This window comes from Lepus europaeus, chromosome 5 (genome assembly GCF_033115175.1).
Source record: "Lepus europaeus isolate LE1 chromosome 5, mLepTim1.pri, whole genome shotgun sequence".
Classification (NCBI taxonomy): Eukaryota; Metazoa; Chordata; class Mammalia; order Lagomorpha; family Leporidae; genus Lepus; species Lepus europaeus.
In genome coordinates, this window is record NC_084831.1 from 154,233,227 (window position 1) to 154,377,405 (window position 144,179).

At 46.5% G+C, this 144,179-nt stretch overlaps 1 protein-coding gene across 1 annotated transcript; it reads right to left on the minus strand.

Moving 5' to 3' along the window:
• Positions 1-52,643: 52,643 nt before the first annotated feature.
• Positions 52,644-114,976, minus strand: BRINP2 (BMP/retinoic acid inducible neural specific 2). Its single transcript, XM_062193836.1, has 7 exons — positions 114,708-114,976; positions 80,796-80,986; positions 79,553-79,761; positions 65,894-65,999; positions 63,178-63,414; positions 60,733-60,955; positions 52,644-53,760 (listed from the first exon to the last, which is right to left on the minus strand). The coding sequence occupies exons 1-7, from the start codon at positions 114,974-114,976 to the stop codon at positions 52,644-52,646; spliced, it is 2,352 nt and encodes a 783-aa protein (XP_062049820.1).
• Positions 114,977-144,179: the final 29,203 nt, after the last annotated feature.

Consider the following 144,179-nt stretch of genomic DNA (forward strand, 5'->3'; position numbering starts at 1 on the left):
CTCCCAGGGAACATGGCTTTTCAACAAACTCTAATCTTGACCACGAAACATCTGCTGGACCATACATGGTAGGGCCACTGTGGGAAGAGCGAGCGACAACCCCATGGTTGGCCTCTCCCTGCATCTAGACCACATCCGGCGTGGGAACGAGTGTGGGAACACAGCGTGCCTCCCTTAGTGATAATCACCTCACTGCTGCTGACAGTCGCCAGGTGTTCTTCAATCATAATCGAGGTATCCTTTGATTTTCAGCATGATTGATAACCACACATAAATCTGTATTGTTCAAACCTGATTCATTGTATTTACCATTCCTGTAAGAAAAACAAAACCTATAACCAAACTCAGGCTTGTAGAACTGCTAACTCAGCCAACTGACTGGTTGTTGCTGGTTTAAATTGCAGCTTGATCCGCTGAATTGGCTTCAGATTTGATTTCCCAACCAGGCTGTGGTCATCTTGGTCGACAGAATATCCAACTTCTAAGAGTGAGTATCTGTAGTAGTCAGTGATCCATTCCTCTGGGGGGCAGGGTACCTGATGACACTAACTGAAACGTTTTTTCATTACTGATTCTGGAAACTTGGAATCAATTGCAATAGTTATTACAAGGTATTCTCGAAGTAGTCTCCTTCAGGATTTAAACCTTAGAGCCATTCTTTGGAGTTATTTAAGCATAAATCTGTTCCAGTTACCTTGCAAGGCCTATCTTTTAAGCTGTGATTTGGGTTTATCCATCCCCACTTCCAGTGTCCTACACACTGGGTTTCCAAATCCACATATGTTCTCGCTCTTTCTATAGCAAAATACACAAGGTCAGCAGTTGGCTTTTGATAGCTCAATTCATGAAACATTTGAGAGAGTCTTTGCTTAATCTATAATTCATACTTTAGTGGAATATAATCACGAGCTAGACAGGAGTCCTCTCTGATGTGTCTTGACAGTCCCATCACTCTTCATAGGATCATGCTGGTTTTTGGTTCAAAGTAACTAGACACTGGCTGGTCATAACCCCTTTCCACATATAAATTTTATATTTTTGATATTGATCCCTGCCTTTTGCCCACATGTGGTGCGTTTTTAGTAAACCCATCCTGAACTTTCTGCTGTTGTAATGCAGAGGAGAAAGGCCTTGTTTTTCCAACAGTTCTGGATGACATCACTGATTCTTTAATACCGCTCTGGGCTCTAGGTCCCTGAAGGTAGGAGTTCTTTGGGCAAAAGAAGGATCTTTGCCTGTCTACTTGCAGGGAGGAAGGGTATGTGGTGATTGGTGCCGCCCTGCACTGCTGTCCATCACCATAGCCATACTGCTATTGTTTTGCTGGTGTGGTTAAAAATAACTACTTGGGAGGAGAGTGTGGGTTTTCAGCACTTTTAGGCTATGCAGATGGGTTTTAAATGCTTTGGGCCTGGTCAGAATTTTGCCATCTCTCAGAAACCCCCAATTGCTGATTGGATTCTTTTTTAAAAAAAGATTTATTTTATTTATCTGAAAGAGTTACAGAGAAAGGTAGAGACAGAGAGGGCTTCCATCTGCTGGTTTACTCCCCAGATGGCCGCAACGGCCGGAGCTGCGCCGATCCAAAGCCAGGAGCCAGGTGCTTCTTCTGCGTCTCCCTTGTGGGTACAGGGGCCCAAGCACTTGGGCCCTCTTCTACTGCTTTCCCAGGCCATAGCAGAGAGCTGGATTGGAAGAGGAGCAGCCAGGACTAGAACCAGTGCCATGTGGGATGCTGGCGCTTCAGGCCAAGGCTTTAACCTGCTGCGCCACAGTGCTGGCCCCATGATTGGATTCTTTGTGGGCATGGGTCACTAGCAGGGAAAAGGAGTCACAGGATCAAGAACAGCCCCAGAGCAGACAATAAGACTGTATTTTTTACTTCCAGTAAGTCTTTGTTGGTAGCTGGGTTTTCTCTTATCTTAGGTTTAGTCTACTTTCTCCCACCCCAGGACTTAGGAGTCAAAGTGGGAGATGTTTAGAGTATGACATTGAATTAGCCAGTGTGATTGAACATGGGCAAGTGTTATAGCTATAGAAAACCAAGAATGCCTACCAAGGACAGGAAAAATAACACATACTCACCCAGGCTCCCTACAGTAGTCAGGAAAGATGGTAATATAGAGACGTCATTTTGACTTCCTGCTTTAGGTAGACCTCATGCTCTAGTTATGGGTGTGTTATTTCCCGATTTTGAACCGCAGTGTCCCTCTCCAAAACTCCAGGATAATAAAGCACTTTGCTTGGCCCTCACATATCATTTAGCTCTAATAAATGCTCCTAGCCTGTAGAAGTCAGGGTTACTCAATGACAAAATTGTACCCCATGCCATGTTCATATTCAGCACCCTCAGAGGTCCACTTCCAATTCTAACTCAGTGCTTGTGAGGGAAAAACTTGGATATGGAGATGCACGCAGCCTCCAGAAGGCTTCTGCCATGGCTTGACTATGTCCCCCAGAATGCATGCGTTGGAAACTTATATACCCAATAGGACAGTGTTGGGAGGTGGGGCCTAAAGGAAGAGCATGAGGGCTCCACCCCCACAAGTAGATTAATGCTGTTACAAAAGCAGCTCATGGGATTAGATTGCCCTCTTGCCTTTCTGCCTTCTGTCATGTAATGATGCAGCAGAAGGCATTTACTGGATTCTGATGCCATAATCTTCGCTGTCTCAGCCTCCAGAACTGAGAGCCAATAAATTTATTTCCATTATACATTATTCAGTTTCCGGTATTCTTTTACAACAGCACAACCAGACTAAGATCTCTCCAGTATCCACATGCAGAGGGAGTTCTGAAGTGGACCCTCCAACGGGGACCTGGTATGGCAAGGGCAGAAGGGTTGTTAGTATCTGTGTTTTGTGAGATGCTACCTGGGGACTCAAATGACTGACCAGGCCCCCTCTTTCCTCCACAAACTCTGGCTGCAGCTCTGGTTTACTTAGGAAAACCTGAAGAAACCTCACTCATGGTGAGACACCTTTTCTCCTTCTCACTCCTCTTGGTTGGAATGTTTGTTTTTTTCTGGACAGGCACAAAGAACTCTTGTGCTCTGGGGAAAAAGAAACAGCTTATTTGATGAGGGTGCCCAGAAAGACATTTGCTCAGTGCCGCTTTCTGGAGGAAGTTACAGAAACCTCCACTCTGAACAGCAGCACAGACAAAACACAGCTACTGTAACTCAAGAGAGAGGGTTTTTGGTTCATCATGGAGCCCTTGCAAACTGGTGGAGGTGAGGCAAGGAAAGAAAAGGAGGCCGAGAAGGCAGGGAAGAACCGATAGTGAAAATCTTCAACAAAACACTATAAATTGGGGTGTTAACTTTAGCCCTTAAGACAGATCTAGCCCACTACATGGTTTTTTTGTTTTCATTTTTTTTGTACTACCCATGAGCTAAGAATAATTTTTATGCTTTTAAATGGATGAAAAAATTAAAAGGAGAATACTTGGTGCTGTGCAAAAAACATGTCATTCAAATGGTAGGACTCACGCATCGGGTTTCATTGGAACACAACCTCACCCACAGGTTCCTGCCCCTGAGTGCTGTCATGCTCCAAGGCAGATTTGAGAAATCAGGACACGGCCCACACAGCAAAAAATATTTGCTATCTGCCCCTTATCAGCAGGTTTCATAGATAGGACCCCTGCGGTAGACAAAAATTCAGGCGAACAGTCAAAGAATCCACCAATAAGAAGCGCTAAGCCATTTCTTGTTATCGAGTCTGTTGTCTCTCCGGCTCCATTCCTCCCCTAGGCTCCTGCTCAACCCCCATTCATCTCTTGCTGTTTATTTTGGAAGCTGGTCTACCAGTTGAACTCAACGTACGTGTGAATTTCATTTGAGCAATCACATGGGGACTATATCCAACTCTTTGAAACATCTCAGAAAAAAAGTTATATATGGAAATATGTGTGAAATGTGTTACAACGATTTCCATATCTTACAAAGAATCTATAGGCATAGCCCAGCCGTAGCTGAATCATTGAATTTGTATTAATCATGGTGTGATAGGCAATGTTATTAAACTCCATAAGAGTGAATGTTTCATATCACACAGTGTAGGCACCCTGGCTAATTAATTGTGCTGCTGGAATATGTTTTTGTGTGGTTGCAGTAAATTCAGCCTTATTTGATACAGCACTCTCCCTCATGAAGCACATATTAGGAATTCACAGATGCATGTTTTCCCCAATGGCATTTTTTTTATCCTGTTAGCACTTGCAAAATGACTGTTGGATAAGAAAGTAACATTTCCCAACCCAGAATTGTCTATATTCCCACTACTTTCCACCGACTAGCTCTCCCTTTAATTAGGCTGCTGTATAAACTAGCCATTTTTAAAATATATATTTATATATATATTTTCTTTTATTTTGGTAGTTTGCTTTACTTCTAAGTCACTGGCTGAATCCTCATGTATCCCCCAAGGAACTTGTTACATAACCCAAAGTCAGATTTTTAACTCAAGGGAATGCAGTTCAGTTGCAAGGACAGGAATATATTGTGAAAGGAAGCAATGAAATAGTGATAAGGCTGCCTCAGGAAGGAGCCCCTTGTGAGAGCCAGAAGTCAGCTCTGACTTGGCCACCGAGAGGTGGAGAGAACAGGAGCCGTGGTGGAGGATGGGATCCGGGCAGGCGGAGAGGCAGGGACATCGCTCTGAGAAACTGCACTGAGAAAGGGAGATGGGGCAGGTTCAGGTTCAGGTTCAGAGAGCTGGACTGGCAAATGATGTTGAGGAAGAATGTGGATGGGAAGGAGAGTGAGGCTGTGGGTGGAGGTGTGATGTGAGAGGGGTCTGAGCGTGAGGTCCCTGTGTGGATCTGCCTTCTCCCGCAGCTGCACCCAGCGCCACTGTAACGGGGGGTGTGTGCGAGCAGGTGGGCGGGTGCCAGGGCCAGAGGGAGCGATAGAGTGGAGTCTGCGTGCATGTGCTGTGTGGGTACGGGAGGGAGAGTAACGGAGGAACAGGACGGCTGGGAAGGCACGGATGGCTGGCCTCCTGTGTCTGTAATCTGACCATCATTGCAGTTTCCCCGTCAGGCTTCTTAATGGACCATTGGGGTGAGCGGTGTGGCTCAGTACCCTGTCAGGAGTGATGGTATTGAGGTGGACAGCCCTGGGGCTCTGCTTCCCCCCTGCAGTTCATCATGTCTGAATTAAAAAGGGAATTGTTTGGACAAGCCTGTTAAGTGAGTGTTTTTCCAGCATTAGTGGGAGAGCTTAAGGAGCTCCCATTGGATGGTTAAAACGGCATCTAACCACCTCGGGCTGTGCTGGGAGAAAAAATTTATGTAACAGTGTTCACGCGGCATCTTTCCTTTGCTTCTTTGGTTTCTTGCATTCAGATCGGGCTAAGGCGTACTTCCAAGCCTTTACCCAGGTTGAGCGTACACTGTGTTCATCTCCTAATTACCAGTGTGTGTCTGTGCACACACCCGTGAAAATGCTTGTCCATACACAAGTGTGCAGCAATGCAGGGAGCGGAGCCTTGGTTGTGGGGCAGCTCCCAGCTGCACTTGCTATGGGAAAGAGTTCAAGAAAAAGCACAATCGGTATGAGTTTTGCTTCTCCCTGAAGGAGCTACCCCTGACCACGGGAATCCCAGCTCCTGGGGGATTCCCAGGTATTCCATCTCCAGTTTGTCTGAGGCCCAGAAGGAGTAAGGAGAATTTTCCAAGCTTGGGTTTCAAAGGGAAACAGCCTTGGCTCTACAGATGGGGAAGGAGTGGAGGGGGGTGTGAGTCCTAGCTGCTCACCAGGGGGACAGCACGCCGGGCTGCGTTCATGCCCAGTAGCTGTCCTCTCTGGGCTCCCTGGCTGAGACATACGCACACCTCAATAGCAGCGAACACTGCAAGGAGCCACTTCCACGGAGCCGGAGCTGGAGCCTGCTCTGCCAGCAGAGAAGGGGGAGCCAAGGAGGAGAGAAACCATTGCTGTGGCCAGAAGCGTTCCTGGGTTCTGCCTGCCCCATTAACTCTGCGGAGGGAGGTCCTCCGCCCCAGCCAGTGCAGGTGCGAACACTCAAGTCATCGCTTGGAAAATTGGGCCCTTGAGGCAGGAGCCGCCAGCTGCTCAGGGCTGGCTCCGATGCGTTCCAGTTCTGGGCCGTGCCCAGCATCCCCACCCCACTCCCCTTTCCCCAGCAGTGTGCTCAGCCCCCTGCTGCTCTCTCCCTCCCGCCAACCCCTCTGCAGTTTCCTATGTAATTTGCTTGTAACAAGCCTCATAAAGTTTGATCGCGCTTGCTAGGACCACAGACCAGACAGGCGAGTGGAACGAGCTCATGCCTCTGGCGGGAGAGCCCTGGGAGCTCGTGTGCATCCCACAGGGAGCTGCCTGCCTGGACTCTCTCAGGAATGGGAGGTGATTTGACCACCTCCAGACTTCCAAAGTGCCAGCAAATTGTAACCTGGCTTGTTCTTGGCAGACTCTCTATGGGTTCTCACTTCTCTACTCTGAATTCCTTTTGGCTGATAAATCCAGTCCCCTCTTCCCGGCCCCCGTCTCCTGGGACTTCCAAATTACCACCAAACAAAGCACCTGTGGTCATCTCCTGTACTTGAATTGTTGGGCCCACCTGTGCCTCACTGTCTCTTAGGTCACCCTCTCAGCCACTCCTCCATCCCTCCCCAACACCGCTGTCACAGCTCTCCTCCTTTTCCAAAACTCCTTCCTCCTCCTCCTCCTCCCCATCCTGATCCTCCTTGTCACTCTCTTCTCCCTCTGCCTCAGCCCGGGCACTTTTCTGACCCTCTGCCATCTGGCTCATTGGCTTGGCACCTCTGTGCTGCACGGGCAGATGGACAGAGATCACAGCAGTGGAGCAGGCAGCTTCCCAAGGTGAACTGCAAAGCTTTGCTGCTGATTCTTCCAGCCCACCCAAGGCACGTGCCAACGTAACACATGTGTGTGGAACACCACTGTGTGCATCCTCCAAGTTAAACATGGAAGCTGTTGATACGAGATATCTTACAACCTGGATTACTGTGACCAATATTATTGATATCATCCTTTTTTTGCAAGTTGTACCATTGTTAAACTACATTTGCAGGCTTATGAAATAGCTCCCTTTATAGCATTCATTCTAATAAATGCATCTTTATTGGGTCACCCCTTGTGTCAATAATCATGCTTAACGTTGGGAATATATAGAGCATGTATAGAGTTTATAAAGACCTCTGGAATAGACAAGTCTTAGCATGTTAATGGGTTAGTCCAAGTTTGCAGAGCTAACAAATGGATGACTGATGCTTCCCCTCGTAAGACGTTTCTCAAACTTGGCTGCACTTTGGAATCAACTGGGAAACAGAGGTCGCATTCTCGTGGATTCAGATTTCATTGACCTGGGTATGGCCTGGGATCAGATATGTCTGTGCGTGAAGGGCTGAGATGGGATACTGAGTAGAGGCCCTGTCGAGTCTGAGTAGTGGGAACTGGGATGTTAGGGAGGCTCTCTTGGGGAAAGGGAGTGAGAGGCCAGATCCTGAACAGGCCAGTGCTGGCCAGGTGAGTGGGTGCAGGGGACTGCATGGTGCCTCTCCTGGGAGCATACAGATATGATTCTGATGCAGCGATTGATGGGGCCGGGGCAGCTGCAGAGGGTAAGATGGAAATGCCAACGGCAAAGCAGTAAAGGCCTCGTGAGATACCCTGGGGACTTTGCATTTCAAGCCCGGTTACCTGTCACAGCCCGAGACCCAGGGCAGCCTCCTCTGTGACATCTCTTCCACCACTCAGCACTTGGGGTAGGAAGGAGGCTCCGAAAGCAGGCACGCAGGCTCTCAGTGGATTGTCACATGGAAATGCCATCACCTCCTACAAACACTCCCTGGTTCAAGTACATTCCCTCCATCGTGTTGAGCTTGTCTGTAATAAAGGACATGTAGTTGGCAATTCCCAGATAGGTGCTGTGTGCTTGCCATATCTGCTCTTGACTGGTGTCAGAAATGTTCTGTGTCTTTGGTTTTTGTTTTTTTATCTTTATTTATTTATTTGAAAGGCAGAGGTACAGGGAAAGAAGGAGAGAAGGGGGAGGGAGGGAGGGAGGGAGAGAGAGAGAGAGAGAGAGAGGTCTTCCATCCTCTGGTTCACTCGGCCACTTGGTCACAATGGCTGGGTATGGACCAGGCCAAAGCCAGGAGCCAGGAACTTCATCCAGGTCCCTCACATGGGTAACATGGACCCAAGCATGTGGGCTATCTTCTGCTGCTTTCCCAGGCACATTAGCAGGTAGCTAGATTGGAAGTGGAGCATCCAGGACTCGAAATGGTGCCCATATGAGATGACAGCACTGCAGGCAGTGGCTTAACCCTCCATACTGCAGCACTGGTCTGTATCTTTGTTTCTTAAAGTCCAACCCTAAACATGGGTCTGTTATTCTCTCACCTGACCCTGCAGCTTCAACAAGCCACTGAATCCCCTGAGCCTCTGCATGGCAGAACGAGTACAAAAAACATTCCCAAACAGGGGCCAGAAGGGGCCCACTGAAGCGACCTCTGTTTGCTTCTGGAACGTATTTACCTGAGCCTTTGGAAATCCCACCTGTTCTGTTTGCCACGGAGTCTTGCGTTGTCAGGAAAGCTGAATTTGCGGAATCACTGGGGGATTCCGTGGCCTTCCCCACACACCCAGGGACAGGCATTGCTATCTCACTTCCAAGTAAAAGGCTCATTTTTGTTCCTCTGGTCACCTTCTCCTAACCTGACTTTTGCCAAATACAGTGGAGATGCACTGTCCATCACAGCTCAGTCCCCTTGAATTGTAGAGAAGGAAGCCGTGACTGGAAATGGGGAGGATTTTGTAGTGAGAAGAACCAGGCTCCCGGAAGGAGGCAAAACAGTTCAGGTTTCATCCTCACTCCAACCAGGGAGGCAAGTAAAAATAGCCCCCCTTCATGAGGTTGTAGAAACTCTTAGAACTTGGATACTTTTCCCCAGGATCACAGGGGTGGGAAGGAGCGGAACTGGGGTCTGCAGGTCTGCACACAAGGCATGCCCCTAATTAATATCTGTGGATTTGAAATTCCATGTGTAAAATTAGCTGGGAGAAGAGAGAGCCCTTCCCTGATTAATTTGGGAGAGTGATTAATGAGGGATGTAAATTTGGATAAAAAGAATATGCAGTCAGATTTACAAAGTGCCTGTCTGCCCTCTGAAACTTTGCCCATCTCTTATCTCAAAGCAGAGAATGATGGGAAAGTAAGTAGAGGTGGGGGTGGGGTGGATGGGGATTTCTGTCCGGGAAGCTGCAGGTGACAAGGCCTTTTGGTAAATTCGGGACGGGGATGGGGTGGGGCAGGCTCTCAGCACCTACACCAGAGGCCTTGCCACTGCCCTAGCGCTTGGTGAGCACTAGCTCACTACAATACATGTTGCAAAATCAATACAGAGCTCCAGGTACCAGTCCAAACCCGCCATATCACCATTTCTGGAAATAGGCCATGCGATCTATATTTTGAACAAACTCCCCAGGTGATTTTCCCTGATACCAAAATTTGTGAACATTTGCTCTATTTTTTCTTTGTCGCTTAGACTTTGTGGGTTGGAAAAGCTGGTTTGTCTCCTACACTGAGATGAGACCTCCCACGGGCACCCTCCAGTCAACTGTCATCTTCTAATCTCAGAACTTGTTCTAGAAGGGAGACTAGAAAATATTCCTCATTCTCTTGCCTATTTAACAAGCCTCACCTTTAGGAAGTCCTCCCTTGTGTCTAACTACTGCTTTTACGTATTCAGTTTTTCCTTTTTTCACTTTCTTGTCCTTAGGAATAGAGAGCATGCAATCACTGTCTTTCATCTAGCTACGGTCCCGTAATTAAAAGAAATGCTGTGTCTTTCTTCAGAATCCTCTAACTCAGCCCAATTACTCTGCTCACTTAGCATTAGGGTTAGGAAATATTTTTTTAAGATTTTTTATTTATTTGAGAGGTAGAGTTACAGACAGTAAGAGGGAGAGACAGAGAGAAAGGTCTTCCGTCCGCTGGTTCACTCCCCAAATGGCTGCAACAGCCAGAATTGTGCCAATCCAGAGCCAGGAGCTTCTTCCAGGTCTCCCATGTGGGTGCAGGGGCCCAAGCGCTTGGGCCATCTTCCATTTCTTTCCCAGGCTGTAGCAGAGAGCCAGATCGGAAGTGGAGCAGTCGGGACTAGAACCGGTGCCCGTATGGGATGCTGGTGCTGCAGGCGGAGGATTAACTTACTGCACCACAGCACCGGCCATAGGAAATATTTTTATACTGAGGCAGTTCTGAGCTACAGACCCCAGTGACGACATCATAGAAAAGCTCCAAAGATACACATTTTTCCAATGTGACACTTTGAATAAATATTATTAAAGTTTCACACTGAAGAATGGAAACACACTTTCAACTTCCTCTTGTTGCCCTACATTTTACTTCTTCAAAACCTAACACAAAGTTGGGAAGCATAGAAGTATTAATAGAATGATTGTTCACATCACTGACTACAAGGATAGCATCCTTCAGCGACTCGTGAACATGATCCGACTCTGGTACCCAATGCTCAGTCAGATTTACAGCTGCCCACTGTGCGAGAGGCATCAGTTCATGGGAAAGCAGAATCAGACTGTGATGTGAGGTTTCCGTGAGATTTCTGGGAAAAGGTTGGTCAGACGAGCTCACATTTTCCTCCATTTTTGTATAGATTCCCTCCCCTTTTGTGAAAGACAATGTCAGTAAAAGGAGATAAAATGGCCTTCGCTGCTTTTGACTCTAACCCGGTGACATCTTCTCAAAAAAAAGTTTAACATCTTTTCCCAAAGACCGAGGAGGTGATTCAAGGTGGGCTTGAGAAAATGATCCATGTGTATATTTTCTTATGATATAAAAGATTGTAAAAAAAAAAAAAAAAAAAAAAAAAAAACAAAGTGCCACAGTGTGGGACATACGAGATACGACCAGGTTAACAGCAGAGAGCAGAGACCTCCGGGCAGTCACATTGCTCTAAGATTCTCCTCTCCTGGCACTGTGCTGACATTTGTGGTTGTCTGTTCTGAGCCACTTCCAGTACCTGGTGGAGACTGGGCCTCTCGGCTCTAGGGGAAAAAACACTGTATTTTAAGTTTGTTCAATAAATGCCGTAGGACTAAATTTAGCGTCCAGTGAAATTCGGAGTTTTAAAGTGAGTCAGAAAATGAATCACGTCTAGTGTGTATCTGCTTTTGCTCTACCTTCTCTCTGCTTTGCAGAAAGAGTTAAGATTTAGAAATGACCAAAGAGGAAAGTGAAACCATGCGAGGTGTTGCGGCCTGTGCTCTCTTCCTTCCTGGCTCTACCAAAGAGGCAGAGTACTTCAGAGAGGAAGACCTAGATCCTGGTGGAGCGGGAGGTAGAGCCACATGTGCTGGCGCACGAGCAACCTGCCTGTTGGCTGGAAATAGGTATGGGCCCAGTGCTGTAGACATCACACGTGAGCCAACTCTGTCTGGAGAGACCATTGCACCTGATGGCCTGAATGCCTCATACCAAAGAGTATTTCTCTTTTGGCTACAGTTGTTCCTAAAGGATCATTGCCTTACTCAAGGGTTTTGTCTGTCAATGCACAAAACCTACAAAGCAAAACAAGCCATGCTTGGGAAAGACCTCAGTGGAAACACCTTCCTTTGCCAGGGGAAGAAGACAAGACAGAGATGTCTATGGTTCGAAGATGCCATGGTTAGTGAGGGACCCTTGGCTCAGAGATCTATAGGTTTGTTGCACAGTCACACCCACATATAGTCTGATGGAAGCAATCATCTCTCTCTTCTACCTTGTTCTAACCTGGACACGTGCAGCCTCAAGAGAGAGCTGGAGAACCCAGACTTGGGTGCACTGTCCACCACAGGTGGCCTCATGAAGGGAAGATGCCCAAATGTCTCTTCAACCAGGCGAGTCTTCTTCAAGGACCACGATTAAAATATCTCTGCAGAAAGGGCTGGGTAACTCAAAGGCAGTTTCTTCAAAATAAGATATTGGTCAAATCCCTCCATCCCACTCCTGCCTGGGATGTCAAATTGCATAAGGGCAATGCAAAGAGAGTCAGTGGCTTCCTCAGATTATATATTGATTAGGTGTTGTTTTATGATATCTGCTATTGAAGAAATGCAATGTCTTAAATATGTTTATGCTCATTTGCTCAATGAGTATACTCAGGAGGTGTCGCCAAAGGCTCAGTTGGTAACAAAACATCTTCACCGGCTAGCTCACTTCTGGTTTTGGCATTCCTAACTTCCTCGCTCTGCCTCCCTCACCCTATGTAGTTTTTTAAGATTTATTTTATTTATTTAAAAAGCAGACAGAGAGAAAGGGAGGGAGGGAGAGAGGGAGAGGGAGGGAGGGAGGGAGGGAAGGAGGGAGAGAGAGAGAGAGAGAGAGAGAAATCTTATATCCATTGGTTCACTCCACAGATGGCCCCAAAGCCCAGGGAGCCGAGAACTTTATCCAGTCTTCCCAGGTGGGTGCAGGGGTACAAGTACTTGGGCCATCCTCCACTGTCTTCCCAGACACATTAGCAGGGAGCTGGATGGGAATCAGAGCAATGGAGACTCAAACAAGCACTCTGATATGGGATGCCGTCATCACATCGGAGCCTAACTCACTGCTCCACAGTGAACAAGTATGTTCTTGTTCAGGCCCTGAGTCTCCCTCCTTAGACCTGGGCCTCATTCACCCCTGAGTGTGATTTCATGAGACTCTGCCTTTCTACTTGGTTCCAGCCAGCTTGGTTGGAATGAGATATTAATGGCTGTTGATAACAGTTTCTGGTGTCCTTCCCGAATGATATCTGTTATTTACAAGCTTTTGTGGGTGTTCAAATTCTGAAGAAATGTCAATGTCAATGATTGGTTTGCCAATTTGAGGATGGCCCACAAGAGTCATTGTAAATGGTAACAAAGCACACACACACACACACACATTATTCCCCAATCTTCCTGTTGTACCATGTGGCCTTTTCAAAATGAGTAGTTACAATGTTTTTCAGACACCCGCGTCAATGAGTTCTGTAGGGAAAAATTCTCAGAGCTGCACTGTGCGCTGTGAACCCAACCGTCCTGCAAGCTGCCAAGGCCGTGCCTGCTCCTGTTTGATGATCGGGAGCTGGTGCCTGTCATGACACTGGGCTTGCTGCACTTCTCCTCCCTAGAGAGATTCTGTTTTCCTTTGGGAACTAATAGCTGCTTGTCCACTTCTGTCTTTTGCCTGAATCAGTCACCTTCTGCCAAGGGCAGATGTGCCAAGGTCAACCACTTGAGGGTACTTTTGATTGGTGCAACTGTTTTATGGACATCATGGCAACTCTGCTTTCCTTGAAGCAAGATGGAGAAGAAGATGTTTAACTAGAATTCCTCTGAGGAAGACCACTGGGGAGAGGGGGGTCATGTTTTTTCTAAGTCACTCGGGTTCGTGGGATGAGGCCACAGATTAACGTTACATTAAGTGAAAGCACCCTAACAGAATATACAGATCAGGGGCTAGGTTGCAAGCGACAGTAGCTCAGCAGAAGGCTGAGCCTGGGTGTGGGCATTCCCCAGGCAGACTGTAGTAGAAGAATAGAAGATGTATACTTGGCAAGAAGGCTTTGTTGTCCTTTGCTGGGTGTGTGTGTATGTGTGTTGCAGGCTACCATGTAAACTCTCTTTCCTGTGTTTCTTTTGATTCTTCAGTAAAATCTATGAACACACCACAAAATTTTTCTTTATGAAAGCAGTGAAGGGGCCAGTATTGACATAGAATTTAGGGAGGACAAGACCAAGACATTCTACATGGTTGGCGGGCAGCAGAGGGCAGGAGGATGGTTGGGTTAAAAATGTGCTACATGGCAGACGTTTGGCTTAGTGCTAAGACTCCAGTTAAGGTGCCTGCCTCCCACTCCAGAGTACCTAGGTCGGGTAGTTGGCTCTAGCTCCTAACTCCAGTTTCCAGCCAATGCAGATCTAGGGAAGCAGCAGGTGGTGGCTCAAGTAGTTGGGTCCCTACTTATTTGCATAGGAAAACTGGATTGAGTTCCAGGCTCTTGGCTCCTGTCCCTGGCTGCTCTCAGTCAATGCGTGATAGAAATGGTCAGTCCTTCAACTCTCCTAGCTTTAAGAACATTTTTAATCATTTTTGCTTACTACATAGACATTGTGGCCTGAAGTATGAACCCCTCCCCCCCACACACAATGTTATAGTTTGTTGCCCTATGAATACTCTCGGCATTTGGAGACAGGGCTCTTAAAGAGGTGATTAAGGTTAAATTAAGTCGTAAGGGTGGAGTCCTAAGGCAATAGGAGTCAGAATGTCAGTCTCTAAGTGCAGTCAGAGGAGCAGTGCCAGGGAAGTGTGTGCAACCATGCATGTGTGTGAGCAACGTGTGTATATGGATGCACACCTGTGTGTGTGTGTGTGCATGCGCAAGCCCAAGGTCATAAAGGAGGGATCTAGAGGGAAGGGAGAGCAATTAAAGCTCCAGTTGCTGCTTCTCATCAAGCAGTGAGGTAGTGTGGAGCCCCCATTGTGGAATTAGTTTACAGTTTTGCCTGTTGCTTGGAATCTCTGATACTCAGGGTGCACTTACTGTCTCTTTAAGAGCTGTACCTGATTCAGATGGGCTCATCCAGAATGATCTCTCTTTTGATTGACTCAGGATTAGCTCATTTGGGGCTTTAGCTGCACCTGTAAATTCCCTTACCAGTAGCACCAGGGCTAGTGTTTGCCTGAGTATCTGCAAGAAGGCGTGAGCATGACACAAAATGGCGGCTACCTCCCTTCAATGCTCCAGTGCACTGGGGTTAATCTCCCTCTCGGCCTCCCCTAGCCACACACCCACCAGAAAGGGAATTATGGAAAATATAGTTGAGTATAAGCACATTGACAAATCACAAACCACAGCAATGTTAGTGCTTACATGTGTTCTGTCTCACTCAAATGTTTTTATCCACAACATATCTAGGGCACATTGAAAAAACTCTTCTTTGACTTCCATGGAAAAGACCATCAGGATTTGGAGAGACACTTCTCCTACTCTTCCAGTAGCTGACCTCCTCAGGTTTAAGTGCTGTCTGGTCTCATCACATCCATCTCTGGTTCTGTTTGCTGGGCTGTCCTAGCAAGGGGGCCACGACACTCTCGTGGTTGGTTTGTTTTGTTGTTTTTACAACTATATACTGGGGTCAAATAATGGATTTACTCCTTACAAGCCGTGTGAAGTTGGACCAATCTATTATCTGTCCAGGGCACAAAGAACAATCACTTCTTTGTATTGATCTATTGCTAAAATGATCAAACATAGGTAAAATGCTGCACTGCATGAGTTTGCTAAGATAAAACACAACATAACGATTACCATTGACAATATTTTATATTTTCTCTTTTTAATGTTTTATTTTGCTTTATTTTATTTTTAAAAGGCAGAAAAATCAGAGGGACAGATGGACAGAGTGAGATATTTCATCAGCTAGTCACTCCCCAAAGGCCTGCAACACCCAGGGGTGGGCCAGGCCAAAGTCAGGAGTCCAGAAGTCAATCCCCGTTTCCCATGGTCGTAGGAGGGAATCAAATGCTTGAGACATCACCTTCTCCGTCCCAAGATGCTCATTAGCAGGAAGCTGGAATTAGAAGTGGAGCTGGGACTTGAACCAATGCATTCCAATATAGGATGCGGGCATCACAGGCAGTGTTTTAACTGCCATGCTAAATGCCTGCCAACTTTTTGTTATTTTCTCAAAGTCTTCAAATACAATCCCAGAATAAGTTCTTTACTAAAACCCCGAGCTATTAAAAGATCAGAATTTATGTCAATTGATGTGTCCCTCACCCTACCAAGAATGATCTCAATTTTCTAGTTGTTTTAAGACATTTATTCAGAGGTTTCTAATTGATAACAGCCTTTCATCATTTTCTCAAGATAGTGCCTAAAGCACTAGCAGCAGCACTGATAATCACGATAATTCCACACAGTCTCAACGCATGCTAAAGGATCCAGTGACAATATGAACAGCAGGAGAGAAAGTTTCTTCCCAGCAATTACTGGAGAGCCATGTCTAATTTACCACCTGCATGACATTTTTGAACCTGTCAGGGAAAATGGAGCCAGTGAAACTTCATCTTGTCACTAGTCTTCGTGGAGATGGCTCTCTAAAGCAGTTGAAAATAGCATTCGTTAGAATAAAGACTAGAAAGCCTGTGTCCAACCCCCACACTCTCCTCTTAGCTGGAAGCAGCGTCCATCACTTCGCAGGTGAGGCGGCTCAGGAAGCCACCAGACCTACGCACCCCTCTGACTCCAGACAGTGAATGTCCTTGAACTGCTTTGAAAAGTTTGGAGTGTAAAGTCAATAGTTCTTCTGTGACTTCTGAGCCAAGGGACTCTGAGCATTGAAGACCCCCACAGTTTCACAGTCTTAAATCTGAGAAAATGCTCTAACGGCCAGTATAAATTTCAGGTGAAGAAGACAGAGATTTTGAGGTGCAGTTACTTTGGCATTCCTGAATCATGTACAATAATGATAAAACACGCATGCAATGTATCGTTAGTGTGCACAAATACACACACAAATAAAACAAAATAAATACACACACCCCTCCCCAACGGTATGTACTAATGCAGTACTCCAGAGTTGTCTGTAGTTGTTTCTCTTCCTTTGGCTCTTTGCTTCCAGTTGGTGATTCAGCCACTAGTTGACAGTGTGATATAAGGTCAGGAAGTTAAAAATGAGGATGAGGGCCGGCGCCGTGGCTCAACAGGCTAATCCTCCGCCTTGCGGCGCCAGCACACCGGGTTCTAGTCCCGGTCGGGGCACCGGATTCTGTCCCGGTTGCCCGTCTTCCAGGCCAGCTCTCTGCTGTGGTCCAGGAGTGCAGTGGAGGATGGCCCAAGTGCTTGGGCCCTGCACCCCATGGGAGACCAGGAGAAGCACCTGGCTCCTGCCTTCGGATCGGTGCGGTGCACCGGCCGCGGCAGCCCTTGGAGGGTGAACCAACGGCAAAAGGAAGACCTTTCTCTCTGTCTCTCTCTCTCTCACTGTCCACTCTGCCTGTCAAAAAAAAAAAAATGAGGATGACTCATTCATTCACTCATTCATTCATTCTATGTATATTGAGTGGACCTCTCATGAGCAGGAACATTGCAAGGAAAAACTACTTACAGCCTGGAAATTTTGCCTTAGACGAAAATAAGCATATATTGATGGCTACTTTTATATGGGAACCTTATAGTATCAGCTTCTCATTTACTGATGATGTCCCTGATCAGAAAGAACAAGGTTTTGTCGACTATTTCTCACGGATCGTGCTAACTAAGTCTCCTCTTATCCTTGTGCTGATGAACTCTGAATCCCATCTTGGCTACTCCAAGCACTGGCCCTGCAGTAGCCCTCCAGAGGCTTCCTTGGCTGCACAAGACCCAGATCCTTCTCTGCCTTCATCTCAGTTGTTACCGGTCTCCACACCCTGTCTGGAGTCTTGAGCTATGGTGCTAGACTCAGGAGGGATCCCAATGTACCCCAGCCTCTTCTTACCCTCACTTGACCCAGCTCCCTCCTCATCTCATGGTGGAGAAGGGTTGATATTATTGGGTCGAGGTGCCAAGGTTTTCTTTGTCTCTTTCACTTGGGGATGAGATTTCTTTTGGATCTCAGGTGAAGAGGTCTGGACTATTCTGGGGCATGGACTAGATGGAGCGTATGATTGACCCAAGTTCTAGTTCAAGCCCTGGAGATACTCATATCTCAGACTTTGGGAATTTCACAGAGTGGTTGAGGAAAGACAAAAGTCTTAGTCCTGGTCTCGTCTCTAGCTGTTCATTACCAGACTACAGAGTCATTTGTCTTTTAGAGTTTCGTGTTTCAGCCCCAATCTTTGTGAAAGTGCGATGCCTCTTCTCCCAGGGGTCGGGGTGACTTAAAAAGAGTGACAAAAGCCACGCAACAAAGCCTCAAGACCACATCCCTGCAACTGCAGCAGTTTTCTCTACCGTCCATCTCTTTTCTTGAGAAGTCCTTCAACTTTTCTGTCTGTCTGATCAATACTTTATTTGCACTCCCAGGCTCAGGTTGCCTCTAGCGATAGCTTTACCTTCAGCATATCATTAGACACAGCTTCTCCTTTCAAGAAATGTTATCCATAAGCCCACACCACACTATAGAATGCATTCCGACACCAGGAGTCTTAATGAGTCTTTGGAAGTAGAAGACTTAAAGTATTTTTGTCAGATCAAAACATGATAGGGAAATTTTATTAGACCTAGGCATTTATTATAGAATTATCTCTCAATATATCTTTTCTTTCATGTATATATATGTACACATACATAGTTCTCTAACAAATATTAATATACATCATCAGACTTCCATACCCATATTCTTCATTTGTGTATTCAAACAATCACTGATCAAATTATCTGGAAAAAAAATAACTGTGTCTGTACTGAATTAATAAGACTTTTCTTGTCATTATCTCCTAAACAGTGCAGTATAACAATTATTTACATGAGATAAGTTAAAGCGTACTGGGGATGTACATAGATTTTAAGCAAATACTGTGCCATCTGACATTAAAGGACTTGTGTGTCATGGATTTTGCTATCCTCAGGAGGTCCTGAAGTCAGCTTCTCTAGATTCCAGAGATCACGTGTAGGTCACACCACACACACACACACACACACATTCATTCATTCATTCACATGTACATATATAATAATACACACAATGAAATATATATAAAGTTTTGCCTGACTATAATAATGTTGGACATAATAAAACCATACTCAGTTCACAAAACATCAGGACATAGGGGGTATAATTAAGGTAAAATTGGAGAAGATAAAGGGGTATATCTGCCTTGGCAAATATGTTTTCCAAGGATAGGTCATGAGCTCAACTAGCAGTTCTGTACTTTACCTGGGCACCATCAGATATATCTGGGCCCATGTGGGTATAAAATCAGAATGTTCTGTAATGGCATCCACTTAAGTCTCTGGGCTGTCCAGGTCCATCCATGGACTGCGACCAAGAAGAATAAGAATTTCTTAAAATCCAGGAAAGTGTGCTGTGAATATTATATGTCCCTAGATCATTCCTTTTGGGAAGGAACGGTCAAAGGAAACACCCTAAGGGAAGGGAATTATAATCTGGAACATCATTTGCAACTGGACACTTAGTTTTCTATTTTCAAAGTCCATTCCCAAGTCTGCTGCAATAAGCCCTACACACACACACACACACACCCATTCATTCATATTTATGAATGAGTCATGAAGGATAAAGCCTCCATAAAAGTTACATCTCACATTAGTTTCCAAAAAAAAATCTAAGAACGACTTTGAACTAGCTTACATCTCGAGCCTTGCAGGTCAAGTTCAGTTGAGCCAAACTCAGCATCTTTCATGATTTTCTTTGTCCTTGTCCTTGTCCTGGCTGAGTCATATAAGGCAGGCAACCCTGGGGGATTCTGGCTTTCCAGGAAGACTTTTAACCTCCTTACTGCCTCTCACCAGTGGCGCTTCACTCACAAGCCCTTTGAGAGACAGCACAGACACTTCCTAGGTCTGTGGTTACAAATTCCAGGACAGTCACCCAGCCTGTGGATGCAGATTTTTTTTCTTCTAATAAAATATAAATGTAGTATCTGCATGATGTCATGTCATGTCTTCTTGACTTTTTAAAATCTTTAAAAGTATACCGATATTAATTTTTAAATGCCAAGTGCTATAAAGACATGGAGGAGAACTACCAAGGGAAAACAATCATCTCTGGACCGGAAGAGAAGTTGAGAATCAGCAGGACAGAATGTTACAAAAGCAAAGTGGTTGTATATTGGAGATAGGAAGAAAGGAATAAAATAGGAAAGATGGAAATGGCCATGTGAGTGGAATGAAACATCAAGCAGTGACCCAAATGGTGGCTGTGTTGTGCAGATGCTAAGTCCAGGCTGCAATGAGGATTTATGTCACAGGCTGGAGAGAGGAGGCAGGTGAGGCAGAACATCCCAGGTCAGAAACAGGTACATCTGCTAGGCCAACAAGGGAAGTCCTAGTCCAGAAGTTAAATGGGAAACCATTGAAACAGAGGAAAGGAGGTCCTTGAAGGAGTATAATTTGTTGGGCGATTCACCAGTATTGGAACAGAGCTATTGCATGGTTTAAAACCTCAGCTAGGGGCTGGCATTGTGGTGCAACAAGTTAAGCAAACCCCAGTACCCATTATAGGACCTACGGTTTGAGACCTGGCTGCTCTATTTCTGAGCTGGCTCCCTGTTAATGGATCTGGGAAGGCAGCGGAAATGGCCTAAGTGCTTGGACAACTGCCGTCCATGTGGGAGACCTGGATGGAGTTCTTGGCTCCTGGCTTCAGTCTGGCCCAGACCTGGCTGTTGTGGCCATTTGGGGAGTGGACCAGCAAATGGAAGAACAATCAGTCGATTGATCGATCACCTTTTATCTTTCCTTTTCTTTCTGTTGCTCTACCTTTCAAATAAATAAATCTTTTAAAACAGTACCTCAACTAAATTCCTTTTGTCAAAATCACTGACTTCATTCACTGACTTAAAAACATTTATTGAGGACTTACTATGTGCAAGTGATTATGGTAGGTACTAGAAACACAATAAAATCCCTGCTTCTACAGTGTTCATTGTACAGGGAAGCTATAACACAATGTATCAGTAAATATGAAGGTACTTCCAAAAGTTCATGGAAAAAATGTTTACTTTGGTGTAAAAAATTGAAATCCATGCATATAGTCTTCAAAATACCCTAGAAAAATGCATACTATGGAAAAACTACGATTTCAAACATTTTTGTACAAAAATAAACATCTTTTAATTCCCTTTCTCTACTAACTTCTGTAAGGAGACTTGTAGACAAAAATGTGTACCATGATTAGTGTCACCAGTCCAACCAACAGGGAGCTGGGATTGAGAACGCCCACCAGGGATGGGTCTGCTCTAGACAGAGTAGTCTGAGAAGGCCTGCTTGAGATGATGCTTAAGTTGGGGACTGAAAAAGCAGCAGCCACACAGAGTGTGGGGCTCAGATTCAAATCCATGAAGACGGGAGATCTCTGTCATGGTGCCCCAGAGGGTGTAGCAAATTCGCACAGTCCAGAAACCAGCAGGCACCCTGGTGAGCACACATGCTACTGTTGAGAAACCAAGGGAGGCCAGGCAGTTGGAAATCAAAACAGCAGCTTTGTTGTTGGGGAAAACACAGACACACAAAGCCCCAAGCCCTACATTAGGTCTCTGGGTAAGTGGGCTTGCTAGGGGTGGGCGTTTGGGATAGCCATTAAGTTGTAGCTTGGGATGCCCATACCCCATGCTATTGTGCCCGGTTCAAGTCCAGTCTACTCTGCTTCTGATACATCTACCTGCTGATGCCTGCCCTGGAGGCTGCTGCTGATGGCCCAAGTGTCGTTGCCACCCAGAGAGGAGATTCAGACTGAATTCTCAGCTCTTGCTTTCAGTATGTCCCAGCCTGGGCTACTGCAAGCTTTGGGAGAAGGAACCAGTGAAGGGAACATCTGTCCCCATCTGTCTCTCTCTCTCTCTCTGTCTCACTTCCTTTCAAATAAGATGAGAATAAATTAAACGTTTTAAAAGAGTGGGCTTGCTCACACACCTCAGAATGAAGCTCGCACACTCGCGCCCATTTGCAAGAGTCCAGCCTCCTCAATGGGAACCTCCTCTGAAGTGTTCCCCAGAGAGAGCCCTCCCAGAGGCAGGCTGCCATTCCAAAAGGAGGGAGCAAAGACGGAGCAGAGGCTCAGCTCAGTTCCCCTCCTGAACCACCAGTGAGTCTTTCTTTTAACAGGTAGAGTTAGAGAGACAGAAAGGTCTTCCTTTTTCCGTTGGTTCACCCCCCAAATGGCCACCATGGCCAGCGGGCTGCGCCTATCCGAAGCCAGGAGCCAGGTGCTTCTCCTGGTCTCCCATGCGGGTGCAGGGCCCAAGCACTTGGGCCATCCTCCACTGCCTTTCCAGGCCACAGCAGAGAGCTGGACTGGAAGAGGTGCAACCGGGACAGAATCCGGCGCCCCGACTGGGACTAGAACCCGGGGTGCCAGCGCCGCAGGTGGAGGATTAGCCAAGTGAGCTGCGTCTCCGGCCCTACCAGTGAGTCTTAACCCTTTTCCCTGGTGCGCAGAGGCCAGAAAGCTTACTGGAACAGCTGTTGCTTCCTCAGAAGACTTGGGGCTCGAGCAGGAGCCTCCTCCACAGCAGCTACTTAGTTTTGTGCCTCACTGGGGTGGGGGTGGGGGGGCAGAAGTAAGAGATGAAAGTGGCTGTGGCTTCGATGCCAGAAATCCCTCCACACTACTCAGCAGTACATTCGTTCCCTTTGGATGGGGACAGCTCAGCAGGGATGGGTCGGGGAGCTCTGTTTTTGTTTTGGTCACCATTATGACTAAGTTGGATTTTCGAGCACTTGGGATTTACGTGGGGTTAGTGTGTTAGCTGATTCCTAGCTCTCTTAACCCATGCTAGCCATCCAGGGGCTCTGCCTGCTTTTGTATCCGACTCCTGCTGTTTGACTTCGTGATTTACAAGGTTAAGAACGAAGCCGTTCGACTTCTTTGCGTGCAGGCCCATGAGACAAGTTACCTTTCCCCCAGTTCAGCTGGAACCTCTACCCACTTCCCTAAGCAGCACTGTTGCCGGGAAACAACCTGCACAGAGGAAAACAGTTCCAGCCGAGAGGGAAACCAGCCCATCATCCTCTGGGAGAGCAGGCTGGGCTCGGTCTGATTCACACGCAGTGAAATCCTGCTTATCCCACTGTTTCCTGTTGTGCCCCTTAGGATCTATTAGCAATGGGTTTCTTGGCGTTTGTGGCTGGCAGAAACGAAATCACCCAGGCCAGACAAGCTGCAGCCCACCGAGGGCTTGGAGCGATGTTAGTGCGGGCAGGCGGAGTCTCCGTCCCTGTTAACTGGTCAGGCACAGCTCCTACTCTTAACAAGCTTTATTAGTCCAGTCAAATGTGACCTTTTAGTGAGAACAGGCTGCTGGCTTCAGTAAGACAACAATAGTTATTAGTTTTGCATTTTAATTTTTGACAAGGTGCACGTAGTTCAAAAAATTGCAATAGTTCTACGAGGTTTACAACAAAACCTTCATCTCTTGCCCCAACCTTAGATTTCCCACAGGAAATCACTTTCAATTATTTTAATTGTTCCTTTGCTAGTTACTTCAGTAACTTTAAATAACAATGGTTATTTTTCTGCTGTCGAATATTTATCGGTGGGCTCTCTGCTGCACCCACACACCGATCTGTGCCCGCATGTGTGCATGAACACGTTTCCGCCCCCCATTTCCCACTGTAGTTAGAAGTTTTCATTTGACTGTTAAGCATTGTTTACATTGCTTTGAGAGTATAAGATACTTACACGGCTGAGTTATAGGAATCATTACATTTTTCTCTTGTTCAGTTTTTCCCCTGAAAGATGTGCCTACATTTTCTTCTCACTCAATTATACACCCAGCTATCTCCAGTTGATGCCCAAACTAGATGTCCCAACATTTTCAAAACATGTGGGGTGATCTACTGGTTTTCCTTTGTTCTTGGCTGCCTCGCATCCGCCCCCCACACCTTCATCTTCCCTGGCCATTTGCTTCCCAGCCGCCTTCCTCGAACCCTTTTAGCTGCTGTCCTCAGGGGTGCCTCACACGTGGCTCTATGGTGGATGCCTTGATGTTCTAGATCCCATTTCTCCCTCTTTATTGATTTACTCTCAGAACTTCCAGTAACTTTCCATAAAGGGGGCATAGTTGGAATTCAATTTTAGACAACTTTTATATCTGAAAAAAAAAATCCATATTCTCTTCTCCCTGATGGACTGAGCACAACAAAAATTTTCCCTCCAAAGCCTGAAGCTGTCTCTGCATTGTTTCCCAGTTTCCCAAGTGTTATTGAGAGGGTGAGACTGTAGCTCAGTCCTTTTCTTTCAAGTACTTTTCTCTCTGGAAGGAATGTAGGATTTTCTCCTTTTCCCAGCATTTTGAAATGCATAAAACCATGACTGTGGGTCCTTCTGATTCATAATACAAGGCACACAGTAGGACTTTTATTCTAGAAACTCAGACCTTTCCGTTCTAGGAAATTTTTTCTAATTTATCTAATAATGTCTTCCTATTTACATCGGCTTATTTTTCTAGAACACCTGGTGTTTTGGGATGAACCTGCTGGATTCGTCAGTCCTCTACATTTTTAAACAGGAGAGCAGTCTTTCTCTGTTTTTTGTTCTGTTTTTAAAGATTTATTTATTTATTTGAAAGGCAGAGTTACAGAGAAGCAGAGGCGGGGGCGGGGGGTGTCTTGCATCCATTGATTTACTCCTCAGATGGCTCCAATGGAAACCAGGAGCCAGGAGCTTCTTCTGGGTCTCCCATGCAGGTGCAGGGGCCCAGGCACTTGGGCCATCTTCTACTGCTTTCCCAGGCCGTAGCAGAGAGCTGGATGGGAAATGGAGCAGCCAGGACTTGAACCGATGACCATATGGGATGCCGGCCCCTGTTTCTCTGATTTTATCTATTCATTCGTATTTCTCTCCTCTCTCTCTCTCTCTTTCCCTCTCCCTCTCTCCCTCTCTCCCTCTCTCCGCCTCTCTCTGCCTCTCTCTCCCTCTCTCTCCCTCTCTACCCCACCCCGTGTGTGTTGCTCTTTGAAATACTTATCCAAGTTTATTTTCAGAAATGAATGCTTTATTTCTGCAATTGGAGTTTTAATTCCCTTGAACTATTTCTCATTCTCCAAATGTTCCCTTTAATGGTCTCTGATTCACTGTAGATCAGCTTAGTTTGATGGTAGTTGAGATTATAAACTGAAGAAGCAGGTTGCCCGAGTACAAACAGCAGCTCACCTGCTTAACCAGCTCTGTGATGTTTGACAGCATGAAGCCCTACCCGGCTCAGTTTTGTCTACTGTCAAATGGGGATAATGACAATGCTCACTTCACTCGGGGTTATTGTGAGGACTCTAACTTACTATGAAGCACTTGGAGCTGTTATTATACAATAGCTTCTCTCTTCCTTCTAAAGATTGCAATTACAGGAGTTTTTCTGGAAAATGTTTGTCTCTTCTTGCTTTATCTCTGTTTGCACTGTTTTCCTATTTGTGGGAAGCTGTTTGGTCTCCCTGTTTCATGTTAGAGGCTTTGTGGTATTTTAACAGTGAGGCATTAAAATGCTCATTGGATGCTCGTGTGGGTGCACCTGCCTGGCCGACAAGTAGGCTTCATGTAGGTAATCTGCTGGATATTTCATTCCTGAGCCAAGAGTTGAGGGTCTTGGGCTGCTCAGTCTCTTGTCTGGGGCTATAAATCTGGCAGCAGTTCTTAGAACCAAGCTGGGTGCGGGGCCCAGGGTCTCCGGGTCTCAGGTAATCCCTCTGCTCTCAGCACATGTGCCGCTGTCTCCATTGAGCCCAACGTCTGTGAGCCTAAAGGCCTTCTGCAGAGACTCCGTGTCTGCTCTTCTACAGAGTGGACACTGCCTGGGTTCACATACGTAAGGAAATCCGGGACCTCCCGTGTTTTCTGTTTCGTCTTGAATAAACTCTGCGGTTGTCAGGCCCGCTTGCCCTGTCGTTTCAGCCGTACGTTGGCCTGCATCACTCAGGGTGGCCGGGGTGGCCGCGAGTTTCTGGACTTTCCCACTGCGAGGCTTTGGGTCCTGCGTCCCCAGCTTGCCACGTTCATTCCTGCTCACTCATCCGCTCATGGCTCTCAAACTCTGCAGCAATTCCCCTCTTTCATTTTTTTTTCTTAAGCCTGTATGCAGCTTTTCGGGACACCCTTTATCGTCACATTTGTGCATTTCTGGATGGAGCAGAGATACGCTCTGTACAATTTGGGGAGCTTGGCTGGTGGTTTTGGGTTCTGCACAGCGAACTCGAGTGGGAACTGCAGTCCCAAGGTTATTAAGCAGAGGTGTGAGGGCAGGCTCACCAGTCAGGGGGCCCAGCCGTGAGCCGTGGTGGGGCACTGCGCAGATCCACCTACAGGGGCTTGGTGGACACCGGCCCCCTCCTTGCAGGGCTGGTGGATGTGGCTCAGGCAGGCACGTTGTTTTCCCGGTACTGTCACTCACTCCCTGGCTGTGTAACCTTGGACAACTGAAATCTCTGACTTCAATTCCTTCCCGGTGAACAAATCCAGATCTCTCTGCTTGGTGTGTGCCTTTGATATTATCAACAGTAAATCTCTATGTGAAGATTGGGAACTGTTATACTTTAGCTGCGCCCCCTTCACAGTTCCCAAATACATCAACCTGTGCCCATTTAGTCCACAGCATAAGCCACACTAGAGTTAAATTTATATTTTCCTAAACTTCCTCTCGTTAAAATGAGTGGCTTCTCGGCAGAGATGTGGTGTGTGATATACTCAACTTAGTATTTTTAAGTCCTAGCACTGGGCATGTTACCTATTAGCTGAACAAAGAGAAGGCAGAGTCATCTGGGCAGGGATTCGAACCCATCACCTTGATCAAGTACATACCATTAAGAAAACCTGCTTCTGCATCTGAGAAGATCCATTCTTCATAGGCTCTAAGCAGCTGTAATCTGGTGACCATTACTGGCCTAACATACCTGCAGGTACACCTGAAAATTGACACTCCTGCTAAGTCCAGCTCCACGTCCTCAGCCATATGTTTAGCAACTTATATTTAATAAATACACCAGCAGAATCCGATTAGAGCAAGCCCAGTGATAAAGTCGATTGCCAGGGAAATGGAGTTAGAGCAGTGAATTGTTTTCTGTATTGCAATGGGCAATTGGACTGCGTGTTCCATATGGCGCTGGCTCTGTCCGTGGACTGCACAGCTCATTCCCCGTCAGACGGTCCCATTTCGGGTCAGTGATGACTGCCGGGGACAATGTGTGGAGGCACGTGATCCCCGAGGGGGTCCATTAGGTGGCAGTGGGGTCCCCTCAGCCGCTGCCCCACTGCAGACCGATGGGCTTGGGCACAGGTGGGCTCGCATCCTTCCATTTTTAATCGGCACATTGGTATTTACGAAGCTGGCTCAATCCAGGCTTCGGAAAGGCAGAGACAATGGTTGGAAGAGAATAAATGCCTCGTATAAAGGTTAGTGGAGATTGTTTTCATGCCTCCAAAGGCGGGGTGGCTTCTTTTATCTTCCCCAGTTCACCTGCTTCCAGCTGTCACAGTTCTGAGGCGCATCCACAAAGCTGCCACGCGCCCAGCCGGAGGGGCGGGGGTGCCTGCCGCTCAGCCCTCAGAGTGACATTTTCCCTCCCCTGCCCACCCTGCTGCCCCCACCTTGTGTTTCCCTCCTCCTCCAGGCTGCCTGGGGAGTGTCTGCCTGCCTTGGCCCTGGCGGGAGGCACTGGCTTCCTCTGCCACATTAAATGGAAATTAGAGAAATTTCCTTAAAGATGTTCTCCCAGCTCACCTGTTCGGCTTATCAATAAAGCAACACTGCGGCTTCAGGGAAGAAAGAGGCCTGGTAGCAGCCTGAGGTCGCTCTTTGGAAAAAAGGACTCCATTCAGATCGGAGAACAGACACACACCTCTGCGGGCGCCCCTTGCTAGGGCTTTTGTGAATGCTTTCAGAGTCTATTACAGGGAGGCCGGCATTGGCACATTATGAATATCAATAGCGTTCGCTCACCATTCTCCCTACCATAGAGGTGCATTCATACAATATTCACCAACGTGGCGGAGACAATCAGACAGCTGCCCGCCGGCCCCTTCCCCTCCCTTGTCGGGAGGCATCAGCTCCGGAGGAGTGTGGGCAGTCTAGCGTGAAGTCTTTACCCTGAGACCCGGGCTCTCGGGCCGGCAGCCCCTCGTGTGTGTAGGTGTCTGTCACATGTCCTGTCCTTCATGGCTCCTTCTTCTCTAAGTCCCGCTTCCCTCTCACTCTGGCTCTCGCTCCCTTTCTGTGTGATTTTTCCGAAGAATTCACAGCCGGCCTAGCTCAATGGTCAAGACCCCAAGTCCTTTCTTTGCCTGGCCCCGAAAGGCCCAGTATCTTCTAGCTGTAGTTTACAAATGCCTGGAAGTCACAGAATGTCTTACTTAAAATTAAGTCTCCTTGCTTGAGCGGCAAAGTCTTAATGGCCTACATAAGGCAAATGGCAATAAAGCGAAAACAAGTGCTGTTTTATAGCCAACCATTCATGTGAAAGAGGTATGTAAAATAATGATAATAGTCATAACAACAAGTAGATATTAGGGAATGGAGGCCGCGAGAGGGGGCTGCAATAAACTGTGCCTTCCATGAATCCAATTCCTGCAAAACACCTGCGATGCGTTTCCTGCCTCGTCTGGATGCCTGCACGGACTCCCTGCCTCCTCTCCTGGACGTGGTCCTTGGGCGTGCACAGCTGCACTGGGAGGCTGAGGTTGCAGGTGGCGGGAAGCTGTCGGTCCCCTTGCCTTCTGTGTTCGTCTCATGCACTAGAGCCACAGTGACCATGCTCCGGCCAGACAGTTATCTTCAGAGGTCCAGAAGGCCACTGTACAGGTTTTGGTCGTTTTGGAAGAGCCCAGTTGGATCAAGGGCTCTTGAACTGGTGGTTCTTGCTCCCTGGAGACAAGCCTAGAGGCGGGTTAGTGTGCTCTAGGGGGTGGGGGTTTATGTATGTCTTGGGCCACCTAGAAAAGTCCAGCGCTAGCCAAGGTAGTATTGTCAAAATGTCCACAAATCAACCTATCCCACAAGAAATCTATTGGCAGTAGAATGATGCAGTTTTTATGTTATTTTGCATATCTGTATCCCTTTTGGCTTTCCTCTTTGTTACCCCAAGCCTCCAGGAAGTTCTTATTTAAATACTCCCCCCAGGCTCCGCTGTGCTGCAGAGTTAGCAGGATGGGGTCCTGGCTCATGGTGGTCAGAACATTAAATAGGAACATCTTTGTCCCCAGACCAGCAGCGGTGGCCCTAGTAATTAGCAGAAGATTTCCCTCTGGTAGCATTTTCCAAAGTGGGTTGCATATAATGTGAGCTCGGTTTGGTCATTAATACGTCTTACAGGGGAAAAGGCCGCCAAGGTCCAATAAGTTTGGGGAACATGGGGTTGAACAGCTTCCCCAGAATTCTGAAGGCCTTTGTGCTCTCTTTCCTGTGGCTACTGTAACAAATTATCACACACCTGGTGCTTAAAACAACAGAAATGTTTCTCTCAGGGTTCCGGAGGTCTGGAGTCTGAAACCAGCCCCTCTGGGCTGAAACTGAGGTGTCAGCAGGGCTGGGCTCCCTTTGGGGGTTCCTGGGGAGGCTCCGTGCCTGGCTTCTTCCAGCTGCTGGTGATTTCCACTCCCATCTCCAAGGTCAGCACCTTCAGCTTTCTCTCTGCTGTCCAAATAAACCTTCTCCTCTGTGCATGCAAAATCTTCACTCCATCGTCTTTCATTTTTTAAAGTATTTGTTTATTTGAGAGAAAGGAGAGAGTGAGTGCACTCTCAGTTGCTGGTCTACCCCCCAAACACCCGCAGTAGCCTGTCAATCCCTAGGCCGACGCCTGCGCCCTGCCTTCTCCTTACGATGGTGCCTGTGATGGTGTTTAAGGCCCAGGTTGATGGTCCAGGACAAGCTCTCTTTCTGAAGGGTCTTAATTTAATCATTTTTATGTATTGATTTGCCAATGAAGGTTGAGCTTTGAGGATTAGGACAGGAGATGTTTTGTGAGACCCGGTGCCTCCACGAGCATTCTGAGCATGGTAGAGCTCACCGCTTTCATTCTGACCGTGGTGGAGCCGGCTCTAGACGAGCTCCGAGCCGAGGAGCTTCTCCAGCCTCCGTGACAAGACAAGCCTTGCTTCCGGCCCTTTGGCGGCATTGGTATTCAGAGGAGCACACTGGGAAATCTCTCCGAGGGAAGCTGAGTTTCGGGGAGAAGTCAAAGCTGATCAGCCCTGCCGCCCTTCTCCCTGTGGATCCGTGTTTTGTTTCGCTAAAGAAGATGTCACTTTCCTTGACACAGGAGACACTATCACCACAAGATAAAATCTTTAAATATATTGTCAATTTCACAGGGAAACCTAAGCCAAACCTCCGAGATAGTAAAAATAGCATTATAGCAGGGATTTTGCAACCTGGATTGGGTTCCTAGTCTCCCTGATTATAAGCTAAATGACTCTGAGGAAGTCACTAAACTTTCCCAAACCTCAGTTTTCTCATCTGTGAAATGGGACTAATAATCATACCTCCCTGCTTATGTCATGTGAATGCCATGTATAACAGACTTCGTTAAGGAAAACACGGTATATAAATAAGAAACTACTTGTATTCCATGATACCACAATTTTAAAATAATCTCTTGTTCTGTATGATAGTCTTGAAAATGTGGAGGGGAGGGAGGCTAGATTTCCCCCCATCTTCTCTGGAGGTCGAGTTGTTTTCAGCAAAAGCCCAGAGAAATATGACTGTGTCTTCTTGCCCATTGTCCTAGTTCCAGTTCGTGGCATCCAGTAAGTGCTCAACAAACCTGGAATGAATGGACTCTCTTTGCCAGAGGTCTTCTCCCGAATGAGTGTCACAGAATCACAGAATCCTGCGACTGAAGGGATCGTAAGATGTTATCGAGAACAGCAGTTCCCTAATGCTATTCCAGGGACTGACAAAGACCAGCCCACATGGAAAGCAGCTGGGAGCTCATGGAACACAGTTGCTGGGACCACCCTGGCGATTCTGATCCACATGTTGACAGCTGGTCTGAACATGGATCTAGCATTTCCCACCATCTTCAGACAGAACCATTCCTAAAGCTCCACACTAAATAATCCATTTCTTTTCAAGGATCTCCATGGAATTCTTGCAACTCCTGTCACTGGAGATGCTCTGGGTACCGTGTGGTCACGTGCATCAGCTGTGACGCAGAGCACCTTGGCTCACCCATCCACCCACCCATCCATCCATCATGGGATGAACTTGTGCATCTACTGTGTGGCTGGCCCTGTGCTGATCTAGCCTGTAGCATCCTTCCCGGGAGACCCTTGTCACCACAGCCCCGTGACTGAAAGCCTCTTGCCTAGACTCAGTAGAAGTACCAGGAGCCTCACCTGTCTGTCCTTCCATTTGCTCTTCTCTTTTCAAAGAATTATCTGGAACGCAAGGTGGAAGCCTTTCTTCCCTTAATGGCGAATCACTGAGCGGTTCAGATTCGCGGATCACATTGTTGGGAAGGGCCCGGGAGGACCCAGTCCTCAGAAACAGGAGGTAGCCTCATCCTCACTGCCCCGATTACCAATAGGTTAAATAAGCGCTGGGAACTCCTAATGATTTTCACAGTGTCAGAGTGCGGAGATGTAAGAGCTGGGGCTCCCATCCCCTAACCTCCTTTATTTATTAAAATGATAGCCAGAGTCTTTGACTCTAGAATAACACGTGAGAGCAGCATTCTCTCATTTCAAATACGCTTCCCTCTCCGTCATGCCTCTGGCTGGCCCCAGAAGCAGGACTTTTCTTCTTTAGGACTCGTAATTACTGATGGACATTTTCTGATATTCACCAGCGCATGCTGATAAATACCACACGGCCCCAGACTCAGCCAGCCCACGTTGAGTTCGTTGTGGCTGGGATGACTCTGTTAACTGTGCTTTATGCACCCAGGCTACAGGGAGAGCTGGGTTGTTGTTGTTTTCTCTTTCAGCTTCACCAGCTCTGGAGGGTGACAGCGCCTTCTACTGTGTCTGCTTCTGTCTTTATTGCGCCCTTGCTCCCCGGATGCCCTGGTCGTCTGTCACCAGGCGGTTCTGAAAGCTGCGTGGGAAGTGCTGAGGGAGGGAGGGAGGGAGGCCTCCCTCAGCCCCTTCCCCCCTGGGCAGTGGACTTTAACTTCACAGGGTCCAAGGGCAGTGGTGTCCTCCGGTGGCAGGTCACCCTCCGTGCACGGTGCTCCCGTATCTCTGACCCGTGAGTCAGGGGATCAGGCTGATCACAGCACGTAGACCTCCTTGGTCAAAGTTCTGCAGTATCTTACTGTGTTCTTCCGTTAAGGCTGTCGAGATAAAGGTGCTGGCGCTTTGCTCTCACATTGATTCAGATGTCAACGGCACAGATATACTTAGACCCTAGAGAAGGCCTCAAGGCCAACAGCTGGGGACTCGAGTCTTGGGTAGACTGTGAGAATAGGTTTGGGGTTGTCTCCATAGGAACAAGGGAGATGTGCTGTCTTTTTGGACCAAAGTTAGATGTCCATTGGCCCCAAGAAAGAGCAAGATGTGCCAACTGTGTGTGTGTGTGTGTGTGTGTGAGACCACAGCTTGCAGAAAACCCTCTTGATTCGATGAGGCTGCTGGCATTCCCCCCTTTCTTTCTCTGTTTCCTTTAAATGGTTGAGATTTTTACATACAATTAATAGCATGAAATGTCATTACTTTTACTGTAAATGTAATTATTCAAAATAGCCCCTTTGCTGTTAGCAATAAAATCTAGAGATCAGAGGATCGAAAGAAATTAACTGTTCAAAGTCAATAGATAATACAAATCATGAAATTTAGGAAGTCCCCGTCTTTTCCTCTTTCTTCTTGGCACCCTCATTTCATCCAGGTAGACCAAATCACATGCATAGTGGCTAAAAGACCACCTCACGTTCAAATGTGCAACACCAGCCCACCCAAAGAGCCCGCCTGCCATGCCCCTTCCCCGCCCTTCCCCCAGGAGAGCCTAGGTTAGGGAACTCTGCTCTGTTCAGAGCTGGTAATGCAGCACTCGCCCAGATGTGACAATTTGGCGTTTGTCCCCTGAGCATTCAGAAAGACATTTGCATATTTCCCCAGGAAGAGTCATAGGAAGCCACCGGTGTCAGCTACCACAGCCACCCTTCCGGGATAACTGGAGTGGAAGGACATGCCTCATGTCCCAGCTTCAGATGCATTTTGATGCTGGAAAACAGAGGGGTAGACGGGCAAAAGGAAGACAGATGAGTGGTTAACGGGGGCTGAAGCGGCAGAGTGAGAGGGTGCACACACAATAGGCAGAACGATGGATTGCGAGATTGGACTAGGAGATGTAAATGAGATAGTTTATCTAAGCTGTTTAGAGTCTCTTCTTCTTATCCATCCATCTATTTATCTATCCGCCTTGAGCAGGGGCTGATGGGAGAACAGACAGTGAACTCCGGGAAGATGGGTTTGTGTTAGACCAGGAGGCTCCAGGGACCTCTGCCTCTCTGGGTTGGCAAGGACAGCTTGCAGGTGCTGCCCCGGGAAAATTTCCTGCCCCTCTGTGCCCCACATAAACACAAGACCAGTCGCCAGACAGAAGCTTACTCATGCGTCAGAGAATTATCTTCCCGCCTTCCTGGGCCGGACCCCGCCCCTAACAATTTGCAGCTGTTTTATCCTCCCCCCAGAAAGTGGACAGCTGCCAATCTGCAGAGAGAGCAGGGCTTGGTGCAAACGTGTATTTTTATCCTGAAGACTTGCTTTAAATTCCAGTCAGGCTCCCAGTCTTGCAACAACAGCAGAGGAAGGGAAGAAAAGGAAAAGAAGAGAGAGAAAGGAAGCTGACTGTGCTCCGGCTGTTCCGGAAAGCTGTCGGCAGCCAGGTCTGCTGAACTGACAACCTGGTCTCCAGAGCTCGGGGAGCCTGGGGATGGCAGGGCTGGCCCGGAGCAGGGACATTGGTTCTGGGTGCCCCACGACCTCACGGTGAGCTTCCTGTTTCACCGTCACCCCTGCGGGCCTAGCTCTGTGCCGGCAAGGCCCCAGGCTACTCTGAGAGCCCGGGGCAGGCATGCAGGACATGTGATGGGGAGCGCTGTCTGTCCCAGGAGTCATTGTGAAGAGGAAGTGGCCACAGGGCCAGGGAAGTCGGTCATCTCTCAACATCCTCCTCGTTGGGATGGGAGAGGTTCCTAAGGACTGGACAGGTGAGCAGGCAGGGGAGAAAAAGGAGGAGGAGAAAGATGTTTCTGGGTTTCCAGAGCTCAGTCCAGGCACACGGGGGCAAGGGAATGTCACCTGTGGCTGCAGCCACCTTGGCATTGAGTTACAGCCTTGGGGCCCGCTGGCAAGCACTCCAAGCATCCGCAGCAGTTTCTGATCGACACATCTACCTCTCAGCTGCACATCCCAGGTCTCCTTCCTTTCCTGTCCTCTTCCTTTCTTCCACCCCTCCCAAATCCTAGCGATGAAATCCCTGTGACTTTCAAGATAACCTTTGTTAGGGAAAATGCTTAGCCAAGTAGGAAGACAGACATTGCTGGCTTTGATTCCAGCCCCCACTACTCACTCCCAGTGAGAACCCCATTCTCCCTACCACTTAACTCATTTGTGAACTTGGGCAAATCTGTCTTATTGCTAAAAGGGGGAGGATGGGGCCGGCATTGTACATCAGGATAAGCGGCTTCAGCATCATGCACCAGAGCACAGGTTCGATTCCAGGCTGCTCTTCTTTTGATCTAACTTCCAGCTAATGCACCTGGGGAAGCAGTGGAAGATGGCCCAAGCACTTGGATCCCTGCCACCCATGTGGGAGACCCAGATGGAGTTTCAGGGTCCTGGCTTTGGCCTGGCCCTGACCTGGCTGTAGCATTTATTAGGGGAGTGAACCAGGGAATGCAAGATATCTCCTTCCCTCTCTCCCTCCCTCCCTCCCTCCCTCCCTCCCTCCCTCCATCTCTCTCTCTCTCTCTTGCTCTCTTTCTCTCTCTCTCTGAAGGGCTTACTCTGCCCTTCAACTAAGTAAATAAATCCTTTTTAAAAAAATAAGAGGTCATCTTTAGCCCACAGACCAAACACGGTTGTACGGATGGAGGCAATTCATAGAGAGGAGTCTGCAAACACTGTTCTTCCCCCATGTACCTGTTTCCTTGACAGCCTCTGTAACAAAGACACGAAGTAGATGCTGGTCAGATGAACAGAGATGTTAGTGGACGTGGGCGAGAAGGGTTCCCTGCATTTGCCATGGAACATCGGACCTTGCTGCAGACCTACCCACGCATCAGGAACTGCGGGGTGGGCCTGAGAGTCCATACCTCTAGCTGCACAGGGGCGTCTTGGAGCTGGGAAATTGCTGTTCACTGTAGGAAAGGAGGGGTTTTTTAAGGGCAGGGAGCATGTCACTGCTCCATCTCCAGCACATAGCCTGGTGCCTGACAGACGGCAGATTGATATCTCCCGATGAAGTTTTCTTTTGTAAGGATCCCAGTCAGCTTTGTGGGAGACAGTGGGCGGCCGGAGACGGACTAGTGATTAAGACCTAGTCCTCATTTTCTCCCAAACAACGACATAGATCATTGGGAGGCCCTGCTGAAGTCCAGCTACAACTGAAAGGTGGCGCCTGTGTGAAGAGGGCGATGGGCCCAGACATGGGGGCTCCAAGCTGAGACCGGACAGGCACTTGGGACTCACAACGGCAGGAGGCCTCCACACTACTCTGAGGTTAGTGGAAGGGCCCCCTTGCACTTCCTACCATCGGTGTCGTGCCTGCTCCATCCTTTCCCTGAGCAGGGAGAGAGCGAGGGAAGACTGCTGGAAGGAATGATAGACATTGAGACAACAAGTTGGAAGGAGTTTTCTGGGCAGCTCTTAGGGAGAGAGTCACTTAGATGGCAGCAGAGGGCTGGGGCATAGGGTGGGATAGGGGAGAGGGCATTTCCAAAGCAGACATGCTGGAAGCATTATGGTGGGCAAAGGCTTGCCCACAGTTGGAGGTGGAGGGAACACAACACTGTCTCCAAGGCAGAGAGTTGGAACACACAGGAGAGACAGGGCACAAAACTTGGCTGCCACGTTAAGGACACTGGAATTTGTCCTACTGGCTGTGGGAAGTAGGATGGTAACCCAGGCAGTTTGCACTTCTAGAACATTCTGGTCAGTATCTAGACATTGTATTATCTCATATTCATTGTGAACCCCAAATTCAAGCTACATTATGTAACTTTAAATCTTCTACTAGTCACATTTAAAAAGTAAAAAGAAAAATCAATTTCAATCATGCTATTTAATACGATATATTCAAAATATAATCATTATCAGCATCTCAAACTGTAGTCAACATTAAATTATATTAATGAGACTTTTCACATTCTTTCCTATTGTACTGTCTTCTGCCTCTGTTGTATCATTTCCATTTACGGCACATCTCAAGTCGATCTCACCTCAGTTCAAGTCCTCAGTAGCCACAAGACTAATGGCTTCAGTGTCAGACCACAGGTCAAGGGGATGAAATCGTGAGGCTAAAACAGAGGCGGGAATTTATAAAGGTTAAGGGAAGATGATATATTTCTAATCCAGGGTGTCGATAATGGGAATGGAGAGAAGGCAATAAAGTGGCCAGCGACCAAGGTTTTCCTAGTTTCTCTGTGAAATCTGGATACACATTTGCCATCCTGGGAGACAGAAAGGTTCTTTGCCATGGTTTACAGAAACTGTTCTCTGCCAGCATTCGCTCCACCACCCAGGGGGTTTGCTCTCTGCAGGAACAAGCTTAGCATCCCACTTGGAAGAGGCAGTGTCTACACCACAAAATGACACGGTAGGTGGCACAGACTGCGGGTACTAACACAAGTCACTGCCTCGCAGCCCTACTGCACCTTCCCAGTGTCCCTCCAGGTATCAGCCAGGCAAAGAAGGTGAGGAGCCGCCTGTCGTGCGGAGGCTGGGAGAGTACAGTGAAGCCAGCGCGGGAGAGGCGGGAAGCAGAATTGCTGACATTCCGGGCAGCAACTCTGCCTATCAACAGCCAGCAGCTGGCAGCAGCTCCAGATGATGGAGAACTGAACAGTTCAATTGTAGGAGCGTGAACGTCGTGGAGGGCCAGGCTGGCATGGTTAAGTGCAAAAACGCGTTCCCAGAGTCTGCCTGCCTTGCCGTAGGGTGATGTGCCCATGGCCTCTTGGGGAATGCCCCCTGCCAAAACCCTGAACATAGATCAACAGCTTCTGTGTTCCTTAGAAGAAAAAAAAAATGCATTTCCAAGTAGACGTGGGATACAGCTCTGCATTTGCTTGTGCTGAAGAGAAAGGCTGGGGCATGGGAAGGGAAGATGATTTTTACTCCATGGAAAATTCGTGCAGAGTGTCAAAGAGTAACATAGAGCTGCGAATCTTAGCTGCATTTAGGTTCTTCTGATCACAATGGTGTTCTACGTACCTCCTATTCTCACCAAGGTGATTTTCAGATAAATATTTGTTTGATTTCAAAATTATTATCCTGGGCACCTGAAGTCACTGGGTGGGTGCGAAGAATCTAAGAAAGTCACCAGCCGGCGCCATGGCTCAATAGGCTAATCCTCCGCCTTGCGGCGCCGGCACACCGGGTTCTAGTTCAGGTCAGGGCACCAGATTCTGTCCCGGTTGCCCCTCTTCCAGGCCAGCTCTCTGCTGTGGCCTGGGAGTGCAGTGGAGGATGGCCCAAGTGCTTGGGCCCTGCACCCCATGGGAGACCAGGCGAAGCACCTGGCTCCTGCTTTCAGATCAGCACGGTGTGCTTGCCACAGTGCACCGGCCGCGGCGGCCATTGGAGGGTGAACCAACGGCAAAAGGAAGACCTTTCTCTCTCTCTCTCTTTCACTGTCCACTCTGCCTGTCAAAAAATTAAAAAAAAAATAAGAAAAAAAAATAAGAAAGTCACCAAGGAATTTGTAATTTGAGTTGGTGAGACACACGGTTCAGGTTCTCTTGGATTCCCAGTGATCCAGATTAATCTGTTTCCGAGCTGTCAGTGTGAGCCCACTGCTGTACCAAGCAACCCAGCCTTCCCTGGGGATGACCTGACTCACGACTACAGGTACCGCAGTCTCACATGGAGGAGCTGTCCCTCTGGGCAGTTCTCTTCCAAGCAGACGCCCAAGGACCCTCAGACTCCATCTTACGGCTCTAACGTTCCCTAGCTTTCGTTCTTCAGAGCCCTTTCCTGTCTTCTCCCAAGAGGGAAAGAAAGAAGACAATTGCATGTGCACCCTTCTACAGCGAGGCCTGAGCAGGAGTGGGGGTGGGGACCATGATCATGGCTGCCCATTTCCACTGTCCAGAGCTCAGGCACACGGCTGCACCTGTCTTCAAGGGAGTCTGGCAAATGCAAACCATGTGCCAAGGAGGATCGAGAAAGTGTTCATCGAACACGAAGTCCACTTTGCCACGTCATTCTCTCTGTCTGATGAGACCAAGACAGACTCTTGTGCGCTCTGACCTGACCCTGGGGGTTTGGGAGTCAGGAGACCACAGAAGGGCAACGTGAAGTAGAAGGCGAGGCCCTGGATTTGCAAGGTGATTATTAACGGGGACACTGTCACGGTCAAAGAGCTGTAGTGCCAAACTGAGATTTCTCTCTTTTATTTAGACCAGTTTTCTCCATTTACTTAGCCAGCAGAAGGTACTATACACAGAGTGCCAATCAAGAAGACCACCAGGCCAGTCTTGTCCTCACTCACTGGTACCAGATTGTCACTCCTGGCCCCCCCTTCCTGGCCAAGCTTTGTGGACCATTTGTGGGAGTATGAGAGTGCTTTAAAAAGTAACTGTGGCTATGCAGAGTCAGCAACGTTGCCTGCGAAAGTGTGGGGATTGGGCTGTGGGAAGACGCTGTGCTGGTGGGAATACTAGAGCTGCTGTGGTGTGTCGCAGAGTTCCCCTCTCCAGGACTGACAGACGCACACATTCCAGCTTCCTGTTGACTTCTGGTAGCTCTGCCTCTTACTCGGAATTGCCTTCGGTCACAGGGAACCACGTGGACCCAAAGTCATGCTCCCCCCTTAAGAACATAGTCCGTGGCCAATGACTGTTTAATTGGGGCTGTAAAAGCCTGGCTCTCTTGCTGTATTTTGGAACAACTCTGCAAGGCCATCCAGGCTCCAGGACTCCCTGTAGAATCAGCTTAGTCCTCGGTTCCAACCTAACTGCAGGCCGGCTTTTCCTTCTGTTCAAAGCTGCTTTCTCCACTTCCTCACGGATGCGTCTCCCAAGATTTCCTCTGCATGTGACCTCCCATCTGAGAATGCGTTGTTCCAAAAAGAGTTTTAGGAAGCTGACTTCTGAAGCGATAATTTGGAGATGAGTCAATCATTGGCTCTGGCAATGCAGCCCCCATCACCAGTAGTAAGTGGAGTAGAGTTACTCCTTGAAATACAGAAATGCGATTTTTAGAACAGGGAAACTGGTGTGCAGTTGTGGTAGACTGATATGGAATATCTGCAGAAGGGGACTCAGGGCCTGGTGCAGTGTGTCTCAAGCTTAAAGGGGTAAGGGAAATGGTAGTTATAGGGACGATGGAGTTGGGTGACTGTTTCTGAGCCTGACGGATTTATGAAAGATAAGTAATGATAGGCTCAGATGATTAACTACCATTTTAAAGCAAAACGTGAGAGCCAGGGGGCCTCCTTAGCAGAATGTAAAGAAAAACTAATCTCCTAGAGCCAAAATCCCAGAAGAGCAGAAAGCCGGGCTCAACACTTAGTTGTTAAAGTAGTGGAGCTCCACAAAGGATTGAATTCTCAGCTTCAGTGGATCTCTAATGACAAGAACAGGACCTAATACAGAAGGAGTGGGGCGCTGGGAGTCAGTATGAGGCTGTCTGTGTTGATGCCGTTAAGAATCTTGATTTCCTGGACCCCAAAAAATCTTCCTACCCTGCCATCCCTCTCTGCTTTATTAGAAGATAATAGCCCTCTTCCTGCTTGAAGATGGTGCAGAAACCTCAGATGAGATGTTTACTTTACAACACAACACTTGTTTGCATCAGGATCTGTCCATCCCTACCCTCAGTCCAACAAGGGAGATCAAATCCCAGTGTAGCCGGACCAGAAATAGCCTGAGGCTGCTGTGGAAGGAGGGGTCTACACCATAGGATCTGCATGGCCTGGCTAACATGTGCTGATAGTAGCTGGTAACGCATGGGGCTGAATTCTAGGATAATTGAACAAGAACAGCAGAGCATAAGGTTGTATAATTAAGAGTTTACCAATATGGGAGCAGTCTCCCTGTTACATGATTTGATAACTTGGCAAGAACACAGGAAATGATGCCAAAAAGTTGCTAGAAGGGCTCTTAGAAGCTGGAAAATGCAAAGGTCTGTATTGTGTGAGGTAGGAATATGCCAGAATTGCTATGGACGATGATGAAGGCAGAGATCAAAAGGTTCAAAGAAGCTGGCACACTAGAATGCCCGTGCTGCATAAAACTGGAAATCCACCAGCTGAATATAGTCCTTGGGAGAGTCGGAAGGACATTCCAATGTCAAAGCAATAGGACGCACTGGCAAGATAGGTATCCACTCAGTGATGGCTGTTCTCTAGGTCAGGGCTGATGGCAAGAGAGCAAAATATAGAATTAAGGTTTCTAACAGCAATAAGCTTGATTAGTTCCTCCAAACAATAAAGGTCCAGGTAGAAGCACTCAACCCCTAGAATCAGGGTAGTGGCAATTATTGTAATGAAGCAAGGTGGACACGGATACCACAAAGTGTGACAAAATCCAAGTGGTAGTTGAATTGGGCTGAAGGAATGGGTGGCCTATATCCTTCAAAGAACAATGACAGTATTAATGGAAGTTGGTATTTCCAGGAGCAATTTAGATGAACAGTCAACGAGCATACTGTTTAGTTTACATAACCATAAAATACCAAGGATAGATAATAAAAAGTTCGAAGGAAACCCTGCCATTAAAATTCAGTTCCTCTGTCAGTTTTCCAGGCTTGAGTCAGTTCTCAGACCCAGAACAACAGAGGCAGAAACCGATACTTGTTCTACCCAGAAAGAAATCTTGCAACTCCATAGCAATTGTGTTCAATTGAATTTCATCCAGTTCTTCCCCCAAGGGACCACAATTCTTTATTCAAGTGTCAGCATTCAGGGAAAGTAATACCAAGACTTTTCAATGATTATTGGACATAGCATCAGATTAACATTGATACCCAATGTGGATCTCAGTGTCCATCATGGTCCTTCCATTAGAAGGGGGATGTATGGAGCCAAGAAATAAATGGAATCTTGAAAGCTCAGTTCTGGCTCCCAGTGGGTCATCTGGGCTCATGGAACTGCTGATGGTCACTTCCTAGTATAACTGAAGATATATTAGAGGCTGGCAGATCTTTTGGTTTCGCACTGTATAGGGTAAGAATTAGCATAGTTGGGAAAGCCAAGTGGAAACCTCTGAATCAGTGCCCCCACTGAAGCTGACAGTCGATAAAAACTTATAATACTGCAACCTGAGAAAACGGCAGAGATGGTGACAAACTCAAAGATGTGAAGAGTGTGAAGGGATAGTCCACACCAAATCACCGACTTTACCAGACTGGCCCCCAAAAATGGAATGGATCAAAACTGAATGCATTGCTACTGCAAACTTAAGTAGTGGACTCAATCGTAGTTGCTATGCCAGGTGTGATTTTACTAATACAATCTCCAGCAGATCCATAAGTGACCATTGAGCTGGTAGGATCAGAAGAAGTTGAATTCATTTGAGATAGACAAGAGTTTACGGTTATGGTCTTGTCTTAGGTTTATATTAACACTTTTATCCTCTGTCATAATATTGCCAGATGGGAGATAGAGTGTATGGAGTTCCACAGATTATCACAGTAGCACATTACACTGACAATGTCATGCCAGTCAAATCAGATTAGCAAGAAGTGACAATTGTGTTGGAAGCCTTGGCAAAACATGTGTGTTCCAGAGAGTGGAGATTATAGCTTTAGAATACCAGCACATCAATGAACTTTTTAGGGGTCCAAAGTTCTGGAGAACTCCACGACATCCCCTTCAAATTAAAAGATACAGCATTGCAGCTTACACTTCCCACTATTAAGAAAGTAGCACAAATATCGATAACCTCTTTATATTCTGGAGGCAGTACATTCCATACCAGGGAAGACTACTCTGACTCATTCACTGCGTCACACACAAGATTGTGAACTTTGAACAGTGTAAGAGCAGTAAGGAGCTCATCAGAAGGACCAGGCTGTGGTAGAAGTGGCCTTGACATTTGAACCACACAACTCAGGAGACCTTATCATACTAGAAGCCTGTAAGGTAGGACAAGAGTGTACAGGTTATAGAAAGCTCTAAGAGAGTAATGATGTAGAATTACAGGGTTCTGGAAAAAGTCCATGTCACCCAAAAAAAGAGAGCAACAAAGCATCAGAAAGTGATTCCTGATGTACCACTGGGCCCTGACAAATACAGAACTTCTACCCATGGAACACCAATGGACTTTGTGGCCAGGTTTACTCATTATTAGCTAAGTTTGGTTAAAGTCATTCAGCCATGAACATAGCACATCAAAGATTAAGTGAAAGCAGGGCTAAAGGGCACAAATAAAGCTAAGCAAGCAGGTGGTCCAAAGCCCCATGCCATCCACCACCATGCATTAGCATCTTTCTTACGGCCCTTATCTATGACTTAATGACAAGGGCCTATGAACAGCTAACAGAGAGGCAACAAGGACAATCACTCACAGAGAGTAACTGCTAAAAATCCTTCCAATGGGAAGAGGTCTAGTGTAGGTGCAATTGGTCATCAACTTTGTATAGAAAGAGACTGAAGTAAAAATATATATGAACTCACAGGCAGTGGTGAATGACTTGATTGGTTGATCAAAGGCTCTGATGTAAAAAGACTGGAATATTAGAAACAAGGAGTTCAGGGAAACAGGCATTTGGATGACTCTATGGACAAGTAAAGGAAGTGTGAAGGTTATTGAATCATTAATGCCTACCAGACAGCACCTACTGTGGAAGAGATGCTAAACAACTATACAGAACGACTTGGTCAGATGAAAGTCAGTCCCTTTCATTGGCCAGCCTGGTGCTAGTACAGTATGTGCATGAACTAGTCATGATGGCAAGTAAGGAGGTTATGCATGGGGTCCCATTCGTCCCATTCATTATGACTGATCCAGTTACTGCGGCTATTCGGTGTTCTTTGGAGACAACTTAGAATGTTAGAGGTGGGCTAATACTTTGAATAAACATCCTAGACTATTGATTATTTTTCATCCTTTCACCATATTAGCTTTTTGCTTCTTTGTGTACCCACATAAAATGCTGGAAGTGATATCTTGAAGCCAACCTGATTCTGCATTGAAACAATTTTTTTCATATGCTTCTCATGAGAAAATGTGAAAGAAGTCCTCATGGTCCTACTCTAACAGCAAAAGCCAGAATATGTTGGTTAAATAAGGGGCATCACAAATTAAAGACATGGTATAACCATATTTAAAATGCCAATGCTCTTGCTCTTGTACATAGAAACTTCTAAGAAATAAACACACACACACATACACACACAAATGAGTGAATAAGAACTAACTACAGATTCAACAAAGTTCCAGGAGAGAAAATCAGCATGCAAAAATCCATAGCTCTGTACATAAACAATGAATAACCCAAAAATGAAATTAAGAAACAAAATCCATTTTTATGCATCAAAAGGAATGAAATACTAAAAAATAAACTTAAAGGAAGTGCAAGACTTGTGCACAAAAACTATAAAACATTATTTAGAAAAATTAAGTGGAAAGATATTCAATGTTAATGAATCAGAAGGTTTAAGATGGCAATAATCCCCAAATTGATCTAAAGATTCAACACGCTTGCTACAAGAGTTCAGCTGGTTTTTTCGTTTTTGAGAAACTGATAAACTAAACCTGAAATTTGTTCAGAGATGCAAGGAACCCAGAAGAGCTAAAACACCTTGACAAGGAAAAGTCAAATTTGAAAGGCATACATTTCCTGATTTCAAAATTTACTACAAAGCTACAGTAATAAAGACAATGGCAGTCGTATAAAGATGGACATACAGGTCAACCAAAAAAATCATTTATGGTCAACTGATTTATATATATCTACCTGGACAAATATATGGAGGAAGAAAAATCCTTCAACAAATGGTGGTAAGACAACCGAATATCCATATGTAAAATAATGAAGTTGGACCCCTGACACACTATATATATAAATCATTGTAGCATTTAGGAAGTGAACCAGCTGTTGGAAGGTATCTCTCTTTTTATTACTCTCTCACTCAGCCTTTCAAATCAATAAACAAACACATCTTTACAACGTTAGCCCCAAATTTTCAGAGGCTTAAAAGTAGGAGCTAAAATTGTGAAACTCTTAGAAGATTTGGACATAAACCTCTGACTTGGATTTGAAAGATATGGCACCAAAAATAAGCAAAAAAAAAAAAAAAAGGAAAAATCATATAAATTGGACTTCATCAATACTTAAAACCTTTGTGCTCCAAAGTCACTATCAAGAGAGTGAAATAATTCACATAATAGGAAAGAGTATTTGTAAATTATGTGTCCAATAAGGAAGTTCTATGCAGAATATATAAAGAACTCTTCCAACTCAATAAGAAGATAAGCAAATCGTTTTAAAAATGGGTAAATATTTGAATAGACATTTCTCCAAAGAAGATAATACAGATGGCCAACAGGCACATGGAAAGATGCTCAACCACATTAGTTGGTAAGGAAATGCAAATAATAGCCACAATGAGATACCACTTCACGCCCACTGGAATGGCTATAATTAAAAGACAGATAATAACATGATTTGGGAAGGATGTGCTGGTGGAGATGTAAAACGGTGCAGCTGCTTTGTGAGGCTGACAATTTCTGAAAATGTTAAACACAGAGTTGCCATGGTACCCAGCAATTCCATTTTAGGTGTATACCCAAGAGAATTGAAAACATATGTCCATGCAAAAACATGTACACAAATGTTCATGGCAACACTATTCATAATAACCAAGTAGAAGCAACCCAAATATCCATAATCTGATGAACAAATATGCTGTAACTATTTAATGGAATATTACTCAGCCACAAAGAGGAATGGCATTCTGGTACAAGCTATGACATGGGTGAGCCCTGAGAACATTAGACACAGAAAACCCCATTTTGTGTGATTCCATTTGGCCAAAATGTTCAGAACAGAGAAATCCACAGAGATCGAAAGTAAGTTAGAGCTTCCCGGGGGTTCATGGTTGAGGAGGAATGGGGAGTGACATGAGATTGAGCACAAGATTTCTTTCTTGGGTGATGTAAATGTTTCAGAATTAGATAGTGGTGATCTATGTACAATTTTCTAAATAAAAACCTGTGAGTTGTATATGTTAAAGGAGATAGCATTTTTGGCATATGAATTCTATATCAATAAAACAGTTACTTATAAACTGGGTGTGGAATGCGAACGTTAGGTTGACCCATCATTGTGCCCGTGACGATGTGCCGAGACATGTGCCGCTCTGATTCCTGAGAATGCTTCCCTCCCTTCTTCTGCCTATACCCACCTCAGAGCTCTAATATAGCTTGAATAGACACCCTGCCTCCCTCAGATCTAAATCTCAAAATCTATGGCAGTACTGCACCCTGGCTCCCCATCAACAAATCCAACCAGGAATTGACTGCCATCCGGAACCTGCTTAAAGTGCACTTGTGATGCGATTTGAAAGAGGCAGTCAAATGGGCATGTTCACTAGCCATTCTCCAGGCTCTCTCACTGTAGGAAGTTATAGCATCGGAATAGTGTTCCTGGGTATTTCAGTAATGAGTTATGTGGTGATATTAAGTTCTCTCTTTTATAGAGTCTATATAAGAAATATCCATTTGAATGACTTATCTGTGTCTTGCAGATCTTTTCCACTGTGTTACCCAATGACCCTCATGGAAGGGCCCAGATGATAGATTCCTCTTTGTTTCCAGGAAGAAGTCTGCTTCTGCAGGTGAGTAAGTAGATCTCCCCTCCTCTGTGTTACTCCACCCTCTCCTCCCTGGCTTTGCTTCGCCTCTTCTGCAAATATAGATACTCACACGACAGAAACAGCCCACACTTACCGAGTATGTATCAGGAGCCTGCCTGTGGACTTGGCAAGGGTTATCTTATTTGCCATGACAATAGTCCATGTGATCCACGCTGTTACTGACCGTCTTTTACAAAGGTGCAAATTGAGGCTGAAGGAGATTGAACAACACACCCAGATCCTTGCCCCTTGGAAATGGCGAAGGTGGGAGTGAACCAAGCCGTCTGATTTAGAAAGCACAGTAGGTCTGGCTTTTACTTCTGCTTTGGCACAGAGCTCTCCACCCACCCTGCTCTGTTTAATTCTCTAAGTCATCTGCAAATCTTTCGAATTAAGGAAGTGTACACATCAAACCAATGTTTGCTTTATTTCCCACAGCCCCTATCTGAAAACACTCAATAAATAATCTTGATTGATTCATCCTTCCGAGTTCTGGGAGCCTTGGAAGAATGACCCTACATAAATTCTGGTGGTGGCTTTTATTAATGACGCAAGGGCGGTAATCGCACAGGTTGGAGGAGAGAAGGACAGAACTGAAAACAAAAATAACTCATTTCATTTCTTAGATGAGGTGCCTAAGGGGTTCATGGCACCTTAGCAGTCTGAAGTCTGAGACCGCTGAGGTGCCCGCACGTTGCTGGTGTGCGAATTTAATCATTTTGCCTGATGTATGTTTCCGTAGAGTGACAGGTACTCCCTGTCTGGCTTCTGAACAGATTTACTTTGATAGGCTTGGGAGAAAAGACCTTGACTTACCCAGCATGGTTCAGTCAGTCCACAGGGCAACTAGTTTGTGAACATGCCGTGATAAGCAAGCTAGCTCGGAGCCTTTGGGATTCTGACTTAATTCAGTTTCTTTCTTTTCCCTCACCTCCTCATTCTCACCCTGTTGGTGTAGAAAGATCACACACCTGGATCCTAAATGGTAGAGAAATAAAAGCCCAGGGCTGGCGCTGTGGTATAGTAGGTAAGGCTACTGCCTGAAACACCGGCATCCACATGGGTGCCAGTTCTAAGATGCTCCAAGTACTTGTGCCCCTGCACCCATGTGTGGGAGACTCAGATGAAGCTCCTGGCTTCTGGTTTCAGCCCGGCCTAGCTCCAAGCATTGTGGCCATTTAGGAAGTGAACCAGAGGATAGAGGATGTCTCTCTCTCTCTCTCTCTCTATATATATATATATATATATATATGTATATATATATATATATATATATATATATATAGTTTTCTTTTCCGCTGAGGAGTGCACATGTCATGTGATAGCTTTCACCCCACTAAGAAGTAAAACATCTGGAGGCTAGATCATTACTCCATTGATACGAGAAGGTTCACACAGATGTCATTAGAGTCTATTTCAGCGAGTAATTTTCTCTTTCTGTGCACCATCAATATATTCTCTATTAGAGACTGTATCACTCCAATTTATGTATGCATCCCTCCCGCCCTTACATCATACTGTACAATTTCTTCATGGCCTGAAATATGTTGCATAGTTTTGACTATCCTGCACCTAGCCTAGTGCTTTGTACTTAACATGGGAGGGGGGAGGAAAGGGAGGGAAAGACGGAGGGAAGGAGTTGGGGAGAAGGGGAAGAGGAATGAGATTGAGTTTTAGGGCAATGTATGTATTCTGGAAGTTGGGATATGGAGAAAAAGTATGCAGGGGGTGAAGGTTCTTAAAGAGAAGTTTAAGGAGGTGGGAATGAAGCAGTTGGGTTAGGGATAAGGGGACGAATCAAGGAATAAGATCACGTAAATGGTACGTACAGATCCAACATGCAAAGCCAGACCTGTATGATTTTATGGTCCACACAACGCCCCATGCCACAGGGAGGTTAACACAATGGAAGGACAGATTGAGACAGATCTTCAGCATCTTTGTGGGAAATCTAACCCCCTCTTCTGTAGGGTTGCAAATCGGGTCCCAGAGAAGTGGAGCGACTGCCCCACAGTTCCAACATTGGCTGATGGCAGTAGCAGAAAGAGAAACCACAAAGCAAGGGGTGTATCTAGTGTCCTCACCCTACCTGAATCTTCTAATCGACCCTTCCTCCTGGTTGTTCCAGAGAGAAGGCAGGCATGTCAGGAGCACAGACCAGCTCTGTGTCACGGGTGACGTGGGTCTCATGGTGCTTACTGTCTGTGCTCTGCTGTTGGGATACTGTAGAGTATCGTGCCATTACCCTTCTTAACCATGGCCCTACATCTAAGGCCTGTGGATGATGCTGGCAGTATCCCGATACCTCTAGCCTCCACAAAGTTGTTTTGCAGAAATTATCAAAATTGTAATGACATTCAAAGCTCTTCAGTTGGTTGATTTATAGAAAATATCAGGAAATTGGAGGTGTGATGTTGCAATTAAAAAACATTGAGTTGATAGGGTCATCAGGAAATCAGCAAGTTGATTGCACTACTGCCAGCCTAAATGAAAGCCTAAAGATTCTCAGGGGAGAAATGTCAGCCTTTTCTTCCACCTGTTGTGGTAGCAGGCTATTTTTTCTAGAACCAGGCACAGGGAGAGATGTGAGGATGCTCCAATCTCTTAGCAGTCTTCTCCTTCCTAGAAAACTGTTTGTCCTCCTCCATTCCCACACTCCCACATCCTGAACGGGGTCCTTCTCATGCCCTGAGACCCAGATGTCACCGGCAAAGAGACGTGGAGAAGTTATCAGCTGAGATTGCTGTTCCCAGCTCTGCTAATCGATTCAACCCTGTCTTCAACCTCTCAAGGTTTTTGACCTCTTTTTCCTAATGTCAGGAAGGAGTAGATTAGACTGAATGACCTCTTAAACTCCCAAAACCTAATTCTCAATTTTATTGTTGGGTTATTTTGTATTTATTTCTCTTTATGGACATTTTAGTTTTCACATGGAATTTAATGACAAAAAAGAAACCTCTCTGAAATACAAGAGAACAGACCTACCAGATGAAAAAAACAGAATTTGGAGGCAATATTTTGGGGGCAGGACATAATGTAGGCAACATATTCCATCTACTGACAAGGCAGCTCTGCCCATCACAACTACTATTTTCATATTTTTGAAAAGAAATCAAGTCCTGGGATCTGACCTCTTTGTCACATCTAGCATTGAAAATAATATTTTATGTTTTTAGCTGTTGATGTGCGAGTATGCTTGCACAGCATAGTACTGTATTATTAGCAGCAGGTATTAAATATATTATTTAGTATTAGAGGTATTAGTCTCCAGCATTAGGGCAGATTTGCAATTTGATGTATTAGTTCTTTGGGGTTACAATTAAGGCTTGAATTCCTGGTTGTTATTATCTAATGCATGGTGGTAACTGGAATGTGATTTAGCTCTTAATCCCACAATGAGTTCACCAACATTAACAACCCCGTGCTAATTAGTGACAATTCTTTATTTGCAACTGTGTCTGAGAATAGGTGGTTCACATCTTTAGGTTATTATAGACTTTAAAGGTAACAATTTCAACTGTTGACAGCCCTTTCTTATCAGAGGATTTGTCTGCCCAGCTTTCTGGGAAAGTCTATGCTGAATCAATGGTTTCAAGCCTTTAAAAAGCCTCTTAAGGGATTCTGTCCATCCTTTATGTTCTCTTCTCCTGTCTGTCTTTTAGCAGCAAAGTCTTTAGTCTGCTGCTTTGACCCCCACTTTTCCACACCAGGCACTGTCCCAGAAAAGGTAAGTCAGACATTCCTCCCAGATAAGAGGCGAGTAGGTCAGATATAACAATTTCTGCTCTTGTAATTAGTAGTGTTTTTAGTTCTATCAATCTGGTACTTGCATCTGAGTTCAAAAAGGCACCAATATGTATAGTATTTTTAGATGGAGTTGGTACACCCAGATTCATGGTTTCAACCTTTAAACAAAGAAGCAATAGAAATATCTAACTGGACGCAGAGACAAGGGGTCTTTAGAAAGTTCATGAAAAGTATGTATTATGAAAAAACTATGCATGGATTTCGAGCTGTTTTGTGCTATAATAAGCTGATCTTTTAATTCTGTTTTTCAGCCAGTGTTTTGAAGTTCCCTCGTATTCCTAGAACCAAGACACATCACACCTTCATCTCCCCAGAGGTCTTCTAAGATGGTGCCTCTCAGCTCTGCAAGAAGGAAACGCAGCATTCTTACGAGCGACTCCACAGGTTCGCTCTCCCCTCCTCTGGGCTCTGACTCAGACAGGTGGCTGAGGATTCCTGCCCCTCAGCACATCTGAGGGACTGGCCCCAGGTGGGACGTGAGCCCTCGCTCGTGTCCTGACTCAGGTCCCGCGGCGGCAATCACATCCACCCTACCGAGGCCCCACACTGTTAACGTTGTGCTGTCCTGGCCACTCTCAGTGTTGCTGTGCGTGCCTTTGGTTTGTGAGTGAAAGTCTCTATCCGCTCACTCCTCCGGCATGCAGACGTGCACATACATAGTGCTGAAATCAGACTCAAGTTATCAAAGCCTTCCCACTGTTTGCAACCCCCTTCCTATCAAAAACACCCTCCTTGGGTACACCTCGACACTCCTGTAGCTGAAGATGTCATCTTGTGTTTCCATCTCCTACAGGAGAGGACATTGGCACAAACACCCCCAAAGCAAGCAATGGTTTAAACTAGAAATAGCCAACACCATGTCCACACCTCAATCATCATCACATGACTCTGACTTTCTACCCTAGAAGCCTTCTGGGACTTGAATAGAAATAAATCCCCTAGCCGGCGCCACGGCTCACTAGGCTAATCCTCCACCTTGCGGCGCCGGCACACCGGGTTCTAGTCCCGGTCGGGGCACCGATCCTGTCCCGGTTGCCCCTCTTCCAGGCCAGCTCTCTGCTGTGGCCAGGGAGTGCAGTGGAGGATGGCCCAAGTGCTTGGGCCCTGCACCCCATGGGAGACCAGGAGAAGCACCTGGCTCCTGCCATCGGATCAGCGTGGTGCGCCGGCCGCAGCGTGCTACCGTGGCGGCCATTGGAGGGTGAACCAACGGCAAAAGGAAGACCTTTATCTCTGTCTCTCTCTCACTGTCCACTCTGCCTGTCCAAAAAAAAAAAAAAAAAAAAAAAAAAGAAAAGAAAAAAGAAATAAATCCCCTAGGCTGTTCATCTACCAAGGAGTGTGTGTCCCTGTAGGGCCAAAATACGGCATGATGAGTAAATGTAGTTTCAGACCCTTCTCTAGGGGAACAAGAAGCCTAGAGGCTCATGGACAGACAGGACCATCTTTCCCTTGTCTCCCACTTCACTTTATGCCACCTGAGATGCCCCAAAGACAGGGCATGAGATCTTTCTGTGGTGACCTTCTCCTGGTTAAGACCAGAGTTGTCATGCCTACGCATCACGCAGGGAACAGGTGGAGCACAGACATAGAAATGGCTCTCCAAAGGGCAGGCTGTCAAGGGATTCTCCAACTGCCTGGGAACGGAGCTAAGGGGGGAGGGGTGCAGTGTTCTGCAGGGTTTTTGTCAAAGCTGCTTGTTGGGCTGGGAGAGTGGCAGTCGGAGGGGGGGAAACCAGTGCCACACCGGCTTCATTATCATGGCCTGCGAAGGACAGCTGCAGACCCTCTGATGGAGAGTGTGGAGAATCTCCCTGATGCCCAGGGCAGTTGGGGGAAAGACGAGCCCCATTTAGCAGGTGTCTGCCCAGCACAAAGGCTGCCATTCTCTGAGAGCCAGAGGTTTCAAACCACTGTCCTGCTGCTAGGACTTGCATCTGTCCCCACACCTGGAAGAAAGGAGTGGGGTAGAGCAAGATACCTCTTTGAGAGTCCTGCATGACTCATTTAATCACCTCTCTCTCTCTCTCTCTCTCTCTCTCTCACACACACACACACACACACACTACCCCAGTCAACATGGGCATGCATACACGTGTATACAGAAACCACCCTGTTCCCACAAAGCAACACTGCTCACCCTTGGGCTCGCTCGCTCTCTCTCTCTCTCTCTCTCTCTCTCTCTCTCTCACACACACACACACACACACACACACACACACACAGCAATTAGAAAAACATCCAGGCAACCCAGCCAACTAGACTCTTCTCTCTTTTTTTTTCCCCCTAAAAAAGGCCTTTGTGAAAAATATATTGAATTAATTTACTTTTTACTCAGATGTTCATGTGGCTGGAGCAGATTGACAAGGAAAACAGTCACAAAATAAATATTTTTGTTTTTGTTTTTGTTTTTTTTAAAAAAGAACATCTGCCTATCCATTGTCTCTCTCGACCTTGACAGAGCTGCTTTCTCGGGCAAGGCAGGTGCTGTCACAAGAGGAGCTCTGGGTGGACCACGAGGGAGACTTGGAATGAGCCCGGGCCCTGACTCTGGGGAGGCCGAGGAAGTGAGCTGGAGCGGCGAGGGGCGAGGAGGCCGGCCGCCTGCCTTGGGTGTGGGCTCCTCTGGTGCTTGCCCGCGTCACGTTTCCTAAGGAAGTGGCTCCAGGGAGCAGTCGTCAGCACGACACAGAGGAGGCAGCATACAAAAAAAGTAAGAACCATGTAGGGATTCACTAAACAACAGCATTTTAAGAAATCTGGTTAAAAAGAATACAAAAGTGACTCCACAGAGGGGAGGAGAGCGCCCACGCCTCCCACCTTTGTCCCCTCCTGCCTCCTTGAATGACAAGAATCACTTTTAAGGACTTTTGCTTATCTCGCGGTTTGGCTGGTTCTTTTTCTTAATCTCTTCCTCGGCTGCTTTCCTCCAACTGCATTCATTTTACAAAGCACCGACTTTACAGACCCGAGACTGCTGAGTCGTGGCTTCCCTGTGTGTGTGTGTGTGTGTGCGTGCGGGTGCATACGCACACGTGTGTAGGGACTGCTTCTTTCTCTCCTGGCTACTTCAGTCCAAGCCCCCGGGTTCCGGTCTCGTGGGAGCACCCTGTCAGCACGAAGGTGAGGGCTTGGATTATCTTGGCAGGCACCCTGCGTTCATGCATCCCATCTCTGCCCAGTGCTGGCATGGGCCCCCCATTAGCTACAGAGTTTGCCTGTCTCATACTCCACAGGGTTTGGTAGCTTAGAGTTGAAAGTCCTCAGGGAGGACTGGATCCTGCCCACCTCATTATTGGCCAGCTTGAGCCGATGCCGGAGCAAGCAGGAGAAGAGATCGAGGCGGACTTTGCCAGGTGGGGAAAGTTGGTTCACCCGGTCCCTAAGCTCAATGAGCTGCAGCAGGGCAGAGTCCTGGGAACCTTGAGTGTATGGATAGTCCAACTGGAGAATTAAGTCCCGGATAGCATCTGGGTCAAAGGGCAGGCTATAGCCAAAGACCTGCAAGGTGTTGATTTTCATGTAGCCCAAGTTCTTGGAGGGGTCAGTCATTTCCAGGGGCTCATAGTAGATTGTCTCATTGGAGCTATCATCTAAGGACTTGATTCGGCTCCGTAGGTAAACATGGACTGTCTCAAAGAAGGTCTTCCACCTGTTCCCCAAGGTGATTGTCCAGTTTTGGCACTGAGCAGCTGCGTCTACATTAGTCCTTTCCCAGTCTGGAAAGCTGCCCTCATTCACAGGCATGAACCAGCTCTCCGAGTGGCTGCCCCCAAAGGGGTTAACGTAGATGGCCATGACTGGCTCCAGGGTGCTGTTCTTGGTGAGGCAGATCTGCAGGGACAAGGCCAGCATCACATGGACCAGCCCGGGCTTGTACTTGTTGCTCTTCAGGGTGAGCAGCATGCGCTTCCTCCACGAAGGGTCAAACCAGCTGCCCAGACGCATGTCGTTGCTGATGAAGATAGAGTGGACCTCGATGCGGCTGTCCCGCTTCTGCAGCAGGTACTTCAGCTCCAGGTCCTGCAGGTCAGTCTCCAGGCCGAGAAAGTTCTCTAGGGACTCGGCCACCTCCGGCCGGCACAGCCCCTGGGCCAGCACATAGCCCGGATTGCAGCTCCCACAGCGTGTGCTGTTGTCTGGAGCACAGTGGGAACATGCAGGCCCCTCACCCAAGGCACATGGGATGGGGCCCTGGCAGGAAGACTGGTCATAGGGGCAGGTGCAGCTGTGGCTCTGTTCCAGGAAGGTGCCAGGGAGGGTGCTTTCTCCACAGTAGAGGAGGGACTGGATTCGGTTCCACCAGTAGGACAAGGACCTTGGGGAGAGGAGAGAAAAATGAAGCCAGAGTCAATCAAGGGGCTGGCGCTGGCTGTGGCCCGGCAAGGTAAGCTGCTGCTTGTGACACCGGCATCTCATATTGGAGTGCTGGTTTGAGGACTGGCTGCTCTGCTCCCAGTGCAGAGCAGGACCACCACCATGGAGCAGCATATTGCCAGAAATGAGGACAATGGCTAGCAGGCACTTAATGACTTGTTGTAAAAAGAATCAATGATCCTTGTTGGCCTGTCCTCTGCACTCAGGCTTCCTTTCTTGCTTGGGCCTCAGTGGGAGCCATACCTCTGGGCTGCTGGGGAGGCAGCTTCCCCAACTGGTGTCCTGTCCACCGTGTGTGCTGCCGGCCATTTCCACCTTCCCTGCACAAACTGGCCATGACTTTCTTCTCCACCCAGGATTTCCTGCCTCTAGGCGCCTACCTTTTTGATTCCTCTAACCCCACCATGAATTTAAATGGCTGTCGCAGTTATAATTTTCTAGATTTTATGTTTATATATGTTTGCTAGAGTTTCCCAATTCACTAAAGTCCTTTAAAGCATAATAGTAATACATGCAATATGTTCTTTGCAAAAAGTCATTGAACAGATGGGAGGAGGTTCCAAGATGGTGGAATAGTGACCGGGGGAGGGGGTCCGATTTAGGCTGAGAACAAAATTAATATTTAAAAAAGTGGAGAAAGCACACTGTCAGGGTAAATCTGCAAGGGAAACCGCAGTGGGAGGTCCTGTGAAAGACGTAGAAAAGGCTCAGACCTGTGCAGAAGCGCAGACATGCAGCAAGGTGCAACACGACGACAAACCACAGAGCAGCTTGGATCCAGGGAAGGCGGCACCCACCCTGGCAAAGCAGGTGTGATCAGAGTGCATGGGCGCAAGCTGCTGTTGATACAGCAGGAGGAAGAGCTTAGTGAACTGTACCTTTTTTGAGTCTAGCCCGGATCCCTCAGGACAGCTGCTCCTGCAGCCAGCAGTGGGAGGGCTGGCGCCATTTTTGGAAACAGGCAGGTAGCAGCCACCCCAGATTGTGTGTGCACACCCAGAATTATTGGGGTCAACCACAGCAGTTCAAGAGCAACCGATAGAGAGGGTCTCCACCATGCCAGCTGTACCCACCCGGCTACGGGAGCAGAGCAGGTGCCATCCCTACAGAAGTGAAGTGTCACCAGTGGGACTCTCCTGCATGCCCAGCACTACTGTGAAGCGAACAGAGTTGCAGCTGGTGGGTATTTTGTGCACCTGTGAACCAGAGAGAAAAACCCACATTCCCCAAGGACATCGAATCCAGTTGGGAGGACCAGAATTGATCCAGCAGGCTGGAACACACATGGACAACGGCTCTGGGAACACAGAAGCCTCCCCGTGGATAGGATGTGCTACCAGGGTGGAGTGGTCCCTCTTGTACTCCTTGACCTTGAGAGAACTGGGAACTGAGAATGAGAAAACACTGTTTTCATGAGAGGAGGCAGGGTGTAACAGAGTGCTTCTGCACACTCTCAGAGCTCCTTGGTGCCTAGAGCAGCTAATAGCACAGGGAACCCTGCTCACAAGAAGGACTCTGCGTATCTTATGTGTGGTCCATATGGCGGTGCGGATTAGTGCTACCACACACTGGGGGCTAATACCTAGGCATTCCTCAGCTTGGAGGAGAAGGGATAGTCACATCAACAGAGGTGACCATTCCTCTCAATCCAGTTAACCACAGGAGAGCTACCACACCCAACTTGGGTTTTACCCTGGATACTTGCCCCACACTGGAGCACTGAAAAAATCCCACAAATGCCTAAAAATAAATGCAGAAATTCAAGAAACAATAAGGAAGATACTATGACCTCCCCAAAGGAACACAGATTGTGAAGACGAAGAGATGCTGGAAATGGAATTCAAAAAATTAATCATAGGATTACTTAAAAGCAATGAGAAGCAAATCCACAAACTAAAGAAAACCATATATGATATGATGAAAAAATTTCCCATGAAATTGGGATCTTAATGTCTAGTATTTCATTTTGATTTCTATTTAAGAATTCAATAGATGAAATAAAAAATGCAGTGGGAAGCCTTAACAACAGAGTTGGTGAGGAAGAAGAAAGAATATCTGAGCTAGAATACAAACCTCCAGAAATTTTACTATCACCCCAAAACTAAGAAGAAATTAGAAAATTTAAAAACGGTGTTGGAGATAAATGAGTTACTATCAAATGACCCAACATACAGGTCTTAGGAGTGCCTATAGATGTGGAAAGAGACAAGGGACTAGAAGGTCTACTTGGTGAAATAATTACAGAAAATTTCCCTAATTTGGGGAAAGAAAGAAATGTCCAAGTACAGGAAGCACACAGAACTCTTAACAGACATGACCACAGCATTGTGGTCCAACTTTCCACAATAAAGCAGAAAGAAAAAATTCTAAAATGTGCACCAGACTACTTTTAGAGGCTCTCTCATTAGACTCAAAACTGACTTCTCATCAGAAACCCTAAAGGCTAGAAGACAGTGGCAAGATATAGTCCAAATCTTAAGAGAAAAATACTGTCAACCCAGAATACTGTACCCTGCAGAGCTCTCATTTATAAATGAAGGTGAAATAAAAACCTTCCATACCAAAGAGAAATTGAAAGAATTTGTCACACATCCAGCCTTACAAAATATGCTGAAGGATGTGCTGCACAGCAAGAAAGACATCATCATGAAAGAATACAAAGACAGAAAATCCCTCAGTAAAAGTACAAAAGAAATCCAAAGTAAACGGAAATATTCATAGAAAAATGGCAGAGCCAAGTCATTACTTATCAATAGTCACCTGGAATGTAAATGGCCTCAACTCTCCAGTTAAAAAGACAGACTGGCTGAATGGATTAAAAAACAAGACCCATCTATTTGCTACCTACAAGAAATATACCTCTCCAACAAAGATACACTCAGACTGAAAGTGAAAGGATGGAAAATATATTCCATGTGAATGAAAAAAAAAAGGGCAGGGGTAGCCATCCTTGTAACAGACAAAATAGACTTTAATACAAAAACTGTTAAAAGAGACAAAGAAGGACACTATGTAATTATTAAGGGATCAATACAACAGCAAGTTGTGACTATAATAAATGTATTTACACCCAATAATAGGGCACCTGGCTATCTAAAAGAACTGTTAACATATTTAAAGGGAGACTTAGACTCCAATACAATAGTAATGAGAGACAACAACACCACACTTTCATCAATGTATAGATTAACCAGACAGAAAATCAACAAAGAAACAAGAAAACTAATCAACAATATGGACCTAACTGATATCTACAGAACTTTTCACACCACAGTGGCAGAATACACATTCTCCTCAGAAGTGCACAGAACTTTCTCTAGGATAGACCATATACAAGGCCATAAAGCAAGTCTCAGCAAATTCAAAAATATCAAAATCATACCATGCACCTTCTCTGACCACAATGGATTGAAGCTTGAAACCATCAATTCAAGAATCTCAAGAATATACGGAAACACATGAAGACTGAACAACATTCTCCTAACTGATTTCTTCATAAAATAAATCAAAGAGAAATAAAAGAATTTCTGGAAATGAATGATGACAATACCTGACATAAAGACTCATGGGATACAGCAAAAGCAGTGTTAAGAGGGAAGTTTATAGAAATTAGTGCATACATCAAGAAATTGGAAAGTCAGCAAATAAATGAGCTGTCAATGCATCTCAAAGACCTAGAAAAACAACAACAAACCAAACCCCAAAATAGTAAGAGAAAAGAAATAATTAAAATTAAGGAAGAGATAAACAAAATTGAGGCCAAAACAAAATACAAAAGATCAATGAAATGAAGAGCTGGTTTTTTTGAAAAAATAAACAAAATAGGTACACCATTGGCCCAACTAACCAAAAAGTTTGTGTGGGGGACCCAAAACAACAAAATCAGAGATGAAAAAGGAAATGTAACAAAAGATACCACAGAAATAAAAAAGAAGCATCAGGAATTACTACCAAAAAACTGTATCCCAACAAGTCAGGAAACCCAGAAAAAAATGGAGAGATTGCTGGACACATACACCCACCTAAATTCACCCTAATTTGACAAAATTTAACACCCTTTTATGCTGAAAACTTGAAGCAAATCGGATATAGAAGGAACATTCCTCAATGTAATCAAAGCAATTTATAACAAACACACAACCAGCATCCTATTGAATGGGGAACAATTGGAGGAATTCCCATTAAGATCCAGACCCAGACAAGGATGCCCACTCTCATGATTGCTATTTAATACAGTCCTGGATGTTTTAGCCAGAGCCATCAGGCAAGAAAAAGAAATCAAAAGGATAAAAATACGGAAGGAAGAAGTCAAACTACCACTATCTGCTGATGCCATGATTCTATACATAGGGAACCCAAAAGACTCCACAAAAAGACTGTTGGAATTCATAAAAGAGTTTGGTAAAGTAGCAGGATATAAAATCAATGCACAAAAATCAATAGCCTTTGTATACATAGGCAATGCCATAGCTAAGAAAGAACTTCTAAGATCAATCCCATTCACAATAACTACAAAAAACTTAAATACTTTGGAATAAATTTAACCAAGGATGTAAAAGATCTCTATAATGAAAATTATAAAACATTAAAGAAAGAAATAGAAGATAACATGAAAAAGTAGAAAAATCTTCCATGTTCATGGATTGGAAGAATCAACATCTCTTAAATGTCCATACTAATTAAAGTAATTTATACATTCAATGTGGTTGCAATCAAAATACCAACAACATTCAAACAGATATATCATATATATATATGTATATATATATGATATATATATGTATATATATATGATATATATATATATATATATATATACATATACATATATGATGCTAAATTTCATATGGAAACACAAGAGACCCCAAATAGCTAAAGCAATCTTAAACAATAAAGACCAAGAGGAGGCATCACAATACCAGACCTCAAGACATACTACAGGACAGTTATAATCAAAACAGCCTGGTACTGGCACAAAAACAGCTGTGTAGACTGTTGGGGCAGAATTGAAACTCCAGAAATTAACCCACACATCTGTAACCAACTTATCTTTGACAAAAGAGTAAAAATCAACCCCTGGATCCAAGACAGTCTCTTCAACAAATGGTTCTGAGAAAACTGGATCTCCACATGCAGAAGTATGAAACAAGATACACTTTACACAAAAATCCACTCAGCATGGATCAAATACCTAAATCTACAATGTGATACCATCAAGTTACTAGAGAACATTGGGGGTACTGGCATAGGGAAAGACTGTTGGAAAAAATCAGAGAAGCACAGGCAATCAAGGTCAAAATTAACAAGTGTGATTACATCAAACTGAGAACCTTCTATACTGCAAAGGAAACACTCAGCAAAGCCAAGAGGCAGCCAACAGAATGGGAGAAAATACTTGTGAACGATGAAACTAACAAAGAATTAACTTCCAGAATGTATAAAGAGCTCAAGAAACTACACAACCACAAAACAAATAACCTAGGCAAGAAATAGGCAAAGGACCTGAACAGACATTTTTCAAGAGAGGAAATTCAAATGACCAATAGACACATGAGAAAATGCTCAGGATCGCTAGCCATCAGGGAAATGCAAATCAAAACCACAATGAGGTTTCACCTCATCCTGTTAGAATGGCTTATATACAGAAATCAATAAACAACAAATGCTGGCAAGGATGTAGGGAGAAGGATACCTTAATCCACTGTTGGTGGGAATGTAAACTGGTATAGCCACTGTGGAAGACAGTATGGAGATACCTCAGAAGGCTGAATACAGACCTACCATATGACCCAGCCATTCCACCCCTGGGAATTTATCCAAAGGAAATGAAATCAGCATATGAAAGAGTTATCTGTGCCCCCATGTTCATTTTAATTCAATTCACAATAGCTAAGATATGGAATCAACCCAGATGTCTACAATTGAAGTCTGGATAACAAAATCATGGTATATATACATTACGGAATACTGCACAGCGGTAAAAAATGAAATCCTGTCATTTCCAACAAAATGTATACAATTGGAAAGTACTGTGCTTAGTGAAATAAGCCAATCCAAAAAAAGACAAATACCATCTAGTCTCTCTGATCTGTGATAACAAATGAGTATCTAAAATGTAATCTATAGGAGCAAAATTGACACCTTGTGGTGTGATGATTTTGAACAGCCTTTGACTTGACTGTCAAGGAACAATGGTTTTCTTGTTTGGTTGGTTTTGTTCTTTTCTTCTTTTCTCTTTATACTAATTGGTGAACTTTCTACTTAGTGTAGGGTTAATCTTATGAGTATAAAAATTAACTAAAATTGATCTCTGTAAAAAATAAGAATGGGAAAAGAAGAGGGAGGAGGAAGAAAGGCAGGTGGGAGGGAGTTGGGGAGAGAGGGAAGAAGCATCATGTTCCCACATCTGTATATATTTAATGCATGAAGTTGTATTCCTTAAACAAAAATTCAAAAAAAGATGTATGGAAATAAATGAATACATAAATAAAAAAAGTTGTTGAACAAATGAGAGTGGATGAATGAGTAAATGCCTAAAAGATGACAAGACCCACTGTTCCTGAAGGCACGTGTGCCAACTTTCTTTTCTCCACCAATTCAGAGCAGTCAGTTGCTTGAAACAATCCAATATGTGTATTTTTCATCATCTGTAATTGATATATGATCTTAACTCTACCCTTTCCTCCCCTAAAAGACATGACAATGAGTAAGTGAGAATTAGGGGACTATGACAACAGCATTTGAATCTACTTATTTGGATAAAGTCAACCTCTCTTTTTCTCAATCTCTCTTCAGACATGACTCACAGTTGAGATGACACAGAAGATCAAGATAATAAAATAATGCAATCAAGGCTGTGTGTGGCTGGCCACACCTGGATTTCCCATTGGACCACGCTTCTGGGCGCACTCACCTCTCCTTGGGTAGGCGGAAGCGGGGCTGCCGGTGGCAGCGTTTGCAGAGGTTGAAGAGCCGGCGGACAATTCGGTGGGCTTTCTTGAACAGCATCTTCAAACTGGAGCCCAGTTGCTGGTAGCGGTGCTGGAGGCTGGTGTCCATGGCCCAGAACTGGGAGATGGCTGTGGAGTTGAGGAACCGGTCATCGGGCAGTCTCTTCAGCAGGGTCTGGAACTCTTCTGTGGGCAAGAACATGGGGGCTGAGCAAGAGGGCCAGTGATGCAGAGCCCTGGGGGTGGGGAGCAGATGGGCGTTCCAGAGAGGCTCTTTTAAGTCACTGGAATGAGGATTGAAGTAGCTGTCGTCTTGCAGTCTCCAGGTTCCTTTTCATTAACAGCTTCATTGAGAAATAATTAACATACCAGAAAAAAATATGGCTTCAGGAATTTTCCTCCAGCCTTGTTAGCTCTCATATGCTACCGAATTTCAAAACAGATCTCTCTCACCAACCAAGGGAACCAATCTTGCTCTTGCCAACGACCTTGGGATGCATCTTTTTCCCCCTCTAAACCTCTTACAAGGCCAATCATGCATAATCCCACAGCCTCTTGATGGACAAGGTGAGGCATTTGGGAAGGTGGAATGCACACAGCACTCAGCTTGGAAGCCTTCTGAGAACCCTGTGGGTCCCTGAGCCCAGCTTTCCCCTCCCACCTTTCCGTCGAGTCTCTAAGACAGACCCTCCTCCTATCTTGGGCTCTTTCCCATTCTTTAGGACTGAGCTCTTTCCTGAGCTTCCTGGGTACGCCATGTTGTCTGTGCTCCTGCTCGGGTGTCTGTCCTCTGCTCTGGTTTGGCTTGGCACCTGCAGCCACCAGGTCTGCTGCTGTAGGTCTAGATCACCCCTGCTTACTTATCAGCAGTAACACATTGGGGGGAAAGCTCAAAATCATGCTTTGGAACATCTCACACCACCGTTAGCCCAAATCTTGGGGTGGGAGCCTGGAACATGATCATCTGCTTAGCCACTGAATGCCTTGTCTAAGATCTGGAATGTCAATGCCCATCCTGACTCCTGCTGTCTCTTTGTTACCCCAGGGGACTGAAGAATCATGCTTGGTGCGGCACTAACAATGAACACGTGCGTCGTTCCTTTTATAAAACATTTTCAGCATATGGAAGAGCATAGAGGAAAACAGGCCACACTCCCCTGTGGCTTCCACCTGGTTTTTGCCATATTAACTTCAGATTTCCTCTTCAGAAGGTAAACTTGATATACCTGAAGTTCCTAAACGTCCTCTCCCTCTCCATGCAAATATAACTACTCTTTTGGGGGTTTTGCTATCATTGCCACATACATTTTATGTTTTCTACAAACGTGTTGATGCCTACAAATATTACCTGTTACATAGCATGTTTGTAAACATCATGTAAATAGTACTAAATAGATATATTTAATAAATTGCACTATAGTATTATATACAAAGATTATATGAATACAAATATCTATATAATAACCTTTTCCATCTGGCTTTGTTTTACCCTAAACTATATCCATGTAAGTCTCGTTTAGTATTGAATTGTGTGAGCATATCAGAAGAGATCATCAAATGTTTATTTCATCTCCTTTATTCTAGGTGGTGTTTCCATATACCTATTATTATCAGTCTCTCTCTCAGATGAGGAAACCGGGGCACTGAGAAGCTAACAGCTGATCCAAGGCCATACAGCAGGGCAGGAATAAGGCAAGGATGCAAAACCAGTTCCTCTGAATCTAGGTCTTTCAAGGGCACACTGATGAGTGATAACAGCAACGAGCAACATCTAGCTCCTACTAGGTGCCATCTAGAACTATTGAATATACTTCATTTAGTCAACAAATATTTAATATGTGCCTTATGTATAATCATTTTTCTAGGCCACTATGGAATCAGTAGCAAATAGACAAGATCTATACCCTCAAACTCTTCAAAAAATTTCAAGTACTTATTTCTATTTATTTGAAAGATAGACAGAGCTCCTAACCACTGGTTCACTCGCCAAATGTCTGCAACAGCCAGGGCTGGGCCAAGCCAAAGCTGGGTGCTAGGAATTCAATCCAGGTCTCCCATATGAGTGGCAAGGATCCACATACTTGTGCCATCTATACTGCCTCCCAAGGTCTGCATTAGTAAGAAGCTGGAATCAGGAGATGGGGCTGGAACCTGAACCCAGGCACTCTATTGTGGCATCTTAACCACGACACCAAATGCTTGCCCCATCTTATTAAATACTCAGAACACACCTGTTTGGTAGATATTACATCCATTTATATATAGATAAGACCAAACCACTTGAGACTCGGGGTGGTGCCTAAGGTCACACAGTCCAGGACCCAAGCTGAGTGCCTCATGCTCTCGTGTGGCACCTTGCAGCCACCTGTCACTGACGGGGAGAAATTCCAGGCCATCCGACTACTCACCGGATTCCTCAAACTGCCTGTTGTGGGTGGCCCAGGAGTCCTGGATCTGCAGCAGGCTGTCCTCCATGGCCTGAATGTCGGTGTCAGGACAGTTGCATTCCGGGAAGGTGGAGCTGCACTTGCACCAGCAGTCATTCTCCTTGCAGACCAGCTCGCCCTCCGAGCTGCACGTGATGTAGCTGAGTGCTGCGGTCACAAAGCGCTCACGCAGGTACTCGGGCAGCAGCACCTGCAGGCCTGAGGAAAGGATCTATCAAGGCACCGCTGGGCAGAAGCTGGGAGACTCAGTTTCCCTCCGAAGGCTACAGGAACTCCAGATTGGGTCCTGCTGACTCATGCATCCTGGGCTTGAGAACGGTTACCCCAGGGCCCGAGTCTGCTGAGCTGGCTGGGAGAGAGGGCTCCACTGCCCCAGTGACAGATGGGGGAGGATCCGAAAATGCAGAGGAGGAACATCAAAGCCTAAGGCTTAGCAGAGCCCCTCACATTAGCCAAATTGAGAGCATGCCTATCATAAAACACAGGCAGGCTGGCTGCGTATCAGCATTTCTAGGGTGGAAATGGGAAGATGTTTCAGATAAAAGAAGGATGTGCAGCCCTCATGGGGGAAGAAGCAAGCCTTGATGAGCGTTTTGCCCTGCCTCTGAGAGCCAGTTTGCTCTGGCTTCACTCCGATCAGTAGTGGGCATCCTGGGGCCGTTACTGAATGCTGACCCTCCCCGGCCTCCCACTCCAGCCATGATGACCAAGGAGGCTGCCTTGGTTAGGAGGTAGAAACAGGTACTACGGGTATACAGGAGTCAGGCACTATGCCAAGTATTATCTATATATGATTGCAAGTAACACATATGGCCAGGTTGTTATAGATAAGGGAATCTACGGCCAGGTCACAGCACTAGTGGAGTCTTGGTGCCAGTTCTTAACCTTGTCCTCAGTTCCTACGGTGTATCTGGGTCTGGCTGTTCTAGCTCAATATAATTTAGTTTACAAGTAGGAGAGTGACCAGTGCCCCAAGATCAATCAGGCCTGTCTCTCAGTTGACACTTCCAATTAGTTTCCTATGGTTGTGGATATGGCTGTTTCAGGCTTGGCTTTCTCACCCATCTGTGGGGGTCGTTGGTTTACCAACAGCAGAGCATACTCTTAGAGTTGGTCTCAAGCCACACATAAAGCAGCCCATGAAGGAAGGGTAACCATGCCTTTGGGATCCCTCTGGGCCATGTTCAAGGTCAGACCAGCAGGTGGCTCCACAGCAGGGATATGTGAGACCTCGGGCCAGGAGAGTGAGGGTGAGGGCCACTTCTGGATCTGATGAGCTCCCCTTTCTCAAATGTCTGCCAGCTCTTTATTTCTACACCTTTGACCTTGTCCTTGGCAGGAAATCAGAAAAGCCAAAGTGTGTATCCCAGTGTTGGCAGACCTCAAAGCACACCTTGCAACTGCTAGCAGCAGTGCGTATCTGTTGCTCTGTGTGCGGTCTGCCTCCCACATTTTCCTTTCTGGAGTCTGGCATCCACGGTGCTAGGGCAGTCCTCCTCACGTCCCCTACCTACGTGTCTGCTTTCAACATTCAGGCTTTCCAAGTACTTTCCTTCGCCCCCTTCGCTCCCCTCCTCCTCACCAGGACATTTCCCATTGCTGTAAAGTAAGTGCCCCGAGCAGTGTCTGCATGAGTGATGGGCTATAAAATTAAATGGCATAAACTATTCCAAATGAACCACCAGACATTTTGAACTTCACTCACTGCTAATTTCCAGACACCAACCCAGCCCATCCAGGGACAGAGCAGAAAAGGGGTACTAATTGCATTAGGTAGCTCTAAATAAAGGAGTATTTTACTCCTTTTCTATTATATATGTCTTGGTTCCTAAAGCATTGCTGGGCTGCATCTGGCAAAGGTTGCCCAGAATTTGTAATCGTAGATCCTGGGTGAGGGCTATTGATTTTGTAATGCTGAGACAATAATATCCTAAACAGGGTCCAATTCAGGTAGGCTTTTAAAAAATGAACTTTTCGCACGGAATCTGTTTGCATAGCCCCTGCCCTGGGACGTGTGTGTATGTCAGGGGGTGAAGGGAATGGGCGTGGGGGTGGGTGGGACAGAAAGCAGGGCATACACCCTTGTCCTATCTCAAAGCCTCCAAACCCAACGCGACCCCATGTCCTTTGTTCCCTGGTTTGATTCTTCTGTCTCCAGTCAGTAGGTTCCCATGCCTCAAACGCTTCTCCAGGCGTGGACCATCCCAGGGAAGGTCCATACTCATGACAGGAGGTGGGGGCCATGTTCAGGGTGTGGTTACAGTAACTGATGATCCCAGTTTGTATATAGCTCTTAGCTGGCCCCTAAGCGCTTCGGAAAGGCCAGCCTTCTCCCAGTGTGTCTTTAGGACACAGCAGAGGATTTGGGGGAGGTCACGGCTTTATAGGACAGATTGCTGCTCCTTGTGGGACAGTGAGGGAGATCTCGGGGGGAATCTTAGGTGGAAGGACTGGCCTGTCAAATGGAATGAACAAAGGGTCTTGGTGTACGTGAGGGGAAACCATATCAGAAGTTTTCTCAAAGAATGGTGGAACGTTGTGACGGGCAGGTCCCAGTGGCAGTTCCTGTCCTGAGCAGGGTTTAACTTAAAGAGGAAGGCAGGACTTTTTCCTGCTCTTGGTGACCCAGGTTTCACTTGCTATAAGCAGCGGGAACCACAGTGCCATTGCTGCTTACCTAGTAACTGCACTTTGTTCTCTGGACTCTGCACCAGGACGGAGCTGACTGAGTCCAGATTGTCATAGTTGCTGCAGCCCAGAGGACCTGTCCTGGTCTCTGTGACCTAGAGAAGGAAGACACACGGCACGGATTTAGGCAGAAGCACAGACCTTCCTTTTGTCTTTCTCCTCTCCGACTGTCCAATGCAAGCCTCCAGCCCCTGTCCTTGACCCACCAAAGGAACCACAGGATGTGCCTTGCTTCACCCCAGGAGCATCAAGTCGCTCTTCTTGCCTGACTTGAATCAGAGCGTGATTTATGGCAGATGGGAACAACTGCACATAGATGGGAACCTTTCAGAGACAGCCAAGGGGAATGTGTGTCGGGGAGGGAAAAATCTGATGCAGGCAGAGGAAGCCAGAGCCCTGGAAGTCAGTCACGCCCGCTCCTCCCCAGAGGAAGGCAGGGAGACAGATGCACTTCCTCCTCGCCTCCTGGCGAGCCCAGCTGTATCCACTTGGTGTGGTGCACACAGGCTTTAGGGATCCGATCCCAGAGATGAAAAGCTCTAGAGAAATGTGAGTTATGTGTATTATTATTAGTATTAAACATTTAAGTCCCACCTCGGCACTGAGACGTCCTTAGAGAAAATCAGCCATGGGCCTACTGCATATTTTAATAAGTATATTAAATATACATAAACTCTTACAGCCATGTAATCTTCCAAAACACCACAGAGCCATTTAAAAATATTATAAAGTTGGCCCATCAGTTTCCCCTGATGTTTAAAGTATAAGATGAAAAATGGGAAACTTTAAATGCACTGAAATAATTATGTAATAAGAATGATGGGGACCCGAGGCCCTTTCTTCTCAGGATTTCCGAAGGCTTTGCCAACAATCAATCAACCAATCAAGGAGTATTTATTGAGCAGCCACCGTTCAATTCCACACAATTCATCAAACATTCATAAAGCGCCTTTCTGGAGTTTTTCAACAAAGTCTCCCCTGATACCTCTGACCTCCTCTAGCTCCAGGTACTTCTCTACATCAGGCGTGAGAGCTGCAGAGTTACGTCCTTTTCTGGGACATTGTGATTCATGTTTGGGTCCCACATACTACGTCTTCATACGGGTAAGCTCATATTTAGTTTGCTCACCATGTTGCCCAAAGCATTTAGCACAGTGCCTGGCACGTAGCAGGTACTACATCAGTATAAGAATGTATGAGTGAAGTGTTCCAGGCTTTTCAGGGTGGAGAGGTGAGCACAAAGACAAGTTATGGACTATGTCCTCCAGAGAGGCAGGTGCATGGACGACCCACTCACATTCAAATCACAGAAGTGTGTCCCAATGAGCAGGAAGGAAGGTACAGTTCTAAACAAGAGGGAATCAAGAAAAAATAGCCGTGGAGACACTGTGCAGGTTGGCCCTAAGCATAAGTAGGAAGTAGACAGGGAAGGAAAGGAAATGTGCTATGGGGAATAAAAGGGCGGTCCGTTCTATAGCACACGCACTCAAGGAGGTACACTGCGTACACTGCACGTGTCCAGCACCCTGCTGGTTATCATGGGGAATGCCAAAGTGGAAGTGACATCCTGGAAGGGATGTTCGTTTGTTTGAGCTTAAAAATGCATGAGGAAGAAGTTACTCAAGCAAGAAATGGTGTGATATTGACTATAACTACAGTGCAGAAAGAGAGGGAAGTGATCCTAGTAGTCTGCAATGGCTTTATGGAGAGGGAAAGCTATAGATTAGTCTTGAAGGATGAGTCGAGGTGGGAGGGAAGGGAGAAGGAACTGGAAAAAGAAAGATAACTCTAGATGAAGACCAAGGGACGGCATCAGACACAGGGCCCGAGAGGCTGCAAGACTCAACCTGAATAAGAATAGGAGCATGACCATGGGAGCAGGAATGATTTCTGTATAGTTTTCCAAGTTCTTTCTCCATCGAACCTTCATAGAAACTCGCAGAGAAAAACCTCATTACTGTCACTCTCCAGAGGAGGAACCTTGGGTTCAGAGAGTTCCAGTGCCCCCAACCACAGAGCCGTTGAGTCCACAATCAGAATCTTAACTTCAGAGCCCTCAAACTACAGTTCAATACTCTCTACAGTTCAACACCCTCTTGTCTCCTGAAAAAGCAGGTCAAAGGATTGCAGGAAACAAAGTGAGTAGAAACCTCTTTGGAAGAATCACTCTTAAAAACAAGTATTCTACCTCTTCACAAAATATCACTCTACCCAACATATTTTAATTGGACAAAAGAAATCATATCATCCTGAGATCAGGAGGGTAACCCTTATTTTATAGATCAGGAAACCAAGGCCCTGCTAAGATAAATGACTTATTCAAGGTCAGACAGCCACCTACAGGACTAGGATGCCCCCTACTCAGTCATTCACTTAGTTATTCATTTAGAAGTATTCAAGAAGGCTATGGGACTCAGGAATGCATACGGCACTCCCTGCCAGTGAAGAGCTTAGAGACAAACACAAATATAATTTGGGGTTCTGGCTGCTCCACATGGGCCTGCCTTCTTCCAGGTGCTGAATGATGCTTATGTGATTATTATCATGAAGAGGCAGAGAGAGAGATGGACCAATGTCATAGAGCACCCATCTGCTGGTTCACTCCCCAGATGACAACAGGGATGGGGCTGAAACCCAGGACCGGGAACTCCATCCAAGCCTCCCACATGGGTGGCAGGGATCACATTAGTATGTAGGTGGAATCAGGAGCTGGAGATGAGGCCTGCATTAGAGAAAGCTGGAATTAGGAGCCAGAGCCAGGATTCAAACCCAGGTACTGTGAGAAGGGGACAAGGCATCTTAACTGGCTTCTTAACTGCTAGGCTAAACGTCTGCCACCCAACTAATGCTACTTATTGAGCTGGTGTGTGGTTGGTTAGCTGTCAGAATGGGCTTGGAGGCACAGCCAGCCTTACTTCAAGGTCAAGTAAAAATTGCTATATAAAGAGCCATGAGGAGTCAGTGCTGTGTCCCAGTGGCATCCCATATAAGCACTGGTTCGAGTTGTGGCTGCTCCACTTCCAATCTAGCTCCCTGTGAATGCACCTGAGACAGCAACAGAAGATGGGCCCAGAGCTCGGGCCCCTGCACTGACATGAGCGACTCAGACAGAGTTCCAGGCTCCTGGCTTTGGTCTGGCTCAGTCCCAGCTGCTATGGCCATTTGGGGTGTGAACCAGATGGAAGATCTCTGGCCATATCTGAGAACTAGCCCAGTGACACCTGGGAAATCTGACTCTCTTGGAATGATATGAGCCAAATGGGAGTGGTGGGGAGATGGGAAGTGGCACTTGGGAGACTCTCACCTGTTCCTCCTTCCAGATGAGCTGGCCATAACTACATAACTTTCATTTTTAAAGAATTATTTATTTTATTTGAAAGAGTTATAGGGAGAGGAGGAGAGAGAGAGAGAGAGAGGGAGAGGTCTTCTATCAGCTGGTTTACTCCCCAGATGACCACAATGGCCAGTGCTGGGCCAGGTCGAAGCCAGCAGCCAAGAACTTTTTCCAGGTCTCCTACATAGGTGGCATGGGCCCAAACACTTAGGCCATCTTCCACGGCTTTTCCCAGGCCATTGGGAGAGCTGGATCAGAAATGGAGCAGCTGGGACACGAACTGGTGCCCATATGGGATGCCAGCATTGCAGGTGGTGGCTTTATCCACTAAGCCACATACTAGACTAGTAGGCTTTTCAGTCTACTGAATTGGCTGCTTGGTCCAGGTAGGGAGGTGCTAATACACCTACTGTGTGTAACAAACCAACTGTGTCAGATGTGAACCAGGGAGAAACAGGTCAGACTAAGGCCACAATGATTGTTTCGCTTTCCTGTCCCTCATCCCCACCCCATCCTTGCTGCCATCAATCCAGTTCCTTTCTTATCAGCAGCACCTTCTTGCTCAGTACCCTGGAGCCAGGTTTCTTGCTATTTCCTGACCTTTACTCAATGATTTCCAAAGGTCACCTCCACAAGAAGACATCGCTTCAATAAACCATTGAGAGGCTGGGGCTGTGGTATAGCAGGTAAAGCCGCCACCTGCAGTACCGGCATCCCATATGGGTGCTGGTTCATGTCCGGGCTGCTCCACTTTTGATCCAGCTCTCTGCTATGGACTGGGAAAGCAGTAGAAGATGACTCAGGTCCTTGGGCCCCTGCACCCACGTGGAAGACCTGGAGGAAGCTCCTGGCTCCTGGTTTCGGATCGGCACAGCTCCAGCGTTGTGGCCATCTGGGGAGTGACCCAGTGGATGGAAGACCTCTTTCTCTCTCCCTGCCTCTGCCTCTCTCTAACTCTGCCTTTCAAATAAATCTTAAAAAAAAAAAAAAGAAAAAAGAACGAGAGAGTATGGGGAAGAGACCAAGACCACAGTCCTCACACTCATTTCCTGAGGGAGGCCATGATCCAAAGCCAGGTGTCCCTGAAGGAGGACAGCGCCCTCGGCTTCACCACGTCCCAGAGCCGGGATGGTGCCCTCGGCTTCACCACGTCCCAGAGTTGGGATGGCGCCCTCGGCTTCACCACGTCTGAGTCAGGGCTTCTTTCCTCACTGCACTGCTGGGAGACCATCACTCTTCTCCCCAGGGAGGTAAGGAGGTGGGAAGGGAGGTGGGAGCTGGACACCATCCTCTTGAAGAGACTGCCCGGCAGGCACGGATGTCCAAGACGTTCCCCCCTCCCCAGAGCAATGAAAGCCCCGGAGTCTCTGGGGGATTGGCTTAGCGAGTCCTGCACCTCTCTTTGTAGAAGAGGCTGGCAGCTGCAGCACATTACAAAGGGGGCCTGTGCAGGTAACGGAGAGTGCAGCTCGCTCAGGCGCACACGTTCAAAGAGTGCCTCGGATACGCTCTCAGAAAGGGAAAATAATTGTGCGCTAATTGGTCTGTTGACAGAGCCCATCCTGCCTTCAGAAAGCCCTGATGGAGCGCAGGTTCACCAGCACGTCTACTTTTCCATAAACACCAGATTGTGCAAACCCTCTGTTCAGGAAGCCTGCTCTCCTCCCTTGCCCTTCCTTCCGGGCTGTTCTTGGTCTACGTGGGGAGGGGAGGGGAAGGACACGTCCAGCGCTAAGAACAGAGTAAACTGGCCTTTAACGATGAGGGGTAGGGCCAGACTGGGCGAGCTCGGCTGCTGCGAGGAATGTGCATAAGTTGTTTTCCAGGAGGCTTTGTGAGAAACGTCCATTCTTCAGCATTTTATCTATTTATTGTATTTCAAAGGCAGAGAGACAGAGACACACAGAGACAGACAGAAAGACAATACTCAAACAGAAATCTCCAGTCTACTGCGTTTGCTCCTCAAATGCCCAAAACAGTGGGGGGCCAGACCCGGCTGAGACTGAGATCTGTGTCTCCCACATACTTGAGCCATCAGCTGCTGCCTCCCAGGTGTGCACTGGTGGGAAGTTGAAATCAGGAGCAGAGGGAACCCAGCCACTCAGACGTGGAGGGCAGGAGTCCCAGGTGGCACTTTAACAACTGTACCCAGTGCTCCAAGATGCCAGCCAGCCAGGGGTCTGGCGGACGTTTTGTGTGAGCTCTGTTCAGGCAGCTCAGAAGCATCTCAGACCCTCTCCCCTTGTCTGTCCCCAGTCTTTGAGTAAAGAAGGGGTGGGCTCCATTTCATCCTATGTGGCCCTTCTCCCGTCCAGGCAGTTACAGGCAGGACAGACACGTCTCCAGCCCTTTGCAGCTTGTGGGTTGCTGTTCATGTGGACCATATCATTTGGTGTCACTCCAACTCTATGATAGAATTCAGTGATATTCATGGGACTCATCAGCAGGTAGAACAGGAGTGCACTGACCAATCAGGAGAGTGGCCAGCCTTAGTGTGCAGGCAGTGTTTGGAGGACTCTTGAGAGGCAACTGCCCTGTGGTTATTAAAGCAAGGTCTAGGGGGTCTCAAAGAAGGGAGAGAGATGGTGAGGGGGGACATAGGGGCTGGGGTGAGGACTCTTTACCAGCTATATGGCAATGCTTTAGTATTTTAAAAACTGCTGTGGTGCATTAGTTGAATGCAGGCTCTTGGCACAGGTGAGTCAAATAGTTGGTAACTCACATTATGGGGAGAAATGGAATTCAATAACTTCTGAAGGTCATCGAAATAGTAAGCACTGAGGCTGAAACCCAATCCCAAGTCTTTGCACTTGAATAAGTTTGTTTCCCTCTGCACTGTGTCCCCTGCCTTCACTTCTCAACCATTTGATTGTCTCACCACCCTCCAGACTCTGTGAAGAGCTACATCTGTGTGTGCATGATGTAGAGCCCCTTCTGCTCCAAGACCTCCTGATGTAGAGTCCCTACTGCTCCAAGACCTGTTGTGGTGAGTGTGGGGTGTGGAGACAAGCGTGCAAACAGCTGCAAAATAATGTGACATCTAGAATAGAGGCACGTGCTGCTCACGGTAAACCTACAAGGAAGGCCATGTCCAGTGAGATCTCAAAGGAATGTCTCAGATAACAAACAAGAGGGAGAAAGGTACATCTTTCTTAGCAAAGATGTTCTTACAAAAGGCTAAAAAATAAGAATGTGCTTGCTCTGGGAAACAAGGAAGAGATATGCTAAAGGACTTTTCTTTCACCAAGGCACAGACCAATCCCTCAGACCATCCACTGCCATCCAGGGTGATGCCTGTGCTGGAGGCAGCTCACTGCTGCCAAGCCAGGCTCAGTGGAAGGAGGTAGATGCAGGTGCTGCAGTTAGCTAGTGAGGGTGTGCTGCAGGGCACCTTCAGGCCCTTGCCTCTTGCTATGCTATCTGTAAGTATCATGTGCTTTAGAGCAAAGAGGTGGTCTGCAGGTTCACCCCACCAAGTCAGCAGAGCTGTGAGGTGGGTATCACCATGTTCCCTTGCTCCTCTGTCTAGCAGTGCATCCTTGGTCAGGCCACACTGTATGTCTAGACCTCACTAAGTTATGTGAAATGACTCGGAAGAGTAGAAGTGGGAGAAAACACAAGACTAGCCTTGTTTACTCGTGGTTTTCTGATTTATATCTCATGGGGAGAATGCATTGTACTCCAGACAGAGAAAACCTCAGTTCAGTCAGCCCAGAGCAGGCTGAATATTCATCTTACATTGAATAAGTGCCTGGAGGAGTTCCAGAAAGAGGCCTGTCAGGATGGTAGCACCTCCTTGGAGGAGCTGAGGGTTGGTTCTGGTTCTGGTTCTGGAAAATATGTCCACAGGCACTGCAATAGCTGCCTGCCCACCTTCCCTCTCCACCACCATAGATGTGCTTACCAAGTGCGGCCAGTAAGTCATGGTTAAGACGACTTTTGTTGGACTAAGGTTGGACTCTGAGCTGGTTCTAATTTTCTAATTCTCCAGACAATTAGACAATTGAGAACTGTGATACTGAGAGAAAGCATCTAAAGGGTGACTATAGATACTTAAATGTTTCCGATAGTGAATAATTATCAAGCACCTGCTAGGTGCTAGGAACCGAGGATCCAACAATGAAAAGGAAGCGCCTCATGGTAGCACTGGCCAAAAAGGAAAATATAATTTTCAGTAACCAGCACCATCAGCTCTACCACAAGGCAAAGCTACAAGCGTGCTAAAGCCATTGGGGCACAGAAAAGTCTAGAAGAAACAGAAACAACTCTGACAAGAGATGTAGGAAGATGAAGCAGATGGAGATGAAAAAAGCAGAGACATGTTCCAATAAGAAATACAAGAAGTAAATTTGAAGTATGACCATGCTTTTATAAGCCCCATGTGCCTGGATTGGCTGTAATGTCCTGTGCTTGGAGATCTGTGCTGTTCTTCACCAGAGTCCTCTTACTAAACCATCCTTATATTCAAGCTTCCTTGAATAGATTTCCGTGTCAACTTGCATGCACACTGAGTAGAGAGCCTAACCCAAGTGGAAAAATGACATGTCCGGTGACTTCATTCATTCATTCATTCAACAATGTATTGTCTACTCCCTACCCATAATGTTGCAAGCCCTGTAGTCTTCTTGGAATCAAAGTTAACAAGACCCAGTCTTTCCCATAAGGACCTCATGGTCTGATATAGAGGTCATCATGCTAGCTAGAAATTACAGTTCCAATGGGTAAGCCCTACAAAAGGAGCTTATGCTTGAAACACTGAAGAGGGTCACTGACCTCCCCTGGAGTCAGGAAAGGCTTCACAAAAGAATTGCTTTTCTAGGCTGAGCAAAGAAAGGTGAGAAGAGTCACTCAGGTGAACAGACAAGCACTGCACTACATCAGGGAGTAAGTGCCCAGGCAGTGAGGCATGAAGACATGACATATTTGAATGAACACTGGCATTTAGGTAGGCTGGGTTACATGATATGAATGGAGGTTAAAGGGTAGAGGGAAGACAATGAGAATAAAGAAGATCGAAAGGGTAAAAAGACCATTGAGAGAAGAAACAGGATAGCACCAGGGATAGAAGGTCAATGATTTTACAGTTTGGCTAAGGGGAATTAGTTCATTTCATGCACCAATGGTGCTAAGGCTATGCCGTCTGTACATTTCCTATAAACCTCATAGACATTCTTCCATGTTTAAATTGTCCCAATTGATCAACAATGTTTTAAAACATTTATTAATTTACTTTATTGAAAGGCAGGGGAAAGATCATTCACATGTTGGTTCACTCCCTAAATGGCCCGAAGAGTGGGATGTGGGCCAGGCTGACACCAGGAGCCAGGAACTCCATCCTTCTCTTTGACATGGGTGCAGGGACTCAAGTACTTGAGCCATTATCCACTATTTCCCATGTGCATTAGCAGGGACCTGGATTGGAAATGGAGTAACCAGGATTCAAATCGCACTCTGATATGAGATGAGAGGTTCTAAGTGGCAGCTTAATATGCTGCACCACATCACCTGACCCATTGTTCAACAATTTTAGGATGAGTAAACAGGTTCAGAGAAGTTTGGCACTTTGTTCAAAACCCAAACATGAGCAGTGGTGGAACTCAGATCTTAGGCTAGAGTGCACATTTCTTTCCATTGCATCACACTCTCACCCTGGCTAGGGAACAGTGGCTCAGGCTCTGTCCTGGTACAGTCTGGAATCACTGAAAGTAGGAGATGCTATGGTGATGATTCTCACACATGGTAGAGGTACAGAGGTAAATCAAGAAGAGCTGAAAGTGGACATAGGAAGACTAATTCAAAGCATGGTCAAAGAAGATCAGGTAAGAGTTGATGGGGTTCTCGAAAAGGGAATGACAGTGGGCCTGGAGAGCAGGCAAAGGCAGGCTGAAGACACACGCAAGGGACTGACAGCAACACTTGATCAAGGAAACTAATGAGGCAACGAGATAAATAAGGCCATTAGGAGATGACACGGAGTGCAAAGTTGGTCAGGTCCATGGAGAGGAAGGCATATTAAAGAGATATCTGCATTGCTGATCCAATGCCTACCTTCTATTTCCTGGGAAGACCAAGTCTTCTAAAACTTTGACACAACCCACTACAGGAATGAAACAGTATAGGGGTTTCCAGGGAGTTCTTCTTGGCAAAACACAGTTCCTAGTTCCTTTGTCTCATTTCACACTCCTAAAATACTCCCAAATGTACCTTACACTCATGTTAATGGGAAGCCATCCACCTACAGCTCTCAGAATTATGCCACAACTTGTACTTCTGCTAATCTGATGCCTTCTCTTGAGTTAACTTCCATTGTGCTCTCTAGACCTCATGATCAGCCCTCAGCAAAATCTACAGTCTCAACTTCTTTTTCTTTTTTTTTTTTTTTGACAGGCAGAGTGGACAGTGAGAGAGAGAGAGACAGAGAGAAAGGTCTTCCTTTTGCCGTTGGTTCACCCTCCAATGGCCGCCGCGGTAGCGCGCTGCGGCCGGCGCACCACGCTGATCCGATGGCAGGAGCCAGGTACTTCTCCTGGTCTCCCATGGGGTGCAGGGCCCAAGGACTTGGGCCATCCTCCACTGCACTCCCTGGCCACAGCAGAGAGCTGGCCTGGAAGAGGGGCAACTGGGACAGGATCGGTGCCCCGACCGGGACTAGAACCCGGTGTGCCGGCGCTGCAAGGCGGAGGATTAGCCTAGTGAGCCGCAGCGCCGGCCAATCTCCTACAGTCTCAACTTCTCAAGAGTCCATTTTGTTTTCTTTGTGTAACCACAACCTAGCAGACCTTGAATGGTTTTTCTTGCAGCTTTCTTTAGTAGTAGCTAGCTTCTTTTTCATACCTCGCTCCTGGAAGTGAGGTGGGTCCTCCACTGTGATATCCTCAATACTGTTCCTCCTTCCTCTTTAACTATCAGGCTGTAACACTCACAAGCTTTCCTTATTACAGTTTATTTCTTTTGTTATTCCTCCTCCATCCCTGAGGATTTTCAGTATTAAATATACCATCATTCTTCTGACCACTAGGCCTGAATCATTCCTATTCTCTCAGTTTTCACAGAGATGATCCTTTAACATCCTGACCTGTCAGTTTCTTGGCCTTCTCACCTCATTCCTTGTGTTGCCTCTTCCCTTTATGTCTAACCCAGTCTTAGCCATCCACACCCATGGCCACACCAATGAATCTGATTTTATTGGTAACAGAATTCCCTCTGTAATCACAGCATTAAGAACTACACACTCACATTTCCTCTATTCTCTTCCAATGAGCAATCATCAGATCTACGTCCACTTCTAATCTTTGGACATGAACAACTTTTCACTTTCTTTCATCCCTTAATGGCTTCTTTCCTCTCCTTGCCTGACTCAGATTCCTTGTTTCATCACTCCAATCATCACTTCTTTGTATGTGATCTCCATTCCCTGGCCCCTTTATTTTTCATCTAGCGCACACACACACACACAGACACACACACATTGTAAAGTCTACTATCTATCCCATGCCTGTCAGCACATGAACTAATGACTGTAGTGGATAAAACTCATAACAGCCCTGCCTGATCTCATTATTTTTCTGACCACATGTCTCAAGCAGGCCCTCAATATCACCCAGAAGTCCATACATTTATCTAGTAACTTGATATTCCTATTGCGTACTCATTGAGAAGACCATTTAATTCATTCTTTTCTCAACAATTCCTACTCTTTCCTTTTAGCCAAGGACTTTGCTTCTTGTTTCAACAAGAAATATAATCACTCAGAAGAGAAGTGCACCTTCTCACCACCACATCTGCTGTACTACTGCCTCTGTCTACGTGTGCTCTCCACTGCCTCCTGTCACAAAGGAGGAAGTGCTCATTCCCCTACGTAAGACCAACACTTCCACTTGAGCATGGATTTTTGCACACTCAGTGATTTTTCTTCTGCAATTATCTCCTGGCTCCTCTGCATCATCACTGCTCCCTCTGTGCTAAATTATTTCAATCAACATACCAATAATCTGGAGTAATCCTCATCTCAAGAAGAGAAGTTTAACCTCTCCTGGCCCTAAATCACTCTCCATTATCACTCATGTTGTCTTTACAGTAAAAGCATTGTTATGATTCATAGCTGGTTCCCCAGTTTGCCGTCTCGCTTCTTGTCACCGAAACCACACTTCTCTATGTTGGCAATTATCCCCAAGTCACCAAATCAAAGGTCACTTGTCAAGCTTCACCCTGGGGACAGCTCAACAGCACTTAACGCAGCTGCCTTTTTTCTTCTTTTGTGAAACAATTCATTCACATGCCTGTGTGATACCATTTTTGTTTTCTTTATAGCTCTCGACTTTGTCTGTCTTCTTGATTGGCTCCTTCTCCTCTTCCCCATTTCTGAATATTGGGGTACTTCAGAACCCAACACTATGACCTCTTTACTTATTACAATCACTCATTGAGTGATCTATCTCATTCTATCATTTCCCATAGTCTTAAATACTAACTTGACATGTGTATATGTGTATGTATCTATCTCTATTACCTTTCTCTTGAAATCCTGATGTATTTATTAGGTATCTGTCCTTGGATGTCCAATAGAAATGTCAAATCCCCTATGTCCAAAACCAAAGTCAATTTATTTTTCTCAGATCTGCATCTCCTCCCAGTGTCAGCCTTCTCAGTAAATTAAATCACCGTTCATTGGGTTGCTCTGCCCAAACACCTTGCAGTTAATCTTGATTTCCATCTCCCAAGCCACTAACTAATCTTGTAGCCTCTACTGTTGAAACACATCCTGAACCTGCCAACTTCTCACGACCTGCACTCCATCAGTTCTGTCCAAGCTGCCATGTCATCTCACTTGGACCGCTGCAACACCTGCCACCCTGCCTCTAGCATCCTCCTTTCTTCTGCCCTCATCAGCAATGTCTGCAACCTCCTCTCTCCCTCCATCCCTTTCTTGACTCCACACTAGCCACACTAGCTACACTAGCCACACTAGCCACACTGGCCACACTAGCCACACTAGCCACACTAGCTACACTAGCCACACTAGCCACACTGGCCACACTAGCCACACTAGCCACACTAGCTACACTAGCCACACTAGCCACACTAGCCACACTAGCTACACTAGCTACACTAGCTACACTAGCTACATGCACCATTCACTAAGAAGTACAAGCGTCTTACTCTGTCCAGAACATTCTCTCTCAATATGCCCCTATGGCTTACTCCCTCACTTCATTCGGGTCCCTGTGTAATGACATTCCTTCAGACAGGTCTTCCCTAAAGTCCACATTCCCGTCTTACTATTAATCACCACCTGACGGTATGTATTATTTAATTACGTCTCTGCTATTAGAATTCAAATTTCTTCAAGGGACCTTATGTGTTTTCTTCACTCTTGTATTCTCAAGACCTGGAACTGTGCCTAACACAACACAGGTGCTCCATCAACATTTATCAAATGAACTAATAGGTGAACAAAATTTCCTTGTGGATGGCAGCATATATGACAAGTTTGATGTATATACATTCTCTTAACTTCATACTTCCTATGCAAAACACCAAAGAGCATTCTCATGCATTTTCCCTAGTCTTCCCTAATATAGGAACTTCCCTAGAAACCTGTTCAACGTAAGTAGAGATGACGTGATGAAGGTTACAGTTATTAAAGTCACAAAAACTATCGATCGTGTTCGTACATACATGGCATCCTTTCTGTTAAAGTTCTTTGTGGTTCTCCATCGCATTTTGACTTCCATTAAACTTTCTTATCATGCCGTGTGATCTGGCCCTGACGCCTCTTGGATCTCCTCTGCACCTCCCTGCTCTCACAGAGCTCTCATTCCCAACAAGGCAATGAGCCGGTTCCTTCTTTTCTCTTGGCCTGGACACTCTTCCCTCCACTCTACACAAACCTTATGTCTTATCATTCAGACCTTTCTCTCAATATAACTCCCAAAGTGCTTTCCCTTACTAACTTAGCTAATTTCCTTTGTCCCAGGAAACAGGATCTTATGACTCTATCTTTTCTTTATACCACGAACTAAAATGACTTTTTGTTTTTTTGTTTTGTTTTTTGACTTATTTTCATCACTAGAATGCAACCTCTAGGTGAGCAGGGAGTTTGTTGGCCTTTACAACAACCCCTTGGTTGGGGCCTGCTTCAGGGTACAGGCTCCAGGGGCGTTTTCTGTAAAAGGAATGACCCGACCATGTCTGACAAACGCCTGTGACTCCATTATAAAGCTTTCTTCAGCTCTTGAATCCATCAGGCCTGGCTGACCCGGAGCTGGTTGAATTTCTGGCCTGCCCCTACCCCCAGACCTCTTAGGCCGTTACCTTGATGGCCCCTGTGGCTATCTGGATATGGTGCAGCCGTCGCAGGGTGCTCTCTCTGTCGATGAAGTAGGACGCTGCCAGCTGGTGCAGGGTCTCCAAGGACACAGCCGAACTGTTCCCACTGCCCCCCGCTACAGCGGCTCCTCCTGCTGTCTCTGTCTTTCTGCTCAGTTTCCGCTTGTCCACAAAGATGGTCAGAGACTCCTCTCCTATAGCAAATGACATGGTTCATTGGTGAGGCCTTTGACTCCTGAGATCAGCGGCCAGGGCAGACAGAGCTAAGAGGAAGCTCCCACTGCCCCCTCCCCCAACCCCCTACCCTCTATAGAGGAATCTTCTCAGACGTGCCCCTGGGTACCAGGCCTCTCTGCCCGAGAGGCCCTCCTTCTCTTCGTTCTGTAAGTCCCCCGAAGTCACGCCCCGCCATCTCCCCCCATCCCACCACTGCCGCCCAGCTTGTCCATACAACACCCTCCATTGATCTCTGTCTCAGGCAATCTACCTCCACTGGGGACACACAGTTCTCTCTCACAAGTTGCTTATGAGAAGTTTCCACCGCGCTATCTCCTCCCTAAGAATTGGCAAAAGCCTGAACCCTGGCTCTCCCTCCCCACCTACCACATGGTGACAGCTGGCCTGAACTCGCGGAGTTCAACTTCTTTTTTTCAATAGTAAGCTAAATGATGGAATAAATCTTGCTGTCTCCTTTCCATGGACAGTGACACTCTGCTCCTTCAGAGCTTGTGATTCGGCCCTGGGCCCCAGAGACACAAGGCAACATCTTCACCCCTAATCACTGGAATTGTGGCTGGTAGCCATTCTTTAGAGAGAGCAGACAGGGTCAAGACTCAATGGTCACCTACTTTGTCTATGGGTCTGACAAGCGTAGCCACAGCAAATATTAGGAAGTGGAGAATCATCGGGGGTTTGATGGCTTGGTCGAAAGAAAACTGGCAGTGCCCCCTGCTGGCAAGTGCTTAGCAGGACCCTGTCTGTCCCTCTTTCTTACCCCACACCCCTCTCTGGGAGGATGCTCATAAGCAAATAGAAATATTCTGGGAGAATTTAGATGTCTGGAGATCACACTGGTTTCAAAAACACTAGAAAGAAACGCTTTCTCAGGAAGCAATAGTTCAGGAAGAACAAAAGACCCAGGGAGACTGTCGGAGCTGTAGGCACAGGTTCTTAGAGCAATTTTCAATGATCTGGCAACCAGTTAGCTTAGGATCCGGATGCTGCTTACCTCCAAGGGTGGCAGAAAGCAAGAAATGAGTGCCGTACTTTTTGATCAGGTTTTCAGTGACCTGCTGCAGGCTGGGTCTCCTGCCCAGGAGGCGAATGTTCCGGATAAACTCTGGGGCTAGAGGCAGTGGCAAACTGAAGAAATCCTTCCTTTCCAGGGCCAGGTTGTTCACCTTCCAGCGGGCAAACTCCCTGGAGGAAAAACCAAGAGACAGGGGAAAGCTCATTGTATTGCAGATGGGCTGCATGGAACCTGTAGTGGTTAGAGCTCTTCTTCCACTTCTGCCCCCTCAACTCCTCCCGCCCCACCCAGGGTGGGCACCAGGAGCCCTGTCACCTGCCCTGTCACTCTCGGGCTGCAGGAAAGCCCTATCTCAGCTGGCCTGCACCACCCTACTTGTTTCATTGAGAGTGGTTGATCAGCTCTTCTCATGAAGGTGGCCATGGCTATTGCATGGAATAGTAGGAAGAACAGATTCTGGAATGTGTTTGCAAGGGTGATATCATCCCAACTCTCGCCACGGGCGATTCACCTCTCCCATTACGGCCTCCGTTACCCACCGGTCAAGTCACCAAGTTTACTCTAGAACAGTTCTCAAACTTGTTTTAGTCTCCGATTCCCTTCATAAGCTTAAAAATGACTGCATCCCCTATAGTTGTTTATGAGGTTTGTATCTATTGATATTCATCACCTTAGGAATTACAACTGGGAAAACAATGTATTTAGGATAACAATCATAAACCCATTATATATAACATTACTAACAAATTTTTGTGACAATAATTATATATGTTGTCAAACAAAAAAGCTTAGTAAGGGTAGCACTGCTTTGAGTTTTTGCAAATCACTAAAATGTTTGGCTTAGTAGAAAAGACTTGCTTTCTCATAGTCACTCCTGCTTTCAATCTGTTGTCTTAATTGTAATTTTTCTCTTAGGGCTTCAGATTTCATACTGTTATTTTCCCAATAAATTAGATTTTTGTATTCTGTTACTTTAAAATATAGTGTTCTATATCATACTTTAAATGAATCTTTTACCCTGCATGATTTTGTAACATCATGCGTTGACCATCTGGAAAATATTGGATCACTGAGCTATGCAGCTTTTCCACATTTTGACATTTTTCATTATAGAATAGCAAAATATCACATTAGTTAATATCACCACCAATCTCATCGGAAAAGTCTTTAAAAATATTAGGAAGCTCTCAAGATCATGATGATGAATACACATTTTCCAAAGTTCTAATTTTTGTTTGAAAGCTTACACTTTATCATAAGTAACAAACCCTATCAGTTGTTTTCATTATAGAGGTTGTCTTCTTCTTTTTTTTTTTTTTTTTTGAGAAAATGTCTGCCGAACACTCAGGTTTGAGTAACCATAACTCATTTGTTGGTGGTGCGTTCAAGAAAAATGGAGCTCCATGGGAAAAGTAGGTAGTCCAGCTTGCAAGTCTGACACAAAGATATTTTTCTTTGAGATAATCAAGGTATTCTGGGGCCTCAGATGTGCATTCTGTATACTTTTCAATTAATAAAACAATATTTAAAAGGCACGTACTCAAGCTCAAGATGGCATAAAATTAAGATGTGGTATTGCCTTCATGACAGTCTCGGGTGAGACTAGAATGTGTAGTGTGTGTGTGGCTAGGGCAAGTGACCAGTACGTGACGACAGCTGTCATTTGGTGTGACTGCGTTTCTTCAAACTTCGATGCCAGCAGTTTTATTCAGCACTGCTATTGCCCCTTCAGAGCAAGTGTCCACAGGGCCACTCTTCAAGGGACAAAGAGAACTCACATTTTGATAAAGTTCCTCTCTAGTCCCATCCAAGATTTTCATGTTCAGGCTTTGACCTTCACTGAAATGTTTGCAATTTAAAGAGCACAGATTTCCAAGGGGAATATTTTTGCTGGAGTGAAACTGAAAGAGTCCTATTCATTAGTAAGAAAAGAGTTTTCCATTGTCTCCCACATTATTCTGGTAAGGACCAGCTCCACTGTCTGGAAACCAGCAAAATGTCAAGTCCTTACAACACCCGCACCCATTCCCAACCCTGCTCATCATGCCCTTGGCCTACCCTTCCCCCAAATCCATGGGATACAAATGATGGGGCTGCAGAAAAATAAAATCATTAAAAATAAATAAATGAAAATCCACGCCCAAGTTGAGGCTGTAGAATCCTCCCCGTCAGGTTCCAGACTAAGAGAGGAGGAACTTGCACCAAACAGTTCTAAGGAAAACAGGTGACTGATAATTCCTGGCTCCAACAAAATCTTTAAAAATCTTCGCTGTGTGGCTTTATTGATCTAAGTAGGCAAGTTTGTGATAATACATCACCAGTTGTTTCTATTGTGCAGGGAATGCTAAACTTTAAAGTACAGCGTATTTGTCAAAGGCATTTTCTATCCCAAATCCTGCTACAGGGTAAAGAACGTTTCATTTCTAATTGGCTGGATTGGAATTATGATCCTCTGCTTGGCTAGTTGACGTTACACTTATGAATCTTAAATTCAGTTTTCTAAAACAAAACCCTCAAAGTCATCAAACCTCAATCCTTTGGGTTAGGCCATACCTAGTCTCCATTAACTAATATTTTTTATCATATTCTTTCACTAGATTTCGGGGTGGGGGGCATTCTTCCATTTTTTCCAAAATTTCTTACAATGCTCAGAAATCTTCATTGAAGGGGAAGGCCACCTTCCCTTACAGAGGGACCTCATGTTAATCAAATCTAATAAATAAAATCCATCACCACGTGGCTTGGCCTGCTCAGCTCCTTTGCTGAGGACCTCAAACCTGAATCCTCTGAGACACATTCTCTGTCCGATCCAAAACACCCTTCTTCCCTCTCTGCTCCCAGGCTTGCTCCATGAACTTATCAAACCTGATCGACTCTATATTTTATTTCCTTTCCCATTAAAAGGTAAAATCTACGAGGGCGGAATTTTTTTTTCCATCTTAGTAAACTCTATCTCCAGCAACAGAATAAAATAAATGTCTCACAGTAGAACAACAGCAGAGTTGCTTTATATTTTGTGGAGTGATTGAATGAGAGATTCTCCAAGTCACTTACTTTGTTACAGCTCTTCTAATCCTTTAGCTACCTGCAAATTATCGACAACTGGATAAGCTATGGGATGAGAATACATGGCAGCAACACCAATGTGTAAGTGATCTTAAATGGAGTAAACATTCTAAACGTGAACACACGCCAACGGAGAAATCGGATTTGACTTATAAAATGAAACACGCACGATTTTGTGCATTTAAAAAATATAAACATATAAAAATATAAATACATTTTAAAAATATAAATAAATAAAAATATAAACATGGCATGTTCTTTTGCTATGATACACTGACTCTGGGCCATCTTATGCTATCTTCAGGGAACATGGACAACTTCCAGTGACTTTCCACCATCCACACTCCAAAGTTCAGTGAGTGAAAAATCTCCCAGTCACAAACTCTACGCCAAATCTTAAAGACCAGCATCTCCATTCCTCCATGCTGGATCTGAGAAAAACTGCTGCCCACTCATAGTGTAAAAGAATCCCCAAAGAAGTTCAGTCCTGCAGCTCTGAACTTGGACTTGTCTTCATTTTCCAATGCCTCAATCGTATTTCATTCAAACCAATAAATAGTTCTGAGTATATTTTACTTCAGTGAGGAAATCAAAGCTCAGAAAGTGAAGTAATTTGCCTGCTGTTGCATAGCTCCCAGGAGGAAAAGCTGGCCTGTTAGAACTGGCAAGAACATTTGAGTAGCAGTTGCCAATTTTTTTTCACATTCTTCTATTCCTTAAAAATTTTCTTTGCGTGAAGCACTGATGTTAATGAATGAGGCTGTGGAGATGAGAAGGGACCCGTGCAAGTAGTCCTGTGACCACACACTTTGCTCAAATGCCCCAAAGGCTGAGGGAATCGATATACAACCAGGCGTGTAATCCATTTGTGGCATATGCCGGTGCAGGCATGCACACTGCTCCAGAAAATCTACCCCAACGCTCTCATGTTATCATAAAATCATGATGCAGAGAAGAAAGTGTTTTTTCTAAAACAACATAAGAACAAAAAGCTAGCACCCTTGACTTCTCCCTCTGCTATAACAGCAGCTAGGATGATGGTGACAACAACAGCAACTGAGATCTAGAGGCATTAAATTACCTTGTATGAAGCCACATAATTAGTAACGGGCAGAGTTAAGCTTAACACCCAGTACCTATGGTTGAGGTCAGTACCACACTGCTGTTTCTACAATGTGTTCCTTCTTGTAGATAAGTGTACTTTGGTGTAGTCTAATTCTTTAATAAAAAAGAAAACACACACACATGGCAGGGAGGGAGAGAGGGAGAGGGAGAGAATGAATGAATGAATCCCACACTTGATGGTTCACTCCTCAAATGCCAGCAACAACCAGACCTGGGCCGTGCCAAAATCAAGAGTCAGGAACTCAATCCTGGTCTCCCATGTGGATGGCAGGGAGCCAAGTATGTACGCCAGTACACTGTCTCCCAGGGTACGCATTAGCAGGAAGTTGGAATGGGAAGCAGACCAAGGACTAGAACCCAGGCACTCTGATAAAGGATGTAGGCATTCAAAGAGGTGTCTTAACTGTCATGTCAAATGCCTGCCCCTAATTCTTTTGAAACATTTACTACTATTTTTTTAAAAAAAGTTTCATTATCTAGAACACACTAGTCCTTTAATTATCCACACACACACACAAAAAAACAAATTTATTGAATATCCAAAGCACAGTGTGGCATTTACACCATGGCAGAAGCTTCTTGGGGTGTGTGTGTGTGTGTGTGTGTGATGGTTTCAATAAGCCTATCTGCAGGAGGAGACCCTGAGACCCAGAAACAAGCCAGACCAGATGCAATGCAATGTGGGAAAACCAGAGATAAAAGCATGGATCCAGCTCCCATGGCTGCTCAAGAAATCACAACACTAGATAACAAATGGCCCAGAAAAATGAGGGGCACTGTCTTAGGAAGCTTTCTATGAGCAAATAAAAAAAACAAACACGGCTAGCATTTAATGAGTTGTTACTATGTGTCAGGCATTCCAAACACCTTGCAAGGATTAGCCAATATTCAATATATCCCTAAAAGGGGGATTTTACAATCATCTTCATTTCATGGATGATTAAACTGAGGTGCAAATAAGTTAATGCGCCCAGTAAGTAACAACCAGCAGATGGCAGAGTTAGGATTGAAACACAGGCTGGCTCCCAGAGACAGCATTCCCCACTAGGCTACACTGTCAAATACAAAAGAATCAGTGATACTGTGAGTGAGAGAGAGAGACAGAGACAGAGAAATCGAGAGAGACAGAGCAAGACACAGCGTTGGATTGCAGGAAGAATGTGTAAGGATCAGGACTACAGCTCATCCGAGAACTTCATGGGAGAAAGGACCCACACAGAAGAGGGCACGTGAGGGCTACGATTACCAACAACAAATCCAGAAGCAAAGCCTGCTCCCCTGGTTGGTCGCAGTGGGTGTCAACCCAGCATCAGCTCAAGGTCCAGCCACTGAGGCTCCTGGAGATTTTCTCTCCTCTGCTGAACTCCTTCCCTGCCCTTTAGGGGCCTTTCATTGAATCAAAATAATGGGGAAACATCTGCGAATGGAGTTTGAGCCAGAAAGTGGTAAAAACGTGCTCGCAGAACTTATTAACCTGGTTCTTTCCAGCATCTGAAAACCTCAGAAGGCAACACTGGAAGGCAGCCTGAGCTATTCAAAGAATAAACGTTAATTTCCGATTTTTCATTTAGCCATTTTCCCAGTAATAAAATAATCAAGGCTCTTTTTTTCCCTAGGAAAAGGATGTTTTCTATATATCAATTATATTAACACACTGCTTCAATTAAGCCATCATCTTTGTTTCAATTAAGACACCAAGTAAATCTCCATTTCAATTTAGCCATTTCTCCTAAAATCTTCTCCCACTGAGTTTGTTACACAGTAAACGGTCTGAAGAAGCAAATATCTGGAACAAGACTGCAGCTCCCATGGAAAGTGCACTTACAACAGCGGCAGCCGCTGTAGAAAGGGCTCAGGGCGGAGCCAAGGAGCTCCATTCGGACTTCACGGGGCCAGCTGAGGGTTCACCTGGCATTCCAAGCAGGTGCTTTTTGTAGATTATCCTACATTTCAGCCAAAGGGTAACTGTGCCATAAAATATTTAATAACAGTGAAAACAGAGTGTAAGGAAGAGAAAAATCCAGATTCGCGAGTGCACACACACACACACTCACACACACACAGAAGGGATCACACAGAAATTGTCCTCACCATCTTTGTCCCAAACTGCTCAGCACGCGTGCTCCCCACTGCCAGTCGGTCATGCTTCTGGGTGTTTGAGTTCTGGGGTTTTCCCAGAACCCTAGGAGTCTTGCAACAGGAGGGCTGAGCCCCAGCACAGCCACTCCTTAGGCAGCCAGGGGCTTCCGCGGGGCGCTGGGTGTCCAGTGAGTACTAAATGGCTACAAGGTGTTCCTCATTGAAACACTAAATAAAACCTGGTGTCTCCAATTATAGCTACTGACTCTTTCATGTCCATCCATGCTTCGCACTGTTTCTCTGCCTTCCACAAGGTCAACGAGAAGTCTGCCAGCAAGGATCCCCCTGCAGGGGCGCAGGGCTCCTGAGGGTGAATGCCTTGGAAAGAGCACAGCTGGGGTCTTCGGGGCCAGGTGTTGTTCCAGCAGCTGCACACGGCAGCACTGTTTTTCAGGCTCAACTGTGGCCATTGATCTGCCCCCCACGAAGAGTCATTACCTGCGAAGCCTCCCTCCCCACGAAGCCTTACAGGAGAGAGTATTAAAAAAAGCTTGTGGAAAATAGAATTAAAAGATACACTTATTTCTGTGCCAACAAGCTTGAAAGTCATGCATATGAGGCAGGTGGTATTCAAAAAGTTCATGGAAAATACGAATCATGAAAAAACCGTGTGTGGATTTCAAATGTCTTTGCACATTAGAATGTATTAAGAATAAACTTACTATATAATTCCATTTTTCCATGAACTGTTTGAACTACCTTTGTGTGTGTGTGTGTTTAGAAACAAAACTAGAGGCAGGCAGGCAGTATAGCAGTGAAGCCACAACTTGGCATGCCTGCATCCCATAGCACAGTGCCTGGTTCAAGCCCTGGCTGCTCTGCTACGGATCCAGCTTCCTAATAATGCATCTTGGGAGGCAGCACATGGTGGTGTGATGCCCTGGGTCCCTGCCACTCCTGTGGAAACCCAGACTGACTTCCCAGCTCCTGGCTTCAGCCTGGCCTAGCCCTGGCCGTTGCAAGTATATGGGGGAAGTGAACCAGCAGTTAGAAGGTCTCTGTTTGCCTTTCAAACAAAAAATGAAAATAAATAAATTTTAAAAATAAAACTATACCTCCGTGAGTCTGAATCTAACAGTAATGAATACTGCAGCCTGTAATATCAGTGATTGTGTGCAGAGGTCTCTTGCGAGTAGGGAGATTATTCTATTACGGGTTCTCTAATAGATCTTTTATCTTCCTCTGCGGGGAGATAAAGTAATGTTCAGGCGTATTTCCAAGGCCACCAGTATGGTTACACGGGGGCTGTTTGTAAAGTCACTCTCAATGCTTCCTTAGCATGCAGCTGTCCCCACCCCCTTGCACGTGGCATCCCTGCACCACCCTAGCCCTGCGTCAGTGTGTTCCTGTGCGCTGCCAGATACTTGTTAGACTCCAGGCTGTGTTTACTGGGGACGGAACCAGGGCTTCCCAGCCAAGCCAAGCAATCATCACCTGCTCACTCAGGCGGCAGGGGTTTCTCGGAACAGAATCTGGGCCAGCCGGAGGGGCTGGGGAGAAGTCCTAAGGCAGCCACGGAGCCCAGGGTGCCCAGCGTCAAGCCCCACTTTGAAAGCAGGGACAGAACCAGAGGCTGTGCAGTAAGGAATATTGCTCCTTTCTGTGTTTCTTAGCCCTCCTGCTCCATTCCTGATAATGTGCTTTCTAGGGCCCACTCCCTCCAACTTTTAGTACCCAAAGTGTCTACAAGGGCTGAGCTCTCATTTTCCCAACAGCTGTTCTGGTAAGGAGCATACTTGTAGGAAAAAAGATGGCCAGTTTTTCTTGAAAAATAAAGGAAGGCACAGGATCGGCTATTGAATATTTGGGAACGTTGGGGCAAAAATGGATGGATTGGCCCTCAACCAAGTTTTCTTGTCGTTTTTCCTGTGCCTTCACTTTGTCAAACTGTCAATCAATGACCCAAGGCAAAATGTCTCACATACCAACAAATCTTGGAAAAAACTGCAAATGCCTTTGTCCTCTACGCCCACCTTTGGCTCGGCGGGCTGTGTTCCCCAGCTAGCTCAGGACTTGCTGACTGGACACTGGAGACGCAATAGGCACGGCACAGAACTGCGCCGCGTATTTCCCTAGAGAGCTCCAGACACAAAGAAGCTTGCCTTTCCTTCTGCCAACATTCCTCACATCCAGAGCCACTGCTTCCTTCACAGAACCCAGTCCACCAAGTGAACACATGACCATTTGTTCTTTTTTGTAGGACTCCCATTTTTCACCCTCAACAGGAGTACATGCACATTGAGCGATGCCGGTTATTTACCTCTGCGGCTCAGCTGAGACATTTTAGAAGCTCAGGGCTATATCCTGCTCTGGCCCCTGCACAGAAGGCAGTATTTCTAGACACATCACATCACCAGGAGATTTCTATCTCAACAACAGATTACTATAATATACTTGGCTATTAGAGCCTCTACTGCTAAAATGAATAAGACATGATTAATCTGAGCTGTAAAAAGAAATGATAATAAAAACCATAATCTCTTATATTGGCGTAGTGCTTTCCTTTAGTTTTTTTTTTTTTTTTAAATTGCACTCAATTTCCACACCAGTTCAAGAGATACAGTTAAACAACTTATAACCTTCTACTGATTGATAATGGAAGAGAGGATTGATTGGTGGTGGAATTTGACTAGAATCAAGATCAGGCTACCGGGAGCCGGTGCCGTGGCTCACTTGGTTAATCCTCCGCCTTGTGGCGCCAGCATCCCATATGGGCGCCGGGTTCTAGTCTCTGTTGCTCCTCTTCCAGTCCAGCTCTCTGCTGTGGACCAGGAGGGCAGTGGAGGATGGTCCAAGTGTTTGGGCCCCTGCACCCACATGGGAGACCAGGAGGAAGCACCTGGCTCCTGGCTTCAGATCGGCGCAGCACCGGCCATGGCGGCCATTTGGGGGGTGAACCAATGGAAGGAAGACCTTTCTCTCTGTCTCTCTCTAGCTAACGCTGTCTGTCAAATAAAAAAAAAAAAAGTAGAGCTAAGTTCCATTTCACTAAAAAAAAAAAAAAAATCAGGCTACCTGTGATGTTCTGCCTTTGTCTATGACCCGTGCTCAGAGTTCGCTGTCCACCTGTGCCTTATTTCCCAAGTAATTCTTTTGCTTTGTTCATCACCGTGGCCAGGAGAAATCCCCAGGCAGGAAGGATTTCAACCTGAGACCTTTGGTTAAATGATATCTTGGTCCCTGAAACTCTTGGAGGCACAAGAGCAGAACTGAGGCCAGCCCGCCCCTGATGTCCTGGGGCCCCCACCCTTCCTGCCGTCTGCAAGAACTCAGGAAGCCTGGCTTGGAGGTAATTGAGCAGCCTGCTGTGTTCTCAAACAACGGCCCCGTAAACAATGATTGGCCAATTTCATTCTAATCTTCCCAATTTTACTCTAATTAAAATCAAGCTGCAGCTTTCAAACAGTTTAATTAAGGCTGATTGGGAGAAATGTGGAGGGGAGAGTCGAGCTTAAAGGAAGAGGAGACCACTGCTTGGTGAGCCTCACACTGACCTCGAGGGCTAGGGGTCTTGGAAACACTAGCAATGGTGTGTTTGTGGAAACAAGAAATATGAAATGCAAGAAAATTTGGAAATTCACGCATAGTTTTATATTACATGCAGTTTCCATGAACCTTTTGAAAACCCCTCTTAAGCACAGAAATACAAAATTTTTGCACCAAAATAAATGTATGTCTTAATTTCATTTTCCATGAATTTGTTGGAGAACCATTATACAACAGATACATTGGAAGATGAGCCAGTGAATCTTTGAGACCAAGAGGAACTGAAAAAGGAACTGAGGTTGAGTTTTTTTCCAGGTACAGAAACCCCAGCTCTGGCCTGACCACCCAGTCTGCTTCCCCAAAACTCATCTGCTCAACTCTAGAGAAAACAGCTTTCCTCACCACTATTTACCTCCCCTTGTGCTTGTCTTAGCTAAGAACCCACACCATGGCTCTCCCCATCAAGTGTGTCCATAGGGAGCAGGCCTTTGGCCTATCTGTCAAGACCCCAGACCACACCGGGAGATTCCTGGGTTCAGTTCTTAGCTCTGGCTCCTGACTCCAGTTTCCCGTTACAACAGAGCGTGGGAAAGAGCCATGACAACTCCAGTAATCGGGTTCCTGCCACCTACATGGGACACCTGGATTGAGTTGCTGGTTCCTAGCTTTGGCTCGGGCCTAACCCTAGATAGTGAAGGAATTTGGGGGGTGAGCCAGCAGATGGGGGCTTTCTGACCCTTTCTTTCTCTCATATAAATAAAAGAGAATTTTTTAAATGTCTTCATGGGCTTCCCATTATCTACTCGACTTCAAGAAAACTCCCACAGACTAACAGCTCCTTCACCGTTATTCTAAACGTCTATTGTTGCAATGAGAGTCATTCTGGTATTTGGATGCATTTGTTTTTATATGGGACACTCTTCTTTGGACCAAATATTTTTAGTTCCTTCAAGATCCCTAAGCCCTCCAGTTCAACTTTCTCTGCTGGTAATTAGCTTGTCAGCTTATTTCTTTTTAAAGATGGCAACCAGAATTGAACACAATCCGGCTGATGGGTTCTGAGCCACTGAGAGGACAGTGGGATGCAAGGCCTGAATACATCATTATCATCATCACGACTATTATCATAGTTGCAGTTTCCACTGAGCCCTGTGTTTCCAGGAACACGACTGGATGCCTTGCCTATTTTTAAATCATCGCTGCAATCTCACAAATGTCAGCATGGCAGAGTGAATCATCGACGCTGCCAGTATTAGAATGGCCTTGGCCGTGTGACTTTGCAGCACCATTCACTTACATGGATGGAGCTTCTTCCCCAACCCCGTGGATAGTGGGTGTGGTGATGTGACTTTGCTTTGGACAAAGGAATGAGGGCAGAAGGGGCAGTGTGCCAATCCGGGTTAAGATCTCAAGAAGCATTGCATCTCTGTCCTCTCTGACAACCACTTCCTTCCCCTGGTACTGCAGTCGCTACCCTTTCAGCCTGGACCCTGGAATAAACACCATTAGAAGAAGACCTAGCGGCCTTCTTGTGGACCTGTGGCCTGAGCAAAGCTAACCCAGCCAACCTACAGATGCATAAATAACTTATGACTTTAAGCCACTGAATTGGGGGATAGGTATATGCATGATAATGGTAATAGTTAAAGGATACACACCACAGCTTTATTCCTATTTTATAGTTGAACCAGCTGAGGCTTAGATAATTTAAGTATCACATTCAAGGACACATAGCTAACTAAGAGGTGAAGATTGTCTATGCACTTTCTGCCACACTTATTTCCTTATTAATGCACAAGAATGTTGCATTCTTTTTAAAATTAAAAAGTGAAGACTTTCGTGGATAACAATAATCCTTTAGATTATTATTAACAGTAACCTATGTTTCTTTCCAGTCCAGATACATATCTTTTTTTTCTCTTAGGAATCATAGCTGTCAGGCCCCCTATATCCTATATTTGTAAATTTGACAATTTTTAAAAATATGTATTTATTTGAAAGTCAGATTTACAGAGAGAGAGGGGAAAACGGGAGTGGGGGTGGAGAGGAATATTCTATCTACAAGTTCACTCCCCAGATGGCTGCAATGGCCAAAGCTGTGCCAAGTCAAAGCTATGAGCCAGGAGATTCTTCAGGTCTTCCACGTGGGTGGCACAGATCCAAGCACCTGGGCAATTCTCCATCGCTTTTCCTAGGCACATTAGCAGGGAGCTGGATCAGAAGTGGAGCACCTAGGACTCAAAATGGCGCCCACATGGGATGCTGGTGTTGCAGGCTGCAACTTCACCCACTATGCCTTACATTTTTTAAAAAGATTTATTTATATATTTGAAACTCAGAGTTAGAGTTAGAGTTAGAGAGAGAGAGAGAGAGAGAGATAAACTTGCCAATTTTTAATTTAAATTTAAAGTTTTGCATTTTTCCCTCTTCTTGCATTCTACCCCTTGAGGCAGAGACCTGAAAGTAGTTCTCTTTTTCTACTATTTTTCTGCAAGGGTCATTAATGAACAATCCTTCCCCCAGTTTTCACAGCATTTTGTGGAGCTATATTGTTGGGTTCTGGCCAAAGGAATATGCATCTGGCCCTAGTCTATACAACTTCCCATGAAGTTCTTCATGCTTTCTCTTTTGTCTACCAGGACCTGAGAGAGGGTTCTGAAGGGCCTGGAGAAAGGCAGAGTGACTACACAAAAGAGGTCTTGATCCTGAGTCATTTCATGAAGCAATCTCCACAAATTGTATTGTAATGTGACATGAGCAAAAAATAAACTTTCATTAAGGCACTGAGATTGGGGACTATTTGTTTCAGCAGTTAGCCTACTTCAGCTAATACTATCTTGACTGTATCCATCCAATATTCCAGCCTGGAGAGATAATGTTGGCTCTTGATTCCATTACCTGTCTCCGTAAGGGTCCCTTTCAATGACTTGTTGTTGTTCACCTGCTCAAACATGCTCCCATTTATCTTCAGCTTTCTGGGGCTAGATGGGAAATAGTATTGGCTTTGAGGCCTTGACTTTTATGCTGTGGGATCCTGGTGTGTGACTTGTGCTCTACAAGGAAAGCAGCTGTCACTGTTAAGGATTTACTTTAGAGTATTTATAACTATAAAATTGATGGATAGATTAACCCAGGCTACAGTTAGGGAAAGCAGAATGTAGATTTTCCGTGATAAATTTGATTAATGTATAGAGTTCTATGCAGAACAAGCTTGATCAAGTTAGACTGTCTCCTGTGTTTTTTTTTTTTTCAATGAATGCCTCTTCATTTTGTCTTAAATACTCTTCTGTAGATTTCCTGTTTTACTATCTTATTTTTATCCATAGGAGACCCCTCAAAAAAGAATAAGCATTTATATTGAAATAAAGCAAGTATATTTTTCAGTTATCACTAAACAGTTCTATAGAGAGAGCACTTTTATTCTATCAATTTTATTAGTGAGAAACACACGGCTCAGAGATGCAGAATAACATACACAAGGTCACACAGCTGATAGTGGCAACTCTGAAACTAAAACCCATGCCTGAAGTTTCATGCCTACTTTCTGCTCCATGTAATTCAATCCCAGAACATCCTACTCTGACTAAATGGTCCCATCCTCTTACTACAATTTGCCCTTGGTATCCATGGGTTTGGCAGTCATAGATTCAGCCAACTTCAAACCAAAATCATTTTTTAAAAATTGCATTTGTTAGTCAGCATTATGAAAGAAGGTGAAGGCAGAAGATCTCCTGGTAAAAGTACAAAGGAAGGGCCGGTGCTGTGGCGTAGCAGGTAAAGCTGCCGTCTGCAGTGCCAGCATCCCATATGAGCGCCAGTTCAAGTGCCAGACACTCCACTTCCAATCTAGCTCTCTGCTATGGACTGGGAAAGCAATAGAGGATGGCCCAAGTGCTTGGACCCCTGCACCCGTGTGGGAGACCTGGAAGAAGCTCCTGGCTCCTGGCTTCGGATCAGCACAGCTCTGGCTGTTGTGGCCATCTGGGGAGTGAACCAGTGGATGGAAGACCCCCCTCTCTCTCTCTCTCTGCCTCTCCCCTCTTTGTGTAACTCTTTCAAATAAATTAATAAATCTTTAAAAATAAGTATAAAGGAATTCCAAAGCAAACAGTAGGAATATTTATGGAAAAATGGTAGGACAATATCATTACTTATCAATAATAACCTTGAATGTAAATGACCTAAATTCTCCAATTAAAAGATACAAATTGGCTGAATGGATTGAAAAAACAAGACCCATCTGTTTGCATCCTACAAGAAACACTCCTCAGCAACACAGATGAAATGAAAGGATAGGAAAAGGTATTACACGCTACTGGAAAGCAAAAACGAGCAGGTGTGGCCATCCTAATAGCAGATAAAATAGACCTCAGCACAAAAACTGTTAAAAGAGACCAAGAAGATCACTATGTAATGCTTAAACAACAACCCAGGAAGGTGTGACTATAGTAAATGTATATGCACCCAATGCAAGGATACCTGGCTATTTAAACCAAATATTAATGGATCTAAAGGGAGAGTTGGACTCTAATACAATAGTAATGGTGGACTTTAACACCCCCCTTTCAACAATAGATAAATAGAAAATCAACAAAGAAACAACAGAGCAGTTTACACTATGGACCACATGGAGCTAACTGATATCTACTGAACACTTCATCAGACAGTTGAAGAATACACTTTCTTTTCATCATTTCATGGAAATTTCTCTAGGATAGACCATAGGCTAGGCCATAAAGCAAGACTCAAAAAATTCAAGAAAACTGAATTCATACCATGTATCTTTTCACCATAATGGAGTGAAGCTGAAAATTAACATCTTAAAAATCTCTAGAAAATAAGCAAACACATGGAGACTGAACAACATATTCCTGAATAGACAGTGGGTCATAGAAGAAATCAAAAGAGAAATCAGAAATTCCTGCAAATTAATGAAGATAACAACACAACATATCCAAACTAATGATATAGCATAAGAAGTGTTAAGAAGGAAGTTTGTAGCAATTATTGCCTACAACATAAACTGAAAAGGCATGAAATAAATGAGCTAGTAATGCATTTCAAGGACCTAGAAAAACAGCAACAAACCAATCCTCAAATTAGTAGGAGGAAATAAATAATGAAAACTATAGAAGAAATAAAATTGAAACCAAAAAACAATACAGAAGATTAGTGAAATGAAGAGCTGGTTTTTTGAAAACATTAACAAAATTTATATGCCATTGGCCTAACTAACCAAAAAAGGAAGGAGAATACCCAAGTCAATAAAATTAGAGATGAAAATGAGATGTAACAACAGATACCACGAAAACAAACAGAATCATCATGAATTACTACAAAGAGCTGTATGTCAAATCTAGAAGAAAATGGATAGATCCCTGGCCACATACAATTTACCAAAATTGAATCACAAAGACGTAGAAAACCTAAACAGACCAATACGCAGGATGGAGATTGAATCAGCAATAAAGACTCACAACAAAGAAACCCCCAGGACCAGATGGCTTCACTCCCAAATTCTACCAGACTTTTAAAGAGGCACTAATTCAATTCTTCTCAAACTATTCAAAATAATTGAAAGGGAATGAATCCTGGCAAAATCCTTCTACGAGACAAGCATCACCTTCATTCTAAAACCAGAGAAAAATACAGAAAATGAAGAAGAGTATAGATCAGTATCACTGATGAACATAGATTCAAATCCTTAAAATACTAGCTAATCAAATCAAACAACACATCAGAAAGACCATTCACCCAGACCAAGTGGGATTTATCCATGGTATGCAGGGATGGTTGAACATACACAAACCAATAAATGTGATATATTACATTAACAACTGAAGAGTAAAAACCATATGATCATCTCAACAGACGCAGAGAAAGCATTTGATAAAATACAACATCCTTTCATGATTAAAAAACCTTAAGCAAATTGGGTATAGAAGGAACATTCCTCAACATAATCAAGGTAAAATACTACAAACCCACAGCCAACATCATATTGAATGGAGAAAAATAAGAAGCATTTTTACTGAAACCCAGAACTGGACAAGGATACCCACTTTCACCATTACTATTCAATAGAGTTCTGGAATGTTTAGGCAGAACTATTAGGCAGGCAAAACAAATCATAGGGAATTGGAAGGAGGAAGCCAAATTATCCCTGTTTGCAGATGACTATATATGTGTGTGTGTGTGTGTGTGTGTGTATATATATATATATATATATATATATATATATATATATATATATATTTGCCAAAGGACTCCACGAAGAGACTGACTACTGGAGATCATAAGAGAGTTTGGTAAAGTTGTAGGATATAAAATCAACAGAAAAAATCAATAGCCTTTGTATACACAGACAATACCATGGCTGAGAAAGAACTTGTATTCTCAGTACCACTCACAATAGCTACAAAAAACCTTAACCTTGGAATAAATTTAACCAAGGAGGGGAAAGATCTCTACAATGAAAATTACAAAACATTAAACAAAGAAATAGAAAAAGACACAAAACATGGAAAAATCATCCATGTTCATGGATTGGAAGAATTAATATTGTCAAAATGTCCATACTGCTGGAAGCAATTTATAGATTCAATGCAATCTCAACCAAAATACCAATGACATTCTTCTGAGACCTATAAAAATGATGCTAAAATTCATATGGAAATACAAGACCCCCAAATAGCTAAAGTGACCCTTTTTTAAAAAATATTTATTTTATTTATTTAAAAGAGTTTTATTTATTTTATTATTTAAAAGAGTTACACCTTTCTCTCTCTCTAACTCTGCCTGTCAAAAAATAAAAAAATAAAAAATAAAAAAACAAATAAAAGGCAGAGTTACAGAGACAGAGAGAGCGAGAGGGAGAGGTCTTCCATCTACTCATTCACTCCCCAAATGACTGCAATGGCTGGAGCTGGCCCAGGCCAAAGCCAGGAGCCTCTTCCAGGTCTCCCACATGGGAACAGGGGCCCAAGGACTTGAGCCATCCTCCACTGTTTTCCCACACACGTTAGCAGGGAGCTGGAATCAAAGTGGAGCAGCCAAGATGAGATCCGGTGCCCATACAGGATGCTGGTGCTACAGGCAGTGCTTAATCGGTTACACCACAGCACCTGCTCTGGGAAAGCAGTCTTAAATGACAAAAACAAAGTTGGACGCACCATAACACCAGATTTCAAGACACACTAAAGGGCAGTTATAATCAAAACAGCCTGGTACTGGCACAAAAAATAGACATGTAGACCAATGGAACAGACAGAAACCACAGAAATCAATCCACACACCTACAACTAACAAATCTTTAACAAATGAGCTAAAATCAACCCTGGAGAAAGGACAGTCTCTTCAACAAATGTGCTGAGGAAATTGGATCTTCAAATGCAGAAGTATGAAACAAAACCCCTATCTTATACCTTATAAAAAAATCAACTCACAATGGATCAAGGATGCAAATCTACAACCTAATACCATCAAATTACTAGAGGAGAACATTGGGGAAACTCTTCAAGACATTGGCATCGGCCAAGACTTTTGGAAAAGACCCCAGAGGCACAGGCAATAAAAGCAAAAATAGACAAAGGGGATTATATCAAGCTAAGGAGGTTCTGTACTTCAAGAGAAATACTCAGCAAAGAGGCAACTGACAGAATGGAGAAAATATTTGCAAACTATGACAAAGGACTAATATCCAGAATCTGCAAAGAGCTCAAGAAACTCAACAACAACAACACAAACAATCTAGTCAAGAAATGGGCAAAGGACTTGAATAGATGTTTTTCAAAAGAGGAAACTCAAATGGCCAACAGACACATGAAAACATGCTCAGGATCACTAGTTGTCAGGGAAATGCAAATCAAAACCACCATGAGGTTTCACCTCATCCCAGTTTAAATTGCTCTCATACAGAAATCAACAAACAACAAATGCTGGTGAGGTTGTGGGGGAAAAGGTACCCTAATCCACTGCTGGTGGGAACGTTAACTGGTGAAGCCATTGTGAAAGACAACATGAAGATTTCTCAGAAATCTGAAAATAGAGTTACCAGGGCTGGTGTCGCAGCTGACTTGGCTAATCCTCCACCTGCAGCACTGGCACCCTGGGTTCTAGTCCCGGTTGCTCCTCTTCCAGTCCAGCTCTCTGCTGTGGCCCAGGAGTGCAGTGGAGGATGGCCCAAGGGCTTGGGCACTGCACCCACATGGGAGACCAGGACGAAGCACCTGGCTCCTGGCTTCGGATCGGCGCAGTGCAGCGACCACAGCACGCCGGCCGTAGTGGCCATTTTGGGGGGGGGGATGTGAACCAATGGAAAAGGAAGACCTTTCTCTCTGTCTCTCTCTATATATCTAAATCTGCCTGTCAGAAAGAAAGAAAGAAAGAAAGAAAGAGAGAGAGAGAGAGAGAGAGGCAGGGAGGGAGGGAGGGAAGGAGGGAGGAAATAGATCTACCAAATGACCCAGCCATCCCACTCCTGGGAATTCACACAAATGAAATGAAATCAGCATAAGAAAGATTTCTACCCCCAGGTTTATTGCAGCTCATTCACAATAGCTAAGATAGGGAGTCAGCTCAGATGTCCATCAACTGATGACTGGATAAAGAAAATGGTGTGTGTGTGTGTGTGTGTGTGTATTGTGTGTGTATAATTGGAATAGCACTCAATGGTAAAAAAAAATAATAAAAATATTGAGAGGCAAATAGAACCTGATAGAAGGGGCTTGATAATAATCTGGTGGGCTTTAGGCCTTGTAAATTCAGAGGCCCAGACCTATCTATCTCTTCACATGGGGTATATCCTAAGGGAGGTGTGAACCTCCTAGGGGAAGGCACTCTGTTGACTTTCATTACTTGGCTGGCCTGGGAGGAGAGCTGGCCAGGTAAAGGCAGGGGGCATCTCTAACAAGAAATTTACAGTTCTGCCTGCAATGTTGCTGACCCTACTTGACCATCCCCTCAGCTGCAGTGGTCACTTTGGAAGTTGGGCTGAGTGAAGGGCTTTTCAGCTTAGAGCCAATAAGATCTGTGGCTCTGACCTGGGCATCCTTCGACTCCAGGGCAGGTCCATCTATTTGCCTCTCAATCAGAAAACTTAATTGTAGCTTAGACAGCACCTTTCTTAGCTCCTCTAATAATGACTCTGTCCTTTGTTCTAGGCCCTGTCTAGTGCACTTGGGCCTCATTCCTTTGTAATCATAACCTCTACTCTACCACCAATGGCTCTACTCCCAACATGTGTGTACTGATGGTCCTCTTCCCCACTTAATGCTGTATAATTGTTCAAACCTGGTAAATGCCACTCTTAGGATCATTGGTTACTATCCTCACTCTGTCTTTTATGACCTTGTCTAAATATGATCAGAGTCGGCAAACTTGGAAGGCTTCCATAGCCTTGGCAACTCATGACGACAGCCTAGGATGGTTACTGGCGCCATAAACTAGAGTGTCAATTTGTTGGGTCAACAACAGGAGCCACTGTGCACTTGCTCCTCATGTGGGATCTCTGTCCTTAATGTGCTGTACATTGTGATTTAATGCTATAACTAGTACTCAAACAGTATGTTTCACTTTGTGTTTCTATGTGGGTGCAAACTGTTTAAATCTTTATACTAAATTGATCTTCTGTATATAAAGAGAATTGAAAATGAATCTTGATGCAAATGGAAGGGGAGAGGGAGCGGGAGAGGGGAGGGTTGCGGGTGGGAGGGAAGTTATGGGGGGGGGAAGCCATTGTAATCCATAAGCTGTACACTGGAAATTTATATTCATTAAATAAAAGTTAAAAAAAAATAATAAAAATAAAATCCTGTCTTTTGCAACAAAAGATGCAACTTGAAACCATTATACTTAGTGAAATAAGCCAGTCCCAAAAAACACAAATATCATGTTTCCCCTAATCTGTGATAACTAATAGAGTACAAAAAACTATAATGTACATGAGTGAAAACTGACATTTTGATATGTGATTATTGCTTGCAGTCCTTGTTTCTACTGTCGAGGAACAGGGTTTTTCTTCTTCTTGCTTTTTGTTGAAGTCTTTATTTAGTGGAGGGTTAAGCTTATGATTATAAAATAAACTGAAAGGAGATTATTACAAAAGTTAAAAGAAAGAATAAGAGAAGAAGAAGGAGGGTGTGAGCATGGGAGAGAGGATAGAATGGGAAGTATCACTATGTTCCTAATTCTGTATATATGAAATACATGAAATTTGTTCAGCTTGTATAAATAAAAATTATAAAAAATTAAACTTGACAACTCAAAAAAATTGCTTCTGTACTGAATATGTATAGATCTTCTTTCTTGTTATTAAATCCTAAGTAATATAGTATAACAACTATTTATAGCGCATTTACATTGTGTGAAGTATTATAAGCCATCTAGAGATGACTAAAGGAGATGGGCTGCTGTGCACAGGTTGTTTGTAAATACTGTGCCATTTTGTGCAAAGAACATCCATGGATCTTGAGTCTGCAGGGGAGGAGGTCCACAGATCCCAAGGGATGACTATGTTGTTGTATGTGGCAGAAATAGTGCTGGAGACACAAAGGTAGAAGAGAGGAGTTCACACATGTGAACAGCAAGGAGAGATAAGCAACTAACCAACAAATGCACAAAACATGTTCTGTAGCAGATACATGAGCAGAATGGTGGGAATTTGTACAAATCACAGAAGACTTCACAGGGAAAATGCATTTATAGCATTTGAAAGGTGAGTAGCGGCTCAGCTGGCAGAGGAGGAAAGAGGTTTGGAGGAAGAGGGAAAGGTATATGGAGAGACAAGGGGCCACTGTAAGGTCCCTTCTGGGTCTGGGTCAATCTGGAGATGCTCACTGGGACTGGGACAAGGAGACACAGGGGGAAACAGTGGGGCTCAGTGACATGCGTCATGTTCAGTGGCTGTTTGTGAAGTCGTGATGGGTCTGGCTAGAGACACCTACAGGGGACTTTTGCAGGACAACAAAAATGCAAGTGGTAGACAATGAAGCCATGAGAAGAGAGGAGCTGGGTTTGGGAGATGGTTCTGAGAGGAGGATGGGAGTGGGGCGAAGCAGGAGTTCCAGCAGTCAGGGGATGGTCCCTTAGGAAGCACAGCAGAGAATACAGCAGATGCGCTGAGCCTAACAGCACACAAGCCGAGTCCAGGTCTAGCCACTACCAGAGCACAGAAACAAAACCCAGATAGACGACAGTCAACCCAACAGGAAGTGGGTGCAATTCTTTGAGAAGCTGTGGGGAAAAGCAGAGCTGTTTTTCCAACACCAAACATGAATTCTCTCAATGTGATAAAAACTTAACACAAAACCAGCCCCTGCTTCCAACCTTTCTTGTCCACTATTCCTGTGTTTCACAGCACAATCACCCCAATTCCCGAGGTGTGATCGTGCCCTGGAACTACCACTGTGGCTCTCTGGGAGCTGCATAGAATGTAGGAAGCTGAAGAAGTCTGTGGAGAGGGAAATGTGCGATCCAAGCAGCTCTACATGGGGAACTGATATTGATCTGTGACAAAATTCTTGATCATTTTGGAATGTGAGCAAGCAGGCAAGCTCCCCAGGTGCCGGAAGGGGTTTAGGAAGGAGGACTTGCTTCAAAATAAATGTCATGCGTTTTCTTTGTGAAGAAAGAAGGAAAGGGGAGAGTTACGGGGAAAAGAACAAGGGCAGCTTTGGAGAGAATGTGAAGGAGGGGGGAGAGCGAGCAGCAGCTCTGACAGAAGTAACAGAATGCTAACACGTCCAAGAAGCAGGGAGAATGACCGCTGGCTTCCATGACCCAGAGACTTGAGAAGAGGAGGCAGCCCCGTCGTTCCAGCCAGGACCAGCAAGTGGAAGTTATGGGGGGAAAAAATTACAATTCCATCTCAGAAACAGCTGTATTGACTTTTAAGTTGGTCAATGGACACTAAGCTTCCATCAACATCTCACATCTGGCCGCCTTCTGGGGTTGACTGGGGTTGACGGAGTCAGGATTAGATGGGGAATATTCAGAGCTCTGGTCACCACTGGGTTCTGATCCCCCTCTCCTGTTGTCAGCCTTCCGTGCACAGCCAGATGCTGCTGCCTTGGAAATCTGGTCTCTTGTCCCAGATTAATAAATCTGTGGTTCTCAGATTTCATCCTTTGGCCTGGCTTAGATAGGCATGTGCCAAACTGCACACAGCTCTTCCCAGTAGTTGCAGAAGGCAAAAGCACACAGTATCAATCTCCAGAGTTACTTTTGTTGTATTGACTCCCACTTGCCCTTGGCTTTCTCCAGGGACCAGGCCAACACTCAAGGACCTACACAGACTCCCTTCCTCTCCCTCTGTTTATCAGACTCACAGTCTGGAATGTATACAAAACCAGCAGGAGGCTGGCTTATTGCACTAACGTTTACCTCTGTTACCAGTAAACCAGCCATGCAGTCTGAGTCGAGGGATCTTGGGTGTTTACACGCCTCTGGATGCAGGAGCAAACGCTCCCCAAAGTGTCTTCCTTCCTGTCCCTCCTCCGTCACTAGCACGTCCCCAAGGTGGAACACAGGCTCTCCTGGCACAGGAGGAGAATGAGAATTCTCTTGGCACTGGAGCTCATAACAAAGGACCTGGTGTGGTGCGGGTTCTGCCTACCTCATTTCTTCTCCCACTAGGGCCTCTGTCAGCCCAGTGAAAGTTCTTGCTCTTCCTAATATGCAGAGTTAGTTTGCTCTGCATAGGAAGTGGAGGAAAGTGACACATTTCTGGGCTGAAGGGAGAGCCTGGTTTGGGTGTCAGAATCAAGGAGCATTAACCAAATGCAGAGGGGAATCCCAAGGCAGGGGAGCCCCGTCAGCTTCCCGCTTCATCCCCCAAACACACTTCACCAGAATAGCCCTCAACAGCCCACAGCCAAAACTAGAAATCCAGACGACAGACCTGCGCGTCCCAGCCTTAGGGTCTCTCTCACTCCCTCATCTGACTGCAGTGTGCTGTGGAAGTGATAACAGTGACAGTCCCAGAGGTATACTGTCACCATAAAACATCCCAAATTTGCAAGGCAGCCCAATAAACAACTTATTTGCAGTACCAAAGGTTTCTTACAGCTTTATGAAACTACTTCTTGGGGTCAGTGCTGTGGCTTAGTGGGTAAAGCCACTGCCTGAAGTGCCGGCATCTCACATGGGTGCCAGTTCAAGTCCCAGCAGCTCCTCTTCCAATCCAGCTCTCTGCTGTGGCCTAGGAAAACAGTGGAAGATGGCCTAAGTCCTTGGGCCCCTGCACCCACAAGGGAGACCTGGAGGAAACTCCTGGCTCCTCGCTTCAGATCAGCGCAGCTCCGGCCTTTGCAGCCAATTGGGGAGTGAACCAATGGATGGAACATCTCTTTCTGCTTTTCTCTCCCTCTGTAACTCTAACTTTCAAATAAATAAATCTTTAAAAAAAAGCTATTTCTTGAAATACAAGTATAAGACACGCCCAAGCGGAGATGTGTGTTTATGAATCATTACCAACCTGATCCTAAAGGCAGAGGCTAAGAACTCACCTAATACCTAATTTTTAAAAGTCATTGCCAGGCAAGAAATAAAGATACTGCATCTCAGTAAGCGTCCCTCCAGTAAAGGATTCAGTTTATAGAAATTCAATTTACACAGCAGTCTTGAAGAAACACACCAGCAAGGCAAAGCCAACCCAGAGACAATCTGCTGAAGGTAAAGTATTTCAGGAAGATCCGTCTGAGGCTTCTTCTCATTCATGGTTCCTCAGAGCCCAAGTGCAGATGGAGAATTCAAATGGAGAAACAGGAGGACTGCAGGGTCATTGAGTGGGATGAGCCACCCTCCAGCTCCCATCCCCAGAACTGTCTTCTGTATCCCAAAGTGCAGCTGTGATGCCACAAGGGAGGGGAAAACAGTACAGGTGCTACAACTGGAAGCATCACTTCTCTTAGAAGATCAGGTAACCAAGGGTTGAATAATCATCATTGAATGGCCAGGTCTCCATCTCTTGGGCTGAATGCTGGCTTTCCCTATCAGTTGTGTGATACCTTCTAGAACTTAGTGTCTTCATCCATAGCATGGGTGTACATACAACACAGTGCTATAAGGTTCTCACTAGAATAATTTTAACTAGTGTAGACAAGGTACTTAGTTCAATGTTGAACACATGAGAATTCGATATACATGTTATTACCCTTTATTAATGTCATTAATATTTAATAGTATAGAGGGAGTTCCTTGTTTACTTTCCATAAGTTAAATAGAAACTTTAACCAACTCTTGCCTCCTTCAGAGCCATCTATTTTGTCTCCTTACTCTTGTAACAAAATTGGAGTGATTGGTAAGAGCCTGCTGTTTGGCCCATGCTGCGAGACCACACAGAGTCTGTGTACCGAGATGCCTAATCAGAAAGGGCTCTTGTCTTTGGACATGACCTCAAAAGGACAACTCCCCCGCTGGTCTCCTCCTCTTCACAGTTTGCTTGTTAATCGCATCATCACGTAAGACTGGGAGCTCTGTCAGATGGACAAGCGAGAGCCAGCAACCATCAGTCTGAGGTGGGAGTGAGTGGTATTGGAGTCCCCATCTCCAACCCAGGCTCACACATTCATCAGGAAACCGACTCACTTCAGCTCCTTGCAAGCAATCTGACCTTTGTCTAATCCTGGGGGGCAGGTGGGTGATTGGCATTGGAACCAAGCTGCTCTCACACAGCTTTTCTGTGCCACAGACCTCAGCCTGCTTCTAACTGCCTGCTCACACCCATCTTCCCTAAGGGTACCGCCACCTGTGTCCAGCACGCATGGAGTGCCCAGCACCCACAGGTCCTCAATAAACACATGGCAGGTGAAGAAATGCGTGCCATGTTTCACTCGCTGTTCTGAGCACCACGTACTGAAATAATTCCCTTGTGGGAGATGTGGGAAGCTCAGAGGTAGGAGCAATGTGGCAGAAGCTGAATAAAGAAAAAAAAAACCTGAGAATTCCTGTCCCAGAAAAATCTCTTTTCTTGAAAAGAAGAGGGGCAGGAGTGGGGGGAGGACCATGTGACTGGCTAGTGTCCCTGTCCTCCTGGATCTGAGTCGTGACAATTTCCACACGATGCATCTACACGTCTCTAAGTAGCAATTCATTCATGAATAAAATTAATTTCTTGAACCAAAAATTAATCCTCTTTTTCTCTGCCTCACTGACTCCAGATCTCTCTTCTGAATCTCTTCTGAAAACATGACTGATCTGGCCTCCTCCCCTTGGTCTTCTTGGTCACTCCCTTCCTGGCTTGCACATTTTTATCCTCCTATGTTTACTTCTCGGACTGTCTTTGTAACCGTATGTCAGGTCACAGTGTAGTCCCAAAGACATGGAAGAATGTGTGGCAGGAATCACTGTGCCCTGGGAGAACTTGGGGCAGGTGTCAGAGTTCATTCTGATCGAGCATCCATGGAGCAAAGATGCCCACCAGTCACTGAGATGTATTAAAGATGTATTAGAAGACCTCCCCTCCCTAGCTCCTGGGGTGTCACATTCCAATGAGTTTTCTGGTGTGCAGGTTGTCACTCACACTGGGCTGATCTCTGAGCCTGCTCTAGAGCCCAGAAATTGGCAAGCTCCTTCATGAGAGATGTTTTTGAAATTGCACAGAGGAGAGGCCCCATAAATATGGGGGAGGTCCTCAAAAAGTTCATGGAAAATGCATATTATGGAAAAAAATTTTTGTCATGGATTTCAACTATTCTGCATTGAAATAAACTTAGCTTCTCATTTCATTTTTTCCATAAGCAGTCTATAACTTTATTTATTTGACAGGAAGAGAGCGAGCGAGCTAGAAAGACAGAGGCAGAGATTGCTCATCTTCAGGTTCATTCTCAAAATGCTAGCAACAGCTGGGGCTGAACCAAGCTAAAGCCAGGCGCTTGGGTTCTTCCATATGGGTACAGGGACCCAACTACTTGAACAATCACCTGCTGCCTCCAAGGGTGCTCATTTGCAAGAAGCTTGAATCAAGAGTGGGAGCCAGGACTCTGATATGGAACGCAGGTATCTCATGTGGCTTCTCTATGCCAAATGCCTACCCTCATTTTCCCAACGAACTTTTTAAAATAATTTCACACCTGTGACAATAGCAAGAAAGCAAATGCATGGTCTAGTAAGCTTAACCTAAAGTTAAGTCTAAATGATGCTGGGTGTTTATTTGACCCAGCTGTCTCAGTAGACCTTAAAGTACCGCTTACTGTATACTCACTAGGTGAGTGTTCCATTCATTTCTCCACAGTAGAAATGGAAGCATCGCCCCGGTCCTGCCTTCTCCAGATACACCTTTATCATCACCTGGTTTTATGTACCCCTAACACTAGAGAACAGCCTGTCCCTCCCCAAGGGGGTGTTGAAACTGCACACTGAAAGACATCAGTGTCCCAAAGATACTTTTGGCATCTTGGACGCACAGGGTACGGAAGGGGAGAGAGAGACACAGGAATGCCCCGTTGACATTCATATTCGACACATGGAGCTGGCTGCTCAGACCCGGCTTTGCATCTGTGCTTCCGTGCCGGTAGACAGACTGCTCCAGTGTCTACAGCATCATTCCACAAGCCTCCACCTGGGGAGTCTCCAGGTATTCATTAGGACTTGCCTAGACACTACCTTCAACTCCAACTTTCCTTGACCTTCCTACACAAAGGAGTTTAGCACTTTCTCCAAATGTACTTGTCTCTACATTCTGACGCATCAGTAAGTGTGTCCGCCTCACCCTAGTTTATTATCAGAATCTAGAGGAATAAAAACAGACTTGGCCCTCAAAACGTTTTATTGAATTGAGTGGATGTGGCTCTGCTATGCTCCTGGACTGTAGCTGTTTGTTTATGTGTTATTTCGCCTTGCTCTGAGAACACAGCACACTTTTACATCTGGCTCATTGCCTGTACTCAAGGGCTTTGTGCAGGTCTGCTGTGCTGGTGTGGCAGGTTTTCAGACCAGACGTGGAGACAGAATTCTGCACAAGGACAAGGCTGTACTGAAGCCCATCCTTTAGACCCTTCTGGAAGGACAGCCATTTGGTGAAGATCTAAGAAACCTTATACCACATCTACAATTCAGATGAGCGTCTTAGACATCAGAGGGGCTGTATGTTTGGCCAGCACTGGACTCTTCGTGATCACGGTGTATCCCCTGCCAGCTAAGTACTAGCACTGGACTCTTGATTAAAGCAACCTGTAAACAGAGCGTGCCCTCCCTCTCCTGCCCATTTGCCTCTGAAAATTGAGAAATAACGCCTGTGACCAGAACCGCAGGTGCATCGTTTCTAGGTTCTCTAATCTGGCTCTAACATGAATCGCAGCACCAGTCTGTGCGACATTCCCCTCTCTCCTTCTGTCCTGACGAACTCGCTTGCAGTCAGAATGTAAACCGAGTGAGACGTGGGGAGACCAACCAGTGCACCAGGCCCTGATTGTTCTTGGCTCTGCTAACCCCCTCCCTCGCCGGAGAACCCTGGCTTGCTTCGCAGGGCCCTGCAGCCGCATGATAACGACTGTAAGAAGACCCGCGCAATCACTGGGATTTACCTAGACAGGCAAAGGCCGGCAAAGGTTGCCTTTGGTTGCCGTTTATTTATGAGGACTGTGATCTCTTAATTGGCGATGGTGCCTCTCCCAGGGTTCGCTGTTTATCCAAATCAGTGTTTGTTAGTCGGGGAGACGTGGTCCAGATGACAAATCAGCTCTGGCGCTCCTCCTACAATTGCTTCTGCAGCTGCTCCCTGCTTCCTCACCTCCCCAGCTCCCGGGAGGCAGCCACAGGCTGCTTCTAGGCCCTCCTGCCTTGTCTGCTCTAACTACTCCTATGCGTTCAGTGCCTCAGCGGTAATGACCCCTAACTTAACCCCACCTTGACTGCTGTTTCAACTGCTAACTTCTCCTCTCCGTATTCTCTGCTCCTGAAGTACATCACGGGGGATGCACCAGGCACAGACTCCTTTCTGTTCTCACCCTGGTCATTCTTGCTTCCCTCTGAAATCTTAGTGGTTTCCAGGGCAGCACCCCTTAAGGTTGAATGCCACTCTGCTTGTCTGGTCAAAACGCAGATTCTGATCAGCAGGTCGAGGTGATGCCTGAGGGCCTGTGTTGCTTCGAGCTCGGGGGCGGGGGTGGGGAGGGAAGCCCACCACCGCTGCTCTGCAGACCACAGGAGGCCCAGCGCCAGGGATCCAGTAGCTGCTGCTTCCTGTTGCCCACTGCCCTTATATCGAAGCTATCGAGGAATCTCATATTTTGTCTTGATGAACTGCACATGACCTTTTTCTAGGATTGTTGGCCTGGCACTCCAGAAAGTTCCCCTGCCTTGTTAACTGCCACCATGGACCCCTCATCCGATTACTCTATTCCCTTCGTGTCCAGCTTTGTTTTACTTTGGTTCCAGAATTTTCAAACTCTCCCTGAGATGTGATGTCCTCTGTCGTCAACAAAGGTTTCTATTTAATTTTATTTTTCCCGTTTTCTTTTGTTCTCTTCCCCAAAGACTTCCGGTGTTATCTCCCAGACACTTCCTTTCCAAAATGAGGTGGTCAGAAATGCAGGTGACAAGGATGGAGGTGAGCATTTTGGAATACGACCTCGCCTTGCTTTCCTCCGTTACCCTCATTGTTCTGTTGTATTTCTAACTTTCTCTCTTAATTTTAATTTATTCTCTGAGTTTTGAGTGTTTCATCATAGCAGTTTGGATTTTTTCCAATCCCATGATTATCTCTCTATTAAAACCTTAATACAAAAAGAAATTAAAAAAAAAAAAAACTCGACTGCTCATTACTTTGATTTGTAGCAAAGAGAGAATGGAACATTACTGCTAGAGTGTTTCGAGAAACCATATTTACATTTGCATCAGCTCAATTTAGGTGCCTGATTAGGCTGCGTGCTATGATGAAGTTGCACTTACCAGTCAAGGGGAAGTGGCGTGGACCAGAGTAATGAGCTGGAGTCTCCAAGGCAGGAGCCCTGAGTGCTATTTCTGGCTGTGACTGGCAGCCCCTTTGACCTTGAGCAGGTCTGTCTCACTGTCTCAGACCCTAAGAGCCCTGATTTGCCTCTGAGGGCTTCTATGAGAGGTCGGTCGCTTAAGTGTTGATTGTGGTGGGGGCGTGGAATGGAGGAGGGCTCACAAATGGAACCGGAGACAGGATCTCTGCCCAGAGAGTTCTTCCCAATAGTCTATTAAGATAAGAGATGGTGTCTGAGACGTGGGCTGACTGCGCAGATCTTGGTCTGACAGGGATATATGACAGGCTGAGAATTTAGTCAATAGAATGTAAAAGCTTGCCCTAACTAGGCGAGATGCCCAAGTCCATTCGCATTCTGTTATTTAGGGGGGGCTTACCCAGAGAGTCCATTGTCTGTTTTGTCTTAACAGTGCCACTCTGAGATTGTGGGTTTCATGCCTGAGTCCAGCGAGCCGTCACAGACTGGTCTCTGGAGGACCATCCTGTGAAAGACAGGCTCAGGAAGCAATCTCTAAGGTTAGGAGCAAGAGCTTAGCCCATGGCAACTCCAATATTTGCTGGAATCATCTTGCTCCTTCTGGCAGCCGGTGAGGCCAGTACAAATGCACTCGAGAGAAGAGTCAATCAGTCTTCGGTTGAGCTGTCACCCAACAAAGAGCTGGAGTGAGAAGTGAGGGTGAGAAGTGAGGGCTAATATGTTTGAAAAGGAAAGCAAGAGAATGATAATATTCCCCCTTCTAATATAGGGAAGTTCTCAAATGCAGGCTCCCCCTCTGCAGATGTTGTAACAAAGGCAACACTCAAGGTCTATATCTCATCCCCATTCTTGTATAGGCTAATATTCATGGAGAACAATCTAATAACAATAGGCAATAGTTCTCCAGCACTGTTCTAAGTGCTTTGCATCAATTAATTCATTTAATTTTCACATTAATCAATTAGGTGGGCAGGATTGTTGTCCCCATTTTACAAATAAGAAAATTGAGGAACAAAAAATCTAAATAATTTGCCCAAGCTTCTCCAACTGCAGCTCAGCATTAGAACCCTGGCCACCTGGAACTTTCCCTCATAAGTACCCACGCCTACATGAATACACATCTGTAACAGAGAGAGCAGCGATCTCCAGGGTCTCCAGGTTCAAGAGACCGGGAGCTATTCCAGAACCAGTTACCCTCTCAAAGCGTGAGCACACTCTGACAGTATTAGACTCTTGCTGGACAGGGGCCAGTGCTGTGGTATAGCAGGCAGCACCGGCATTCCATATGGGCGCCAGTTCAAGTCCCAGCTGCTCCTCTTTCGATCTAGGCTATGGCCTGGGAAAGCAGTAGAAAATGGCCCACATCCTTGGGGCCCTGCCCCTGTGTGGGAGACCTGGAAGAAGCTCCTGGCTTCTGATCAGCGCAGCTCCAGCCATTGTGGCAATTTGGGGAGTGAACCAGCGGATGGAAGACCTCTCTCTCTCTGCCTCTCCTTTCTCTGTGTAACTCTTTCAAATAAATAAACCTTTAGAAGAAAAAAAGAATCTTGCTGTGCAGTAGTTACGATCTGTTCCACTTTTAGAAGGGAAGGAGGGTCTCTCTCACACGTGATTCTGCCCAAAAACTGCAGTTCCATCGGAAAGTCTCCTTCTTCCCTTTCAGGGTCCGTCCATCCGCTATCTTAGATGAAAGGTACGTGTGAAGACCATTTGACTTCTAGTTACCAAAAGCTTTCTAAAACAATGAAATGACACACCGATTCTCTTTGAGACCCTGTATTTCCCCCAGAAAGCCCTTACGATTTCTCGATAAACTCTCTCTCCCTTTGTCTTTCTGCATGACAAGATGGGAATTGGGAGATGACCCTGCAGGTCTGTTTTACCAGTTTTCAGTGACTTGCTTTAGTCTATGTAGGCAAGGCCTTCAACTTGCCAGAGAAGTCGCCACTAGAGAGAAAAGCAGAGGGCATGAGAGCGCATCCCCCTGGAAGAATGTCTAGCCCCATGGTATCCCTGGGACCCTGTTTATGCCTAACAGGGAATGGCAGACCTCCCAGAATGCTCCAGGAGCAGCAGCGTGAGGCCGTTCCCGCCTCACCCACTGAAGGGCCACAGATCAGAATGCTCCGTTCGGTTCCTGTTTCCCCAACGACAGGTTCATGTGCAGTAACCGACCCCAGAGAAACAGAGTGGCACAGTGTAAGAGCTTGTCACATTAAATGATCAGAAAACCATTACCCACTGATAGGGCGGTTGGTGGTGCAGCGGCGATTAGAGCCAATCCCCACGGGCCGGCCCTGAGCTGCTGCCCAGGCTTTAACTGGCTGCCAGGCCCTCCGGACTTGGGCCTGGGCCTTGACGAGAAGGAAAATCCATAACGGGGAAGAGGAAGCAGATGGTTTATTCCCTCTGGTTCTGAATGCTCTTTGAAGTGGATAGTGGTGTCAGGATTCCCAGGTCTGACTTCAGCTCCCGTCCAGGTTTTAAAAAATTATTTTGATGAAATCCCTGCTTCTGTGGGGTCTGGGGTAAACCAAAAAGTCTAAGCTAAATTAAATCTTATTTTACTGAGTTGGAAGGATTCTCTGCTTAAACATATTCCAGAGTGAATTTTCCCTTTTTTTTTTTTTTTTTTTTTTGGGGGGGGGAGGGATGGAAAAAGAAATTCATCCAAGAAAAGGCTCACTCTGTTTGCCTTATAGAAAATGTGCAGGCCTATGTCTAGATTCTTCTGTGTTTACCGAAAGCCAGGTTAACCCTTTGTTCCCTGCCTCCTGGATGCACTTGTTGTCACCTGAGCAAGTGTTAACTCAGCCACTCCCAGGCTGGGTTGGCCACTCTGCCTCCGTAGCTCCAGGTAGTTTCCCAAGGTAGTGTTTCAAAGATGTCAAGGACCAGAGCCCCCAAAGCAAGGACTCTGAACCACAGCCCCTTAAAGGATCCGGCTGAATCAAAGTAGACTGGGAGGGACATGGCTGAAAGGAGCGATGGCAGACTGCTCCTGAAGACAGGATTCTGCTCTAGACGTGTGGGCCCAGAAAGTTCCTACCCCGCCCCTGTATCTGCCTCCCGGGCTGGCAACCGTGAACCTGGTGGCTGGGCTTCATCGATTATAGCTGTCTTGTAACTGGAGACTCTTCGAGTGCTGAACACTTCTGGACACTTACCTGAGACCCAGTACTAACCTAGACAGAGCACCTGGTTACTGTGGACATTTAAAAAAAATTCTCAGAAGAAGGTCTCTAAATGTGTTTTATACAGACCTGGACTCTGCTGTCTGCCGAGCCATAAGCTCACCCTGGCTCCACATTTACCAGCTGTGAGCCCTTGGGCGAGTCCTTAACTTCTCTGCACTACAATTTCCTCATCTGTAAAAAGGGGGAGAAAAATTGTTCTGCCAGTCTAGAGCTGTTGTAAGGATTAAATAAGGTAATTCACATAAGTCATGCCGAGGGCTAAGTCCTGCAAGAAGCCATTAGTATGCTCATATGGGTGCAGATGCACACACCAAAATATTAACAGTAGCAACTCTGGATGCTGGAAAACAGGTGATTTTTAAATCTTTTTCTGTGTTTCTTCATGTTTTCTCCCATTTTTTTGCATTAGTAGCTAATTTGTAGTTAGAAAATAATTGCATTCAAAAAAAAAAAAAAAAAAGGAAATTCTGCAGGACCTCCCAGGGTTGTCTACAGATGCAGGAAAGGGGAGGAGGGAAAGTGAGAGATGACAGGAAGGCAGCTGGGTGGAGTGCACTGGGGCTTTTAAACCCCAGGAGGCACCTGTGGGAGCTGTGAGGCCAGCACGATGGAAGAGCACTCTTCTCTGAGGGTCCTCGCCCAGGGGCCAGGAATAGGGGACAGATTTATCCTGCCTCAGATGGACTGGGCAGCAAAACAGCACTCCGGCCTCAGAATCAACCCTTGGGACATTCGGATCTGGCTAAAAGGTCCATGAGAGTCTCACAGGCATGGAAAGCCATGACACGGTGGCAAAAAACAATCTAAATGAAAGATCCTGGTGAACAAGACCCCAGCAGAAGGAACAGGCCATCAAGGAGAGAGGCGCCTTTCTCTGAAGGGAGGAAGGAACCTCCACTGTGACACGGCCTTGACTAAAGTTCAGAGTTGGTGAACTCAAGGGGCTTCCATAGCCTAGACAGCTCATAGCAAGAGTCTCAGGTGATTGCTGACGTCATAAATAAGAGTGCCAATTGTTAAATCAACAACGGGAGTCACTGGGTACATGCTCCTCACGTAGGATCTCTATCCTTAATGTGTTTTACTATGAAACGTAAAAACACTACTAGTCGAACAATACCATATACCTTGTGCGGTTGTGTGAGTGCAGCCTGTTGAAATCCTTGCTTAGTATATACTAAGTTGATCTTCAGTATATGAAGGTAATTGAAAATGAAACTCGATAAAGGGCGGGATGGGAGAGGGAGAGGGGAGGGCCACGGGAGGGAGGGAGGTTTGGGGGGGGGAAGCCACAACAATACAAAAGTTGCACTTTGTAAATTCACGTTTATGAAATAGAAAATTAAAAAATTTAAAAAGAAAAAAGATCGACTGGGCAAGTCTCAAGTATTTGAGCTCTGTAGCTCCTGGGCGGGGCCTAAGGGGTGGGCAGGTCCAGCCCATTTCCAAGGGCAAGCCCAGGTGAGCCCTTGGTGTTGACTAGAGTGAGGGCAGGTTTGTCACCAGGACCCCACTCTGCAGGCCTCCCCAGACCTCCACGGCAGGCCCTGGAGCAGCCCTCCCTTCATTTGCATGTCTCAGCAATTACAACTCGTTAAAGAAGCTAACCCATTAGTTAAAACCCGGCCCCAGCATCTGGCTCTGACATCCTAAGGTAACAGGGCCACATGCTGACTCCATGCGCCTGATTTGTCCTCAATTTATAAGCAACACAACCTATAAATAGAAACCCTTTTGCTAAATTCCCCAGGAGGCATCAGCAGGTTTGCCAGCTTGTGTGTTTTCTTCTTCTTTTTTTTTTTTTTTAAAACCAACATGGTAGGCCCATCTCCCCATCCTCACCCCCAGCTCAGCCGGAGGGCACGGCAGCAGGCTTGGAGGTTGGGGTAGGCACGCATCAGCCAGACCTTGCATGCACAGGGAACCCCACCCCATGCCGGGTCCCCACTCACCTGTAGATCCTGTACCTGGTGGTGAAGCCCTGGCGGTAGCGCTCCATGAAGTCGGCATAGTCCTGGGCGCGGTGGAAGGGGCCGCGGTCGCTGAGCAGCCAGTCCAGCGGGGGTTGACCGGCCGACGAGGCGTGCTGCTCGGGGCCCACTGCGGCCGCCGGCCCCGAGAGCGCCCACACCCACGCGGGCAGGCCCAGGGCCAGCAGGGCTGCCCATGGCGCCGCCGCCGGCCCAAGCCCTCTAAGCCGAGTGCCACGCTGCCACCTCATGCTTCTCCAGGGCGGTTGGTGTCTTCATTCTCTCGCCACGCTCTCCCCCTCTGCGCCGCTCCTCCAGGGCTCCGAACCTGCAAAAGCACAAGAGTGATTTCAGGTGGGCGCCCCGGTCTGGACCGTCACACAAAACTGGGCAGGGTGGGCGTTTGGAGTAGCCTGGGACATCAGGTGCCTGGAATCAAGTCCTGGCTCTGCCTCCTATCCGCCCCCTGAATGCGCACCCAGTGAGGCAGCAGGTGGGGGTGCCAGTAATCGGGTCCCTGCCGCCCCCATGGGAGACTTGGGTGGAGCTCCCGGCTCCTGGCTTCAGCCTGGCGCAGCCATTTGGACGGTGACCCAGAGGATGGAAGAGTCTCCCCTCCCCCTTCTCAGTGTCCGTCTCCCTTTCAAATAAATTAAAGTCGGGGGAAGAAAAAGAAACAGGGGGCAGGGCCCATTTGGAAATCCTTCATCCTGCTAACTACTCGGTTCTAAGAACCGAGTAAAGGGCTCAATACATATCATTGCATTTAATTCCTCAAACAAACCTTTAAGGAAGCATTGCAGTCATCATTTTACAGATGAGAAGACAGAGCTCACAGAGATTAAGACGGTTGCTGAAGTTCACATGGATAGCGAGTGGAAAAGCCAGCGCCGGAGCTCAGGGGGTCTGACTCTTAACCCTTGGGTTTGCTTCCAGGCTTCTGGCCTTGATTCAAGCCCACCACCTGCTCCGACTTCTGCTGGCAAAAATACTCAATGTGCTTCCATGACCACTGCAGGCTATGTGCTGGTTCCAGAAACTGGATGTGAGGGGCACGGCAACCCTGTTTCCCACACAGTGGAGTTCCTGTAGTGTACTGGAGTGCAATGGACTTTTTTTTTTTTTTTAAAGATTTATTTATTTTACTTGAGAGTCAGAGTTACACACAGAGAGGAGAGGCAGAGAGAGAGAGAGAGAGAGAGAGAGAGAGAGAGATCTTCCATCCACTGGTTCACTCCCCAGTTGGTTGCAATAGCCAGAGCTGTGCTGATCCGAAGCCAGGAGCCAGAAGCTTCCTTCAGGTCTCCCATGTGGGTGCAGGGGCCCAAGGACTTGGGTCATCTTCTCCTGCTTTCCTAGGCCATAGCAGAGAGCTGGTTCGGAAGTGGACCAGCCAGGACTCCAACTGGCGCCCATATTGGATGCTGGCACTGCAGGCAGCGGCTTTACCCACTAGACCACTGTGCCGGCCCCGCAGTGGACGTTTTGAGATGTTTACAGCTCCTGTCTTGACTGTTGAGGAACAGTTTTTTCTGCATACTATTCCTTGAACCCTTTACTTGGTGTAGGGTTAATCTTACTAAAATACACTGAACGTAGATTTCTGTAAAAACAGAGTGGGAAGAGGAGAGGGAGGAGGAGGAAGGGTGGGAGCGTGGGCGGGAAGCATCACTAGGCTCCTGGATCTGTACGTAGGAAATCCATGCAATGTGTACACTTTAAATACAGTTTAATAAAAACAAAAGTGTGAAGTGCCCCGGCTGCGCTGAAGCAGAGTGAACGTGCTGCCCTCTGTGGGTTCATTGTCGGCCCTAGCAAGCAGAGGTTTTACCGGTCATATGGAAGACCTGGCCTGACTTCGAACATCTGGTCTATTCTTTCCGAAGGGTGAGAATGGGAAACCAGACAGTGCTCTTCCCCTCTCAGAGCACCAGGGCAAACAGGTGCACACCTACTTCCACCTCTCCTCCCTGGGCAAGGCCAGGGCTGCGCCGCCCTGCTGTATCCTCCTGCCCCAGCTCCCGCGGCCACAAAGCGGGCCTCCTGACGGGATGAATGAGCCCATGCCCTGCCCTCTCTGACTGGAGGAAAGACAACCCTGACCTTCGAGGTAGCTGCTGCTCGTAGCTGAGGCCGGGTCTCTGGTTTCCAGCGCTTTGTCAAAGGATTGCTCAGTCACCTTCATCAACCGCAGGGCAGGCGCAAGGCCCCGTTCAGTACGCAGGCCTTGTTGGAAGTGTAATCGCGCCTTCAGCCTTTAACTTCTGGCACCGGCTATCAGAGTCCTGCCCATGTCCCCGCACTGGCACCACTTCAGAGTGTTGCCAGAATGACTTCCAACTCCTGCTCCCGTAACGTGTGGCTTAAGGCGTTTCTCCGGCTACTGAAGCCCAAGACAGCTTCCCTGGGATGAAGCCAGGCAGGGATGCTAATTCCCTGGCACTTCCAGATTCCGTATGGGGCAGGCCCTTGATTTATGCCGCCTTCCAGAGACTCACAGGGCACTCTGGTATGGCTCCAGTTCAACAAAGCCCCCAGATTTCCCATGGGTCAGTGAGAAATGTGAAGGAGCTATGCAGAGACTGGAACCAAGGATTTATCTTAGAGACTCCCAGCTGAAAGTTGGCCAGGGTGTCAGACATCCTGGTCTCAGGACTCGTCCAGGCCTGCTTTCCCAGAAGCTGGGTGCTAGGTGCTTGCTGAGGAGCCAGCGCAGGCAGGAAAACAGACCCTTGCCTAATGAACTGGTTAGGAGCAGGGTGCAAGGAAGAATAACAAGGCGGTACCTGCCTCCCAGGTCTTAAAACCTAAGATTCCAATAATTAAAGCAGGCGATAGTGGCACACCAATGGGACAGGCTGATCAATGAAACAGAATAGATAACTCGGAAATAAACCTTATTACATATAGGAACGTAGTTTGTGAGAAAAGGGTACTGCAGTCTAATTGGATAGGGGTGAAATATTTTACACATAATATTGGGAACTTAGTTCCAGTTGGATTAAAAAGTTAAATATAAAAAAGAAAATCATAAAAAGGAAGGAAGGAAAATCCCTAAGTATTTTATAATAAGCATGCTTTTGCAGAGGAAAAATGTGATTTCAAACTAAAAAGAGGAGTCAGCTTTACAGTTAAAAGGGGTAGGCATTTTTTATATGGATGCAATCTGATGAGGATGCCAAAAATACTTCTCACTTAATCATTCACATATTCATGTATTGAAGAAACATAAATGGAAGACTCCTAAGTGCCAGAGACTATGCTAAGCACTGACAATACAAAAGCAAGCGCTCATTACATTGCCTGAAACTCTACCATTAGTGATTAATTCTTCTCATAAAATATGGCTCTAGGTTTTTAAAGGCAGATTGATGGGGGAGAATGTTCATTTTGGAGATTGCAGCTTCTTGACACCGAAAGCCAAGGCAGCCAACACGGTGAGGTGGAAATGCACAGATGGGTGGGGGGAGAACGTGCAGACATGGTCCCAGAGATTCCCCATGGCCTTTGCTGCACGCCCTGCACAGTCCCCGCCCGCCCAGTGTGGGCGGGACCTGTGAGTCTGGTGGGACGCCAATTGTATGATTCGTTTATTGGCCAGTGGACTTTGAGTGAAGGTCTGATTAACGCAAAATGCCTCAAAAGTTCAGACGGCAGATAATAGTTGAAAGTCCAGTGCGACAGTGAGATAGACTGACGGATAACTTCCAGCAATATCCTGGGTGGGCGTGGCCCAAGCAGATGAGCCAGTAACACAGAGGGAAGGGTTCGGGAGCAGAGCACTGACTGGCCATGCCGTGAGGGTCCCGGGCAGGGACTTGGAGCACTGAGAGCAGCCCTCAGCTGTCAGCTAGCAAGAAAACAGCCATCTTGGTCACCAATCCGTGTGGGCTCAGCAGGGACCCGGAGCCCAGGTGACTGCACACTGGTGAGACCCTGCGCAGAGGACCCATGAACTTGGATCCAAATTCCTGGCCCATGGAAACTGAGATAATGAATTTGTGTCATTCTGTGTGGTTCAGCTGGTGGTAATTTGTCGCACAGCAACAGAAAAATAATGCTGACAGGTAACAGACAACTAGACCGGCTCCCTTTCTGCATTAGGCCTGGCTTGAGGAGGGCTTTTCACCCTCCCTGATAAGCTACTATCCTCTGGGTGAGAAGCAGCGTTCTGGCAGTTTCCTGGACAGAGAGACTCGCTGAGTGACATCACACCTCCCCGGCCTGCTTTGTGGACCCTTCAAGGTCACAGGTCACTTCTTAGTTTCTTTGGTTTTTGTTTTTTAAGATTTAATTATTTGAGAGTCAGAGTTGCAGAGAGAGAGAGACAGAGAGAGACAGATCTTCATACGTTGGTTCACTCCCAAAATTGACACAATGCGTGGGGCTGAGACAGGCCAAAGTGAGGAGCTTCACCCGAGTCTCCCACGTGAGAGATGTTCCTGGGTCATTTTCTGCTGCTCTTCCCAGGCCATGAGCAGGAGCTGGCTCGGAGGTGAAGCAGCCGGGACACAAACTGGTGCCGGTATGGGATGCTGGCAATGCAGGTGGTGGCTTTACCTGCTCTGCCACAACGCTGGCCCCTGAAATCCCACCACTCACATGCAGCTGTCCCCTAAGTTATTTCATGAATCAGTTCCGTGCATTTGGTGAAGGGGTCTCTGTGAGGCAGTGATGGTGTGTGGCCAAGTCAGCTATTTAACCTCCTGGTGCACTGGCCCCCCTGTGCAGCTGTCCTGTGTAGATGTGCTCACCCCCAGTTGTGGGGTTTCTAAGGGCAGGTGAGACCATGCATGTGAAAAGGGGTGTGCTCTTGCAAAGAAACGCCCTGTGTGAAGTTGATGTGTGCTTCTTGTGGTTCTTTGTCTGTAATGATGCTGTTTCAGAGCTCACAATGGGCTGGGACCTGCCTGGCTGTGGGAGTATCAGCCTCAGAATCAAACGGCTTTGATTGCTGGGCCACATCTGCTGAGCACAGCAAGAAGGTCTGAATTCAGTGCTGACTGCTCCTTTGCGAAACCTGGCCTTCGGATCACATGGCTTCCGCTTCACTGGCTTTCTTCAGGATCTAAAGACATTCTGACTAAACAGGAAAAAAAAATCTCTTTTTAAGAAAACGAAGTTTTAAACAGGTTTAAAATTTGTTCCCCAAAATCCCTAGAATGTGCTGCTTCAACTCAGGGGAAAAAAAAAAAAGGACACAATAATTGCTGTGTTGACAGTTGTGCAAAATTCAGGCTTTTGAACAGGAACCGCTTTGGCCATTTCCTGTTTTTGCTCCACAATGCTAACACCAGAAATTCTGTCGCAGCAACCTGTCAGGCCAATTTTACCTGTCTGGATTCTCATGACTTCTGGCTGCACTGCTAATATGCAGTGGGAGAAAACAATTAGTGGCTTCCACATCATCCTTCCATTTTTCCTTCTTGTCCTAAATGGTTGTGTCGGGAAACCTCATGTCACGTGGTCATGTGAGCGAGCGATGGCTAAATGAGCTCCTTGCTGCAAAGAATTATAAATTTAGTGATTTCATTGACTGTGACCATACCTGAGACAGTCTAACACCCAAACAAGCAATAAATGAACTTGCACCGAGGGTATAAGGACAGCCAGGCACAGGGCTTCCTTCAGTGAGTGTGTTAGCTCAAGTCTATTCCATAAGCCGTGAATTAAATGGGTCACAGTTTTGTCAATAGAGAAAATCGAGCACTGTAGATGTGGTCACACAGAAATAGGCAGTGCAATCTTCACAGTGATAGCACTTAACAGGATTACCCTTCTACCCCACAGAGATTATCAGCCAGCTGCCAACTTCTGGAGTTTCTTTGTTGTCTATTGCTTCCAGTCTCCATCTTCTCTAGGTATGTCAAAAGACAAAGAAGTGGCCAGCGCCATGGCTCACTTGGCTAATCCTCCACCTGTGGCGCCGGCACCCCAGGTTCTAGCCTGGTTGGGGCGCCGGATTCTGTCCCAGTTACTCCTCTTCCTGTCCAGCTCTCTGCTGTGGCCCGGGAAGGCAGTGGAGGATGGCCCAAGTGCTTGGGTCCCTGTACCCGCATGGGAGACCAGGAGGAAGCACCCAGCTCCTGGCCTCCGATTGGCGCAGCCCCGGCCACAGCGGCCATTAGGGGGTGAACCAACGGAAGGAAGACCTTTCTGTCTCTCTCTGTCTATAACTCTCTCTGTGTGTCTCTCTCTCACTGTCTAACTCTGCCTATCAAAAAAAAAAAAAGACAAATAAGTTAGGATTGGGCATCAGCTGCTCATGTACTATGCCTTCAAAAGTGAGATACAGGTGTCAGTGCTGTGGTACAGGGGGTTAAGCCACCACCTACAACACTGGTATCCTACATGGGGATGCTGGTTCAAGTCCCAGCAGCTCAGCTTCCAAACCAGCTCTCTGCCAATGCACCTAGGAAGACAGCGGAACATGTCCCAAGTGCTTGGTCCCCTGCCACCCACATGGGAGACCTGGATGGAGTTCCAGTCTCATGGCTTTGGCCTGGTGCAGTCCCTAACATTACAGCCCTTTGGGGAGTGGATGAAGATCTCTCTGTCTCTCCCTCATTCTCTCTGTTGTTCTGCCTTTCAAATAAATAGAAAAATCTTGTTTAAAAATGTGAGATATAAACAGATTTCTCATTGAAAATTATTTTAGAGGAGGGGTTATTTGATGGAGGTATTAAAGATACGATTAAGCCATGGCCATAGGATTGGACAAAAGGTAAAGTAGGTATGCAAGGGTTATTATAATTAATAATATCGCTAATTATCACAGAGATAACAAAATTATTGCTTTTAACAGAACACTGAGGCTAGGAATGGATAAGGGAATTTTGTACCAGGTCACAAATTGCAGTAGCTGAGCCAGGTTCACCTGTCCCCGATCCCACGGCATTTACACCTCACTGCATCAGTTACATGAGTTACAGCTATAAATACACACACACACACACAGACAGTAGGCTTTGCACTTACAATCACATGCCCTTAGGCAAGTCTTTTCCCTCTGGGAGCCTCGCTGTACTCATCAGTAAAATGACTGATGAAGCAAGATGATCCCACAAGCCTGCCCAGCGCCGACATCCCGTAATTCCATGCAAATACAAGGAGCACAGTCTCGCGTGGAAGAGGAAGGCATTAGGATATCAGTCTTTGGAGAAGCTCTGTGTTCCAGAAAGGGAGCAAAGCATGAGAGAAGTGAGGTATGAAGCAGAAATGTGTGCCTGCCGGAGCAGTGACATTTCATAAAGTCATTAGGCAGTGACATTAAATAAGTTTTCAAGCCATTTAAGTGGTTAATTGGCCAACTCCATTGAGGAGCTGTTTTCTTGACTACATCTGAAGGTGTTGGTGGTAAAACAAAAAATAGAAAGTGTGATTTGTCCTAGTCATCCACAACTCTTGAGGGGAAGCCTATTTTTACTAGAGAGCGAGGGTAGATGGGAGGAAAGACAAGGCATTCTTAGGGGCGAGGGTGGATGTGGGGGTGCGATCAGCTCGGATCAATGATTCCACTCTTCCCTCCTGCTGGGAGGAGCTGCCAGCCTCAACAGAGACTAACCACGGTGCTCTTGTCCTGGCGACGTATTTCTGGCTGCACGTACAGAGTTCTAGTGGCTCTCAGGTGAACCCAGGCGCCTGTAGCACCTCCAATGCCACTGTCCGCCCGAGGCTCCAAACACGACCTTGACCTCCACCCCCAGGACTGGTGTGCAACCAGCAGGTCGCATTGGATGCCTTTTCCCATTCTGAGTCAGGAAATGACTTAAAACTGTGGAAGCCATGGATAACTTCCCTGCATAGATTCAGGTCAACAATAGTAATGATTATTTATGCAGAGGTAAGAGCTAATCATAATTACTGTTTACTAAATGTTCTGACATTAATTTGAAAGCACTAGAGGAGGAGGGGAGGGGAGGGAGGGAGGGCCAGGGCCCCCCAGAGGCTGCTGCACAGGAAGGCAGAGGTGAAACTCAGACATTGGTCCCAGCGCTGTGGTCTAGGGGGTAAAGCCACTGCCTGCAGTGCCCACATCCCATATGGGTGCCGGTTCGAGTCTCGGCTGCTCCACTTCTGATCCAGCTCTCTGCTATGGCTTGGGAAAGCAATGGAAGATGGCCCAAGTGCTTGGGCCCTGCAGCCGCATGGGAGACCCAGAGGAAGCTTCCGGCCCCTGGCTTTGGATCGGCACAGCTCTGGCCCTTGCAGCCATCTGGGGAGCGAACCAGCGGATGGAAGACCTCCTCTGTCTGTCTGTCTGCCCGTCTCTCTCTCCCTCTCCTTCTCTCTCTGTGTAACTCTTTCAAATAAATAAATCTTTAAAAAAAAGGAAAGAAAGAAAAGAAACCAGACATTGTATTCTCCTGACCCTCACCTGCCTCTGCCCATCAGACAGCTGGTCAGTTACTAGGCAGGGTCTGTGCACAAGGACTGTCCTAGGTGGTGGGTGGTGGGCGTACAGCTGGTGTACAGCACAGACCCAGCCTCTGCCCTCACAGGGCAGGGACAAATCACAGGGCTTGTGGATTCTGGAGTAAGCTTGGAACATCACACCCACCCCACACACACACATCAGTGACATCAGGCCTGCCGGCTCCATCTGCTCTGGGCACCACGTTTCCAGGCTTCTCTGGGTGATAACCAGCCCTTCTGTGCAGGGTCACAGTCATCCGTCAGAGGCGGAAGCTTCGTACCTGCCCACCAGGTGTCCTTGCACTTTCCTTGGTGAGGCCAGCTAATGGACAGCCTTGCCCAGAGCCTTGCACGAGAGAGCCCAGGTCCGAGTGTGCAGTCCGGGGAGGCCCCTGTGCCCCTGGCCAAGGGGGTCTCCAGAAAAGAGAAAATCACACTGCCAACCAAGGAGAACCTCTGAACAAAAGGCTGCGCGTTTCAAAGCCTCTTGCCACTTCTGTGTGCTCTCTATCCACACTGGCCTCCCTCAAAACCATTTCTTCTTCTTTAAGAAGGAGCTTCTTTCTTTAAGAAGCCCAGTGGCTCCCTATGGCCCTGAGAACCAATCTCCCTTCTTCTTCCAGGCCCTGAGACACAACTCGCCAGCCCCCATCAGCCGCTCGACGTGGCATCAGTATGGGATTCCACAGCAGATCCAGATCTGTGAAACAGCAGAAGATGGCCCAAGGGCCTGAGATACTCTCATCCATGGGAGAGACCAGGCTGGAGCACCAGGCCCCTGGGTATGGCAACCATTCGCAGAGTGAGCCAGCAGATGGAAGATCTCTCTCTGTCCCCCTCCCTGCCCCCAACTCCAAATCTCTGCCTTTCAAATAAACATTTAATTAAAAAAAAAATGCCTGGCCAGTTTGAGAATTGGTGCTCTACTTCTGATCCAGCTCTCTGCTGTGGCCTGGGAAAGCAGTAGAAGATGGCCCAAGTCCTTGGGCCCCTGCCACACAAATGGGGGACCTGGAAGAAACTCCTGGTTCCTGGCTTCAGTCAGTGCAGCTCCCGCCAACACATTCAACTGGGGAGTGAACCAGCGGATGGAAGACCTCTCTCTGCCTCTGCCTCTCTGTAACTCTTCATCTTTCATATAAAATAAGTAAATTTAAAAAAAAAAAAATGCCTGACCCTGGTGAGTACTGTGTGTGTTCACTCTTATTTTTTCTACTGCTTTGACACATATTATTAGACATCTTTGGTTTTTCACTGGTGTGATGGCTCTTGTTTATAGGTAAGAAAACAGGAGCCTGAGAAGATAAAGTCTCTCCTAACACCTGTGTTCCCATGAGCCTCTGGCGGTCCCTGCAGGTCACCCGGCGACTCTCCCACTGCCCCTCTCTAGTGCTCCCCAATCAGCCACAGCAGTGGGGGGTTCAGTCCAGGCCCCTTGCCTTTCTCCTGTACTCCCATGTTTCCTCAGCGGCCTGGCTGTGAGACCTGCCCTGTATCCACTCTCACCCTATAAGAGCCCGACGTGTCACTCAGACTCCTTTTCTCCAGGAAGCCTTTCAAAGTCAGGCTCCGTGTAGATTGTGTGGCTACAGTGTTTAGGTCTTGCCTGGCTTTCACCTGGATACATCATGACATTGGAGGCTCCTGGCCCAGGGTTCTCAGCAGCCTGAGTGCTGGCAGTGGTTGTGTTCAATGGGGAGGTTGGAGGTTAGAATGGAGACAGGGAGGGAAGAAGGAATCAACTTGTATCTTGGGCTGGGGTATGTATTTATGTTTTCTATTTTGGAATAGTTTGAACAGCTCTCCTGAAGATTTTGATACTGCTCTCCACTTGCAAGTCAGTGTGGAAACTGCATAACATTCCTCACTGAATGAGGAACCTTCTAGCTGTAGAAGTACAATGAATCATTCAAGGGCCCACCACTGGTTTGGAGCAAAGCCAGGACTTGAATTTGAGTCTCTCAACCCTAAACTCAGAGGTTGTTCTGTCTCTATTTCACACGTCTCCATGAAAAACTCAAAAAGGCAAAATCTGAAACCTATGAGTCCCAGATCTCCCATTCTAATCACCTGCAATTATGTTTAGATATCGGTTGCAATGTGCCAGACATCAACAAAAGCACTTTGCATGCATTAACTCATTTAGAATACTACTCAGTCATAAAAAGAAGGAAATCTTGTCTTTTGCAACAAAATGGATGCTTAGTGAAATAAGCCAGTCCCCAAAAGACAATTATCATATGTTTTCTCTGATATGTGGCACTAAACATAGAACACAAAAAATGTATAGGAAGAAATGGGCACCTTGTGATTTGTTGGTTTTAGCCCTTGTTTATACTCCTGTGGAACTGTGGTCTTTCTCCTTTTTACTTGTAGAATATCATAGTTAGTGGTGCATTAAGCCTGGGATTATAGAGTAGACTGAAATTATGTTTTTGCAAAAAGAAAGGAAGCAAAGAAGGGGCTTGAGGGAGGGAAAAGCAGAGAGATGAAGTATGGTTATCTTCTTAGAATTGTACCTATAAAATACATGAAATCCTTCTTCTTTATATTAATAAAAACATAAAAGCAAAGCAAAGAAAAAATAATAATTTTGAGGCTGGTGCTGTTACAGACGGTCCCCAACCTGACGACACAGGCAACGGTCACATTCATCAGAAACTGTGCTTCGCGTATGGAAATTTGATCTTTTCTGCCCATGGCGATGTATGGTGCAATGCTCTCCCAGGGTGCACGGCGGCAGCAGCAGCAGCAGCAGCCACAGCTCCTGTGCAGAGCCCCTCGGTCACGAGGAGAAACAGCCCACGCTCCACAGGGTGGTGTTGCTAAGCTAGGCTGGTCCGTAGGGTAGGTGTATTAAATGCATCTTCTGCTTAGGATCTTTTCAACCTGTGATGGGTTTCTCGGAAAATGACCTCCTCAGAAGCTGAGGAGCATCCGTGGGATGTCCAGTTCATGGAGAAAACCTGTGCTGCTGAGAGCATCCTTTGTGCTGTGTGAAGGACCTATACACTTAAGAGCCACAGCCCTCAGTAAGGGAGCCGTGGTCACAGGGGGTTATCCTAAATTCCTTCAAGTCACACTCACTTAAAAAAATGGATATGGATTGAGGAAACGTCTAAAATTTCAGAGTGCAAAAGCAAGATTGACCTAAAATCATTTCCCAGCCTGAACAGGGGTGGTTAAGCCTCCCGCTTCTTTGGAAGCCGCGACTCCTGTGTAGATAACCGCTCGGCTTGGCGCAACGAGACAGCAGTGACATTTCACTTTGCAGCCTCAAAAAGCAGGGGGTCAGGACTCTCCCCGCCTGGCCTGGTGGACACCCCACTGTGCTGGTATCCAGTGTGCCCCTGAGTTACACGGCTCTTCCCTCAGATCCCCACGACCCAGCCTGTGCCCGAGTCCCCTTCTGCTCCCCTTGCGCCCGCTCTCAGCCCATCCATCTAGGGTAGAAGGGGCCATACCCTTGCTGGCCCCATGCCTCCTGCTCTCAGCTCCCTCACTGCTTGTGGCAGGGAGACAGACCTGTAAGAAATGTCTGCCCTTTTGCCCAATTCTGAACTGTACTACCGTCCAGGGCTCCTCTTGGCATATTCTGGCCTGTATGGGGGAACTCCTGTCACTGTAATCGCCCGAATCAGGCCATCTGGTCCCTGTCCCTGGACATGCGCAGCCACTCCCTATAGCTCTGCCTGCTGAAGCTGGCTGACACACCCACTCCACACCCCTTGCAGACAGCCGGTTCCATCCTCCAGAAGGGAAACCTTTTCCGTCCTTGCCTTCTTCCAACCTGGCTTCCAGTGCTTAAGCCCAAACTCACTTTCCATCAGAGATTCTGTAAACACGTAAGGGAGTTTAAATCCGGCAAAGCCAAAATAAACCCAAGTCAATCACACAGAAATGGCTCATCACGGTGCAGGCTGCAGGACTGAGGTGGGGCCGCCCAGGCGCTCTCCTTGCTGACCTGCTGCCCTCAGTGTGCCCCTTGCTATTGGCTTCCCGCCAGGCCTATCACTGAATCTGAACCTTTAGCCCAGGCTCTGCCCTATTTGGGCCTGGGCACCAACCAGAATGTAAAACGATAATGCCCTGAGCGGTGCCAAATGGCACAGAGCTCCCGACATGTCACAGATACAGATGTGACCAGCATGCACGTTGTTTCCGGGGCCGTGTTTGTAAATATATGAGTCGCCCGACAGCTTGTGGAATTAAATATAGATGCTCCATCGCAAACTCGAGCTAAAATAAACTACGTGCTGCTCAATGAATGTCAATAAGTACACGGAGAAAGAATCATTATCCCTTCTTGTAGCCTCGTCCAAGAAACCCATTCCTACTGCTTTTGCTTTGCCTTTTTTTAAAAAAATAAAGGTGACTCACAGGCTGGGTAACTGGGAGGAACAGTGGGGTGCATAGGGACAGTGGGGTGTGGTGGCAGAAGTCAGTGTGGACTGGGACATCCCAGTCAATCCTTGAGATTGCTGGCCCCAGTCACCAGTTTTTAAAGTGCAAAGATCCCCAGATGGGGAGCAAGGTGATCCACCATTGAGAATCCTCCCTGCAGTTCTTAAGCCCAATGCCTCTCCTCCTCTTAGATGGATTTTTACAGACAAATAGGGATTTTGTATGAGCGGCCCATTAACAATGGTAACTTGCCAGAAGTTGGAATTCGTGCACTAAAGTCAGCAGCCTGCAAGAGTTTGCTGAGGACTCCAACCCAGTCTTTAGCTGAGAGCTTGTTACCCTGCAACCCTGGGCAATGATGCAAAGCCATCCCTTTGCCCCGTACACTGCTCAAATCCCAGAAATCCCCAGGCTAGGAGACTATGCAAAAAGAAAGGGCCTTTGTATTCAGGAACTCAGTGTTGTCCTGAGGGTGAAGGGTTTACTTGTGTTAATCACTCTGTATGATGGGGCTTCAAAAAGCTTGTGGAAAATGGAATTAAAAGATAAGTTTATTTGGGTGTAAAAACTGTTGAAATCCATGCACTGGAGGAAACATCAAAAAATTCCTAGAAAATGCATATTAAGAGAAACTGATGCATAGATTCCAAAATATCTTCCACTAGAATAAACGTATCTTTTAATTCCATTTTCCATGAACACTTTGAAATAGCTCGCATTTATGCAACTACCATGTTGATGCTTGTTTCAGCTGTTTATTGTATTCCTCTTCAACTCTTTAACACCAAGTTCTCTCTCCACTAACAAGGGAGACTACAGACTTATACAGATAGCAATGATTTTAGCACTGTCTAGTGATCCTTGTGCAAAAATGTTTAAGAGGCCCCAGCAGAAGAAATAGAGTAATTCTAAAACAATCTGACTTAATTCTGGCTTAGGCTGCTACTGACTTCCTGAACTATTTTTGATGAATGAAAGCCTTTGTAAAATGCAGTAATAATTTTCCCACTTACTTCTTTTAGCAAAGTTAATAAATATCTACTCGTTCATCCAATTAATGTTTATTAGACAAAGAACTTTCAATTTAGCCAGAATGTGAAATGAAACAAGAGGGAAGTGGGCGAAAAGGCTAGAGGGGAATGACTGGGTTTGTCTGAAAGTTGGCAGAAATCTGTACTGTAATTCTTACACAAGCCCTGTCCCCCACACTCCTAGTAGGAAGACTGCTGACCAGGATGTACACACATCAGGAACTCAGGAGTAACAGAGGCTCGGATCAGTGGCTGCCGATTCAAAGCCAAAAGTATTTGCAGCCTGACTCTGAATCGTGTCACTGGTTTTCAGTCCGAATCTTTGGGAAAATAGTATAAAGTAATTCTATTAAGAATTTTTAAAGAGTAAATCAGAATTTTGTTTCTCATAGTGAAAACAAAATGTACTTAAGACAGAGACAACCTTTTAGACTAATGGTTCTCAACTGAGGAGGGGGGAGGGATGACACGGCCCCCAAAGGACCTCTGGCGATATCTAGAGACACAGGGGGTTCCAATAAATGGGGGGAGAGTGAGTGTCGCGTGTAGTGGATTAAGACCATTCAACTTCTAAACAGCCTAAACTGCATGGAAAAGTGCCCCACAAATAATTCCCTGGCCCAAACGTCAGTGATGCTGAGGTTGAGAAATCCAGACTTCACACTAACAGATTCTAATGTCCTTGGACTCAAATCGTCTCTGGGAAGTGGGAGATCAACTATTCAGGGAAGGGCTGCATGATGTCTGCTTTCCCAACATGCATTAGGGTGGCAAACATCAACGTCTATTCACCTCCACAGTCACTCTTTCTAGGCCTTTGGTTTCACACTTGATAGATGCTTGACAACAATGATAACAAAACCTATGGAAGAATCCTATTTATTGAGTGCTTATTTCCTATCAGTAACTCTGCTAAGCATTTCCTATCCCCATTCTGCCAAGCCAACAAGGTAGGTGCTATTATTCCATGAGGAGTATCCCAGGTCAGCATGCCTGGATTTGAGTCCTAGCTCTGCTCCTGACTCCAGTTTCCTGTCGATGCACAGCTTGCGGGGCAGCAGATGGTGGCTCATGTGGCTGAGTCCCTGCCACCCATACGAATGACGCACATTAGTCTCTGGCTGCTGGTGTTCACCTGGCCCAGGCGCGGCTATTACTAGCATCTGGGAGTGAACCAGGGAATTAGCATATCTCTCTCTCTCTCTCTCTCTTTCCCCCTTCCCCTCTCACAAAAGAAATTTAAAAATAACTGCAAACAAAATGTTTATTTAGAACTAAGGTGTGTGTGTGTATGTATCTATGCATAGACATTCATTTCCTAGTGCAGGCATTTACACACACACACACACACACACACACCTTTCCTAGTTTTGGCCACCCCAGCCCAGCGGCATGCATTTATCCCCAGGATCTTGCATTCTAAGTGCTTTTCTTGCTCAAAGGAGCCAGGGTTCCTCAGAGAAAGGGATGGTCACATAGCTACAGCAGTTCAAGCCTGGGAGGAGCCTGTGGCTCCTTTTTGTGACAGAAGCAGTGTTGTGCTGGTAAATTTTTAGCAACCTTCCAGGAGAGAAAACTGATTGTAACATTTGCTGATTCCCAAGAAGGAGATGCTGCTCACACCCTTGATTCCAAGTTATCAGGTTGATGCCAATGACTAACCAAATTCCTGAAAAATTTACAACGGGAAACCACAAGTCAATATGATGCTGGCTCCAGCACACCACTGGGTTAAAAAAAAAAAAAACCTGGAGAATATTAGCTACATGTCAAAAGGATAGACACCCACTTTGCAGAGTCTCCCCTCATGAATTCTAGGATCATAGTAATACTATATTCCAGTGAATAAAATAAAAACCCAGGAGGCTACATTTTATCTCTCTGTTGAGAGAAAAAAATATATACAGCATGAGAAAACTTTTTGTTCTAATAGATTACCAACTAATACATGTAAAGACAAATGACAGGGGGCTGGTGCTGTGGTGTAGTGGGTAAAGCCGCCGCCCACAGTGCCAGCATCCCATGTGTGTGCTAGTTCGAGTCCCGACTACTCCTCTTCCAATCCAGCTCTCTGCTATGGCCTGAGAAAGCAGTGGAACATGGCCCAAGTCCTTGGGCCCCTGCACCTGCATGGGAGACCCAGAAGAAGCTCCTGGCTTCAGATCGGCACAGCTCCAGCCATTGTGGCCAATTGGGAATAAATCAGCAGATGGAGGACCTCTCTCTCCCTCTCCCTCTCTCTCTCTCTCTCTGCCTCTCCTTCTCTCTTTCAAGTAAATAAATATTTTAAAACAAACAAACAAACAAAAAAAAATGACAGGTGGTAGGTATTTGATCTGGTGGTTAAGAAACCTGTATCCCACATCAAAGCACTTGGGTTTGATTTCCAGTCCAAGCTCCTAATTATAGTTTGTATCTAATATAGACCCTGGGAGGCAGTAGGGATGGCTCAAGTACTTGAGCCCCTGACACCCATGTGGGAGACCCAGATTGAGTCCCAGATACCACCTTACTGTTGGAGCCTCCTTCCCTCCCTCTCCCTCCCTCTCGTTCCCTCCCTCTCTCCCTCTCTCTCTCTCTCTCTCTCTCACACACACACACACACACCCTATCTTTAGCCTCTTGAATAAAACTTGAACTAGAAAGTCATCATTCAGTGATCATGATGGTGACAACCCATTTGGGTCAGAAACATGAAAAGGGCTAAACCATCCAGTAAAAGCTGATGAAGAATGAACTAATTCATGTCTCAAAGCCTCTCCCTCAAAATACTCAATTATACACAGAAAAAATATTACTGTGAATAATCTTTTTATATTTGACAGATAGTTAGGCAGTGAGAGAGAGACAAAGATCTTCCTTCCGTTGGTTCACTCCCCAAATGGCCTCCACAGCCCGCGCTGCGCTGATCCAAAGCCAGGAGCCAGGTGCTTCTCCTGGTCTCCCATGCGGGTGCAGGGCCCAAGCACTTGGGCCATCCTCCACTGCACTCCCTGGCCACAGCAGAGAGCTGGCCTGGAAGAGGGGCAACCTAGACTAGAACCGGCACCCATATGGGATGCTGGCGCTGCAGGCGGAGGATTAACCAAGTGAGCCACTGAGCCGGCCCCTATGAGTAATCTTGAGAGCCACCATCTTACTCAGCTGGTCCCAGTGAACAGCCCCCCCCCAGTAACAGCCCACAGCTGGTCCCAGTGAACAGCCCCCCCCAGTAACAGCCCACAGCTGGTCCCAGTGAACAGCCCCAGTAACAGCCCACAGCTGGTCCCAGTGAACAGCCCCAGTAACAACCCACAGCTGGTCCCAGTGAACAGCCCCCCCCCCCCCCAGTAACAGCCCACAGCTGGTCCCAGTGAACAGCCCCAGTAACAGCCCATAGCTGGTCCCAGTGAACAGCCCCCCCCCCAGTAACAGCCCACAGCTGGTCCCAGTGAACAGCCCCAGTAACAGCCCACAGCTGGTCCCAGTGAACAGCCCCCCCCCCCCCAGTAACAGCCCACAGCTGGTCCCAGTGAACAGCCCCGGTAACAGCCCACAGCTGGTCCCAGTGAACAGCTCCCCCCAGTACCAGCCCACAGCTGGTCCCAGTGAACAGCTCCCCCCAGTAACAGCCCACAGCTGGTCCCAGTGAACAGCCCCGGTAACAGCCCACAGCTGGTCCCAGTGAACAGCCCCAGTAACAACCCACAGCTGGTCCCAGTGAACAGCCCCCCCCCCAGTAACAGCCCACAGCTGGTCCCAGTGAACAGCCCCAGTAACAGCCCACAGCTGGTCCCAGTGAACAGCCCCCCCCAGTAACAGCCCACAGCTGGTCCCAGTGAACAGCCCCCCCCCCAGTAACAGCCCACAGCTGGTCCCAGTGAACAGCCCCCCCCCCAGTAACAGCCCACAGCTGGTCCCAGTGAACAGCACCCCCAGTAACAGCCCACAGCTGGTCCCAGTGAACAGCCCCGGTAACAGCCCACGTAGACACCATGAGCCACGTGACAGATCCCAGTTGATTCCAGAGTTACTGCAGTGATCGTCCTGCCAAGTTCATGATCTGAACCTCAGCCTGAAGAAACATCAGACAACCTGAACCGAGTGACAGCCTACAAAAGCAGCAGCGTGACAACCACACATAAGGGTCAGTTCTGGGCTGGAGCTCCTGTTCATCGGGTGAGTTGCGAAGCTTCGGGGTGGGGGTGGGGGGGTCTCTGGGTGAAGAACATATGAAAATTCTTTATATCCTCACACAACTTCTCTGTGAGACTGAAAGTATCCCAAAGTAGGAAGAAATCACACATAATCACAGCTGACGGTGCCAACACTGAAACCCTACTTGATCTCACTGCAGGCCACAACTCCAACATATGCTTAGCTACTGAAAGACAGGCAGGACTTCCAACGCTGGGGTAAGACAGCATCTCACCATGCACAGCAGAGTAAACATACATGCAGTCTTCTCATGGGATTGTCTCCTGGGCTGTCTAATGTACAAGCTGCATACATATTAGCTACATTCAACAGGTGAAAAAGAACTAGATGCACTTAATTTTACTATTTAAACTCAAATATGTAAAACATCATTGGAACATGTCAGTAATGCAAGACAATCATTACTGAGATAATTTTTTCACAGCGACTGAGATATGGTGTAGAGTTTACACTTAGAGCACATCTCAATTTTGAAATTCATTTTTCATCAGAAACATTGGATTCTTTATTTAGATTTGAAGTAAATTATAGTTAAAGGATAGATTTACATACCTGAGTTATTCTAAGAGCACTTTAAAAATTTCTATCATGTGAATGGAGTATAAATTTTTAAATTTTATTAAGGTTACAGTGAAACACTCAGCTTCTTTGTAGCACACACTGCATGGTAAGAGCTCAATAGCAGCTCGTGGCTAGTGGCTGCCAAAGGGGCAGCACAGGGCTGGAGACACCCAGAATTCAACTGTTCCTGTGCACGCCTCATATACTCCTCAGGCCGATGCCCTGTTCACCCCCTCCCAATGGATGCCCGTGTGCTATAACTTTAGGAGGAGCAGTACACTCTTTCCTTTGTGTTGCCTTAAGCATAAAGATTCTGAGTGACACATAGTCCTATCCAAGTGAAGGGATCAGAGGTCTCGGCTCCCGCCTCTCTGCCTCCGACTACCAGGTGCGCCTCTCCCGAATCACCTTCCGCTCCAGAGGAATGCGCACGGAGAGCACACAGCGCCATGTCACCTGCAGGGAAAGGTCCTTCCGACTGAAAAGCACTGGACAAGTGTTAACTGCTCTGATTGTGTGCATTATCCGAGAACAAGTCAGTGAACTTGCTATTTTGACTTCCCTCCTTTTCAAAATGATGAAGGACACCTCACCCTCTTCCAACCAACCCTCCCACACCTGCACTGCAGAATGAATTCGAAAACTGAAGCGCTCTGCAGTCCTGGGAGAAGTATTGCTAAGGAATGGGGATCGCTGATTGCTGCCGGCTGCTGCAATTCTAGGTGCTTTGTATGTTTTTGTTATGATTTTATATAGTCCCCAGTTCTGCACAAAATGATTCATTGTTTCAGCACACAGGAATTGTTTTTAGAAAATCATTCTTTTCTAACTGGAAAAAGATTGAAAGTAGGGTCTTTTGAGCACTGGTTCTTTCCCCATCATTTAGAAGACGCTAAGCAAGACGTGAGTCTTAGCTGCTCTTCTGAGAGCCTCAGCCACCAGTGGGAACAGCTGGTTAGAACATCTTCCGTTTCCAGCAACCTCAGCAGCTCCCGTTCGATGGCTCCACTTGTGTGAGGCGGAGCTGAGGTTTCGTCTAAACAAACAGAAACCATTCATCACCCTCATTCATAAACGTGGCTCCTGCAGCTACCGCCCGGCCCCTCCAGCCTTGACGCCCTGCCAGCCCTGCAGCCTTGTGCGTAGTCAAGTCCTTGGCCAGGCAGCCGAGCGGATGGCCCAGGCGCTCCCTGGAACTGGCCCTGGGGAAGCAGCAGGATGTGAGCAGGATGGGTCACCCCATCCACCCTCACTCTCTGCCCTAATGAGCTGCCCAAAGGGGCGAACTGCCCTCCTGACGTGGCAGCTGGTGTGCATGGCCTAGGGAGCAATTACCCCTAGGTTTGCTCAGCTTCTTGTCCCCTGAAGTTTCAGTTAAAGATGCTCTCAGTTCTAGCTTGTGTTTGTTTGCTTAGAACCTCCCCCCTTCCCCACAGGTTCCCTGCCTACTGTGGAATAGGTCATCCTTGGGCAGCACCAAGAGACGCCATTCACACTGTAGTCTAAGTGACTGGCAACCTGTGTTGCTGAGCACAACACAACCTGCATGGTCCCACACAGGGCCCTGACGCCTCCTGTGTTTTATCTCTTAATCCCTGGAATGATAATTAAGCCTCCTTTTTGGTGATGCAGCACAGTTGTAAAGGGGCAGGGAATACAAGCAAGATAAAGACCTGAGAGGCAAAGCAAAGAATCAGGGTGAATTTGTGTGACCAGGTACAACCTTTCTGTATACCATCAACACACCCCAGGAGTACAACCCCCAGGGCAGGTGCAGGGGTCACACATCTGAGGCCATGATGCAGAGATGTAGGGGAGGGGAGGCCAGGGAGTAACACATGCTATTCCTGGCTTCACCACCTGGGCGGCATTTCTGTGAAGGGAAGGGATGAGCAGGTGATGAGTCAAGGTTGCCACCACACCAGGAGGGGAGGAGTGCTCAGGACGGTGAACAAACTTCTTAAAATCCTGATCTTCCTTTTTTCACTAGTTGGATTTTTTGCTGTTAGACCCAGAACACTCTCTCCCATAGCTGTCTCTCCACACTGCTCTTGAACCTCCTTCCAGGCATCTTTCTCCACCCCCACCTCGGGCCCCGCATCCCACCACCATCATTGAGCACAACACCCACAAAACCAGCCCAGCGCTTCCCAGTCTCCAGGCCAGGCAGGCTTTCGAGGACCTGTGGCCAACACTGAGTAATAACTCAGTGTCAGACACTATTCTTACTGCTTTCCAGCCATCCTTTCATGGGAGCCATAAAAAAGCCTCGCACTGGGCGGTTATGTTCATGTCACAGGTAAGGAAATCAGGTGCTAATGAGATTACGTAATTTCTCAAGCTTCCAGCTCTTGCTGGCTGCAGTGGGTGGTCTGGATCCTGAGCTCGAGCCGCAGCCCTGCGGTTCCTCCTGGATCGTCTCCTTGCCTTCCCCACGGGACTTCTTCTTTTGAGATTTATTTATTTACTTGAGAGGTAAAGTTACAGACAGAGAGAGGGAGAGACAGAGAGAGGTCTTCCATCTGCTGGTTCACTCCCCAAATGGCCACAGTGGCTGGAGCTGTGCCGATCCAATGCTGGGAGCCAGAAGCTGTTTGTAGGTCTCCTACGCAGGTGCAGGGACCCACGCACTTGGGCCATCTTCCGCTGCTTTCCCAGGCATCCCAGCACCCCCCCCCCCCCAGCAGCACTTAGCCCTGCTGGCCTGGCTGCTCTTGCCTGTTCTTGGTTTTCCCACCTTCCGATCCACAGCCCTGTCTCCCACCCTGTTCCCGCTCTTCCAGCAGAAGCCTGTGCTCTCTCTCTCTGCCCAGGGCATGAGCCTTCTCCAGGGAGTGGCCAAAGAGGAAAACCGCAAATGCTGCAGGTAGAGAAAAATCCAGGCACAGGGCCCCACATCAGCACCAGGCATCTGGAGCTCTGGCCTTCTGGACCACATGGGCCCCGGTCTGGGAGAGGAACCCGTGTGTGGTTACAAGTGCAGCTCAGGCAGCTGATGAACAGCAGAGCTGGGGGAAGAATCAAGGCCAGTCTTTGCCACCCAGCACAGACTCCTTTCACTGCCCTCTGCTTTTCTCGGGTTCCAACGAGTACCAGAGGGACCCTGTATTCCCTGTATTCCCACATGGGCCCGCCACAGGCCGGCTCTTCCATGTCTGCCTCCTGAGGCACCACTTCTCCCCTGCTGCCCACTCCTCCCAGCACCCTGCCCACTCCTCCCAGCACCCTGCCCGCTGTCCACTCCTCCCAGCACCCTGCCCGCTGCCCACTCCTCCCAGCACCCTGCCCGCTGCCCACTCCTCCCAGCACCCTGCCCGCTGCCCACTCCTCCCAGCACCCTGCCCGCTGCCCACTCCTCCCAGCACCCTGCCCGCTGCCCACTCCTCCCAGCACCCTGTCCGCTGCCCACTCCTCCCAGCACCCTGCCCGCTGCCCACTCCTCCCAGCACCCTGCCCACTCCTCCCAGCACCCTGCCCACTCCTCCCAGCACCCTGCCCGCTGCCCACTCCTCCCAGCACCCTGCCCACTCCTCCCAGCACCCTGCCCGCTGCCCACTCCTCCCAGCACCCTGCCCGCTGTCCACTCCTCCCAGCACCCTGCCCGCTGTCCACTCCTCCCAGCACCCTGCCCGCTGCCCACTCCTCCCAGCACCCTGCCCGCTGCCCTGCCTTCCTCTCAGGCTGGACATTTTCTAAGTCCGTCTTCTGTTTCCCTGGCTGTGCCCGGCACTTGGTTTCTTCCAAGCCGTCAGCCACTCAGGCTCTAGGTAACATCTTTGTGCTTCGATGGGGTTTTTGCAGCAGGATCTACAGGCCATTAGTAAATCAATAACCCTTTATTAAGAAAGGAGGGGAGGCTGGTAGAGACCTGGAGTTTTTAATTCAGATCTAGCAACTCCTGGGCACCACCATGGGGAGCATGCTAAAAATAGGACTCTGAAAAGCATGGCGCTCTACTGCTGGAGCCTGATAGCTTCTTGCCCATAAGCAGGAGCCTCTTGCTATGGGAACTCATTAGCCAAGCTTGTCCTCTGCTGTGGTCTTCTTCTAACTCTCTAACACCATATGCAATCGCTATTGCTTTGGGGCTCTTTGCTTCCCTTATTCTTGCCTGCTCGCCACATGTCTCTTAGAAACAGATTGAATTCCCACCTATCAGTGTGTTGGAGGCCCATACCGAACGCGTGCATGAAGTCTGCTGTGTCACTGTCGCCAGCCCGAGTATCAGTGAACGCTCATCTTTCTCATCTATTTACGAAGATAGCCCTCCAAAGCCAGCACACACCCCACGGTCCTTCATGCTTTCCACCAACCCCTGGTGACTCTGCCATTGTCCTCTCCTTGTCCCTTTTCTTTTTTTTTTTTTTTTTGACAGGCAGAGTGGATAGTGAGAGAGAGAGACTGAGAGGAAGGTCTTCCTTTTTGCCGTTGGTTCACCCTCCAATGGCCGCTACGGACGGCGTATCTCGCTGATCCGAAGCCAGGAGCCAGGTGCTTCTCCTGGTCTCCCTTGCGGGTGCAGGGCCCAAGCACTTGGGCCATCCTCCACTGCCTTCCCGGGCCATAGCAGAGAGCTGGCCTGAAAGAGGGGCAACCGGGATAGAGTCCGGCGCCCCAACCGGGACTAGAACCCGGTGTGCCGGCGCCGCAAGGCGGAGGATTAGCCTGTTAAGCCACGGCGCCGGCCTTCCTTGTCCCTTTTCTAATCCAAACTGTTCCACACAGAAAAGAATGACAAGGCATGCAGACAAGTACGTGAGGCGACAGGAACGATGGCGGCGTGACCATGAACTTTACGGTCAGTGCTATGCTACCCAAGACAAGACAGGTTAGTCTGGAGGCACACAGCGTCAGAATTCCGCATCTCTTTTGACCTAGTGAGTCTACATCTGGACAATCATTTTGAAGTTATACAGAGATTCAATATTAAGGATGTTTGTTCGTTGGCAAGTGGGAGAGGGAAAGCCTCCTTTTCTGAACCAGGTACAGATAGTCTATTACTGTGAAATATGCCCAAACCTAGCAGCTGAAAGCAAAAGTAAACACTATCTCACAGATTTCTGTGGGTCAGGAACGTACGTGAGAGGTTCTGGCTCGGGTCTCTCCTGAAGTTGTAGACCTGACGTCATCTAGAGCTACAGTAACCTGAAGGTTTGACTGGGGAGAGGGGACTCATGCCTGGGTGGCTCATCTTCAGCCCCACTGGATGTTGCGGGAGGTCATTTCTTTCTCACCCAGAGCTCTGCATTGAGCCCTCTTGCTATCCTCACAACATGGAACCTGGCTCCCAGAGCGAGTGATCCGAAAGTCAGCAATGCAGTCTCTAATGACTCATATGACTTCGCCTGCAAGTCACACAGCGTCATCACTGATCACGTACACCACACCAACATGCCATGGGAGGGGACTACACGAGTGTGTGAATACCAGAAACTGAGGCTCACTGAAGACCACCTGGCAGGTCAGCTATGCCATATGGGGAAGAGCTCATCAAGGAAAATACGCCAGAGCCAGTGTTTCGGTGCACCTGGTTAAACCACTGGTTGTGACGCCGGGATCCCATATCACAGCACTTGTTAAAGTACTGGCAGCTCCACTTCCACTCCAGCTCCCTACTAATGCTCCTGGGAGGCAGCAGAAGATGGCCTAAGTGCTTCAGCCCCTGCTACCTACCTAGGGGACCCAGATGGAGTTCTAAGCTCCTGGATTCTGCCTGGACCAGTCCCAGCCATTGCAGCTATTTGGGGAGTGAACCAGCAATGGAAGGCAGGTGTGCACTCTCTCACTCTCTCTCTAACACACACACACTCACACACACACACTCTTCCTGTCAAATAAATAAAAAATGAATTTTTTTTTAAAGAAAACAATGTCCAAGCCTGTCTCGCCAACAATTGTCTGTACTGTGAGTTTGAGAGCAGAGCGGAGCTCTCTGGCTGGGCCTGTTATTTCGAGACTCTTCTCTGGCAGCCCTCTGACCACAGTGCGTGTGCACTCTGCCTGCTCTCTGTTTGCTAACAACACGGCATATCAGGCTTTCCTTTGCTCCCAGATCTAGGTCACATTCTCTACTCATCCTCTTCAGAATCAGGCAGATTTGACTTGTTTTATTCTTCAGTTGGATTCCAACCATGGAGGTGGAGAAAGGGGAGCTGTTTGCTGACCCTGCCCCTCCCACATTCCTAAAAACATTTATATTTTATGATGTGACCTTTGTAATAGTGGAAAATTAAAAATAGCCTAAATGTCAAACAATAGGTTGCTTGAGCACATTATTGCACATCCATATAATTAAGTAAAATGCAATCATTTAAAAGGATGCTATACAAGAATATTTAATGATATGGAAAATTATTCAGGACCTATGAAGTGAAGAATACAGGTTATAAAACAGTGCGTGGAGGTTATTTTTATGCTAAGTATAATATATTCCTGCTTAGGAAAGGTCTCCGAGAAGATATGAATGTGTGTGTGTATCAACACCCCATTCCTAGTTACCACTGGCTGGGAGGCTTATTTCCTTCATTTTGGCTAATCTGTTTTTCCTAAAACTCCTGTATTTTGTACTCATAATCTTTGTAATGAGGAAAAAAATGCTTTTTCAGAGGGCAATGGCGGGGGGGGGGGGGGGGGGGATTGATTAAAAGTCGCCAGAGCTCCATACCATGCTCTATCTTCAGGCACTTCAGTGTCCCCAGCTCACTTGCATAGGTCATTCCACAACATTGACTGTTGTCCAGGGAGTGTGGGTGTCCCTAACTGTGTCTTAACCCCTACAGCAAACACATGCCTCAATTTGGTTTTTCTCAAACACTCTGTTCTCTTAGCTTCCTTGACCCCACAAGCTCTGTTTGTTCTGTTTTTTTCTGTGGCCAGTCCTTATAGATTCATATTTCTACATGAAGTCATTTCATGTTAGTTTCTCAAATCTTGGCTTTAGGCCTTTTATTCTTACCACTGTTTATTTTTTTTTAAGATTTATTTAGTTATTGAAAGTTAGAGTTACAAAGAGAGAGAGAGAAAGAGAAAGAGATCTTTAATCTCCTAGTTCACTCCCCAGATGGTCGCAACAGCTGGGGCTGGGCCAGGCCGAAGCCAACAGCCAGGGGCTTCATTTGAGTTTCCAATGTGGATGGCAGGAGTCCAAGTACCTGGACCATCTTCTGCCACAACACCATGACACTGGCCCCTGTCACTGTTTGTTCTGTGTGTGTGTGACCTCACCCACACCCATGCTTCACAAAGCAGTTAGAGTATTTGTACTTCCAATCCAGGCCATCTTCCTGAACTCCTATAATTCATATACTACCTAACCGAATACTTCAAATTGGATGTCTCAATGTGTTTTCAAAGTCAACATAGCCCAAATAAGCTTTATGACCTTGAGCAGTCACCTATCACAGGAAAGCACAAAATAATAAACTTATTACTGTGCTTCTCAGTCTTGGATGCATAGCAGAATCACCTGGAAAGTCTGAAACAATATCAATGCATAGGCCACCAAAGTTTCAGTTTAAGAAGTCTGGGGTCAATATTTTTTGCAAGCATCCCAGTGGATTTTAGTGAGTACATAATGATGAGTGTCACTCATTGATCTACTTATTCAGTAGAAACTTGACAGTCTTTTTTTAAAAATAATGTCTATCCTTTTTCTTTTCTTTTTAAAATATTTATCTGTATATTTATTTGAAAGGCAAAGTGACAGAGAAGGAGAAAGAGAGAGAAGAACAGATCTTAGATCGTCTGGTTCACTCACCAAGTGGCTGCACCCATCGGGGATGGGCCAGACTAAAGCCAGGAACCAGGAATTCCATTCTGGTCTCCTACAAGGGTGACAGAGGCTCAAATTCCTGGGCCATCTTCTGCTGCCTTCCCAGGCACATTAGCAAGAAGCTGGGTCAGAAGCTGAGCAGGCAGAACTCTAATTGGTGCTCTGATATGGAATGCTGCCGTTGCATGCTATGACAACCCATTGCACCACAATGTCAGCCCCTGGTGGTCATTTTTGACACCTCTTCCTTGTCTTTTAGGTGTAACTCATCACCAAGTTCCAACAATTTTACCTCTAAAACATTACTCAAGATTATCCAGGGGCTGGCGCCGTGGCACAGTAGGTTAATCCTCCACCTGTGGCACCAGCATCCCACATGGGTGCCGGTTCTAGTCTCAACTGCTCCTCTTCCAATCCAGCTCTCTGCTGTGGCCTGGGAAAGCAATAGAAGATGGCCCAGGTGCTTGGGCCCCTGGACCCGCATGGGAGACCAGGAAGAAGCACCTGGCTCCTGGCTTCGGATCAGCACAGCTCCGGCCATTGTGGCTATTTGGAGAGTGAACCAACGGAAGGAAGACCTTTCTGTCTCTCCCTCTCACTATTTGTAACCCTACCTCTCAAATAAATACATTAAAAAATCTTTAAAAAAAAGATTATCCATAATTCTTTTTCTTCCTACCACCACCCTAATAAAATTGTCATTTCTAGTCAGGATGTTCAATGCATTCTGTATTCAACAGATCTGAACCTGTCATCTCCATTTTTCCTCCTATGGTAAGCACACCCCTGATGAGTCAGAACTGTGTACCTCTCCTTGAGCGCAGGAAGGACCTGAGAGTCACCGCGAGCCAATACAATCCAGTCGAGGTGATGGGACTCAGTACCTAAGATCCCCATTTGAACAGACAGGAGAGACACAGATAATCCTGCTGGCCTTGCAGAAGATCGGCCACATTCCGACTGGGAGGTGGTAAGGAGAGTGGTCCTCAGGCTGTAACTACAAGCGTGTGAATGCGACCAAAGATCTGAAAGGGCTTGGAAGCAGAGCCTCCCCTGATGCAGCTGCCAGGTGAGAATGCAACCAGCTGATACTTTGTACCCTTGTGAGGCCCTGAGTCAAGGATCTAGCCTAAGCCATGCAAAAACCTATGACTCATGGAAACTGTGAGATAACTGCTGTGTGTAGGTTGAAGTCACTAGATTTGCTGTAATTGGTTTTGCATCTATAGACAACTTACATCCCCCAGCCCCCAAACTTAGCAACCAAACCAATGCTTTGTATCTCTCTTTCATTTTACATATTATATATGTATATATGCATATAATATATATTATGCATACATACACACACACACACATATATATATATATAATCAAAATGGCTACAAAGCTATTAATGGTTTCCCCCACCACCCCATATACCTCTCCAGTCTCATACAGGTTGTCTTGCTCCATGCATTAGCCACAGAAACATTTCAGTCTAGTTAGGGTTAGGGTCAATCTAGTGTCCTGCAACCACAGGCCATTTTCTCCAGATGTTCTCACTACTGCACCTGTTACTCAGCCTACCCTGACTCACTCTGTCCAGGCCAAGATACCAATCAGCCTTTGATAACATTTCATCTCTTCGACCCATAGCACGTGTCGGTTATGCTTTTACGTTTTTTGATTCTCTCCCGATCTGTAATTTCCATGAAGGCTGCCACATTACTCATTTGGACTCACCATTTTATCCCTAGTACCATACATGGTAACTCCCGAGGCACTCAAAGTGTTCCTTAAATCAGTGTAAGGTGAATCTCACAAGGATCTGTGAACCCGTCTTAAAGTGCATTCAGGCTAGAGCATGAATCTTGCATTGTCCCAGTGGGTCCTGATTTGAGCAAGGTAGATCAAGGCCAGAAGGCTGATCCTTGGTCCAGATTCCACTATGGGAGCACCAGACATGGCCTAGGCTCAGGGAAAAACAACTTCAACCAGCCCAATAACCAACAGTTTTTACTCTTCAGGCAAAGGCTCTTTTATGGAAACCAACAGTATGTAAGGCGACATGATAGCTACCATGCAGCCTAGCAAGAGCGCTATGCGGCCGGTGCTGCGGCTCAATAGGCTAATCCTCCACCTTGTGGCACCGGCACACCGGGTTCTAGTCCCGGTCAGGGCGCCGGATTCTGTCCCGGTTGCCCCTCTTCCAAGCCAGCTCTCTGCTATGGCCCAGGAGTGCAGTGGAGGATGGCCCAAGTGCTCAGGCCCTACACCCCATGGGAGACCAGGATAAGCACCTGGTTCCTGGCTTCGAATCAGCACGGTGCTCCAGCTGCAGTGGCCATTGGAGGGTGAACCAATGGCAAAAAGGAAGACCTTTCTTTCTGTCTCTCTCTCTCACTATCCACTCTGCCTGTCAAAAAAAAAAAAAAAAAAAAAGCGCTATGCAATCTCTCTCACATTCAGTTACTGGGAAGGACTCCTTTTAGGGTCTCAAGAGAAAACTAAGGAAACTTCCGTCTTCTCTTTTATTAAAGAAGATTCCTTTATGATACAGCTGACGAAGCTGAGATTGCCTCATGAATCCCGTTTAAACCCATCCTGATAAAGAGAGGGACAAATTAGGAAAAATAAACTCAAGGCATAGATGGGCCATCACCCATTTAGCCCTCTCCCACACTTCAATGTCCGAGTTCTATTCAACAAGGCTCATTTCATAAACTGCAAGGCACTATAAATATTGTTTTTACCTCATACTTACTACACAAAATACTGAATAATTGCTACAGGGTAATTGCTAATTAGTGATTTGATATTACATGCTTAGAGTCTAATAAGGCGTCCACATAGCAAACCTCTCAATGAATATGAAATGCGAAGAAGAACAATGTGGGGCACGGCATTAGAGAGCGATGGGGAGTGTGTGGCTTTGTACAGTGTACTCAAGCGAGGGGCATATTTGATCAAGGACTTGAAGCAAATGAGGGAGGAGCATCATAGGGCATTTGGAGGACACGAGCCTGACAAACCAGGGAAGAGTGAGTGCGGGCAGGGCTTACTTTGCTTGTGAGAGGATTAGCAAAGGGACCA

Coding starts and splice junctions, on each gene's coding strand:
- BRINP2 (XM_062193836.1), bottom strand. CDS start 114,976: ATGAGGTGGCAGCGTGGCACTCGGCTTAGAGGGCTTGGGCCGGCGGCG. Junction 66,000..79,552: donor TAGCCACAGGGGCCATCAAG/GTAACGGCCTAA, acceptor TTCCTTCTCTAG/GTCACAGAGACCAGGACAGG. Junction 60,956..63,177: donor CAGGCAGTTTGAGGAATCCG/GTGAGTAGTCGG, acceptor TCTTGCCCACAG/AAGAGTTCCAGACCCTGCTG.